This window comes from Neolamprologus brichardi, chromosome 20, assembly GCF_056152115.1.
Source record: "Neolamprologus brichardi isolate AB-2024 chromosome 20, ASM5615211v1, whole genome shotgun sequence".
NCBI lineage: Eukaryota > Metazoa > Chordata > Actinopteri > Cichliformes > Cichlidae > Neolamprologus > Neolamprologus brichardi.
In genome coordinates, this window is record NC_142123.1 from 19310175 (window position 1) to 19454353 (window position 144179).

At 41.9% G+C, this 144179-nt stretch overlaps 2 protein-coding genes and 1 pseudogene across 3 annotated transcripts; 2 read left to right on the top strand and 1 right to left on the bottom strand.

Annotated features, from left to right (window-relative positions):
• Positions 1-3903: 3903 nt before the first annotated feature.
• On the top strand, positions 3904-76231 carry plch2a (phospholipase C, eta 2a). The gene is given in 26 exon segments (XM_035913630.2): positions 3904-4291; positions 13788-13934; positions 19425-19668; positions 19885-20014; positions 25352-25522; positions 27520-27613; positions 43804-44007; positions 45339-45459; positions 50267-50438; positions 52407-52514; positions 57077-57232; positions 58565-58663; positions 59133-59233; positions 60973-61061; positions 62030-62212; positions 62408-62515; positions 62985-63109; positions 64249-64333; positions 66053-66199; positions 66504-66583; positions 68279-69501; positions 73507-73657; positions 74892-75483; positions 75486-75853; positions 75855-76015; positions 76048-76231. Coding segments are annotated over 26 exon segments (5436 nt in total). The 5' UTR covers positions 3904-4098.
• A 2799-nt stretch (positions 76232-79030) lies between these two features.
• Positions 79031-104253, top strand: si:ch211-251b21.1 (glutamate receptor U1). Of its 2 annotated transcripts, none has more exons than XM_006804263.3 (10): positions 79031-79183; positions 79345-79417; positions 81409-81440; positions 89917-90096; positions 90686-90909; positions 98393-98490; positions 99528-99745; positions 99851-100070; positions 103485-103735; positions 103811-104253. In XM_006804263.3, the coding sequence occupies exons 2-10, from the start codon at positions 79354-79356 to the stop codon at positions 103907-103909; spliced, it is 1386 nt and encodes a 461-aa protein (XP_006804326.2). In that variant the 5' UTR covers positions 79031-79183; positions 79345-79353; the 3' UTR covers positions 103910-104253. The 2 variants fall into 2 exon arrangements, with proteins under 2 accessions (XP_006804326.2, XP_006804325.2); XM_006804262.3 differs by having other exon boundaries at positions 79033-79171.
• On the bottom strand, positions 84433-86999 carry LOC148096968 (uncharacterized; annotated as a pseudogene).
• Positions 104254-144179: the final 39926 nt, after the last annotated feature.

Sequence of the window (144179 nt, forward strand, 5' to 3'; positions counted from 1 at the left end):
ATGTGATGTGACAATAAAAGTGATTTGATTTGATTTGAATGTGTTTCAGTAGTGTGTGTGTGAGCGTTTCAGTAGTTTGTGAGAGCGTTTCAGTAGTGTGTGTGAGAGCGTTTCAGTAATGTGTGTTGAAACCTTTTCAGTAATGTGTGTGAGAGCATTTCAGTAGTGTGTGTGAGAGCGTTCCAGTAGTGTGTGTGAGAGCGTTTCAGTAATGTGTGTGAAAGCGTTTCAGTAGTGTCTGTGACAGCGTTTCAGTAGTGTGTGTGAGAGTGTTTCACGTTTAAAATCACTGTCCAACTTAAAACCAAGGTCGGTAACAACAGGTTTAAAATAGACTTCCAAATCTACAAAGGAGAACTCAGAGGGACCACTGGGTCCAAACACCAACACTTCTGTTTTCTTTTCATTAAAATGTAAAATGTTTAGAGCCAACCAAGCTTTAATGTCATGTAGACATATCAAGAGAGGGTTTATGGAGATTTCAGCCTTCTGCTTTATCGGCAAAAAAAATTGGCAGTCATTGGCATAACAATGAAAAGAGATCCCATGTCTTCTAAGGATGGAACCCAGAGGCAATAAATACAGTAAAAACAGAAGTGGCCCTAAAACTGAGCCCTGTGGGACGCGGCATGACAGAGAAAGAGAAGATGATTCGGAACCGAGAAGGCTCACAGAGACAGTTCTCTTGGCCAAATAAGATCTAAACCAATTAAGTGCACTGCCACCAATACCCACAGGATCATTTAATCGAGAAATTAGAATATTGTGGTCTACTGTGTCAAAGGCAGCAGCTAGGTCAAGTTGGACCAGAACAACATGGTTACCAGAATCACATGCCAGAAGGATGTCATTAAAAACCCTTAATAATCCTGATTCTGTGCTATAAAGGGTTTTAAAATCTGATTGAAAAACCTCAAGGATGCCATTATCATCTAGAAAATCTTTCAGTTGACTAAAAACAATTTTCTCTAAAACCTTGGAAAGTAAAGGCAGCTTATAATTGGCTAAAACTGTGTGATCAAGGCCAGGTTTCTTAAGCAATGGCTGCACTACTGCATGTTTGAAATTTGCAGGAACCACAACAGAAGACAGACTGCTGTTAATAATGTCAAGGACATACTGTCCTATACTAGGAAAAATTTCTTTAAAGAATTCTGGAGGGAAAGGATCCTGAGGGGAACCTGCGGGCCTTATTCGGCGAACCACATCCTCTAAAGTGGAGAGTGTCACAAAATCAAACTGAGTAAAAACAGCAGTGCAAGGGACAGAGACAGAGGGGTCAGTCAGGAGCTGACACCTGGAGTTAATCCTTTTACCACCTCCATTCTGCTCAATGATATTCCCTCTTAACAGCACCAGTGCTCTCATTAAACCAAGGCTCGGGTTTAGCCTTGGGCTGCCTGGTTTTTAAAGGAGCTACAGAGACCATGATTGTTTGACAGCAAGTATAAAACCAGGAATTAGGCTCTTCTGTGTCAGAGGAGACCAAGTCAGAAGAGCCACCGAGCTGATTAAAAGCAACAGAAAATTGTGCGGCAGTAGAGGGGTTAATAACCCGACAGCGCCGAGCTGAAATGCCAGGTTTAACTACAGTATGTTTAAAACCAACGTTGAATAACACAGGCATATAATCTGAAAGTGCACAGTCATAAATCTCCAGGTTAGTGACAGGCAGACCATATGACAGGACAACCCATATGGTAAAGATATATATAAATCTTATAAAGTTTGTATCTGTCTTGCGTGAAACTTGTATGAAAAGCATACAAGAGTGAAAACAGATATAAGAGCCCTTGAAAAATTATATAAATGAAACTTGTATGTTTTGGATACTTACTAAAACAATATATGAAAGTGGCCACTTTCATGAGTAAATCATATAAGGCTTATATGATTCACTATATGAAGTAAGCCAAATCTTATGCAAGTCTTTTATAAGTTTTTCTATTTTTTTGCCCGTGCTCATGTATTGTGTGTGAGAGCGTTTCAGTAATAATGTCCCTTACGGTACCTCATAGACAGGCACCAGGCAAATGGTGGACACCAGAGGTGAGGGGAGCCATTAGAGCAGGGCGATATGACTAAAAGTATTTATCACGATATACATTTGAAAATTTGCGATAACGATATAACTGATGATATAATTGACACTAGACAAAATACTTTACAACTCCACAATTTTATTAGCGCAAACAAAAAAACATCAATGTATTTTCACTTAAACAAGCAGCTGTATTTTATGTGCATTAAAGTTAGATAAAAATTTAACAGTGCAAATGCAAATTCCTTGCTGACAGTTTAACCAAAAGGCATTTCCAGTGGAAATTGGCTGATATAGCCTCAGCATAACCATGTATAATATCCACAAAACTTAAAAAGAGGTTATACACACACAATACGGTAATATTATGTTGAAGCACAGTACGTATCACTCTGCGAGGCTCCTGCCTACGGTAGTCGTAATGCTCCAACAATCCATCAAGCGGTGTGGGATCGTAGCTTAGCAAAGTCATACTAAAACATTTGACAGATTTTCGAGCGCGATTCACCACGTTTCGAGGTCAGAAAAATCAAAGGATTGATTTTAAGTGTGCCGTATTTTCCAAAAAACATGGTAATAATGACGGCCTGCTAGCATGCTCTACCAAAAATAGTGCTTTGTTGTGTATCTGACGGACGAAAGCTAAACCAGTTCCACACCACTGAAGTTGCAGCATTTTTTACAAGCCAATTCTGGTTCATCCGTTTCATTCAACGATCCACTTTCGCCCTTCACATTCTCCGTTGCCGCCATGCTTTTTCCGCCATGTGCGTATGAAAACAAAGGCACTGCAGATGCGCGTTTTACCCATATTCTATTGCGATATTTCATTTTGTTATTGCTGTCCAACATTATACCGGTATTACCGTGAACGGTATGATATGGTCCAGCCCTAGGAGCCATCAAGCTGAAGAAGGTTTCCTCCAAGGTTTGGTTATCCTATGGATGGGCACCAGCAGGCCAAGCAACAAGTACATGAAACAGCAGCTGATGCAAAATCTTGGATGGGATTTTTTTCAGTTTTTCTGTCCCATAGTACAGGTTTAGTGCTGCTGGAGGTTTTTAGCACCACAGTCAGTGAACTCCACACCTAGTGAACAGGCTCACACACAGCAAACATATTTCTGTGAGGTGATAGTATTTAAATGACAAACTACTGATTTTCCACTCCCCCACTCTGCCCACAGGGAGCTTTCCCACTGCTTGTCATCAATCATCAGACTCAGAGGGCAACTAATGTGTCCACTGCAATAGACAAGAGTCTGCACCCTCTCAGAGTCTCTAAAATTAGATTCTAGCACGATTAAACAACACAGTCGAAGGAGACGTTTCACCTGGTAAAATTAGTCACCTGGGTTTTGTCCTACTTTTCTCTGGACTACCTATAAAACATCAACATTACATCTACTTGATTTATTTTTTAAGGTCTAATACCAGCAAAAAGTGGTGTTTTTAAAGAGAAACACTAAAACTAAACTGAATGCTGGAAATGTACTTTTCACTATTCATCAGAGACTTTCTGCATCTGACATATTAGAAAATATATCCACAACTCAGAATTCCAAAGAGGAAGACCATCCTTTACACTAATAATTCCATTAAAGTGATGTCAGTGTGTCAAGGTATGATATATGAAATCAAACATCCCTTTAGTAAAATGAAAGGATTAGACTAATAAACGTTTGTAAAACTGGGACAGGAGTGTGTATTTTGTATTTTTTTTTTTATAGGAAATACTCTAAACACATGCTTTAACATTTAATATTCACATTGTACACAAATGTTGTGTTATAGAGTTTATATTTCCGATATTCTAAAGTGTGCCTCAATGGGACATGCGCATACACGTGCAGGACCCGGCTGCAAAATGACATCCGGCATAATGTTGTCCTGCGATTTGACCATCTGTGGATATGAATACGACAAATTATTAAGCCGCTTTCGTCGCATCTTCTTTCTGTTTTTAAGGCTTTCATAATATTTAAGTGAAAAGGACCGGCAAGCCCGGAAGTGGACGGTCTCTTTTTAGTCTTATTTAATAATATCCAAAAGCTGTTATGCCACAAATTGCGTCTTTCCACCATTCGGCATGTCTTTGGTATCTCACGGATGAGTTCCCTAAGTTTCATGTTTATGCCACTCGGGCCAACGTGCGCAAACGAGTATATTATAAACCCAATTTACTGTCTAAAAACAGTGTTTCAAAATGTCTGCCTGGCAGAATCGTCAAGGCCAAACGCCGAGGTCATGGTGAGTGATCGACCGTTATTTGTACTCCAGTTTTCTTAATCTGCTCAGACTACATACCACACTCCATCACTAATTATGTAAATTTTTATGTCTGGTGTTATTAGTAAATTACTCACTTGGCAGGATTGTATTATATGTTAATAATAATAAGACATCATTGCAGGTTTTGAGTTCTTGGGTAACATTTTGCCATGTAGTAGTAATAATAATATTAATATCTGTCTGGAATGAAGTTAACGGTTTTCCAAGAAGGGTTGGTTGTAGAAGCTCCGCCTGTATTTGTTCATTAGGTCAGCTAACTAGGTCAGCGATCAGGCTAGGCTGTTGCCAAAGAGTGTTTTCTAACTTCAAGTCGACCCAGAGTTTTCCAATCTGGCTTTGAACTTGTTCACTTGAAAGAGGCGATGTTGAAAACATCAGACCAATTTCAAACATGGACAAATATACTGGCATATTGGAAAGATGGGACAAGATTAAACCCCCAGTACAGACTAAAAGCAGCTTTTTCCAGCAGCTTTTCTTTATCGTGTAGAAAAACTGAGACATGTATTGAGCTGAAGATATCGCTCGGATTAAATATGCAGTTTACATATTTACACTTACATGGGAATTTTCCTGGTCCATATGTAGGACACCATGTAAAATGAGTTTGACTTTGACCTTTGATCTGTTGTAGTAGTTTCTTGTACTCAAATGGCTTCCAGCAAGTCTCAATCTACTAGAGGACATGAGATGAGATGGGATGAGAATAAGAGATTTGCATGGTTGATGTGCAGCTGACAAATTTGAAGCAATGACATGTTGACAAATCTTAGATGTTTCCTGCACCTTGGTAAAACTATGCTGCAAAAAATTTAGAGTTCTGAAGGCAAAACGGGGGTCCAACCTGGTACCAAGTTGTACCTAATAAAGTGGCTGGTCAGTGCATATCTTGTGTCATAATGACGAGGCTTGTTATCAACGTGGTCTCAGTGCAGAGAGATATTGAGCTAAGACTGTGCAAACAGTGACAATCCCATGTCTCAACAGTCTGAGACCAAACAGTGGGGTTTATCAGAGATGGAGTGGCCACCTGTTTGTTTAGCTAAATAGAACATAGGATTTCATGCTGGAAATTTTCAATTCAATTCAACTCAATTTTATTTACACAGCACCAAATCACAACAACAGTTGCCTCAAGGCGCTTTATATTGTAAGGTGGACCCTACAATAATACATACAGAGAAAACCCAACAATCATATGACCCCCTATGAGCAAGCACTTTGGCGACAGTGGGAAGGAAAAACTCCCTTTTAACAGAAAGAAACCTCCGGCAGAATCAGGCTCAGGGAGGGGCGGGGCCATCTGCTGCGACTGGTTGGGGTGAGAGAAGGATGGCAGGACAAAGACATGCTGTGCAAATCAAAGAGGGCTTGGTTGATTTGAATGGATCAATATGTTTATTTAGATGTCACTTATCCAATCTAACAAACAATGTCGAGTCGACTGTCCACTAAGTGGTAGGCCATGCAGATGCTAGGGTGTGTAGTGAGCAGAGGTTGCCATGCTCTCTTTCTCTGTCTTTAGATTTGTATTTCTTGGATTGACTTTTTGAAAAACATCTTTATATTCAGTTCATGTCACAGAGTAAGTTTTTCCTTCCAGGCGGGATGAAGTTGGCTCATGTCTTGGTCAAACTGCAGTCTCATTTCACAGACATGATCCAGTTTCTGGAGAGCAGAAAATCCGCTGTTTGTGCTGTGGATGTGTACTGGAGGCTCTTACTGTGGACGTTTCAGTTATCTCAGCTCATTCTGCCTTTAAATTCCTAAAATACACAAACACATTTGTACAGTCATTTCGCATGTAAATCAACTGGGTCCAGTTCTCTGGAATGGTGTATGGGACCACGTAGGGCTGGGCGATATGGCCTAAAATTCATATCGCGATATAATTTGAAGCATGTGCGGTAACAATATATATCACAATATATTCTTTTCTTCTGTATAATGTATTTTCCACACTATAAGGCACACTTAAAATCCTTTAATTTTCTCAAAAATCAAGAGTTTGCCTTATGTATGAATTCTGGTTGTGCTTACTGACCTCTAACCGATTTTGGCGTGCAGAAATCTGTTAAAAAATGTTTTAGTACAACTTTGGTAAGCCGCACTGCTCGATGGATTGTCAGAGCATTACGGCTGCCGTAGTGAGGAGCTTCACGGAGTAATCTGGGTCCAAAACTGCGACTGACTCAGGTCCCAAAGTCAAACGAACATTAAGAGTTAAAAACGGTCTAAATTATTTCATCTTTAATTAAATCATCAGCGTTGCTGCTTTACCAGGTGTAACAATTACGTTTAACATCCAGGCATCCATGAAAACAGAATTTATTAAATTTAACGCAGTTAGAAGTTAACAGGAAGTTAGCTCGCTAGTTTCCACCTAAACATGACATACCATGTTCTGACTGAGAGATTTTTGAAACTAATTAAAACATACAGCTCTGCTACCACTTGCAACATAAATGAAGGCAGAAAACTAAACAGCAGTGGCGTTTGCAGGGTTACTGAAGTTGGACTACCTGGTATATAATGTTGTGCTACGTGATTGCTAGCGACACAGCTATGTTAGCATAACATTAGCACAGTGAAGCTGGAGGATGAATGACAACTTTTTTTCCACTCGATAAAAGTTAACGTGAGGGATTCTGGTGGTCAGGGACAAATGCAATCGCATAGCAGGATGCTATACACGGGCCAAACTCCAGTCAGGAGAACAACTGAGATCATTCATCCACAATACGAGGTTAGTTATTAATATACTGCAACAACATGGGAACAGAGCAGCTGCAGAGAATTCAACATTAATGAATCAATGTTACGGAAGTGGAGGAAGCGCAGTTTTTGGCTTTCCCCATATTTCAACAGTGCTTCATCTCTTTGCTATGAGTGTCGCTTGCCATAATTTGCAGATGATAATGGTTTTAACCGCTGCGATGCTTTTGACCAAAACAGGCGCAGCTTGATTACATCATCAACATGCGCTATCGCGATAGAGCAATATAGTCAAAATCTCTATCGTTGGCCAAATTTATATCGTTTCTATCGTATATCGTTTATATCGCCCACCCCTAGGACCATGTGATATCTGCATGGTATCTGATACCTGGTGCCTTTTAGAGAGCAGAGCTGTTATGGCATCACCATGTGTAGCATTTCCTGTGCTTGTGGGCATCCTTATTTTTTCATGTGGTGTAAGGCGTGTGCTGCCACCATCACCTCCATAAGAGTTGCAGCCGTGGTACATGTGCTGCCTACATTACCTGTGGTACCAGAAAAAGAGGAAAAGTCAAACTGCATCATACGTTTAGTTTTTATGCAATCTGAACATAGAAATAAAAATTCCAAATATTATCAATGTAATCTTGGTTGTAGTTTCATATGGTTTTGTCATTTTTCTACATTAAGCTGTTCTGTCTTCAGTATCTGGTATCTGTTTGTCAAGCTCAGGGATTTCAATCCAAGCCTCTGACATTATTTTGACTCAGTATGCTCACACTGCTGCATCACACAGTCAAGAGCCTGGAATTTGACCTGTTTTATGATGAATTTATTAATCTGGTGCAAGATAATGGTAAACTCCTCATATGTACCGATATCTGAGCCCCAGTAAGACCGCAGCTAGGTGCTTTGATTTAGCTGGGACTATGCGATATCTGCAGATGGGTGGGGGTACCTGACACCTCTCTTTCAGAGGAAATGTCCGTTGACACGACTCATATTAAACAGACTTTTTAATTGGTTTTGGAACTTTTTATTATGACCTCGTCAAGGCTCGCTGACTTTTCTCACTCTCTTCCTGTTGGTCTTTGCATTTCAGTTCACACATTTAGCAAATCTCCTGGACTGGGATTACAGCTTGCTAGGGATTTAGGATTTCTGCCTGCCCAACACATGTTGCACAGTTACCTTTGTGAGTTGTGCTTTCATGTCTGTTCTGCTGTCCATTGCTGCATTCTCTCTGTCTTTCATGAGAAGCCAGCCATTTTGGCTGAGTGTATCCTGGGGACTAAGGAAACAACGACACGGCACCAAAGCTGCATCTTTTTGCTCTGAAATGGAACAATATTGAGATGGTTTTGAGATGAGCAGGTTTGCTGATGCAATAACATTTGAAGATTATTGATAAACTGTTTGAAGTGTTCAGAGAGTGATTTTTTTTAGGTGTGCTTTTTTCTTTGCATCTGTTTATAATAGATAATAATTCATAATAATCCTTTTGTTTTTGTGGTTAGTGGAGTTGGATGGTTTACCCGTAAAGAACGTTCACTTTAAAGAAGTTGTGACTTCTTTTTTTTTTGGAAACTTAATTTACCCAAAGATTATCCACATTGATTCAGATTAACTGTCTGTGGGAAGATTCCTGCAACTTCGAGGCAGCATCAAAACCAATCTCTGTTATAAGTGAGCAAATCCGAGATGAACAGCGTCTTCAGCGTCAGCCCGCTGTCTTCAGCCCTCGTGTGTACCACCGCTGCTGCAGCGACTGGGGACAAGCCTGGACTTTTGGCTAAAGGGGCTTTTATCACAGCAGAAGACAAAAACAAAGACGTTGTTCCCAATAAGAGCCAGCAGCACGTCTTTCTGACACATGTGGTGGAGGAATTCTTCTGGATAGGCAGCAGCATTGTGGCCTTTTCCAAGTGGAGACTGGGCTACATGGGTAAGCTTAATCACATGCATGTTGCACAGAGGTAGTGTTTCCACAGCTGAGTGTCCTTCATATTCTCATAACCAGTGACCAGTAATGTGCTGTTTATTAACTGCTATAAAATGCATCTTAAACTTTGTACCAACAGGAAGTTTAAACTGTAGTGTGGAAATAACCCAAACTCTAACAACAGATGATGCTGCAGCAACATTCTTTATAAGAAAACTGGTTCCCAATATTTAACATGTAGGTGCTGTTCAAACGAGATCCCTTTGCTAATTATAGGTTTACTGTGGTGTCTGACACAGTGACTTTGTCAGTCTTCATTATGTCTGTTGCCTCAGTTGGCCCATCTACAGATGGTTCGCTCTGGGCTTAACCCAGTGACCTGACTGAGCCAAGTCCATCTCCTCGGCCCACATTGTGACTGTTGCAGCAGGTCAGTGGCCACATTCAGGTCATCCTGCCACGTCACTGAGATCCAGGCCTTAACTTTACTTCCATTGCCACCTGTTGTCTGGTTACTGATTTAACGTATTTAACAAAGCTGCTAAACTAATGTCTGTTCAGTTCAGTTTTATTTAAATAGCAGCAAACTGCAACAACAGTAGCCTCAAGCTGCTTTAAATTATAAGATAAAGACAAAACCCCCAACAAGCATATGACCCCCTATGAGCAACCACTTGGTGACAATTGGAAGGAAAAACTCCCTTTTAACAGGAAGAAACCTCCGGCAGAACCAGGCTCAGGGAGGGGCGGGGCCATCTGCTGCGACTGGTTGGGGATGAGGCAAGGATGGCAGGACGGCAAACACGCTGTGGAAGAGAGACAGAGATTAACAGCACCTCCATGGCTGTTGTGTAGTTTTACTGATGCACATATTGGAATGCCACCCGAGTTTCTTCTGTATCCCACCGTTCAGGCTGCAGGACAGCAGGGACAAGTGGGTCCCCTCTCCAGATTAAGTCCATGTTGGTCAAACTCCCAACTGGACAGCCATTTATTTTTGCTTCTCATAAGCTAAAATTTAATTAAAGTAAAATGCCTGTAAAAAGATGCAGTTTTTAACAATTGTATGTTTAATTAACAATATATGTGAACATTACATAAAGATAAAAACTTAATAAAGATAATAAAATTAAACCAAAAATAATGGCTGATCTACATGATCTCACTGGGTGTCACCATAACGTAAAACACTATAAAATGTGGACCAAGGAAGGAAGGAAAAAAAGCTGCTCTGTTTGCTTTTTCTATTTATTCTTCATAATGGTAACATTTGTGCATTTAAAGTGTTAATAATCTTCAGCTGAGATTGCTGTTGTGTTTTTTTTAAAGGTAATCAGGTAAAATGATTATTGTGCCGCATCTCAGTGATGCTCTTTTTCTTTTCACCATTATAGCTGTATAAAGAAAAGTTCTCTTCTTAGGACTTCTGTAGTGTCATTAATCATACATTCAGAGTCTGAGCCTGTTTTTTTATTTTTATTTTTTTAATCCATTTGAAAATCCAGCACTTTAGGTGTGAGGTTGTAACCATGGCAACAAGCCCAGACACCCAGTGGTGTCGACTGTACAGCTTTTCTGTGTGACTCATGCTCTAGTTTTGTGTCTAAAAGCTGTTGTTCATGTTTAGGATGCGATTGTCGTGGTTCTAAGCAGGATCAGGCAGCTCTGTAAACATGTCGTTACTGTTAGAGCAATTACATGTTGTTCCTGTGAACACGCATCCGTCTCAGCTTTGTCAAAGCCGATGGTCTAAATCTTTTTTGGGTTCATTTTTGTTTCCTCTTGATTTGTCCCAGTTAGATTTATGCAGTCCTTTTAATATCACCATGTAAAGCTTAATGCTCACACTGTGGTTGAGGGCAGATCAGTAACACCACCTGGTTGGAGTGAGAAAACAACAGAGCGGAGCATAAAGGGCATTTTTAATAATGATGGTGTTTTTGATCAGCTGATAATGGGATTGATAACGTGCCAGGATCAGTGGCAAGATCATTTTCTCAAATTCTAATGGACCATTGTCCATCTGCATACGGAATGATAGACAAGTGGGGTTGAGTTTATCAACTGCACGAAGAAAACCTCGATTTCTACTGGTGTGAAAGCACTGAATCACTGAGCTCTTTGTGGTATTTTGAGTTTTAATGTATAAAAACAACTAACAAGAACAGCTGTGTACCTTCATGTAGGCACAGTTTTCCTGTCATCTGATCTGTGGACTTACTGGAGCTTAGACTCCAATTGTGAACAGTTCAAACTAAACCAACAGACTGATGCTGTGTTGATTACAGCAGCTTGTGTTACCCGGGCTCAGTCAGCCTCCCACAGGCTGTGTTACCAACAGACAGATGTATTCCTTCATCTCTGTCCTGTGAGGTCTCTGTTATTATTTTCTTACATGATTTGAGGATTTATTGGTGTCATGCTACATTTGTACATTATTTAAATGCATGATTCAAACTGGTTGATTCATGATTTTACTAGCAGGCTGCAGCCACGGGCTACAGTGTTGAAAAGTAACATTTAATTTGGAAACCTGTAACTTTCCAAGCTATGCTACTTGTCTGTGAGCACTCTTTAGCTAACTACACCAGGAAGAAATTTCAAATACTAAACTTCCCAAGGGATTTTCCAAACTTGGCCAGCTACAGGATGTCAGCAAACATATTGTTCTTTTAGCTGACCTGGAGGGGAGGGTGAGCAGAGCATGCTTTCCTTTGCTGCGCCCTCATATGTGATTTAATTGTGTTTAAGCCAACCATAAAGCTGAGTGTGTTCCATCTTGAAATGGGTCTCTTTGAAAACAGTTTGATTAGATGTGTTGAAATGAAACATGCTCACAACATGCTTCACCTTATGGACATCCTGACAGTTTCCCTCTAAAATCAGTGAAGAGCTGACTGTAGAACTCTCGATGTATGCAGCGATGACTGCTAGAGTGGATTTATTTCAGACTTGACAAAGGGTTGAAGATGAGGCTTTCGATGGGTTTCAAGGCATCATTTTCAGCAGTGTGACAGTCTGCCGTGAGAGTCTGGATGCTGTGACAACAGATCATTTCATGGATAACTGCCCTCTGTTTGGCTAGAAGAGTGAAGATCCCCAGCTCTGTTACAGCTACTAGGCACTAGTAGCCTTTAGTCACTTATACCCAATTTATGCTTGGTTGATGCAGCCCACAACTGCTGTGATTGGCAGGTTCAGCACCTGGATTTTATATTTTTCTACCAGCTGCCATTGCATATGAAACTTTGTGACACGGCCACACGACAATTAACATGTAATGCATGTTATGTCCTAGGCTCTCCAAAGGTTCTCTACAGAAGTCTAAGATGGGCATTATAAGAATGGACTAAAAGATGACCTACCTTATATGATTTTATCCTGCTGTGATGCCTCAAGCTCATGAAAGCACAGTGCACACATTCAGGCCAACTCAGAGCCATAAAACATATGTTTAAAATTTCAACAACATGCAAAATGTGTATGCTTTCTTTGAGTAGTTAACGTTGTCCTGAAATACTATGTGCACATGATTTGATTTGCTGTAACATTTCTTTAATTCATGCATTCATGCCAAATCTGTGACATCTGCTCAATATGTTGCAATATGTCATAGGGGGAAAGAAAAAACACATCACATTTTATCAGCTGCAGCATACCAGCCGGCTTACACACAGCACACATAGCACACAACTGTGCTAGTGTTACTGTAAGTACTACTGTAAGGGTTTTATGTAGCTCTGCCATGTGGAGTACAGTAAAAATCTCACAGCTTGATTATGTTACGGGAGCAATTTGCTAGCTTGATATGGCTCGAGTCAGGTGTTTTGTTTTTGTTTTTTTCGTTTTTTTGAACAATTGAAAATATTTTACACTTGACACTTAGACTTATTGACAACACAGAGCATTAGAATGGCTTGACTGTTACTGTAAAACAGACATTCAAAATTTGTATCTAAATTGTAACAAAAATCTTTCATCAGAAAAACAGAAATCAATGCTGTTTCCTGGTGTATGGTGTGACAAATGTGTGAGTGGTGCAGCTCAATAGGCATGCTGTGATGAAGCATTGGTCTGTGGACATTGTTGTGGCTTCACTATTGATTCTTCAAAAAAATAAAACTTGTGTTTGCTTAAAGCCAAGAGGCCGCTCACTTCTTCTCTGCCACACAGTATTATCCAGTGCATTAGTTTCCATGATCACAGTGGGTCGTCTGTATGACCACAGCTCCGTTTCTGCTGTACAAACACCATCTGCATATTTTTGGTGAGAATTTATAGCACGAACACTTTTAAGGACAGATTCCCACTTTTTTAATAAAAACAGTTTGCCTGCCTCACATTACCTTCAATGCAGCATTACTAATGCAACAAGCATGTTAGGTGTCCTAACATGGTGTGGATGTGTGAATGCGGATGTGGCCTAGTTTCCTGCATGCTGCTGTGAAAACAGTGGATGCTACAGAAAAATGAAACTGATGTGGTCAGGCGGGGTGTAACCACAGCACAGGGACATGTGGTTCCCACACCATCTAGTGTGGCTCTACTGTGATTACCACACCATTCACTTGCTTTGGAGGAAACAATTGCTTTGCTTTACAATTCTGATGGATTTTGATGAACGACACATATATTCATGTGCACATACATACTTCTTGAATGAAAACATGCAGTGTATGTACATTTCTGTTTCATGCTTTCCTGTGAATTTCAGTGCACATTCCAGCAGTTTCCCTTCTGACAATATTCCGTGTTTTCGTCTGTCTGTTTTGTTTTGTGTTTTCTTGCCTGCAGTGGAGAAATGCATGAGCTCCATGCAGATGGGGACCCAGATGTTGAAGCTCCGCGGCAGCTCCAAGGGACTCGTGCGGTTCTTCTATTTGGACGAACACAAGTCCTGCATCCGCTGGAGGCCGTCACGCAAGAATGAAAAGGCCAAGAGTGAGTGTTGTCTTCTTAAAGGCACAGTAAGAAAGCTGTGTGTCGCTACTGTGGGACTTCAAATATACACTGATCAAGCGTAACATTATGATCACTGACAGGTAAGGTGAATAACACTGATCATCTTTTCATCACGGCACCAGCAAGAAACTGAATAAATTATCAAAGTTCATGTTAGAAGCAGGAAAAATGGGGAGGCATAAGGATTTGGATGAGTTTGGCACAAGCTAAATAGTGATGGCTAGATGACAGGGTGTGAACATCTCTGAAACTGCAGCTGTTGTGGGGTATTCACATTCTGCCATTGTCAGTATCAAAAAGGGTCCAATAGAGCAACCATAGTTGACAGAGTCATGGGTGGCCAAGGCTCACTGCTGGTTCTGATAGAAAGCTGTCAGAATACACAGTCCATCGTGGTTTGCACATGGGGTTGCATAGCTGCAGACAGGAAACGCCTGCAATTGGCATGTGATTATTAGGACTTCACTTAACCTCATGTGTGTATTACCTGGGAACACATGGGACCAGGAAGTATTACAGTAAAGAGGGCGTACATCGGGATGCTTTGGGCAATGTTCTGCTGGGGAACCTTGGGTTGTGCCGTCCACGTTCTCAGAATGGTTTGAGGAGAACAACAAGAAGTTCAAGGTGCTGACTTGGCCTTCAAATCAAATTCCATCATCTCAGTCCAGCTGAGCATCTGTAGGATGTCCTGAACAATCTGTGGAGGCCCCACAAAGGTGTGTTTGAGCACACCTTTAGGGGTGTAGTGACAGCAAACTATGGACCAACATAATATTGGCAGGTGGCCTTAACGTTGTGCCTGAAGCTACTGGAACCATATTTTTAGTGAGAGGTGAGGCTTTATTTAAATTTCAGAGCTATTTCTACATGTTGTCCTTGCAAAGATATCTCAGCTCGATCGTCCTGAGTGTGAGCTACATCTTCAGTGAAGGATACAACATAAGGCCGGGCAATACGGACAAAGAATTATATTCTGAAAGATCATATATTTATAGTCTGAGTGGCAGTGTACAGTCTTTTATACAACACCAGCACTTTGACCAAATGTAACTTTAAGCAAATATGTTAAAAGAATATATGAGAAGATTTATTCCTGCATGTCATTCTGAAAGCTGAACACAGACCGGCCTAGTAGTAGCAACAATAGTGTTAGCACAATAGACACAAACTAAGTTGAAAGAAGAAATAAGAACTGATTTCAGGTGGATAACAAAAGAGACCTAAAGATAAGCAGATCAATGTAACTGGAGGAGGCCCAAATTAGCAGCAATACCAGAGTTTATAGAAAATACAGAAAAGTGGATATCAACAGCACAATCCATGAATATTAAGTATAAAAAAGTGAATAAGATTCATAATATTATTTCTTAGCTAAGTCTGAAGTAAACAAGGAGGAAGATATTACATGCTAAACAGCTGAAAGCTAAAACAGAGTAGCTGGTCATTGCAGAATCCAGTGCAAGGATAAAGCGTTTGAAGAGTATAAAGCATTCAAATGGCCTCAGATTGAGTCAGCAGCTTGTAAAGCATTGACTACTTAAGCTCGAGAAGTGCACAGTCCCCTCAGTAAAGCTTCTATATAAGTTACATGAAAAGTGGAGAATGACAGCCTTTGAGACTGAAGACTAAGGAGGAGGATGGGCAAGCTTTGCAAAGCTGGTCGAACAGCATAATGGATCGGCCCATTAAAAAAGCTTTGGCTGTTAATAAGAAGCCAGTTATGGACTATTGTTCCATATGTTTCTTTTAATTTTTGGCACAATAGTATTATCATGTGCTTCTGAGACCTTTTGGTAATTGTTTTGCTTCCTCCATGACCAGTTGGGGTCAGAAAGGTACGAGTCACAATAGTAATATATGAGGTTACTTTTATACATGCTCAGCGTCTCAGATCTGCTTCAGTTTAATTGCTCAGCTAGAAACAGCAGATCATCTCCAAAGATCTTTGACAGATTCATGGTTAAGTGCACATTGTTCCCCTGTTTACCTTTCACTGTTTCAGGCTTTAAAGGTCTTATAGGTTTAACTCTTGCTCCAATAAATTTCCCCAACGGCCTGAAACACTTCCAATCCAAAAGAAAACAACAACAACAAAAAAGATTTTAGTGTTTTAGAAAGGAATCAAAGGGGATTTTCAGCAGTAGCTCTCAGTAGAAATGAGGTCTCATAGCAGCTTAGGGACTCGGTTCCCTGTTGCTCTGCCTGCTCCATCCCTGGATTTAATGAGCTTCTTAAGTCAACTTAATTATTCATCAGCTTTAATCTGCCCGCAGAGTGTCCTACACACAAAATAACACACATGCTCCCTTGAAAGTTAAAAACAATTAGAGCTTTATTTATTTATTTATTTATTTATTAGTTGTTTTGGGGAGGGGGTTGTGGTGGTGGGAGAACATCCTTTCAAAAAAAAAAACAATACAAAAAAAACCGTTTTCAAATTGAATAATGCAGTTTTTCATTGATTCAGCTCAGGTGCAGAGCTCTGCTCTGTGCAGGGCTTGCAAAATCGCTAGCCCGACGTCCCGGGGCTAGCGATTTCTCCAGTCGGGCTACCAAAATCTAACTCAGCCCTGCCTGTCGGGCTATCGTAGGAAGGAAAATATATGTCTATGCTTTTGCATTCTTTCGCCAATGTAGCTGAGTAATTATGTCATTGGCATCGATGAGCCACTGTCAATATGTGACATATTGAAATCGCGTTTGAATTTGCGCTTGTGTTTTGCTTTCACTTTAATTTCGCGATCGCGCGAAAGGTGTGTAGAGAGCAGCAGCACTGATTGGTGCGTGACGATTAATTGCGCACCAATTCCTCTGACTTCGTTTTATCACTCATTAGCTTACTATTCAAACGCGACAAGTGAAATCTCTCGCAGCAAGCTTAAACATGTGAGAGGTTGAGTGCGCAAAGAATCGCTGACCGTTATGTAAGTACGTGTGTAAAAGCAGAAGGATTTATGCTGGTATTTTAGTTCTGCTCAGCCAAATAAGACAGGTCAGGGTGAAGAAGGGGCAGCCAAAGAAAAGCTTACCACAAAACGGAAAAGTTATGACAAATCAGACTATGAGGCAAAAAGAAAGCGCAGCTTTTTTGGTTTCATGGACAAAATAATTTCTGTGGCTGGAATATGACAAGCTAAATAACATGATGTTCTGCCAGGTGTGTTGTGAGTTTCATTTGATTTCTGAGTCGACAAGCGCCTTTGTTACTGGGACCAGTAATTTTAAGAAAGACCCCATCAGAACCCATGAGAAATGCAAGAAATGCATTATTGCCCAGTCTGCAGTATCTTTCCCAGAACAAACAGCAATTGCAAAAAACATACTAAAAATAAACCAAGCACAACAAGAACTCATGAAAAAGCTGTTTAGAACAGCGTGCTATATTGCAAAGAGTGAACTACCACTGGCAAAATTTAGCAGTCTTTGCAAACTTCAAAAAGCAAATAGCCTAGATCTTGGTTCCACTTACTTCTTACCAGTGACTTCAGTGGAAATTTCAGATTCAGGATCTGACACAGACTGATTCATGTTCTACACAGTTCTTACAAGTTCATAGAAATTTCTGTTCAATTTGAACCAAGTATTTGAGTTGATGATTGTAATTTTTATACAGTTGTTGTGATTTTTATTTTAACAATTTTTTTTTTGATGAATTTTTGTTTCCATTACAATATTATACTTTAATGTATAATATTGTAATGGAAACAAAACATAAAAATATTGTTTTCTTTTTTATTCGGGCTACTTAAATTTATTTTGGGCTACCAAAAACTGAAGAATGCCTGCCCGAAGGGCTACCAGAGATTTTGAAATTTTGCGAGCCTTGCTGTGGTCTACAGCAGTGACCGGCCCACAGACACACCCACTGGTTCAGTGTCACATGCTGAAGCCAATCAGCAGACTGTTAGGCTAACAGGAGTAGCAGTAACATGTAAAGTACCACTAACTTTAAGCATCTTCTGTAACTGATTATGGGGATGTGTCATGCTGTATTCATTTTTACTGACAAATCAGTCGATTACATGGTGTCAGCGTGTCTTTAGCCCAAACATGGCTCAAAGGAAGAGCCACCTGTCAGCCTCTGATGACCAGAGCTACAAGAGGTCAGGCCTCCACCAAAGCACAATACTGTTTAAAATATGCCAGGAAGCTGTTCCTGCTGAAAGTAAAAACACCAGACTAACAACACTAGTGGCATAAACAATTACAAGTGCAGCCACTCAACACTCAGCTGAGGATTGCTGCACTCCATATTACAGGAAGTGCAAATGCTTCATAGAAGTTACTGATGTGGCTGCATGACAGAAGAGATGGGTTGAAGTAAGTGGTAAAAAAAGCCCCACCCCACGTAGAAAAGAGTTTTATTTATATGACGATACTGTGCAGGCTCCTAACAACGTACGAGGTTAACTTACTGTTATTTATAAACTAAACATTTAAGCACTCGTGTTGTACTTCACATTTCCAGGGTAAACACTACTAAGGCTACATTTCTGCTTACATTTCCTATACTTACTTTATACTGTGTCACTAAAGTTGCACAATAGTGGACAAAGAAGATGTCATTAGCCCCAATGGATGTTCCCAGCAAAGACGTTTCTCTTGCAAAAAGTGAACAAGCCACACAAATTCAGTGTCTGAGTGGCAAAAACATGGGAATATGCTTACAATTAAGTTAGCAGTTAACCTCAGAACAAACCAGAATTAAGAAAACAAAGAAATGCAGCAGACAAAATTACAGGAGAAGAGAAAATAAGTGGTTCCTTCCATCAGGAAACTGAAGTCATGTGATGCTCTGATGCTCCTATTTCTGCATCAGAGCATCTACTACAGATTGTTGTTGTTTTACAAAGCAGCAGTGTGACGACCTGAGGACAGAGATTCTGTCTGTGATGTGGTCAGAACTAAGCACCATTTGTTTAACATTTGAATGTTATCAGTAATTAAGGGCCTGTTCTATCAGAGAGCACAGGCACTTAACTGAACTTTATTTGTTTCGGAGTTTAAACCAATCCTGAGCTGTTAAAATGCTGAACTGTAGGTGAAATACAGCCAGCTGTACAAGCGTATAAATGGGAAAGTTGTGACCTGTCCTCCTCCAAGGACCGGACAACTGACTGATTCCAGACGTTCTCCTAATGCTCAACACTCTGGACACAGTTTACGCTTGTGCATAATTTATAAAATTATAGCAATAAGAAGAACTTGAATTTATTATAGTAACTCCCCCTGTGAGGTATGCAAAGAACACTAACAACCAGATGGCAGCATACACAACCCAGCAAGAGCAAGGCTCAAAATAAAGTTAGAAAAACGATACACAAGAACAAATGACTCAACAGCTGGAGTACATCAAATTATTATTATTATGAATATTATTATTATACCTCATGGTCGGTTTACTCCCATACTGTGTTAAAGTTACCTTCTACCGCTAACTCACCGACTTGTTGTGTCCCCCAACAGTTTCCATCGACTCCATCCGGGAGGTGTGTGAGGGTAAGCAGTCTGAGATCTTCCAGCGCTATGCAGAGGGCAGCTTTGACCCAAACTGTTGCTTCAGCCTCTACTATGGAGAACACATGGAGTCCCTGGACCTGGTGTCCACGACTGGTGAGGAGGCACGCACTTGGATCACAGGCCTCAAGTACCTGGTGGCTGGGATCAGTGATGAGGACAGCCTTGCTAAGAGGCAGCGCACCCGTGACCAATATCCTTTTCATTGTACTGTTTACTTTCAGCCTCTTCACCTGTATCGTGTAACTGCATATGTTACATACTGTAGAATTTCAAAACATAAATAGAGGGCAATTTAAAGCATTGACAGGCTGAACTGAGCCATTGCACTGACGTTACACTGCTCTGGTTATAAACGATAAATGTGCTGAACTGTTGTGGTTACTTTCCTTAACCAGAGTGTCACCACATGGCTAAAGCAGACCTTCACAGAGGCTGATAAGAATGGTGATGGCAGCTTAAGCATCAGCGAAGTTCTCCAGCTCCTGCACAAACTCAATGTCAACCTGCCCCGACAGAAGGTCAAACAGATGTTCAAGGTACAGAGCAAATTAACCTGAGTGACCTCCAGACTCAGGAGGACCGTACAGGACACAAAAGCATGGGTGGGCACATGGTTTAGTGAGGTGTTTAAAGACCAATAGCACTTTGATTTATTGTAGCACTGTGAATGGAAAACGTGTCTTCTGTCAGCAGCTGCTGAAATCAATCTTTCTCACAGTCAGAGCTACAGTCATCATGTGCTAACCCTGTGGCTGGGCCTCACCTCAATCAGTCACTGAAGTGGACTCATGGAAAGAAATCTTTACACAAATCATTACGCAAAATTGCAAAAACAATTTTAAAAATTTGTACAGCCAAACAATAAATTCTGATTGTGTACGTACGGTTTATTAAGTTCAGCTCATAAATCTGATCATTTTACCTTCTGAAAACCGTACAAATGTGTAAAACTACACGCAGGATCTCTCTCGGTCACTTACAAAACCTTAAATATGTGTGGACGAATCGCCTGATACGCACAGTGTCCACCATCTGTTTTGAGACAAATTTAATGCTGCCATCTTCTCACAGATCCACAAATGTAAGATGCATTCAATTTCCAGTGTAAAACTGGGACATCTGAGCTTCCACTGCATCTTAGTTTGTGGTTCTACATCTTGGTTTACGCCTATGGATCATATATAACTCTTTTGAGGCACTTCTCCAAATCTCTTTGTGCTGCTGGTTCCTGTTGGAGCATTTTAATGCAAGTAACTGACAAATAATATGGCTTCCTATGTGGCCCAAGATATCTGTGCTCCATTACTGCTGAGTATTTAGTAATAATGAGTAGGTATGTATGGCAGGGAGTGACATCATATTGACATCTATGGGCACTAATTCCGGAAACTATGACTGTTATAAACCATCTGATACTGCAATGTGAGCTTTCTTTGCATTTGCACAGTCATTAGACAGGTAGTGTTTTTTGAGTTGTAATCAACCAATAGGATTGCATGGTCAAAAATGTTGTTAACACTGCTAAGAAAGTTTGGAAACTCTGCATTTCATTGTTTTAAATGGTCACCTGTTTACAATTACCCTGAACTTATCAAGCCCAGCACTGGTGTAGTGGAGCTACTTCAACCTTGGATGGCACATTTCCACCAGATCTGTCCTGTGAGTGACGGTCTGTAAAACCCATCTGAGCTTTGGCCTGTGTTTTGTCACAATTTAAAATATAGAGACTTATAGTTCTGTCTGTGGGGAAAATTCAAGTAAAAAATTCTAAATGGACTGTTTATTCCCCCCCCTATGCTGTCTGGGATTCACAAGTTTAATGCATCGGGGAACAACCTGCATACAGTGGGGCAAAAAAGTATTTAGTCAGCCACCGATTGTGCAAGTTCCCCCACTTAAAATGATGACAGAGGTCAGTAATTTGCACCAGAGGTACACTTCAACTGTGAGAGACAGAATGTGAAAAAAAAATCCATGAATTCACATGGAAGGATTTGTAAAGAATTTATTCGTAAATCAGGGTGGAAAATAAGTATTTGGTCACCTCAAACAAGGAAAATCCCTGGCTCTCACAGACCTGTAACGTCTTCTGTAAGAAGCTTTTCTGTCCCCCACTCGTTACCTGTATGAATGGCACCTGTTTGACCTCATCATCTGTATAAAAGACACCTGTCCACAGCCTCAACCAGTCAGACTCCAAACTCCGCCATGGCCAAGACCAATGAGCTTTCGAAGGACAGCAGGAAAAGAATTGTAGACCTGCACCAGACTGGGAAGAGTGAATCTACAATAGGCAAGCAGCTTGGTGTGAAAAAATCAACTGTGGGAGCAATCATCAGAAAATGGAAGACATACAAGACCACTGATAATCTCCCTCGATCTGGGGCTCCACGCAAGATCTCATCCCGTGGGGTCAAAATGATCATGAGAACGGTGAGCAAAGAACCACATGGGGGGACCTGGTGAATGACCTGCAGAGAGCTGGGACCAAAGTAACAAAGGTCACCATCAGTAACACACTACAACGGCAGGGAATCAAATCCCGCAGTGCCAGACGTGTTCCGCTGCTGAAGCCAGTGCATGTCCAGGCCCGTCTGAAGTTTGCCAGAGAGCACATGGATGATACAGCAGAGGATTGGGAGAATGTCATGTGGTCAGATGAAACCAAAGTAGAACTTTTTGGTATAAACTCAACTCGTCGTGTTTGGAGGAAGAAGAATACTGAGTTGCATCCCAAGAACACCATACCTACTGTGAAGCATGGGGGTGGAAACATCATGCTATGGGGCTGTTTTTCTGCCAAGGGGACAGGACGACTGATCCGTGTTAAGGACAGAATGAATGGGGCCAAGTATCGTGAGATTTTGAGCCAAAACCTCCTTCCATCAGTGAGAACTTTGAAGATGAAACGAGGCTGGGTCTTCCAACATGACAATGATCCAAAACACACCGCCCGGGCAACAAAGGAGTGGCTCCGTAAGAAGCATTTGAAAGTCCTGGAGTGGCCTAGCCAGTCTCCAGACCCCAACCCCATAGAAAATCTGTGGCGGGAGTTGAAAGTCCGTGTTGCTCGGCGACAGCCCCAAAACATCACTGCTCTTGAGAAGATCTGCATGGAGGAATGGGCCAAAATACCAGCTACTGTGTGTGCAAACCTGGTAAAGACCTATAGTAAACGTTTGACCTCTGTTATTGCCAACAAAGGTTATGTTACAAAGTATTGAGTTGTATTTTTGTTATTGACCAAATACTTATTTTCCACCCTGATTTACGAATAAATTCTTTACAAATCCTACCATGTGAATTCATGGATTTTTTTTTCACATTCTGTCTCTCACAGTTGAAGTGTACCTCTGGTGCAAATTACTGACCTCTGTCATCATTTTAAGTGGGGGAACTTGCACAATCGGTAGCTGACTAAATACTTTTTTGCCCCACTGTATATTTGGATATTTGGCATGCAGACTGGAGAGGCCAGGGGTCGAACTAACAGCTTGAAATTGCTAACACGCACCACCATCATCTTCTGCTGCACTCTTGCCCGCTTTCGCGTCTTCTGATGCAAAAATATTCCACCTGTATCCATATCCAACCTCGATCTCCCTGCACTGGCCAGCTTTATAAGATTAGGTAAATTATTCAATGCATTGGATATGAGGCTGAGAGCCAGGGGGCAGATTATGCTTTTAAATTAAAATGTCCACATTTGATATTATTTGGTACAAATTAATTCCCATGTATAAAGTGAACGGTTGTAGTATTCCTTTAAAGAAAACTCACTCCAGAGGCTGTTGGTTAATTTACTTACAGCAATGCAACAGCATCTACAAGTAGATGTGATCCATGACTTACTAAGCTTGCTAGTGCAAAAGCTAATACAGCTTGTAAAATGTGTAAAATACGATCCACTGTCAATCCAGGTCAAGAAAGGTGTTACTAGGTTACATGAGACAGCAGTATGTGAGTGAGCAGGGAACAGACTGTAACTAATATAGATGTTGGCTAAAGGATTAGTGTGCTGAAGGTTGATTTGGCCCTTTTAGCTGGATTCCTGTCACTAAGTCAAGCGATCTATTGACAGTCAGCCATATGGTGCTGCTGGGACACAGATGGCCTCTGGCGTATTGCAGGTGTGTTCTGACACTGATGAGGATTTGTGTGTTAATGATCTCTAAACTCATTCTTTGGTTTAATCTACTTACAATGAAGATAAATAATAGTGTCCTTACCTCTTTCTCAGTGTGTAGCGATACTACATATGATCACATTCCACACGTTACTGAATATACTTTACCACACTAAGAATGAACAGTAAAAGGCACACAGAGAGAACAGATAAAGCAGTGCAGTCATGTAAATGAGGGTAGACCAGTCCACCACAGACTTCATCATCAAATCTAACCATAAATAACTAAACATTTTCATGGATGTATTAGTAGTATTGTATCAGACAACATTACTTTTCTCTATTTGGGAAACTAGCAAGTGAATTTTCAGTAAAATTTGTTAGAGGGAAAAAGTTGCAGTGAACCACTGTGGAACAGGGCAGGTGGGTGTGCATCCATTTAACTTTTTCCATACGAACACCATGGGTCAAGGTATTTGCTGATACGAGTACCACTACATGCCCGGGTTACAAATGAATAAGCTCTTGTCCTTAAAGACAGCGTTTATTTACCCAGTGGGGCAATTTTTCACTACTTTTGATTTTACCTTTAAAAACTATTTAGCTTGCCTTATTTGATATCATTCTTTTCACCACATCCTCACATGTCTAAATTTATAGTTACATATACATACTGTAGAGAACTGATCTAAACCACATAAAAAACAAAAAATCTGAGTAGGAAATGGTTAGATTTTCTTTTTACTGTAAAAACCACAAATATGTTTATTGAATCATCTTTATAACTTGAAATGCAACTGTAATTTGTAAATTAAAAAACTGCTGCATAAAGTAAGCCAATACCTCAAGTCTTTTTTTCTTTTTTTTTTTTTTGGACAACCATTTAAAAATATTCCTACCGCTAAAATTACAGAACAATTGAGATGCGACACAATTTATTTGTGCCACTCCAAAAATAGTTTCTGTGGTAATAGTTACCACAAGACAGAGGAACACATCACAGGGCTGAAACCTGCTGGCCTCACATCTCAAAACTCGCTATTGATATCATTCGCTATCTCACTTGCTCTCTCTCTCTCACCATTGTCACTCCTAAAACGTTCTTCTCTTCAAGCATTTGGCTTGGTCTGCTGATCTGCTGCGTCCAAAGTCCCACTAGGTAACCAAGCCGAGTAGGACTCCTCCTTCAGTTTGATGGCTCCCTTCTCCCTTCACCTTTTTGGGCTCCTTGTAGCAGCCTCAACAATAGAGGTGCAGAACGTGGTCCGTTTGGGCTTAATGTCCCCAGCCATTTCAGAATGCTGTTGATGTTTTGCTGGAGGTGGGAGTTGAAGATCTCACGGACCTGATAAGACAATACCAGCACATCCTCTGTGCTGGTAATAAATGCATGAACTAGTTTTTCAGAAATCAGCTCTCAAATCAGCTGTGTTGGCTCAAGGACACACCTAAAACCTGCAGGACACTGGTCCTCAAGGCCTGGAGTTGCCCACCCCTGCCATAGAAGCATGTGTATAAGTCTCTAATGTTGTGAGCCCAGTGTGCATGAAGCTGCTCTGCAGACAAAAGACAAAATCAGCTGTAAATATCACAATAATCAATTCTGATCTTTTATTATTATCTAGTAGGCAAACAAGGAAACCCTGTAGTCCTGCTTGAAGCACTATAAAGAGTATTAGGTATTGCAGTATTACAGTATTAAGACTGTTTTCTAACACTGGAAATTTGTCTCGTACCTGATGCGTAGGAGGCAGACACAGATGACACCCAGGGAACTCTGGGCTTTGAGGAGTTTTGTTCCTTCTACAAGATGATGTCAACCCGCAGGGATCTGTACCTCCTCATGCTCAGCTACAGCAACCACAAGGACCATCTCAACACTGATGACCTGGCCCGCTTCCTGGAGACTGAGCAAAAGGTACAAACTGGTTCTAATGGGACTCAAAGTTACTTTGCTTATTGAAGCGGCTATTTTTTAAATTTGTTTTGTTTTGTTTTTGTTTTAAATTATTTCTCGTGGTGTTCTTTACTGTGAAAACCCACAATGCGACTCATCTGCAGACTTAGAAAATAGAGTTGCACCAGTCAGTTTACTGCTGATCAGAGCCAAACTAAGATGTTGCTGATTGTGCTTTAAATCCCATATCCTGCACTATAGCAGGTGGGCACATCTCTGTGAGTCTAGCTACAAATTATCACCTCAAACTTCTACACACAATACACATTAATGACAAAGTGAGAAAAGTTTGCTTGAAATTATTGAAGATGTATTAAAATAAAAAGCAACAGTAAAGTGTGTACATAAGTATTCACAGCCTTTGCCATAACAGTCAAGACTGAGCTTAGGTTCATCCTGTTTCCACTGATCATCAGTCGGATGTTTCTAGAACGTGATTGGAGTCCAGCTGTAGTAAATTAAGTTGATCGAACACGATTTGGAAAAGGCCCACACCTCAAACCTGATGGAGCTGTTTTTCTTAGCTTTGACATTATGGGTTGTTGTGCATAGAATTTCCCTTGATGCAGACTCCAAACGTAAAGGTCCCGGCCAGATGGTGGAGTCGAATTCAAGACCTCCTTGCTGTGAGGCAACATTGCTTACCACTGTTCCACCATGTACAGCAGGGGTCTTGTACTCCAGTCCTCGAGAGCTGCTGTCCTGAAACTTTTCCATGTGTCCCTGTTGCAACACACCTACAATTAGTATGTCATTAGCAAGACTCTAGAACTTGACTGCATGCTGAGGAGGCAATTCAGCCATTTGATTCATGTTACAGCAGCTCATGAGTGAATGAATGTTAGGGGTTGCCACCTCAGCATGCAGTCAAGTTCTATAGTTCAAGTTCTATACCAGCGGTCCCCAACCTTTTTTGTGCCACGGACCGGTTTATGCCCGACAATATTTTCATGGACCGGCCTTTAAGGTATCGCGGATAAATACAACAAAATAAAACTAGTACCGGTACCAAAAAAAAGAAAATTTATTCATAATACATGTGAAAAGACCAAGGAAAACCGAGTAAACGATAAAAACGATAACAAAATAATGCTGAAAACCGATAAAAATCCTGAAAACTATGCATTTCACACCTGAGCCTCAACTCTCGCGGCCCGGTACCAAACGACTCACGGACCGGTACCGGTCCGAGGCCCGGGGGTTGGGGACCGCTGTTCTATACTCTTGCTAATGAGCTACTAATTGTATTCAGGTGTGCGCAACAGGGACACATGGAAAGGTTTCAGGACAGCGGCCCTCGAGGACTGGAGTTTGAGACCCCTGATCTATCAACATGGAGTCAGTTATCTTTCAGTGAAGCTGCCTGATAGTCTGAGAGAGTTCTTTTTTATTTTTTTATTTTATTACACATCAACTTGAGCCAGCTGTGACGTGATTTGGGGCTATATAGATAACATTTGATTGGAGTGGAATGAATTGAAATGAAAGTAAGTGCATTCTGCATTTGTTCCAACTCTTTTTCTGTTGACATTTTTATATGAAATGACACAAAAAGCTGAACACAGCAATACCACAGCTAGTGTTTCTGACCTGTGATTACAGGACAACATACAGAGGAAAACAGAATTATTAGTCCCCCTATGAAAATATATACACACAAAAATGCTTGATGTCCTGTTTAATGCAAGACTTTTTTTTTTTTTTTTACTTGTTGTTGTTTCCAATTTCCAATTTTTCAGTTCAACTTTGTCTTATTTTTGGACTTTTGTTTAAAGACACCTTTAACACGCTAACAGTGTCAAGACATTGTAAAAATGTCAGGTCGAAATCTGATTGACCAATGAGGACAGCTGCCAAACAGCTGATTCCTGAAGCCAAGATGAAAATAAAAACGTGCAGCCAGATCACCAATTGGATCAAAGAGGTATTTGTGACATGAATTTTTTTACATTTTATAGATGGCCAAGGTGAGTAAAGACCACTGCCTGGACATCATCAGCAAATTTGAGCCGTGCTCTGAGAACCAAAAGCAAGACGTTTTGGGAATTGATGGTAAGTTCCTCTTAAATTTTGAATACTCTTAGTTTTCTTCTAGTAAATGGCTTCCCTGTTGCATTATACTGCTTTTTGAAGTGCAGTCTTATAGTGAAGAATCAGGTTGTGGTTGATGTGTTAAAGACTTTTATCTTCAGATTCTAGCAGCTTCTTTTCATTCAGTGCTTACATCGTTTCTGGTTTTAGGCAGTGATGGGAATAATGGCGTTACAAGTAACGGCATTACTTTTTTCAGTAACGAGTAATCTAACTAATTACTATTTCTATCATTACAACGCCTGTTACGTCCCCACGAAGGGGTCTAGGGGTGTGAGTGTGGGGACCAGTAACAAATGGGTCCAGAAATAGAATGAAAAGGAAAACAGACAGAGGTGTTCTATAATAATATAGTTTTATTACAAACAATATGGCTTTATTACAAATAATCTTAACTTAAGAGCCGGCAACGCCGTTTTACCAATAATGCCAAAGAAACAAAGGAAACACTCGCAGCAACAAAAGAAAAAAACTACCAAACAAATAAGGGAGGCACTTCCCACACTTCTTCCTTAACTCCTCACCAAGGGGAGACACTTCCGGGGCCCACAAGCCCGTCTACTCACTACTTGCAAGGAGGCTGTCTGTCCAAAACCTAGCGGTAAAACGTGTAGAGCCACAGAGGGAAAAAACCACCTCACTCACAGTTCATCCCCAGCTTATATAGCCTCAGAGGCAGTGATGGGAATAACGCCGCTACTTGTAACGCCGTTACTTTTTTCAGTAACGAGTAATCTAACTAATTACTATTTCTATCGTTACAATGCCGTTACCGTTACTAACAAGAAAATGCGGTGCTGTCGCATTACTATTTTTTTAACAAGCAGACGTCGAAGCTGTCTTCAGCTTACCGCATCTTATATCAGTTGCACGGAAGTAGCTGTCTATGTAAGTAATCTGGGCACTACAGCTCTAAGTAGCTGCGTGCGCTCCCGCGGACACCCTATAGTCCTGCATTCAATATTTCAACGAAGGTCACTCATATAGTGCAGCGAGCACTGTCAGGGTAATAAATGTAACGAATCGCTGTGAGGAGTTAGTTTCTAGACGTTTGTTGACATCCCGCGTTTAGCTGCTGCTTCTTCTTCTGCAGCTAATTTAAAGGCGCTTTACCGCCACCTGCTGGGCTGGAGTGTGGACCATGACGGTTTTAAGGCCTGGATATTTTCTTAAGAAAATCCCCGTGACATTTAAAAATCTGAACATCATTGTCTCACCCATACTCTTTTGTAAAATCTCTTCAAACTGAACACTGCTTCTCTAAAACCTTTGTTGTTTGCAAAACTTGTGCATAAGATTTTAAAATTGACAATTTATATTTGCATTTAAAGTTATGAAATATGATTCATTAAACATGTTTGTGGTTGTTACAGTAAAAAATATAACTTTTTACTCTGATTTTATGTTTTATAATAATAATAATGGATTGAATTTATATAGGGCTTTTCGGGACCCCTCAAAGGGACCCCTTTCAATTGTGTTAATACAGTATGTCAAAATGAAAACATAACTGTAAATTCAGACACATGAGGTTGTGCTGAAAAGAATGATACCAAACAAGCCAAAATAAATAGTTTTTGAGGTGAAATGTAGAGGGAAAATCAAAAGTAGTTAAAAATGGCCAATTATACCCTGGACCCCAGAGGGTTAAACATTTTTTTTAAAAGTAACACAATAGTTACTTTTCAAGTAATTAATTACTTTTAGAATCTTGTAACTCAGTTACTAACTCAGTTACTTTTTTGAAGAAGTAACTAGTAACTATAATTACTTTTTCAAAGTAACTTGCCCAACACTGCTCAGAGGTGATTGCTGACTGGGCCCTGGTGGCAAACGAGGCTAATCAAAAACAGTTGTGTCCTGAGGAGAGAGAAGAGTGAGAGAGACAGAGGGGGTAGGAGTGGCAAGAGAGGAGGAGGTGGAGAGAGCGGGCAAACACCCCACCCACACACTCCCAAAGCCTCACAGGATGTAACATTCCCATCCCATTTGACAACCGCCCACATTGCTGTTCCTCGGAAAGGGTACCCAGATCATCATCGCCCTTGACTTCTACACTTACCAGGGAAGCAGGGGCTGAACCAGGGACAGCCATCCCAGCGGTGTCTGCCTGTTCTGTCATGGTAAATGGGCTGTATTTGTATAGCGCTTTACTTGTCCTTAAGGACCCCAAAGCGCTTTACACATCCAGTCATCCACCCATTCACACACACATTCACACACTGGTGATGGCAAGTTACGTTGTAGCCACAGCCACCCTGGGGCGCACTGACAGAGGCGAGGCTGCCGGACACTGGCGCCACCGGGCCCTCTGACCACCACCAGTAGGCAACGGGTGAAGTGTCTTGCCCAAGAACACAACGAACCGGCAACCTTCCGATTACAAGACAAACTGCCAACTCTTGAGCCACGATCGCCCAACAAGACCTGATTCCCTGCCCGCGTCTTTGGTAAGGGGCCAACACAGTCTACCAGGACATGCTCAAATGGTTCACCGACAGCAGGGATAAGACGTTGAGGGGCGGGGGGCACCACCTGGTTCGGTTTACCCACAAGCTGGCAAATGTGACAGGTGTTACAAAACTGCACTACATCTGCTTTCATTGCCGGCCAAAAGAAATGCTGCAGTATACGGTCATACGTTTTGGTGACACCCAAATGACCTGACCATTGATGATCATGTGCTAACTGTGCCGCAGACTTGTCGGAACCACTATCTGCCGCACTGTACTCCAGTCTTTCCAGGCCTTGGGGTCCATTTGCGCATCAATAAACCTTCCCAAATGAAAAATGTCTGCTTCTTGCTCCCCTCACCACCATCATCCTGAGCTGCACTTGACTAATGAAGGGTACTCTTTCTGAGCCTCCACAAGTGCTTCCCAAGTGAGCAGAAAAGGAGCTTCAGACTCAGGAGCTGGCTCAACTACACTTTGAGCCGACTCTAAGGCTCCATTATCTCCTTCATCAGTACAGGGCATCACATCCTTCTCTAGAATAGAGCCAATCACTGATCCTGACAAATCAACCCCCCCCCCCCCCACCTTGTTGCTGGGCACGAGAACAAGTAAGAACGTTCACAGGGAGCACATCTGGGTGCTGCTGGCTCAGGGCATCTAAAACAGGCTCTACAACAGGATTGTTGGTCACCTAAGGGGCAATGTTCCCTCTAAGCTGCGCACGTGCGCAATTGCGCACTGCTGGCACGGTCTCCGCGCACAAAAAATCTGCGTTGCGCAGAAAAAAAAAACTAACCTAAATTGAAATTAAAGTAAATACGTTAACAATTCTGTTTTGCAGTGTTAGTCAGTAAGTGACTGGCTGCTCCCCTATGGGATTAGAACGATGCCAATTTATCCCATAGTCCAGCCAATCACGCGATTCACATTCGTATATACGCAGCTAATGAACGTCGTTGACAGGCTATGACAGCGTCCTTATGTGCCGACACCGGTGTTTTAGCTGGCGAAGCGGCGTGGCTGATGTGGAGTGAAGCCACGTTAATGACAACGTGTACAACCATTGGAGATGTGAGCAGGACAGACCGAACAGTTGACGGAAAAAGTGTGGACTTTATACCAGTTTTTAAATTGTGTTGATAGGCCACTTAAAACCAGAGTTATGATAAAAATATATACAATGTTTGGTTTTCTTCGGTAAAACCAGTGTTTTATAAGGAAAACGCTGGAAAGCACTCTCCGCCTGTGAGCAAAAACAAACCCAAAAAAACCCCCCACCCTTTCCAATTGGTCGAAAAATGTACCATGTCGACCAATCAAAAAAATGACATGGCAACATGGCATTTAGTTGTTTAGGGAGGAAGGAAGTTTTAGGAGTGACGGCGGTGTTTTGAGATGTGAGAGATTTGCGACGTTTAGCGCAAATCTTGTGTAGTTAGTGTGTAATGTAGTCAATAGTTTTGTTGAGTGTGTCAGAACAATGAGGCGACTGCTGAATGTTACAGGTGTTACAGCAGTGATACATCTCCTGTTGTCAGGCCCGCAGGTATCAGGCTGTTGTTCTCCTTCATCTCATAGTGGACAGAAATTATTTTTTGGAGTGGCGCAAATAATTTGTGTGGCATCAAATGTGATGCAGAACAGCTGATTGTTCTGTAAATAGTTTGAAATGTTTATTTTTTTTAAAAACCCGCCTTGGCTGCATTTTTAGGTAAACAGCTGCAAAAAACTTTGTTTGCATGACCAATGTTGGGCAATTAATTATATAGTTACTTCTTCAAAAAAGTAACTATAATTAATTGCCCAACACTGGTCATTATATACTGTATTTTGCAGAAAGAGAGTTACAGGAGTCTCTCCCAGACCGCAGACTCATACTCATAATACAAGTCAGAGCTTTAAAAAAAAAAGAAAAGAAAGATTGGAGATTCAAAATTGGAGTTCAAGTTATTTTTACTTCCAATAGTGTTGACATACTACACAGGTCATGAACAAGATTTTTTCAAATTTTCATTGTTAGTGGGCTAAAGCAGTTAATTAAAAGTAGTCTAACATAAATGTAAATGCTGTAACTTATTATTATTTTAATAAACCATGTAACTGGGATGGATTTGATGCTGGCGTGACCACAGTGCACACGTCTGCTGTTGCTCACAGTGGTCCAAGTGTCCGCTCAGGGAGTTTGTGCGTTCGCTCAGACACATGAAAAATTAGAGGGAACATTGCTCAGGGGTAGGATAAACTTTCCCACCCGCTATGTCATTTACCATTATAAAATCCACCCCATTAATTGGAAAACAAGGCTGCACAGCCACTGAAAAAAACCCGCCAGCTCACTCTGTACCCAAATACAATGAAGGGGAGCAGGCACAAAATTCATCCCAACACCTCTTACGATGATGCTAGCATCACAGTCAGACTTCTCATCAAATTCAAGCACACTAGCTTGTTTGAGGGACTGTGAGCCACCAGTATCACGCAGAATGGGCACTTTACGCTCGTCCCCGGGCTTACCAGACAGCGAAACTGTCCCCTTAAAAATGAAAGGCTTAAAACATTTATCTGGGGTCTCCGGGGAGGTGGGCCTACTGACAGGAGGCATGGTTTTAATCAGCCCCACCCCTTTTGGTTTACGTGAAGTTGAGACTGATTGTTTCCGTTTATAAGCTTCACAATCTGCGATCAAGTGGCCAGACTTAAAACAGAAAAAACACTTTCGGTCTGCCTTGGGACGAGACACAAGTACCTCACTCTTTGGGTACTGCACAGCTGGCACCTCGCTAGCCTTCACTGGGGCATCGCGTCGGTCATACCTACTGACACTGGTTTTATGGACAAGCACGAACTCATCAGCCAGCGTTGCAGCCTGCTGTGGCGAGGAAACCTTATGTTCATTAATATATACTGCAATGCGCTCAGCAATGCAGTTCTTAAATTCCTCTATGATTAGGAATTAGTTCACGGATCGAAGCCAGGTCAGTAGCTTTGCAGGCCACACACCACCGATCGAAAAGGACACTTCCAAAATCCAGATAGGACTGACCCTGTCCCCTTTTCAATCCCCAGAAACGCTGCTTGTAAGCTTCTGGGACCAGCTCATAAGCCAGCAGGATAGCCCTTTTCAGCTTGTCAAAGTCCAGGCTGTCCTCAGCTGACAACGAGGAACAAACTTCATGAGCTTTACCTGCCAGCTTACATTGTAGCAAAATAGCCCACGAATCCCTTGGCCAGTGCAAGGCTGTGGCTATTCGCTCAAATGACTCGAAGTAACTGTCAACCTAAGTGTCGCAGAACACCGGAACCAGACGACATCAAACAGTGCGTCTGCCTGCCGAATGGAGGCAGTCGCAGGAAGGGAAGCCTGCTGGAGTACCAAATGTCGCAACTTGACAGTTGTCTCTGCCTCCACCTTTTTCAATTCAACCTCCCTGGCTCTGGCAAGCCCTGCCTCTAAACGCTTAAGCTCCAACTCCTTCTTCAGCTGGACATCCCTCTCACGATCCTCCCTTTCCAACTGGACAGAGAACAAATCCCCACCCAGGATTAGCTACACACTCCCCTATGCTAACTGGAGAGAGATACAATACAACTAATCAAACGACTGGCAAACAACACGCCAAAACTTATTAAACGTACTAATCGCTGTACCTTCCATTCATATTCTGGACGAGCCCCCACATTGTTACGTCCCCATGAAGACGTTTAGCCGTTACCATTACTAACAAGAAAATGCGGTGCGGTCGCGTTACTATTTTTCAACAAACAGACGGTTGAAGCTGTGTTTAGTTTACCGCACCTTATATCAGTTGCACGGAAGTAGCTGTAAGTAATCTGGGCGCTATAGCTTTAAGCAGCTGCGCGCGCTCCCGCGGACAGCTATCACTTTCTGAGCAGAGTGAAACTGACCCCCCACCCACTTGAAACGTAAAGGCAAATAGGGGGAGCGGTTAGTGCTACGTTTGTGCAGATTTGTGCAGGTAAAATTAGCATTTCTGCTGCTATGGTTTTTCAGATATTAAACTTTATTTTATTCTGTATACCATGTACGAAAGTGCCTTATTTACAGAGTTCAGCAAAGAAACAACAAAAAAGAAAGAACATAATATTAAACTATGCTAGTTCATCAATAATGCTGCACATGGCAGCATTATTGTCGGCCCCCAGACTGCTCCAAAGCAGACCAAAATGGTCTACTTTTTTAGTGCTACGTTTGTGCAGATTTGTGCAGGTAAAATTATTGTTTGTGCTGCCACGGTTTCTGAGATATTAAAAGTTATATTTTTGGCTGATGACGTCACCATCCCCCCAGACTCTTCCAAATCGGACCAAAATGGTCTCCTTTTGTAGTGCTACGTTTGTGCAGATTTGTGCAAGTAAAATTAGCGTTTGTGCTGCTACGGTTTCTGAGATGTGCTGTTATGGTATTAATGCTGAAAAAAAAAATTTCAAATGACTTTTTGCTTTGTATTTTTCATTTGTTCAATAAATTTCTGTTAAAATAAACTTTTCTTAACCCTTAGACGCACACGTGGGGTCAAAAATGACCCCATGGGTTGTTTTTCTTCAAAATCTTTAAAATGCAAAGTTGTAATATATTCATATTCCAGGTATTCCTCATAAAATATGTTTGTAACATGAGGCCATTTGCATTTTTATTTATTTTTTCATTAATTTATAAAAAATGCAGTTTTTGTATCACTACCCCACTCTTCCACAAGTGGAGTCAAAAATGACCCCAAGCAGTTCCTATGGAATCTTCTATGGAACTTTCATTCTTAGCAACTCGGACTGACCCACTTACACTTCTGATGGATCAGGAATTAATTTTTACACAGTAACATACATGATTTATATTCAGGGCTGCACATAAGTGGTCCGCAGGTGCACATTCGCTGTCAAAATAAAAGTATTCCTGGAAATTCAGAGAATACGTGCCTCTTTTGCGGTCGAGGAACACCGAATTAATTGCTTACGGAGCTTGCTTCTTCGACATCTTTAAGAGTTCTGAACAAATGTCTGTCCTCCTCCAGAACATCTAATGTACACAAATGAGCGTCCCAACTTCTTATCTGGTACGCGTCTTTTATTTTGACAGCAAATGTGCACCTGCGGACCATTTATGTGCAGCCCTGTTTATAGTTTCCTGTGCATTTCAAACATCGTACTTTGTGATGTTTTTTTTTAATATTTAAAGTAACATGGCTGCTATGAGGCCAGCTAGGATCCCTGTGGCCCTACAAAGGATCCAGGACGGATGGGATGAAGAGCCCATCGGAGGCACTGACTCAGAATCTGACATCTCAGATATAGAGGACCCAGACTATTGTCCCCCCCCACTGAACAAGGCCAGTCAGATACAGAGGAGTCCTCTGAAGACGAAATAAATATTTAGTCTAACAGAATGAGCCCCTCTTACTGCTCTAGCCACAATATTCTGAATTCGTCGGCCAGGGCTTGCACCTGGGTTTAGTACTGTCTCCCCAATAGATGTATGGAAGATGTTCATGTCTGATAATATAATAGAAGAGGTGCTGACATGCACAAACATGGAGGCACGAAGAGTAGCCACAGACAGGGGAAAAGAGTGGAAAAATGTAATCAAACAAAAGCTCCTGGCCTTCATTTGATTGACCATTCTTGCAGGAAGTGAGAAGAACTGGGATGTACCAGTCGGTGTGCTTTTTGGGAGTCCTCTGCATAACCCATTGTACAAGGCCACTATGTCAATTCAAAGATTTAAAGATATTCGCCGTTTCTTGCACTTTGATGACAAGAGGACCAGAGCCTATGGACTGAAAACAAACCACATGGCAGCTTTCCTCTATGGGGCCCGTTCCTGGTCAACTGCAGGCAGAAATTCATCCCCAGTGATTGTGTTACAGTGGATGAACAACTTGTGCCTTTCAGAGGGAAGACCCAGCTTCTGCATTATAGGCCGAGCAAGCATACAAAAGTGATACAACTGATACAAAAACTGCAATTTCTTAAAATTAATGAAAAAAATAAATAAAAATTAAAAGGGCCTCATGTCACAATCATGTTTTATGAGGAATACCTCAAATATGAAAATATTACAACTCTTCGTTTTAAAGATTTTGAAGAATAACAACTGAGTTTATAGCAAAATGCATTGTTTCTATTTGGGGTCATTTTTGACCCCACTCGTGGAAGAGTGTAGGTACTGGTAGGTTGTGCATCCAAGGGTTAATGTATTTAATCAGCTAAATTTGTAGAGTGTAGTTTTTGTTTGTTTTTTTTACTTCAATTTCTTTACTTCAATTATTTTTCATTCCTAAAACTATGATGCAAATGCTTGAGGATTTATTGTTTTTAGAGTGGATTAAAAAAACCCTATTGAAAACTACATTTTACACTCCCATGAACACTTTTCGAAAAACAAACAAGCTAGCAGTCTTTTGCATCAAATACACATTTTTTGGCAGAAAAAAGTATTATTTGGCATGACTATTTCTGAAGGATTCTGACAACAGCGTGTTAAATCTGATTTCTGAACAAGGTAAGCTTACATTTAAAGGTTTTAGTTACTGAGTTAATACATGATATGGCTGGATCAAAGTGATTTTTTTCAATGTTAAACATTTTCAAAAATACAGCAATTACAAATTTGCAAATCCAAGAAAACTTTTTATGTTTTTATGAAAATTATGTTTCTAAAACACTTTAAAAACATCCGGTACACTGGACCTAAGTGCTGTACAGTACATGTTAATGGGTTAAACACTCAGACTCAAGTCAATAAAACTCACAAATTAAATAGCTCCATCTTAAAAACAAGAATTCAACAAAATATGAAAGTGTAGATTGGTGGAGAACTTGGGGTAGGGGTTTCTCCTGGCTTAATATATAGGTCAGAAGTCATCTTTTGCTCCGTCCTAAACATAGTGTGTGTGTTTTTTTTTTTATTTAGATGGTTCGAAAGCCATCTGTAGACAAGGTTTCCATTTTTCCAATTCTTTGCAATTCAAAAGAGGCCATAGTCCAAAATGGCAAAATAGCCATTCCAGCTGCCCCAGTCTGGAAAGAGCTGAGTCAGCAGCTAGAAAACAAGATGTCAGCAAAGGCCCTGTACACTTTTGTGAAGCTAAATAGACACAACATCTGGTCAGCTTTGGAAATCACTGATCAGGAAAGTAATCTGGAAAGTAATAGTGAAGGAGAGTTAGATTCACGTAGCATTTCTCCTGGACAAGAAAACTGTCAAGCTTTTGAACTTGGAAGTACCTTTTAAGGACTGGGTTAAATTTATTCCTGAAAAGGTTAAATACAATGACAAGTTTTCTCCTTCTCAAAAAAAAGAATACACAATTTTAAAGCCTGGCACTTGGACTCACATCATCAATGACCTTGTATGGAAGAAAATCTAAAATACATGTACACTTGTGTTCCGAAGAGCAAAGGTCCATCCAACTGTCACCAATAATTATCTGAACATTAGAGGCGACTGTAAGGAGTGTCATGGCCAGTTAGAAATGTCATGTGACAGTAATAGTAATAGTCCAGTGGTTTCATGAGAAATACAGATCTCTCCCTGCACACTGGCCACTCCAAGCGGTTCATGTCTGGAAACCTGCGTGAACAGATTGCTAAAGAGCTGTGTGAGGGCAGAATGGAACCAGCTGTATGGAGGTCAGCAAAGGCAGCAGATTTGATGGATGTTGGAGATCCTGAGCCAAGCCACCTTCTAAATTTGGCCACTCTGCAAAAAGCCAAACAAGAGAGAAAAGACTTGGAATTAGGAGATAAGGACCCCATTGCATCTCTGCAATTATTAAAATATAGTGTTCCTCACAGTGGTAGCATCCGAGATATTGGACTGGACAGGTTTTTCTGTAACTACTAGAGTCAAAACTCAGATTCATGTGTACAAGACATTGTCAAAAAAATCTCCCCCAACTATGTGTTTTGATGCAACCGGTTTAGTTGTGAAAAAACTGCTGAGACCAAATGGGAAATCTGGCCTTATCTTCCTTTATCAAGGTATCCTGACAGAAAACAATTTCCCCGGTATCCCAGTGGTGCAAATGCTATCAGAGAAACATGATGTTAATGCCATCGCAAACTGGTTGACAGAATGGATTCATGCAGGTGTACCTGTACCAAAGGAAGCTGTGAGTGACTTTTCTCTGGCAATTCTGGTAGCTCTGGTCAAGGTTTTCACTCCTCATCCTGATCTGAAGTCCTACCTTAATGAATGCTTTCATGTCCTTCTTGGAACCCAGTCTGCCAAACTCCTCCCTTGTTTTATCAGGGTTGATGTTGCGCGCTGCATCAAGATGATATGCCAGTGGGACTACCTGAAGAAGAAAACACATCATGTTAAAGATTTCTTTGTCAGGTCATTAGCAAAACTTCTTCAGTCACAATGTTTGGACCATGCAAAACAGCTCCGTGCTATCACTGTTGTGGCCCTCAGTGAGGCAGAAGTTGATGACAGTTCTGGAGCCCCTCTTCCTTCAGAAAGGTGCAAGAAATACCTGAAAGCCCAAATTGCTCAAGACTCCATCATCATTCCAGATGAACAGACAGAGGAAAGTGGGAGAGTGGATTCAGTGGATGAGATCCAGACTGACCTATGACAATGGGTAACAGAAATATGTGAGGAGAGCAGGTCACTTGCTGCAGCAAACGGGGATAGAGATAATATTCACTTTCTCCCTGAGATTATTCCTCATATAATAAGACTGGCAAGTTACTTGCCACTCTGGACAGGAATAATGGTCCCTCTCTTCCAAAGCACCAGCATCACAGCAAGGTGAGCCACTGTTGAAGCTGAGTTCAAAAACATCAAACACGGCCTTTTCAGACATGAAAACTTGCCTGTTCGAGTTGATCGCTTTATTGCTTGTCATCTTTCCTTCATCGAGGGAAATATGCGGATTTGTTCTGCAAAAGAAAAGACCAAAGATGAGGCAACAGTGGGATCACTGGAAGTCACAGATGCCAATTCTGGATCCATAACAACTCACAGTGAGAAGACAAAATAAAAATGGATGCTCACCTGTTTGTGGGATCTGATGCTGCCACAAACATTCCTCCAGCTGATGAAGATGCAGCTGAGAACTGGAGGGGCCTAGCTGTTCCACCCAAAAAAACCCTCTCTCCGTGTACCGAATGGCTCCATGCAGATGAATCTTTTCGGGCCAAAAGAGTGAAGGTGGGATTATTAAAAAATGGAAACCTTCATCAAGCCTATTAAATAGGCTGATGAAGGTTTCCATTTTTTAATAATTTTAATAATTTTTAATAACATTTTTAATAATAGGCCCTATTAGATTAGAGGAATCAACAATCTCTGTGCTCAATACCTGTGCATTTGATGCATTTTTTCAGTGCTTATGTTGTGCCTTCTGTGACAGCTCCACATTTCAAAATGCTGTTCTGAAAGACAGTGAAAACCCAGTCTTGCAGCTGGTGAAAGCCATTGCCACAGATGGTGTGACCCATCAAACATACAGGAGGAGGGCAGAGCTGCTTAGTGCAGTGTTCGAAGCTGACCAGTTGAGGTCTGGTGCGATCCAAATTGATGCTCAGTGCAATATCTCTGCTGTAATTGCTAAGACAATGAGGAATATATTAAGTGTTTATTTTACAAAACGCTGCTCTTCACAGTAGCAGTGCTGTGCTTCAGCAAAGGAATGACAAGGGAAGTGCCATTTGTTTCTCCTGCCATCTCTGTCCTCAAAGAGTCTGCTATGGTTCATCTTGGCACTGCTGTGGAAGCAGGACTTGGCCTACCTGAGTCTACCTGCCTCAGGCCACTCTCCAATCCATCTCTGTGTCCATCAGAATTCAAAACAGAAGACAGCACCACAGGAAATGAGCTCTGTGCAGGGACAGTTACTCACAGTTATTATACTGTTATACACAGTATAATGAGTGTTGCCATTTTTCTGTTTTATTTGGTTCATTACAGTTGCATGTGTTCAATATGGCTAGTGTGTGTTATCAGTAAGTTCAGTTTTGCATATAAAGTTAAAGTTCAAAAGTAAAAATCTTTTAACGCTCTTTTCTTTGTCAGTCTGATGTATATTTGCTTTTACACACCCATTCACCTTCACCTGTAGCCTCTTGAAAGTAACCGTTCGATTTTTCTGTCAATAATTTTTCTGTATTTGTTTTGTGTTTACCTCATGGCTTAGGTCAGGGGTCAGCATCCTTTTCAGTTCAAAGGGCCCCTTTTTTCCCTGCTGCTACAAAACATGTCTAGAGCCTAAAAAAAAGAAAGAGCTTATAAATATCTAGAAAATGAGTTGTTGTATCGTGAAAGCTAGGGCTGTGCGATATGACCAAAATCTCATATCCCGATATAAGAATTCTATCGTTCCGATAACGATATAAATCACAAAAATGTAACATTTTTGTAAATTCTGTGAATCTCGGGCAGCTCGACTTGCGTGAAGTGTTTCCAGCTGCGCGTCATGTAGCTGGAGTCAAGTGTTTTAACCGATGCATGAAGCTATACATTTTTAGACATAAGTTGTAACGCCGTTTTCTTTGTGAGTATTTATTACACGGCGTGCTGCGGGGAAAAGCCTGTTCTAATGTTTGAGTCTAAGGTTTATTTTTTAGCACCTGGCAGCTCTTTTTTACTTCTCATCTGTAAATAATCTGCTCTTTCATGTGATTCAGTTTATTTTGAAAAGTCTCAACAGGATCTTGAGCTTTATTGTGAAAGGTTTATGTGGAACATAAACAAGCGGACACGCGATGGTTTTACCGTCGTTGTTGCTAGCCACAACGCATAAAAACAGGCGCTTGTCCGTCCGTAGTGTGGTTATATAAAATATAAGAGAAAGAGAGAACTTTAAGAAATTAGTATAGCCACTATAGTGACCATCAAAACAATGAAAAAATATTGCCGTAAAGAGTTTATTTTGCGACACCATGAAACAAACGATAGTGTAAAATGAAACGATAGACGTTTTTATATTGTCATCCGATATATATGGTTATATCGAACAGCCCTAGTGAAAGCTATGGAAATGTAAATGAAAATGTTTATCTTTAGATTTCAGAAGAAAATGAGGCATCTAACCTTTACAACCTGAAATTTACAGGAAATAGTTTTGAAGCTAAGAAACTTTAAATCACTTTTAAAAGCCATGTACATTCTGTGAATAGTCAATGCAGATATTTCATAAAAAACTAACTGCTAACAGAACCCTTTCTTGTTGTCTTTATAATAAAACATAACTTACTTGGTCTTAGTGGAGGGGCCAGAAAGCCACATGTGGCTTTAGAGCCGCAGGTTGAAGATCCCTGGCCTAGGTGCTGTGGAATATTCAATTTTCTACATGTAGATGGCAACCTATGAAACCAAACACTTTATTTTTTCTGAGACAGCTACAATAATAATAATGAACATATATAATTCAAAATAGAATCATAGAGACAAACTGGGTATGTGAAAAAATAATAATTTATGTATACATGAATTACTTCACATGTAACTCACAGTTTTCCACAGAAAAAAATAAAAACTTTAGCCTACCTTGTGTACGTGTCTGCACTGGTACCAAAAGAAATATCAACCTTTCCACTGACTAAATTGGTTTACTATAAAAAATAATAATAAAACTTAATATGCAGCAAGCCTAAAAAAAAGTGGACAGTCTTCTATAAAAGTGCATAACTCCACAGCTGGTGAAACTCACTGCCACAGACACTGGTGTTAAACAGCGTAGGCTGTAAGAATTAAAATCGTTATATCTCAGAAACCGTAGCAGCACAAACACTAATTTTACCTGCACAAATCTACACAAACGTAGCACTAACCGCTCCGCCTATTTGCCTTTACGTTTCAAGTGGGTGGGGGGTCAGCTCTGCTCACTTTCTGCCCTGCCTAAGGGGGCAAAACAATCACATGAGTGCTGCTGTTTGACTGAGGAACAATAAAGTAGTCATGGTAAGCCAATCACATGACCACTTCAAGATGACACTTCATGATAAACAATATATACGCTGTGTTTTTTCCTGAATAGTTTCGTCACGTTTACCGTCTAAGGACAGTGCTAGCAAGCACTCTCTGCTTATGACCAAAAAATAAAAAAAATAAACAGAAACAGGCCATTGGTGTTGGTGTAAAAATGCACCATGTCGACCAATCAAAAATGATATGGTAACATGACATTTGGTTTTTTAGGAAGAGGGGGAAGTTTAGGAGTGACCGCGAGAGAGGGAGAGAGAGAGAAATGTGAGAGATTTGTGACGTTTAGTGTGTTTGGAGTGTGTAGTTAATGTGTTGTCTTGTGTAGTTAGTGTGTAGTGTCGTGGATAGTTTTGTGTTGTGTGTCAGAACAATGCGGTGACTGCTGAATGAAAACAGGATGAGTGATACACCTGATGCTGTCAGACCTGCAGGTATCAGGCTGTGATGTTCTCCTTTATAGTGGACAGAAATATTTGGAGTGGCACAAATAATTTGTGTGGCATCTTATTGAATGCAGAACAGCTGATTGTTATGTAAATAGTTTGAAATGGTTATTTAAAAAAATCAAGGTAAAAGGTAAATGGCTGCAAATAACTTTGTTGTTTGCAAAACTTGTACATAGGATTTTAAAATTGACAATTTATATTTACATTTAAAGTTATGAAATATGATTCATTAAACATGTTTGTGGTTGTTACAGTAAAAAGTATAACTTTTTCTACTCTGATTTTATGTTTTTTGTCTGGTTTTAGATCAATTGTGTTAATACAGTATGTCAAAATGAAAACATAACTGCAAATTCAGACACGTGAGGTTGTGCTGAAAAGAATGTTACCAAACAAGGCAAAGTAAATAGTTTTTAAGGTGAAATGTGGAAACATCAAAAGTAGTTAAAAATGGCCAATTAAACTAAAGTAACACAATAGTTACTTTTCAAGTAATTAATTACTTTTAGAATATTGTAACTCAGTTACTAACTCAGTTACATTTTTGAAGAAGCAACTAGTAACTATAATTAATTACTTTTTTAATGTAACTTGCCCAACACTGGTTTTAGGAAATGCTTCTGAAATTTGATTTTGGGCAAAATGACCAATCATGTGTCAGCTAAAAGTCTACATCAGCAAAAGACCAGCTGATCTCCAAGAAGCATAAAGTTAAAGATGAAACACTAAGAAGCAGCAAGCAAGGGCGAACAAAAGAAGTGATTTTTTGCAATAGAAATATTTAGTTTAAAACTTTAGTGTAAAACCATATTTTTTATCATCATAGCAATATGAAGGAAATGCCCCAATGTTTTGCTAATATCATGTAAAACTACAAGCAGTATAATCCAGCTATTTCAGCATCTTTTGTCTAATACTGAAAAGTATTTTTGTTCTCTTAATGTTGTGATTTTTTTCATTTTTGTTCTCATTTTCTTTTAAATAAAGGAACGAAAGTTTTATAATATTTATCTGTATTATATGTCTTGATAAAATATTGCATTCACTAATTTCTATATTTTATGTTTTAATTAAGCATTGTGAATGACATATAGAATCTGAGTCTTTAAAGTTAACATATTTCCATGTTTCCAAACTCAGAGCTATACCTGTGCAGAACATACTACTACATTAAAGTACTAAGATTTAACAATTTCCAATATAGTTGAACCTACACTTCAGACTAGACCTGAGACCAAATGATTGGATAAATGATTAGACGAACCCTGTAGGAAAATTCTTTGTCCAACTTCGTTCCAGGTTTTACAAATTATATGCGCAGCCCAGCAGGGGACATCTTCAACCCAGATCACTACAGCGTGAACCAGGACATGACCCAGCCCCTGTGCAACTACTTCATCGCCTCATCACACAACACTTACCTGATGGGTGATCAGTTAATGTCACAGTCCAGGGTGGATATGTATGCCTGGGTGCTGCAGTCTGGCTGTCGCTGTGTGGAAGGTTAGCATGGACTCATACATACACTCACAGTACACAGGTACAACTTAAATAGTGTCATACTCTTAAAGGCAGGCAGTTGTCCCAATTTTTGGATTGCCTTGTTTGTTTAATTCAACAGTTTACAGAATCTTACTCAGACAACACTGTAACACCAATTAATGTAATAAGCTGTGTTCTTAATTTAGCCTGAGTATTGCACTGTCTTGACCTTTAGGGCTGGGGCATTGTGTTGACACACCCCTCAAAGCTCCAGAGGAGCAAACTACCAAAACTAATGCTTTTATTGGAGTGGTTACTGTTAGATTTATATTGTTTATTGTCATTTATGCTTAGAAATATTTAACCATATGTGCTTAGAGGTGTATAATTGATTGTGTAGTGATAGGATGTGTGATCTTTGGAAGTCTGCATAGGCTTGGTGTGCATTCCAGAGTGTTCTGGCATTCACACTCACATTCTGGGAGCATGGAAGAGGGCATACCTTCTCTTATTGTTTTATGGTAGAATAAACGTGTCTATATCTGTTTTAGGCTAAGTGCCTTTTGTTTAGATGAACTGTTGGACTTCCAAACCAGCAGGGTTAGGGAAGTTGTTTATGGGGTCACACTCCCCCCCCCCCCCCCCCACCCCCACCCCCACACACACACACACACACACACACACACACACACGCACACACACACGCGCACACACACACACACACACACACACACACTTACACAATGCACAGGCAAGGTACTCTTTGTGTGTATGTATACGTCGTATGTTAATGCACCTATGCATATTCATGTAACCTCAATAAAAGAGCAGTGTTACGGGGGAGCAGATGAGAGCAACTGGGGTCAAGCGAAGGAACGGCGCTTGTCCGGTTCTCTCCCATGCACGAGAAACAAAGAACTTTGCCTACTCGTGTCTTGCTTTGCTGTGTAATGAAATTGTCCTTAACGTTCCAGCGAATAGGTTTATGCTACAAACCTATCAGTTACACTTGCTGTGTATTACGTGTCAGAGACTTTAGGTTTTTGTAGTATTTTTTTTTTTTAGTTAGTCATTAGTCATCTGGATCAGCTCTGTTAATAAAAGGTTACTGATACAGTCTTCTTAGTTATATAACGTTATATTAGTGTGTAGTGTAAACTCACAATCAGGGTGCTGTGTGTGAACTTGCCTGCAGGCTTCACTTATCTTAGTTTTGTCATATAAACGAATAAATGGTAATTAGGGGACACGTTGTCCTTATCTTGTCTTTTAAACTCTATCCCATCATTGTCTTGCTTTTGTAAGTTTTGCACATTTCAGTGACAGCTTTGTCTCTTCTTTGCTGTCCACAGTTGATTGTTGGGACGGTCAGGACGGCGAGCCCATTGTCCATCATGGCTACACCCTAACTTCCAAGATCCTCTTCAGAGATGTCATTGAGACAATCAACAAGTACACCTTTGTCAAGAATGAGTATGTTTGCTCTCATTCATGCTTCCATAGTTATCTTTTTTAACTGACTTGCACTGACGACCGGGTTGTGCCAGTGAAAAAATTGCCAAATCTTCTCTGCTAATGCCAAACACCTTCTGCTGCTATTGACTCTTGTTTTGAGAGTCTGGTACCTCAGGTTCTGATTATCTGGAGACTGTTTGGTACCTTATTAGCAGCACCTGTTAGCATGGAACCTGCTAAAGCAGTCAGATGGTACATATCATGTTCAATTGATCTGGCTAGGGCCTGTGCTATACAGCAACTTCAAACTGGTGTTCTGCAAAAGCAACTTGCAACATGATGTGGAGCGACCCTTATTACCATCTCCACATTGAAGGCCAAGTTCCATACAATGAGGGATTTCAAAGACAGACCATGAAGTTGGCGTCGCAAGAGGACGACAGCACAAAAAGAGAGTTTCCTCATCTTATCAGTACTCAGGCTCTCTACCCTGACAATCTGGAACAGACTGCACAAAGCCTTTTCAGTCCGATAGAGAGGCTTGCCATGACTGCCCTTCTCCATCGGGGCCTGATTGCACTGGTGCTGGCAATGTGTACATTTTAACCTGGAGATGTGGAGGAACCTTATGCTCAGCAATGAGTCCAGATTCTGGCTATGGCAGTTGGACTGTAGAGTTAAGAAGAAGTGCTATGCTGATTGCTGCTCTGATAGTGTAACAGCTTTTGCAACATAAAAACAAAGCCACACCTCTTGGCATGTAACACCCCCACCCATTAAGAACCAAACTTGGGGTTTGGTGACATATCTATATAGCACCGGAGAGTGTGCTACAAAGTTTTCCGAACCTTTTTTGTGACGGATGTCGAGAACATAGTTCTGAATAATCAGTGACCAACGCATAGGGCGCTGGTTGTGATTATACATCCTAGAGAAGAAAACCAAAGGGTGGTGATCTGTGAACTCTGACTTGACTCTATATAAACTTAAAAATGTTGCAACGCCCACAACAAAGCAAGTGTCTCCTTTTCAATGGTAGAATACCTGAGCTGATGTTTATCAAACTTGCGAGAGAAGTAACTCGCAGGATGGTCAGTGCCCTGGAAATCCTCCTGGAGAAGCACTTCTCCTGCCCCAACTGCGCTGGCATCTATTTCCAGTTTGAATGGTAAAGAGAAGTTAGGAGCAGACAACACAGGAGTGCAACAAAGTAGGCCTTTAAGGCTTTCAAAAGCTTGTTGGAAACCCTCAGACCAAACAAAAGGCTCTGAGGGACTGATTAAGTCAGTGAGACGGACAACAACAGAGGAAAGATTTTTACAAAATCGCGGGTAATATCCTGTTATCCCAAGGAAACGGCGCAGTTCCCTCCTGGTGGTTGGTTGGGGGAACTCCTTAATTGCAGAGACTTTGGCATCTGCAGGGCATACTTTTTGTAGACCAACCTGCTGGCCAAGGTAGAGGACACTGCCTCTAGCCAAGTTGCACTTGGCAAGGTTCAAAGCGAGGGATGCATTTTCTAGGCTAGTGAAGACTTCTTTCAACGTAGCCGTGGGGGTTGCCCAGTCACTACTATACACAACTATATCATCTAAGTATGCTCTACAATTGGGGATGTTTCCCAAAACTTTGTTGACCAGTCTCTGAAAGGTTGCAGGAGCATTACAAAAGGCATAACTGTGTACTGCAGGAAGTGGTCAGGAGTTACAAAAGCTGAAATGTCTGATGCTTCCCGTGTAAAAGGCACTTGCCAATACCCTTTTAACATGTCAAGTTTAGCGATGTATTTTGCAGGCCCAATTTCATCAATGCAGTCATCAATAAGAGGTAAGGGATGTGCATCTGGCACAGTGACAGAGTTTACCTTTTGAAAGTCGGTGCAGAATCTTGGAGTTCCATCTGACTTTGTGTCTAAGAGACATGGTGAACTCCAAGAGCTGGAGCTTGGCACTGCAAATCCATTCTGAAGAATATACTCAACTTCCTGTTTTATGATTTTCCTCTTTGCTGGGCTAACCCAATAAGTGCGCTGTTTGATTGGTGTAGGTTTAGTCAGCAACACATGTTTTATAACAGTGGTTTGAGATGGGACGTCATTGAACAGAGATGGGAATCCCAACATGAGTGTTATGATATCATTGCTCTGTTCATCAGGAAGGTGGGACAGGTATTGTGGTAGTGTTGACAATATCAGGGAATTGCCTAGTCGAACACTTTGAGGCTCAGCACCCCGTAACACCAACCCTTCTTCATCTTGAGTAACGTCCACCTTGGAAACAGAAGCCATTGGGGATGTAGCCACTTGTTCTTGGGCCACCTTTTAGTGAAGGTTCACAAGAGCTGTACAGCTTCATCATGTTGACGTGACACATTCTAGTAGGACGTCTAGGTTTGGGGTCTGAATAATGTAGTTGGTCTTGCTGAGTTTTTTCTCTACAACATAAGGACCAGACAATTTAACAGAAAGAGCTGAGCCAGGATAAGTCAGGAGAAGGAGCACTTTGTCACCTGGCTGGAATAAACGGTCGACTGCCCTCTGCTCAAAGTGTCTCTTCATCTTTGCTTGTGAAGCAGCTAGTGCGTTCCTTGTTAGGTTAAAGAGGGCTTATTCCCTGTCATTTAGTGTTCTGACATACTCCAGAAGGCTCTTGGTGTTGTCAAACGGATTAGCCAGCCCCCATTTAAAAACCTTTAAAGGACCCCTCATCTCACGCCCAAACCCCAGTTCACCAGGACTAAACCCCAAAGATTCTTGGGTCGTTCCACAGCATGCAAATAACACCAGGGGAACACTTTCATCTCAGTCCCATTGAGAACTGTAACAGTGTTTTCGCAACATGGACTTCAAAACTGTGGTTTGCCTGCACCAGTGTGTGAATGTGAGAGTGAATGAATAGTGGAATTGTAAAACGCTTTGGGTGCCTAGAAAAGCGCTATATAAATGCAATCCATTATTATTATCATTATTCAAAGTCTGATGAAACCTCTCTGGTGCCCCCTGACTCTCTGGATGGTAAGGACTAGAGGTTATGTGTTCGATGCCTAATGTTTCAAGGGCTTGGTCGAATACTCTTGTTGGTGCCTTGGTCTGTTTGCACAACCTTTGGCAGACCAAATGTTGAAAAGAATCTCACCAGAGGTTTGGCAACAATCTGAGCTGTAATCCTCTGTAGTGGGATTGCCTCAGAAACCTAGTTGAAACACACATAACCGTCAACAGAAACTAGTTTCCAGTTTTAGATTTAGGTAAAGGCCCCACACATTCAACAATCACTTTTTGAAATGGCTCCTCTACTACTGGGATAGGACAAAGGGGAGCTGGAGGAATTATTTCATTTGGCTTGCCAGTTATTTGGCATACATGGCAGTATTGAACAACATCCGATTTCAGTCCTGGCAAGAAGAAATGTTTCAAATGGAGATATGAAGATGAGACTCTGCAAACAGTGGCCCATATTTTGACAGTCCGGGACCAAATGTTACTCTCCAAGATGACAATGTTCGGCTCCGCAGAGCGGGGTTTATTAGACACTACCTTCAGAGTTTGGAAGTGGAGAGGATGGAATGGCCTGCCTCCAGTTCTGCTAATACCTAACAGAACCATACTGGCCAACTCACAACAAATGCTGGTTGAATAAAGTGATGCCATCCCATGGCAGTGGGTGACCCAGCTGGTGACCAGTATGAGGAGAAAATGCCAGGCTCTTATGGTTGTCTATGGTTCTTCCACATGCTACCAATATGTCTTGTTTCTTCAGACTTCAGTCATCCAATCCAGGAAACGACACCAAACAAGTCAATAGCAGAAGAAGCTGTCTGGCACTGATGGAGAAGATTTGGCAAGTTTTTCATGGGCGCAACCCACATACTCAACTTTGCTGCTCAACTCACCCACTAAATCCACTTTCCTTACAAATGTAGCACCAATGAAGGGGAAATAAACAGGCTTTCCAGTGGTGTAAGGTTTATTGCCAACAAGAACTGTTATAACTAAGAAACACAAATTGTGAAATCAAGAAACAATGTGAAATCACATTGTTGTCCAGAATGTTTTTTGCTTTACTCTCAGTGTTGAACTATAATGTATTAGACTTCCAGTTTATCTCGCATCAATTAGCATACAGACTTCTGCTGTTAAAATTGATGAATAATTTGTTGTACATTTTTGTGGTGTGATTACTGTTCATCACTGTAGTAGTACCAGTTGTTGCTTATGTTGAAGAAATTCTTCTCTGGGCCTGTATCCTCCCATAAAGAACGTTATGGTCCATGTATAAAAATGTTCTTTGTTCCTCCACCAGGTCCAGAGTGGCTTTCTGCTGCAGTGTGACCGTAATGATCTCCTCTGTCATAAACTCTGTGGCTTTTTAATACCATCACCTTACTGCGCTTTCAAGCCCATACTGAGAGATGCTCTTGTAGCGTTACCCTGGAAACCTGCCAGCTAGTTTGCCAACTAGTATCCTGCTTACAAAATATTGCAAGGACTAATAATTTAAACTAAGTAGTGTTAAAATGGGGTTGGTATTAGTCCACCAGCTGTAATCCAAAATTAAACCTCAGTTACACAACAAATACTCCAAACCGGATACAGAGAGTAGTGTAAACAAAAACAAACAGGCATCGTCAAACGGTGAACAACACTGTTACACAGCCATGTATGTGCCAATGCTTTGCCATTACTGTAATTTACAGTATTCTTCCACCTGTACTGACGGTAAAATCAAGAAAACTCAAAGTGTGAAAAGTGTGAAATAATTAAGCTGTGCTGTAAACAACCAGCTGACATAGCCCTCTTTCTCCAACCTGTGGGATTGTCTGCTAGCTACCCAGTGATCCTGTCTATAGAGAACCACTGCAGTGTTCCCCAGCAAAAGAAGATGGCTCAGTACCTGATTGAGATCCTGGGGGACAAGCTGGATGTCTCCAACATCAAAGCTGATGAATCTGGGCAGCTGCCATCCCCAGAAGCACTCAGGGGCAAGATCCTTGTGAAGGTAAAATTCCAATATGGATGTTTGAAAGTGACAGATTTTCTTTGGTGTGAGGAAGCAGTCCTCCGGCAATTATCTCATCTTACTGCTTTTATTATCCAGAGTCTGAAACTCACAGAGTAACTTCAAAGGTATATGATATAATGGGGTGATCAAAGTAGTGAGACAGAAGCAGAGAGTGACATATGAAGCCAATAGAAAAAAAAAAAATCACTTTGGACTATTTGTGTGTGTGTTTGTGTGATAACACTAGATGGTAGCTGGATTATTATCTGGGTGTTTGTGTTATTGTACAAAAATATCTTAAGTGCAGACTCTGCAGATAACTGGTTGCAGGTGCACTTCTGGGTCATGAGCTACATTCAGATCTCTGAAAGCTCTGAGGGATGAAATGTTGATAGAGATGTGTTTCCCTCATTTATTATCAGATTAAATGTAATTTATGACAGCTGAGATGGACTGCGGCGCCCTTACAACCCTTAATAGAGTAGATACGCAGAAACTGCAGTAGCCTTCAGAGCCAGTTTTTTCTCCAGCAGTGGAGTCTTGTGTGATGCATACAAGCCATACTTATTGTTTTCTTTGAGATAAATGTACCTGCTGATTCCAGGTCTTTCTGTAGCTGTCCACAAGTGCTCCTCTGATTATTCACTCCTCTGTCTGAATCTTGCAGTGGGCATGTGGTCGTGGCGGGTTTATGGTGAAATTATGTTTTTTCCTCTTCTTCTGGATTATTGCCCCAACAGTTTTCACTGGAACAGTTTAGAAATTATTATCAGTATGTTTTGCAACAATAAGGTTGTAAAGATCTTGAGAGAGCTCACTGGTTTTACCCATCATGAGATGTTTCTTGTTAGACACCTGGTTAATGAGCCCCTTTAGAAATCGTTTAATACTTATTTCTTATGTACAACAAAACAGTATATATACTGCATGCTTTGATCTGGAGCATGTATCAGAGGGAGCAGCAGGAACAGGTTGTGACCAGGGTGTGATGGTCTGCAGATGGTCTGTTCGTTTCCCGACTCTTGATTTGTACTGAATCAATTTGGCAGCAGTGATTTTTTTTTTCTGCTGTCCTCACTGTCCTCTATAGTCTGTCCTTGTCCTGTTTGGCGGCTGATCCAAACCATACAGTGATGGATGAGCAAAGAACTGACTGTGTTATTGCAGAGCAGAAATGTTTCAACAGCTTCTAAGACTAGTTTTTCTTCCTGAGCTGGCAGAGGAAGTGGATGCTCTGCCAGGCCTTTTCTGATGATTGTGTCACTATTGGGGGACCACTTCAGATCCTGGGAGACCGTGGATCCCAGAAACCTGGAGGTTTCCATAGCACACACTGTGCTGCTGTGCATGGGGAGGGGTTCCTCCTGAAGGCCACGGTCATTCCTACAGTTCTGAGCGTATTCACCTCGAGGTTACTCTGACTGCACCACAGAGCCACACTCACTGCCGTCCTAGAAGAGTCTAAGCGCTGTCATGTGATCTGCAAACTGTACTGTGTACAGGGAGAAGAGCAGACGAGAGAGGACACACCCCTGGGGGGATTGGTAAACCTGCAGTGAAATCCACTGAGGTCGTCAGCCAGTTGATGGTTTCCACACTGTGGTGGGATGGTCATGTCCCGGAGAGCGCTCTACACTGACGCAGCTGAAAACCTATTTTTCTGCTTTTCAGACAAAAACCAAATTTTGGGGCAGTCCTTTTCAGAACACGTAGTCCACCTGTCTGAAGTTATTTAGGTTAATTAATTAATTAACTAGGTTAATTTAATGTTACTTTAACTTACTTTGAATTAGACACATTTTAGCCACAATATCCAATTAACCTCCAACCCAGTGCTCTACATTAAAACCACCATCGATGTGTATACTACATTGACGTGCACATTGTGATCATACTATATGGTGAATATCTCTTCTGTGTTAGAATATAAGAATCTCGTGTGATTTATTTTGTCCACTCTGACAGGGAAAGAAACTTCCTCCCAACATAGACGAGAATGCAGAGGAGGGAGATGTGTCTGACGAGGACAGTGCTGATGAAATGGAGGATGACTGTAAGCTGATCAATGGGGATGTATGTACCTATCTGGTATCTATTTGTTCAGTCTAGCAAAACAATTTGCGTCCTTTTGTCCAGCTGATGAAATGTGAGGTATGCTTGTATTTCTTGTTGCTAATGCTTCATGTCCCTCTCCCATTTTGCACTGGTTCCTTAATGATATCCAGATTCTGATCTGACTATATGTATAATTCATATTATTATACAGAGTCTTACTCCCACATCTGAAATGTGTTACATCACTAACATGAATTATGTAATGTTATGTATCGCTGCATCTTTGCTCCTTGTTTGAAATATGGGTTTCTGCATGATGGTTTTTTTTCCCCCCATCTGCTCTGACCTGGTTATCGTTATCCAAGTATTCTTACAAATGACATAATGCCTGTCAACCTCAATAAGCACTCATAATATAATCCTGTCGTTACCTCCTAAGACCTGAACTCTTTCATGGCATGCATTTTTAATTTATCTTTGATATTTGAGCTGATTGGGACCTGATGAATGGAAAAACAAAGAATTACCAGATTTTTTTATTTTTTTACCTGATTTGTGTTTCTAACAAAAATGAGAGCCACATATGAGGATATTCGTTTAAAATTTCGATGGAACAGTAGCAGTATAATGTCCTCGAAAGTGGATATCAGGCCCTTGTAGAGCAAAATTTAGTATTTTGGTCTAAATAACCCAAAATGTGATGTCCACCTATGTGGACACCAGGTCCTAGGAGGTTAAAGACAGCCCATATGGAAAAGAAAGAGTAAAAACTTATATGATATACTCATGAAAGTGGCCACTTTCTCATTACTTTCATATATTGTTTTAGTAAGTATCCAAAACATACAGGTTTTATTATATAATTTTTCAAGGGATTTTAAATGTGTTTTCACTCTTGTGTGCTTTTCATACAAGTTTCACACAAGACAGATACAAACTTTATAAGATTTATATATATCTTTTCCATATGGGAGTATATAAGAATGACATGGTACACCACATCTGGAATGGGTTATATCACTGACACAGTTGGGCTCTGTGTTATGTAACATGATGAAACCTGACCTTTGGACGGCCTCTGGAGGAATGCTGCTGTGCTCTCTCTGGTTAGACTGATGGAGCTGTTGGACTGCAACTTAATTCTCACTTGGTTCTAGTAAAACTGTAGATTCAAACCTTGAGTGAAGATTTTAAAGAATAGCCATTACTTGATGTTTAGTAGCTGCTCTAGGTGGAGCTGAAATTTGTTTGTAGTTAGGAAGTTAAGGTAGTTCTTTGATAATTCTGCTCTCAGCATGTCTGATCTGGAGAGTTTGGCAAATAATTTTAGTAATAGGTTTAAAATGTTTTAATTATATTTTATGTCTTAACAATTTCATTCTTAATTAATATGTTGTTTTATAATATAAATATAAAATGTATGCCCCTTTTATTTTTATTTTATGTTTTATTCATTTAGGTACAATATGCAAATGTTTAAGGTTAATGGAAATCTTCACAGACCAGTGTTTTAGTTTACAAGGAACTAGAAAGAAGACAATATTTGTGGGTTATTCCTTTAAAAATAATCAAGCGAGTCCCTTTGAACTTTGAAATTTCTGCATTTTAACCCTTTAAAACCAGTCAGAACGGGCGCGCTCCGTTTTGCGTAACTATTTTTAAATCCCGGTAGCACCGCAACCACGTGAGCTAGCGCAATAATTTTTTTTGCATATGAAACCGGAGGAGTTGTACTTACATCTTATGCCATCAGCTTGTCCTAGGTCACAGTTTCCTTCCACATACAGCTTTGCAAAAACTGCATAAAAAGCACTTACAGCAACAAAAACATAATATTCCAGAAACATGCTTTGCCGATCCGATCAGCTGTTCATAACACTTCCTACGTCCATCAGCGCGAACTATCGCATGTCTGCCATGACCTGCCCGAAACCGGAAGTGGCGTCATTTTTGCAAATTTGCACTATAATATTTATTTTCGTTTTTCCTGCAGTGTCTAGAAATTGGTGTATTTCAAAAATAAAACTATGAAGACACTCAAAATAAATTTCCTGTGGTGAGAAACTATTTTGTGCAACTTTTTTGTATTTACAGTTTTGAGGGATAAGCCTCTTAAATTTTTCTAACTAGAAATATATGTTAAAAACAAAAACGATTTTCAATTTTTTTGTAGTTTATTGTACTTTTTTGCAATTTATGTAATTACTATGCACTTGATGCATGCATATTATTAAAATTTAGGCTGTAATGGTTGTATTGATGTATAGCAACTTGAAATGCTCCCAAAAATGGCACTACAGCATGTAAAAATATAATATAAGCTCTGGCGGACTTGGTTCTATGGCAGGTCTTAAAGGGTTAACTTCCCTTAATTTTCCAACACTTTTGTTCCAAAGTTCTAAATGTTCTAAATTCCAAAGTATATAATTCAGTGCTCAAAAAAGAAAGGAACAGTTTAATCAGAAAAGGACATCAGGTCCAATAAACTCTGTTAAATATCCCAATTCTTTGATCTTTGGGCTGAAGGAAAAATAACACTCTGTGTTTAATGCTCAATCAACAATCTCTTTATTCCATACAATTCTCATTATTCCATACAACACTTTGAGCATAAATGTCCAGACGGGAGATGTGGACAGGAGGGTGTCCGCCAGATCTCGAAGCCCCCCTCCAAAGTCATAAAACCTAAACATCCACATTCTTTCTCTCTCAGCGAGCCAAAGTTATGGCTTTTGCTTCCTGTACAGTATGTTTTGTTCTTTCTAATCAGACAAATAAGGCCATGATTCTCTGAAAACAATATTTCTTATAAATCAGCAGTATAATGCATCATAAAACAGTATAATGATTTCACAATCTTTAATCCAAGGCATAATGTGGCCTATAGCCATATAATGATTCAACAATTCTTTGATTAGAAGTATAAGGTGGCATAAGATAGTATAATAATCTCACAACTCCTAGGATGTTGATTTAATCAGTTAAGTAGCAACCTGGGTTGTTAACAAGTTTCAGCATGTGCTGATGGAATTAACAGCAGGTTAGTTTCATTAGAGGAGCAACAATGAGACCACCCTCTAAACAGGAATGGATGCACAGGTGGAGGCCACTCACATTGATTCTCTTCGTCTGTTCTGAACGTTTTTCACTACCTTTGCATTTGGCTAGGGTCAGTATCAATACTGGTAACATGAGGCAGTACCTGGACCGTACAGAGGTAGCATAGGTAGTCCGACTCCTCCAAGATAGAACTTCAGCATGTGACATTCCCAGAAGTTTTCCTTTATCTGCCAGCACAGTCTCAAGACCATGGAGGAGATTCCAGGAGACGGGCAGCTACTCGAGGCAGCTGGACAGGGTCCTTAACCCTCAGCAGGAACAGAATCTGCTCCTTTATGCAAGGAGTCACAGGATGAGCACTGCAAGAGCTACAAACTGACTCCAGCAGGCTGCTGGTGGGAATGTCTCTGACAACCCACCGTCCTCTAGTGCGCCCTGTGCTTACTGCTCGGCACTGTGGAAAATGATTGGCATTGTCTCGTGGTGGCAGGTCCTGTGCTTTGTACAGAGGAAAGCAGGTTCACCCTGAGCACATGTGACAGATATGAAAGGGTCTGGAGAGGCTGTGGAGAACATTATGCTGCCTGTGACATCATTCAGCATGATCAGTTTGATAGTGGGTCAGTGGTGGTCTGGGGAGGCATATCCAATGGAAGGGCCCACAGACCTGTATGGGCAACGACACCCTGCTTGTCACTAAGATGAAATCCTGGGACCTGTTAGACCCTACACTGGTGCAGTGGGCCCGGGTGCATGAACATCCTCGTGTGTTGAGAGTATGCAGACAGTTCCTGGTGGACGAAGGAATTGAATGGGCGTTTAACAGCCAGCATGTTCGGCTGACCTAAATTCAGTAGAACACCAGAACTGTTTTCAAAGTGAGCAGTGTTAATGATACTGATGTGTTACTGTGTTATCAATATTACTGATATAGGGGTGGCTGTAGCTCAGGAGGTAGAGCAGGTCACCTACTGATCGGAAGGTTGGAGGTTCGATCCCAGGCTCCTCCAGTCTGCATGCCAAGTATCCTTGGGCAAGATACTAACCCCAAGTTGCTCTCCGATGCGTCCATCGGAGTATGAATGTGTGTGAATGTAGTTAGAAAAAGCACTAAGTATAGATAAAGTGCTTGTGAGAATGGGTGTGACTGGGTGAATGTGGCATGTTGTATAGAGCGCTTTGAGTACTCCGGGAGAGTAGAAAAGCGCTATATAAGAATCAGTCCATTTACCATTTACCATGATACCATGATGCTTAAAGGTTGTGACAGGGAAGAAAATGATACATAAAAACAAGAGTGTAAACAGCAACAAAAAGAGTGACCTTAAAAATGTCATCCCAGACCTGTGTACTTTGAGGTCCTCTGGGAAAGTGTCACAAAATAAATTAATGTCCACATTACATATCCTGTAATTCATTACAGATGATATAAATCTATCTCAATAAGACAGTTTTAGAGTTGCTTACTTTTTCACCTGTTGTGTCACAGCTGAAATGATTCTGTTTAACTCCTCCTCCAGATGTCAGCTGACAGAAAGCAAGTAGAGAACATGGCCAAGAAGAAGCTTGACAACTTGATGAAGGAATCCAAGATTCGAGACAGAGAGGATCCGGACAGCTTTACCATCACAGCCCTCCCTCCTGCTGGGAAGACCATGGATAAAACTGGCAGTAAGGTAAACACAGAGAGCAAATATTTTGTCTCAGTATCCATTTCAACCACCCACAGAGGGCGCCATAGGGGTCGGGTGAAGTTTGTGCTTGGTGGCGGCCAAAGGCAGAGGCCCCGGCAGTCTGATTACTAGCTTCCAAGTCTAGCGACTGGGACATGGAACGTCACCTCTCTGGTGGGGAAAGAGACTGAGCCTGAACCGAGCTGTGTGTGAGGTTGAGATGTAACGCCTAGATATTGGCTTGGGTTCTGGAACCAGCATTGTGGAGAGGGGCTGGACTCTGTCCCAGTCTGGGTTTCCCCTTGATGAGAGGCAGCGACTGGGGTGGGATACCAAGATTGGAGTTTTTGCCAGTGTCCAATAAGGTTTGCTCGCTGCGCTTTTGGGTCAGGGAACGGAAGGGTGACTGGCCCCTCCCTTAGAGGGAGGGTGAGGAGGTATGCTGTCCGGGAGGGGCTCAGACTAGAGCCGCTCCACAACGAAAGGAGCCAGTTGAGGTGGTTTGGGCATCTGACAAGGATGCGTGCTGGCCACCATCCCACCAGGAGAAGCGCCAAATTACAACAGGAGTCACCTCAAGACTCTTTATACTGTAAGGTAAACCCCTTACAATAATACAGAGAAAACACCAACGATCATGTGACTCATATGCACTAAAAACAAGTTATTTGGTGCATATGGGACAATAATCTGTGTATGAATTGCACTCAAATTCTAAAAATCTATTGAATTTATGGGCCCACAGACCAGTGAGTACAACGAAAAAGTGGATACACCAAACAACTAATAATTTCACTGTGTCTCATGTTTTCTGCTGATCTGGAAGTCCAAATGAGACGAGTAGGAAGAGGAAAGAGTACAATGTTGAACCATGGAACACCTTCCAATAGGGTTGAAACTTTGTGGGAAACCAATTCCGAGGCAAGAGAACAATAATTTCATGTTTGTTAAAATAAGAAGGCTAAATCAAAATTATCTCCAAGTATAAAGTCATGATTGACATTAAGTTCGATTACACATAGCTTTTTTTTTCTGGGTTTCTTGTCGTTTGCGTGTGAGGTTGGGCACCACTGGGGGAGAAATCAGTGCTCTCTGACTTCACTGGCATAAATGTAATAATTCATGTTTTCTTCCTTTAGAATCTTTGAGATGCATCTAAACCATCACTTCATATCTATCGTGAGCCACAGTTTTGATGGATTTTTTTCATCTCTTTAAAGTTGAGATTGTGTTCCACCTTTAAGTATTTGCCTTCCAGTATGAGGTGGAAATGTAGCTAGTGATACCTTTATTTTCTTTATTTCTTTAAAACATACATTACTCCTCTCTTGTCAGGGTAAACGTAAGGATGTGATGGACACAGCAGATGAGGCTTTTCCAAGCAGCAACAAGCGCTCAGGCCGCTCCTTCATAGAGAGTTTCTCTAAACGCAAGGTAAACTCTCCTGTTGTCTCATTCAGTTTTCTGCTTCTGTGAGGATGACAAACACTGACACTGTAGAACTGACCTGTTGACACAGAGTTTGCATTATTAGGAGTTATTGCTTATTAGTGAAATGATTGGTTCAGGTGAATACAGCATATCTAAGCATATTTAAATATATGCACACTAATTCAGAGAGTTGCTTTTTGTTAGTTAAAGTAGGATTCAATCAGTTAATTAATGTCATCTTTATGTATTTGATATTGACTAGACTGGCACTCTTACAAAAGATGGTTAACCTGCATTAATTTATTTGCATCCTTTGTTGTGATGACTAAAAGACTTCTTTAAAATTACGTTTATGTCTGTTATTATACATTTAATCCAAAGCATCCATGATGGTTTAAAATGTCATCTTCTCGTCTTTTCAAAATGAAAGAAAAACTTTGAACAGTCTCGTGTGCTTCCACACTCCTCACAGAAAAAGGCATCCAAGCTGAAGAAGGTCTCAAGCTTTGAAGACACAGACACAGACCAAGAAAGCACAAGTAGTGCTTCACGTGCCCCGCTGCATCACAACAAGTATGACACACCAATGCACCAGTGTTTCATTCAGACACACAGTCTCCATGCAGAAAGGTTAACAAAGACGTGCTGTCAGTAAAAAGTTCAGACTGAACTTTTGAGTCTGTTATATATTCAGATCATATTTATTTTGTAACTGTGGGTATTGTAGAAAAATCTGATTATCAGACAAATCTGAAACTTACCAAATGTGGCAGCTTTCAAAGGGTCTGAACATTTTCAGAATGCTTCACTGTGCTGATCACATACAGGCATACCCACTGCAACACAGCAGTGCCGCCAGTCTCTAGTCTCATCAGGTTATTTTGACGAGACTAGAGACTGGCTAAATCACCGGAAATAGCTCTTTTTTTTGTAGTAACCAAGCTAATAATGATTATGAAAACCAAAATGGGTTTATAGCTCTTCCTCACAGTCTTTGAACATACTTTTGAATATCAGTCTGGGCAGTTTGTGTTCTTATTGTTTTCATTTGGATGGTGGTCTGTAAAGTACAACTTACATAGGCTAGTGTCAAATCACAACAGTTCATTGTCCTTAATATTGTAATGTAAAAACCCTACAACAATACAGACAAAATGGAAAAACCCAACAATCATATTACCCTGCCCTAACTATATGCTTTAGCAAAAAGGAAAGTTTTAAGCCTAATCTTAAAAGTAGAGATAGTGTCTGTCTCCCGAATCCAAACTGGAAGCTGGTTCCACAGAAGAGGGGCCTGAAAACTGAAGGCTCTCCCTCCCATTCTACTTTTAAATACTCTAGGAACAACAAGTAGGCCTGCAGTGTGAGAGTGAAGTGCTCTAATAGGGTGATATGGTACTACAAGGTCATTAAGATAAGATGGGGCCTGATTATTTAAGACCTTGTATGTGAGGAGCAGGATTTTGAATTCTGGATTTAACAGGAAGCCAATGAAGGGAAGCCAAAACAGGAGAAATCTGCTCTCTCTTTCTAGTCCCTGTCAGTACTCTTGCTGCAGCATTTTGGATTAACTGAAGGCTTTTCAGGGAGTTTTTAGGACTTCCTGATAATAATGGATTACAGTAGTCCAGCCTGGAAGTAATAAATGCATGAACTAGTTTTTCAGCGTCACTCTGAGACAGGATATTTCTAACTTTAGAGATGTTGCACAAATGGAAGAACGCAGTCTTACATATTTGTTTAATATGTGCATTGAAGGACATATCCTGGTCAAAAATGACTCCACATTTGCTGTTTTACACCTAACTGATCATTGTAAATAACTAATACAGCTGGGTCAAGTCATGGCTTTTTAAGTAACATCTTAATTACTACCAGCTTGAAGGCCTGTAGTATGCAACCGATTAATAGAGATAGGCTGATCATATGGTAGGAAATAAATGCATCTAAACAGACCGTCAGCAAGAACAGTCATTAATTACACACAGGGATAGTGGTCCAAAAAATAAATGAATGAAACTACAGGAACACACTTTAGGTTTGAACCCTGTTCAGCTCTATCCTATGATGAAACATTTCTATCCTGATGGGAGGGGTCAGGGTGACAGTGCATCGCCTAGAGGACCTGAGCGCCCACTAAAAGGTTTCAGCTCAAATGAACACCTGTGTTTCGCTGACACGTTCACCAACACTTGAGCCAGCCACATCCCCTGAGACTTGGAGACTCAAAACCAACTCTGTGTGATGTTTTTTTCCTTGTTTTGCCAGCTGTTTCCACACGTGTCACCTTTTGTCTTTTGTCTATTCTACAGAAAGAAGAAAACCATGAAGCTGTCCAGAGCTCTGTCAGATCTAGTCAAATACACGCGGTCTGTGGGTCTCTATGACATCGAAGCACAAGGTTAGCAAATGTATTTTCACTGCACAAAGCTTAGTTTATGGTGACAGTGCCCTATAAGTAGGGATGGGGAATTGATCATTATCAGCTATCGATTTGATTATTTATCAGTTCTCTTATCGATTCTTGTTGGCTCTGCTTTGAGAGTCAACCAATGCTGAGCAGCATGTCAAAGGGATTACATTTGTATAAATTCATTGCTTGCTGGGAGGTCAAATATCTGTGCATGTTGGAGGTAGTTCCACTCTTTGTTGTTGGTCCTTACTCAAAAAAGTAATATATTACACAGAACACCTTTCTTAAAAGTAATGCAGCATGTTACTTAATTGCTCCGAGAGAAAAGTAACTTATTACACTACTCTATACATTACTTTCCTGTGAAACTCTTCATTACTGTTTAACAGTATAAAGCTATACGCTACAGTCCCACACACTGACACAAATCTCTATCCTAATGCTATTTTGTTGATAGCATGATGCAGAAATGAAAACTAGGGCAAAGTGATTCTACAGTAGAAACATGAACAGGTAGAAACTGAGGCTGCAGCCTGACTGCTCATCACTGCTGGGTTTACCTGTTGAAGTTGAGGGTCCGGCTGCTGGGCTGTGATCGGCAGCTTTAACATCACTCTTGGTTCTTGGCTAGCTTAGCCAAAGTTATATTAGCAGCATAATGCAGTTTCTTCTGTGTACTCGCATCCTTTGCGCAGTAAAAATAAAATAAATGTCCGTATCCACTCGGTGCACCATGTTGTGATTTTCCTCTTCCTGCACATGAACTGAAGTGCAAGTGGAACTGAGATCAAAAGGCAAGCAGTCTAACAATTCCAAGGAACTGAACCATTGGTTCTCTACAAAAACCAGTTCTCAGTTTCCCATCCCTAACTATAAGTGTAATGTACCTACTACTGCATTTTCTTAACTTGGAAAGTTTATGAGCCTCAGGAAGAAAACTGTGCTATCCTTGGCAGCTAACTGTGGCTGGCAGGTATCATCTCTGAGTGAGACTAAAGCCCACCAGGTGATGCAGCAAAAAGCATCATCCTTCATTCAGTTCAACCAGCGGCAGCTGTCCCGCATCTATCCTTCCTCCTACCGTGTGGACTCCTCCAACTTCAACCCTCAGCCCTTCTGGAATGCTGGGTGCCAGCTTGGTATGAATGTTGAAACTATATTCAGCATGGCCAAACATTTAGTGTAATAGCAGATTATGAGGGATGCTTTTAGTTTGTCATGACTAAACTAATGTAGGTGGTGCTCATGCCAATTGGTTTTCCCTCAGTGGTTGTTACCTAGCATATTAAAGGTTTCCAATCTATGAACAATGAAGTGAAATGCTTTGATTTCAGTTGCACTCAACTACCAGTCTGAAGGCCGGGTCCTCCAACTCAACAGAGCCAAATTCTATAGCAATGGCAACTGTGGCTACATCCTCAAACCGGCCTTCATGAGCGAAGGTATTTCACTAGTTTGTCATTTTTCAGTGTGTTATCAGTTTCATTGCCTTTCATTAGTTTTGATGCTTATGTTTGGTTAATGTGAGAGTGGAGGAAGATGGAGAAAGAGATATCATCCATAACTGTACAGGACATGTAGCAAGAAGAAGAATTAAAGAGGCTGTGCATCTTTCCATGTTCGTTTGTTTGTTTTTAACTGAGCAGGTCCCTAACTGCTTCTAATTTTTCAGTATTTAGTATTTAGTTTATTTAATGCTCTCCCTCTCCTCTACTGTTCTTTAGTTCACTTGAGTTTTCCAGTGTTTTGTGTAGAGAACCAGGGAGGCTCAGACTGGATGTGTGTGTCCTGCTTTTCATAATATCACAAAATAAAGTTTAAAAAATTCATAGTTGAAATGGTTTACATTTGTCATTTTATTACAATAAGTGAAGAACCACAAGTAGCGTGTAATCATTTTACCCACTGCAGGTGCCTTTAACCCCAACGTGGAAGACCCCATTCCTGGTCAGATGAAGAAACAGCTGGTGTTAAAGGTCATTAGTGGACAACAGCTGCCCAAACCCAAAGACTCAATGCTGGGAGACCGAGGAGAGGTAGGACCACAGACTAGATTTATAGGATTGAGCTTCCACGTTGAACTGAATGAATATGGGATAAATCTGTAATCATCCTTACAAGCAGCACCTCCTCAAAATGTCTTTTTGCAGAGAAGGCTCCTTACTTTTAGTCTGAATGATTTATGGGCAGGCCGTAAGCTTTTTGCTGTTCTATGGGTATTTGTAGGGCTGGGTATCACCACTGATTTCTACAACTGATTCAGATTCACAAGGTTTTGATTCAATTTATAATCCTGATCATTTATCTTTTATATGTACTTCTAAATTAATGTTACGTCCCTCTGCAGCCCCTAATCTCTTCAGTGGGTTGAGCTGTTGCTAATTGACCACACCTGACCAGGTGTGGACAAAAGGATACCTGAGGCAGGCTTTCAGGAAGCCTCACTAGCCGTGCTTTGGTGGTACCAGCCATGTTAGCCAACCTGCTATGCATTTTAGGATTAAAACCTCTTCTCACCTACAATCTGGTGTTCGTCTCCTTATTTATGTTGCGACTTTTGAGACGGGTCGTAACAATTAAAAATGTTCAATTTTAAATTATTTGATTGTTTTTTCTGCAATTACAAACTCAGTGTAAACTATCGATGTATAAAAACAAAGCTGACACTGTGAGACTTCATCAGAGGTGTGAGGATCACAGCAGATGCCTTTGTGTCAAAGTAACTGTGGATAAAAACAGAAAAAACATGAAGGAGATTTCCCTGGCCTGACTGGCCTGAAAACTGAAGAAAACCATGAATCAGCATCTGAACATTACCTGATGCTGCTGAAGTGAAGCAGAGCAAAGTTAGAGAGGTTTGATTACAGACACAGCTGAGCAATCATTTGTAAAAGTTTAAGTTTCTTAGGTATTGAACAGCAGAAATGAGATTTCATGGTCCCAACTTTGTGGTAGCAGTTTGGGGATGGCTCCTTCCTGTTCCAACATGACTGCACAAAGATATGGATGAGAGAGTTTGGGGTCGAAGAACTTCGTGGACCTGCACAGTCCTGACCTCAACCTGATAAAAAACTTTTAATTAAAGCAGAGACTGCAAGTTAGCCCTGACCTCTGACTGCTGAAAGAATGGTCAAAATTGTAGATGTCTTCAAGCTGTGCAATGTCTTTCTGACAGATCATTGATCCCTTCGTGGAAGTGGAGATCATTGGCCTCCCAGTGGATTGCTGCAAGGAACAGACCAGAGTGGTGGATGATAATGGTGGGTCTCCATTTAGTCATGAAATGTCAATTGTATTTAAAGGGTGCATTTCAATTTCTCAAACTCAATGTGCTTGACACACAGAAGAAAACGACATAAAAACCGATGTAGGTTTACAATGAAAACAGATAAAATAAACTTTACAAAGAGATAAAATACATATAAATATATACAGCTAGAACGATGCCGTCCATTGATTTCTGAAGTCTTGACTTCAGCACTTCTGCCAAGGGGCGGATCTGACTGAGAGATGGACTGCATGCTTATTAGCTGATGACTGATGATTGACAAGTCGTTAGCCAATGAGTGTGTGGTTTCATACTACAGGTAATCATCCATCTTAAACATGGTATGACCAAGAAAAAAACAGTCTTTTCTTATTTAGTATGAGTCAGAACGAGTGGCTCGGCCTATAAACTCAGCCAAGAAGAAGTGTTTAAAGAGGTTAAGTCGTGACTGGAAGCCTTTGCAACCACAGCTGTTTCCATCTGTTGGATTTTAGATAAAAACAAGTTTCCACATGACATCCCAACATGAAGCTGTTTATGGACTCCAACTGTTTTTACCTTTTAAACTCTGCAGAATTTTTGCTTCCTGAGCCTTTGATGCCATAAATGCAGTACATAGTTAAGTATTTGGTTTAAATCTGATAAAGGTCAGACCTGTGTCCCAGCATTGCTAAACAGAAATGTTAACATTTGGGGCCCAGCTCTTTAACAGTTACCTGTGATGTCTCCGTAGTGTTTTAAACATGGGATTGAATTCATTTTGAAAGAGTGACCTTAGCCTCAGTATTGAAAGGCTTTATGTGCTTTGAAAGACATCACCGTGTGTGTAAAGGTAACTGCAGTTCAGACATATTAAACTGAATGAACTCATTCATACAGCAGTTTGAAAATACAATATCACCACCTAAAATAATTACAGGAACACGTTCAGAAAGCTGAATGGGGATCTCATTAGACAGTTAATGGTGCTCAAGATTGCTTTTGTGATGCACACAGGCAAAAATTATATATATAAAAAACAGAGGAGGAGGAGCTTTGCTATCAGTGATGTAGTTTCTTGCTAATAGATGCTGTTTTTTTTGTTTGTTCTTTTTGAACAGCTAACTAGTTTTTGCTGACCTCTAGTGGTGTGCAAAGCCATGTCAGGGTGAACTTGTAGGAGGAAGGAGGTAGGTCAGGAAATTTAACTAAACATGTCAGCTGAAAGCACCGTGCAAATGAAGCTTACTGCAAGTTCAACCTTGCAATTCCTGTGAAGCAGACGCTTCTAGGAGGTTCTAAAAGTAGTCAAGAGTTTTCTGTGGACACTCGCAGTCACGTCAATGTCCAGGTGTTTGCATTAAGACATCTGTGGTTTGTTGTTGTGCTTTGTACATATATAATATAATAGGGTGAATCTGTGTGTATAGTTTGACAGGTTTCTGATATATACTTGAGGAGCCCAGCAAGACGAGACATGCACAGGCAGCACCAAAAACTCTCTCTCTCAAACACACCCTGAATAATTGATGAGTGCAAAGATAATTTGCTGCCCTGTCTCTATTACTCTTTTATATGCCCGTTTGCCAAAATGCTGCCCTCTTATCTGCCTTACTCTTATTGTGCTATCTATCATATTATTTCTCCTATCTGCTCTTCCTTTGCACTCACCTCCCACACATATCTCCCCTATCCCATCCCTTCTGCATCCCTATTTGGGATGGTTCTGTAGGTTTCAACCCGATGTGGGAGGAGACTCTGGTGTTCATGGTTCACATGCCCGAGCTGGCCCTGGTTCGTTTCCTTGTGTGGGATCATGACCCAATTGGCCAGGACTTCATTGGCCAGCGTACCATTGCCTTTAACAGCATGATGCCAGGTAAGACATGGTGCTGCTTTTGGATGGCACTAACACTCGTTCAAGGTTTTCTGCTGTGTTTTAGTGATTATATACTTAAACAAGGAACTCGAACCGGAAACTCACTATACAAACTCACTATACATCTACTATATATAACTAATTTGGTGCTCTTGATTCCGAGTCTCTGCTAACATCATGTCAATTGATAGTTTTGCTGCTGGTTGAGCTGGTATTTATTGGGTATTTGGCTACAGCCATTCCTTTGTGGCTGTTATATTTGAGTCCCTGATAAGGCAGCTGTCTCTGACATTTTTGTATGCAGGCTATCGCCATGTGTACTTGGAAGGAATGGAGGAAGCTTCCATCTTTGTTCATGTAGCTGTGAATGACGTCACTGGTAAGGTGGGTATTACTGCAGAAACCAGCTTAAAGTTTTGCTCACCTTTGCTCTCAAACAGAAATGTTCATGAAAGCATTGTGCACTGACAGCATTTACAGATGTTCTTGTAATGAATATACAATAAACTTTACCTTAGGTTATTTCACCAAAAACCAAATTATAATACCAAAATCTGTGTTTTGGTACTACTACTACTACTACTATTATTATTATTATTATTATTATTATTATTATTATTATTATTATTATTATTATTATTATTATTATTATTATTATTATTATTATTGTTATTATTAATAATAATAATAATAATAATAATAATAATAATAATAATAATAACTTTAATTGTCATTAAACTGTTCTTCTACAAAAACTTCTTTTCATTTTCTTTTTGAAATATTCTTTGAAAATACAAAAAACCTAGAAACAAAACAAAACTTGTCAGTACTTATGATTAGGAGACTTTCTAATAGCAGAATATCCACAATCTTAGCCACTTGTCCTTGCCTCCTTTTGTTTATTGCTTTGTGGTTATTTCAGCAAAAACTGAACTATGAACTATGTAACCTAGACCATATTCAGACATGTAAAATATACACATTATTATTGTTATTATTATTATTGTTATGCTTTTAAACTTCAGTTCAGTGTAAATTTCAGTTTTCTGTTCATAAGAATATACTGACTGCACCTGTTTTTGCAGATCACACTAGCTTCAGTGTTATTCCTTCTTCAGCCCATATTTTTGATGCCCTCAGCTATCAGTAGCTATTTAGTAAATGACCACTTTGTTGTCCACATTGTCCTTGTTTTGAAGTTGCCTTTCTTGGAGTTGCTGTGTGACTCCTGTTTGAATGTCCCCTAGCCCCAGCCTACCTATTTTTTCTCCTTTTATCATTCATAGAAGCGGACAATGTTTAGGAGTCCTGAAGCTGCCCCTCAAAACTTGGGTGTAGTAAGATCCAGTCAGAATCTTGCATGAGCCACATACCCTGCATCATTCTCCTCAGTGCACACCCCCTCAAATTGTTCAACTGTCCATTAAATTAAAGTACTGAAAATTGTAAGGTGGCAGAATGGGATTGTTCTGGTCCCACTTTTTTCCCCAGCCTCTGCAGTTTTTGGTTTGCCATCTTGATGGAAGTTAATTTTAGTTAGTTTAGTCAATTAAGACCCCGAAACACTGAGTTTCACAATCATCACGGCCACAGTGTCCTTCTTTTGTTCCAGTCATTGTAACCTTTGACCTTCTGTTTTAGTGAAAACATCCATGCAGTGTTGAGAAGGTTTTTGTTCAACTTTGCCAGTTACCTTCAAGCATGTATACATGTAACTGATATTTTTCTACAGGATCTTCAGCTGGTTGCTTAAAATGTCTAACACTTTGAATCCAAGTGGATTTCAAAGCTAGTCAGCATGGTTGCAGCTGGATGATCATGTCAGTGTGATCTATGAGAGATCAGTCACACATGTGCGTTTCTGTAGGAAATGCGGATTTAATTTACTTTCCTCATTTTAAGCATGCTCATTATACTAATCCTATGTATGCACTACTGCAGTAAATTCATTGGGTGCAATGAATTGCACCCAATGAATTTGGGTGCAATGAATTTAGTTTAATATGGCCGATTTTTTCAATATCTTCAACTTATTTGGGAATTGTGTTTGGCAATGATGTCCTGTTGTGTTTTTGTCAGGCAAGAGCAGCCAGCGGCATAAAAGGGTTGTTTCACAGAAACCCAAAGCAGGCTTCCCTGGACAGTCACACTGCTGTACAGCACAGCCGTAAGAACCCGTTTGGGGCCCACCTCCTGCGCCGCACGGCCAGTGCACCTACCAAAGGTCAACCCAAAATCAAGAAAGGTTTACCAGACATTGCAATTGACACCAAAGACTACAGCTCAGAGGGAGCTAGTGAGGAACGAGAGTCCGGGGAGGGAGAAAAGGCCTCTGCTGCTACCTCTCAGCACCACAATGGGGATTCACTGGCACCCCAACAAACCAAGGGACCGTGGAACCATTCCGACACAAATTTTCATCCCGAGGAAGGTAAAGGTAAGCGCTCATTCTACACTCAGCGACGACCAACGAGTGAACCTCTCAAGCGCGCCATTCGGCTCCGCATTCATGATCCGCTGGACATGAAGCCAAATGTGTTTGCACGTTTCGCTGTTAGCAGCTCGGGCAGTGTGGGGATGACCTCCAACTGCATCACATGTGTGACTGGCTCAAGGGGGAGCCCAGAGGCTGAAAGAGAGGGTCAGGTTGAGCAAAAGTCCAAGATGACAGATGGGGAGAGACCAAAGAAAAGTAACCACTCTTCCTCATCAAAGAGACAAGTCCAGTCAGAACCTGATGCCATGCCCCGGTCCCTAGGTGCCCAGCCCAACGTACAGCAGGTTTCTCCCACACCCAAGACTTGCATGGAGGCCCAATTTCAGTACTCGCCCGTGCCATTCCCCAGATCTAAGTTCAGACAAACACTTGGTGCCCAGTATATCCACAATCGACCTGGTACGTCACAGAGGTACACCCGTTCCTGCAGCTTTCCCCGCAGACGATCCTCCAATGCTGTTACACCAGCACCAAGCCTCGCACCAGACTGCAGGAGCACTCACTGTTGGCAGCAGGCGACACCACCCAACTATGGTGCTGTTTATGGCTCTTTACTCACTAAACTGACATACAGTGACATGAATTCAGGTCTCTTGCTCAGTGATAGTAGTAGCTGCCAGAGCTTTGGCAGTATGAGCAGTTTGGAGTCTCTTCCTACGCTGCCCCCTTGTTCTATTCTCGACACCCGGAAGAGGGCTGTGGGTACCCTTCAAAGAGAGATGAATGCCCTGTTTGCTCAGAAAATGGAAGAGTTGCGCCATAAGTCTCCAATGTTCTTTGCCGGTAAGATGTATCTGAGGCAGATGTAGAACTCACCAGGTAGATGCTGTGCTGTAGCAGTATTAGTAGCACGTGCTGTCAGCTTTCGCTTTTGCCGTAAGTTAGATCTGTGTTGTGCAACATGCCTCTGATAAAATGAAGTCAAATCCAACCCCGTCAATGGTTTCTTAGAGTTCATCTTTCAGTTTTGTAGCTTTCATCAAAGCCTCATGATTGAAATTGTTTCAAATTTGCTTATGTCGTTAAAATCCTCTTACTTTACCCACATGCTTGACAGATGAGAAAAATGGTAAGTTTTTGTCTAGAAACAATAGCAATCATTCAATTTGAACAAAGTACAAAAAACTCAAACTAGACTCTTTTAATTTGTCAAGCAGCTGCTTGTCATAAACTGTTTTTAGAGAATAATTCAGGGATATTAAAGCATTTAGTTCAGTTCAAAACATTTCTAAAGATATGGCAAAATGTGGTAATAGATCTATTAACTACATAAAATTGCTCTGTAGGATGCTTTGGTTAATGTTCGAAAGGTTAGCTTTAGCAAAGTCTTCATAAAAGTTTAAAAAGATCACTTTTCATGATTTTCGGCCTTTAATTTTCACAAAAATTGACAGTGCTCCTTATAATCCGGTGCACCTTATGTATGAATTCTGGTTGTGCTTACTGACCTAGAACCGATTTTATGCGCTACACGGCGCTCAAAACTCTGTCAAAAATATTTTAGTACGACTTTGGTAAGCTACGAAGCCGCACCGCTTAACCCTCTGGTTACGTTCATCCCACCCCTTACTTTAGTGTTCCAGGTCAAAATCGACCGGTCAGTTTTAACAGCTCTTGAGTTAACATAAGAAACATTTTTCACCACCAAATTCTGTTCAGTGGGTGGGTCAATGGGTCGTTCAGTGGTCATTCAGTGGGACATTCAGTGGGTTGTTCAGTAGGTTGTAAAAGTGGGTCTTTCATTTTGTTATTCAGTGGCCCATTCAGGGGGTCAGAGGCCAAGGGGGGGGGGGGATTCCCTTTCATTTTCTATGGTGGCCACTTTTGACCGGGAACACCACACCATGTAACAAAGTTGATTAAAATATGGTGCTCATCACTTTTATATGTTCAAGTGCATAGTGTTGAGGATGTCATAAGGCCTCGAGGCAATTGGATGTAAAACACAATATTTATGAATATTTTAATTTGTAAATTGGTCAGATTTGACCCAAATACGACAGGAAGGTTAATGGATTGTCGGAGCATTGTCGGCTATCATAGTCAGGAGCCTCGCGGAGTAATCTGGGTCCTAAACTCCGTTAGCCTCAGGTCCCAAAGTCAATCACTGATAGTTAAAAACTGTCTAAATTCTTTCATCTTTAAAAAAATGATCAGCGTTGCTGCTTAACCAGGTGTAACAATTAAGTTTAACATCCAGGCATCCATGAAAACAGAATTTATTACATTTATGAAATTTAACAGAGTTAGAAGTTAGCAGGAAGTTAGCTCGCTAGCCTCCACCTAAACATGATATAGCATGTTCTGACTGAGAGTTTTCTGAAACAAATTAAAACGTACAGCTCTGCTATCACTTCCAACATAAATGAAGACAGAAAACTAAACAGCAGTGACGTTTCTAGAGTTACTGAAGTTGGGCTAGGTGGTATATAATGATGTGTTACGTGATCGCTAGCGACACAGCTATGTTAGCATAACATAAACACGGTGAAGCTGGAGGATGAACGCTAACTTTTTTCCACTCGATAAAAGTTAACGTGAGGGTTCCCGATGGTTAGGGACAAATGCAATCGCATGGCAGGATTCTGTAAACGGACCAAACTTCAGTCAGGAGAACAACTGAGATAATCCATCCACAATATGAGGTTAGTCATTAATATACTGCAACAACATGGGAATAGAGCAGCTGCGAGAGATGATACGGAAGTGGAGGAAGCAAGAAGAATGAGATGAGTAAAGTTTTACTTAACTGACTGTTTTGTTTCATTTAATGCACTTTATAATCCGGTGCATGTTATGGTCTGAGAAATATGGTTTGTGTGGATGCGAAAGAAATTATTTTTTGATCGGGCAAGGATTGCCCACATTCATCTTAGAAAATGTTGTTCAAGGACATCTGGTGCTTCAGAGATGTGATCTTCTATTTAAAATATAGAAATACAAAGAATTTGCCACCGAAACAACTATCCATGGAATTTTTCATGGGTATTTGTTTCGGATACTGGATTTTGCATTGAATCTTATAAAACCCTTTACTTTACTTCACCATTGCATTTAATAGCAATCAACGTATATTCAGCTTGAGTCCTGAAACCGAGAATATTTTAGGTACTTAATTGACAACCGCTGAGTCCTGTGAGTCACGAGGTACTGGTGTCTGAGTTATGTCCACACAATCCCCCTTTGAGCCACACATTACATTTTTCAGAGGAGTTGACTTCCTTATAAACACCAGCTGTTCTACCTAAACTGACTCCCCTTGAGCCCTTTGCAGTTCATCATGTGATTGCCATTGCTGTTTGATGAACCTTATGGGGGAAGCAAGTTTGTGTAGGGAGCTGAATTACAGGTTTTCTGGCCTGATTACAAGCTGACATCTGTTAAGTCATATGATGCTGGCAGATTAATCTTTTCTAGCAGCGTTATCTACTATCTTTCTTTTCAGTCTAACATGGAGAGAGATTTGTTCTGATATGGAGAACAGTTTTTGTGAGGATGTTTTTTCTTCTGCCCAAAAAGCTGTTTCCTTGTTTACAGTCTCTCTCTTCTCAGTTTGTCTAAATTACCCTTTTCCCTCTGTGTCCCTTTTTGCATGCTCTCTTTCCATCCTAGTGCAGAATTGAGAGGATGACCAAAGTCAGGTAAACTTTGTTAAAGGCATGCAGCCTCTTAAATTCATCCATCACCAACTTTTCTCTTTCTCACCATAGTTGTTTGTTCTCATCCTGTTCTCAAAAATACTGTACATCACCAATGCACCAATTCAGCTTCATCTGTGTTTAGGGGTTTAAATAGAGACTTGGTGTGGACAAGTGGAAAAGACAATTCATTAAATTAATGTCACTGGACCTGCATGATGTAGTACAAAAAAAACTTAAAAAATTAAAAATTTAAGTTGGTTTGTAATTATCATTAAAAAAAAGTGGCTAAAATATTTGAAAGTCCTTATATATTTCCTGGAGCTTTTAAGGTTATAGTGAAGTTGATAAGCATTAACATCAAGCTATGGGAAAGTGTTATTGAAGCTAGGTTAAGAGGAGAGGTGATCATCATATCTCTCCTATGGATCACGGTGAACTTGGTTGTAAGACCTAGATACCAATGGTGGTCTGGGATTGGAATATTTAATGCAATAGAGTCACTGCAGTGGGGCGTGATTTGAGCAGAGGGTCCATGAGCACCCCAGGACGTAGGAATAAAGAGAGACGACCACCCAAGAGCCAAGCGCTCTTTTTCAGGTGTGCTACAGTAAGTCTAACACTCACAGTTTTCAGCTGAAATACACCACATGGTGATCAGCCCTTTTTCCTGCTGCGACAAAAGTACCCCCAGCCCTGCGTGCAAAGCATCAGTCCTCAGAATAAACGGGAGGGAAGAAGTTAGGTCCGGAGCAGGGTTTCACACGAAACACCACCTGGTATTGCTGCATCCACAGGACCAAATCGGGGGCAACTTTTTGGGTGAGGTCTGTTAAGGGACTGGTCTGCTCCCCAAAGTTCGGGACGAACCAGCCAGCCCCAAAACTGCCTCACCTCCGTTTTGGTTTTGTTACAGACAGGATGCAATGACTGCTGGCCTCACCATCTGAGGGCGCACCTGTCTGCCTCTCAGGTGGTAACCCTCATCTTGTACCTCCATTTTCAGGTTGGTCATGAACCCCGAACCAGTTTCAGAATGAGAAACTCACCCTTTCTTAATTAGGTCCAACACTCCCCCTGGCTCCCTGCCAAGTAGTTTAAAGGAATAACATCTTGTGGAGTCCTGGGATGATAGATGCTTGTCTGAATAGACTTAATGCCCAATAATTCAGCGCACCAGTGTTTGCCGCACTGGCCAGTCAGTCTCCGGACACCTACATGATGATGCACTGCCTCCTACTGTCGGTGTATCGAATCCAGTTCTACCACCACCTGAACCAATGTGTGCACCAGCTGCACGGGCTGTCGGTCCAACATCTTCATGTAGGGGAAAGTTGGGTGCCAATCTAGCAAATTGCTGCTACAGGAGCTCCCAACACATGCACCATCACACACTGTGTCTTTGTTCAGTGCTTTCTCTTTTATTTTCACACAATTTATTTTGTACTGATGTTTGCTTTACATCACTGCCCGCCAGCTGTGGTCACTCTCCTCTTCTGCCAGTTCCATTTCTTCTACTGCATAGCAGTCCCACACATCGGTCCCTACTATTGTATAAATATGAGAGACATGGTTTGGCAACTACTGACAGAAGCGTCTCCCAGCCCTTCCCTGGCAATGCCCCTGAACCCACCTCACTGCCCCTCCCCTGCAGTTAAGCCATAGACCAATCCTGCCACCACAGCAGTAGCACTAACAACAAGACAGGAGGCAGAGCTAGAGGAAGCAAAATGATCAGGAATAAGAATGAGTACATCAAAGGGATAGCTTAGGTTGACCAAGTTGGAGAGGACAGGTTGAGATGGTTTGGACATGTGCAGCAGAAGGATAGCAGATACTTTGGCCAAATTATGTTGTATATCAGGCTGCCAGGGGGGAGGAAAAGAAGAAGACCTCAGACAGGGTTCATGGGTGTAGTGGCAGATGTCATGCAGAGAGTTTGTTTGACAGAAGATGATGCTAGTGACATAATGAGATGGAGCCACTGTGGTGAACCGTAAAGGGAGCAGGCAAAAGAACAGTGCAAAAATTCAGGTCTTACACTGGGACACCATTATTCTTGCTAGTGTTAGCTAATACTGAGATTGTAACTTTAGCTTTCTGTCATTTTACTGGCAACATTGAGAATAAGCCATTGTGCCACACAGCTAAGATACAACTGCCTGGTTATTGTTGTTTGACAACTTTAGTGCTTTTAAAATAATTTCTGAGCAGAAATGAGTAGCATGCCAGATTATTTCATCAGCTTCATGGTACTGACTTATGTATGATTTCAAAAGCATTTATTTTAGCCAATATTAAATTATGCAATATACAAATCATTAGCATGTCAATATTCAAGCTGATACCAAATACATCAGATCAAAAGATCTCTAGTTTTCAAATTGATTAGGTTTTATCGCCACTAGGTCAGTTTTGTGATCAAGCTTATAGAGTTCCTTCTTTTTTTTGACAGATTGTTCTACAGTACACAGACCAGAGGCCCCTCTTCCATTTCTTGCACTAAACCCCAGAAGACACCGAGAGCATCCGTTCTGTTCATCCTGCCTCCACTCAGGAAGAGTATTCACATCACTCCTCATTTACATCAGTACATTCAACAGAGCACACTATTCCTTCAAATGGGATGGTACACAGTCCTATTGTGGTGAATGGAGATGCTATGAAACCTTCTACAGTTTCCAAAACCACATCCCTCTTCCTGGCAAACCCTGTTGAGAAAATGTTACTATCAGGATACAGTAAAGACCCCAAAACCAACAAAAACACTTATTTTTACATGGAGCACAAATCAAACCAAACCAGGACACTACAGCAGAAACGAAAAGTGATTCAAGAGTTAAAGTCTGATGACCAAGCAGAGCTACCTCCTCATGCAACCGTGTCGGCTAGAACTCCTGCAGTCCCTCCAGCTCAGATTAGGAGAGCTTCTTTTAGCCAAGTGCCATCTCACATTCCAATAAGAAGAACAAAAAGTGAGGGCCATGCTCGAGGAGATGTAACCTCAGCTAGGTTGGCTCAGTCAGCAGTACCAGAGATCTGTGCAGATGCTACCGTGAATGATTGTTTTTGGAGGAAACTGGTGGCAGGCAAGCACCACGGCAGCATATCATCCTCCTCTAGTATCTGTTCAAGTGACACTGCCATTGAAATCTCTCTAACCTGGCCAGAAAGAGCCTCAACAGTCTATCTACAGCCAGCAATACCTGTGACGCTTCCTGGGCCAGCTGCTGTCACCCAGCATTTGTCTGCGACGATGCAAGAGCAAGTCAAACCTCAATCTTTAGCAAAATGAGTGCCCCAGAGATCAGCTTAATCTCTGTCTTCTGCAGAACCACTGGTAGAGTGAGCCAGCAGAGTGACTTTGATAGTAAGTACCACAGCATCATCTGCAATTTCACTGTTAGGCAAACCAAAGACCAATTCCCAAATGGCAGCCCACAGAACTCAGCCAGTCACTTTACAGAACAGTTATGGAAGCTGACTGATGTGGAGCCCCTGAGTGCTCGAAATTTCGCTTCACGGGTCTAAAGAATTCCCAGAAGAGCAAGGTGATAAGACCCTGGTTCGAGGGACTGCCTCCAGGAGCCAAAGCAGAGTGTGGTACATTACAAACCGGGCCAGGGAGGCCCAGGAAAGACTGAAGCTTCAAAGTGTTCCAGTACAGAGGTGCAACGAGGTGCAAGCTTTAGGCTTACTATTGGCACTGGTAGTAGCCCCATTGAGGAGCTTGGGATCCCCGAAGGTGCTTGTTCCATGTCCCAGAGTCCTTGCAGATGCCTAGACCTGCTGAGTCAGCACATGCCTCCCCTATACAATCCCAAACCTCCACCAACCCTGAAAACATTACAGTTTCTTTTTTGCTCAATCTCTAAGAACTGGCTGACTTTAAACTGATTGTAAGAGAGAAAGCCTGAAACTAGTATGGAATAAATTTGCTCCAGCAGAAAACTTTTTATTTTATTTATATTATTAATATTTTCTTTCTTGTAGAAAAAGCTGCAAATCTTGCAAAATATTGGTCTAAAGAAAGGTGTTTTACCACTTATTAGTAATCCATGAACAATCTGTTTGACATTTAAATGTTGTACATTTTGAACCAATGATGTACATTTTTTTGTGCAATCAGGAAACGTCTTGAAAATGTTCAACAAATACTGAAATCTGTTTGCACAAAATGTTAGATATTTTCCAGAATGTGTTTAGTGACAAATACCAGGAATTTTTTTTTGATGTTGGTTTCGTTGGCTATCATTTGCTCTCATGTTCAAGGGTTTTATTCGTTGTTGGGTTTTTTTGTTTTTTTTACAAATACAGTAGCAATAGATCTACCTGGAGGTGAGGGGTTTTTCAAAGACGTGTTGTTTTTATTTACTTGAACTGGAATAATTTTCTTTGGCTGTGGTAAAAGTTAGATACTATATGCATTTTTATAAGACCGTTAATCCAGTAGCAATATTTTTTAAATTGATGGCATGGTATCATTGTGGAAGATGTGTAGTTTAATGCTAAAAGCCAAGGTTCATCTCATGTTTTTGCTGAAGAAAGGAACGATTCTTAAAGTTCTTCATTTCTCTTTGTGTAGTAGTTACAGTGTAATTTGACCAGGTTTTGCTAACATTCTCATCTGTGGCATGCCGCAGCATTTAGATGCTGTGTTTTGAAGCAGTGCTGTACTACTCTGTACCAAGTTTTAGCCCTTTTATGCTGACTGCATGTCTTTTATGTACTGTAACCTTTATCCAAATCTTGTGCTTTTTTTTGCAAATATATTTTATATGAAAATTAATATTCTAAACACTGTTTTTATCGTCCAATGATGGTCAAAATGGCATCATGTTTGAAACCCTCTGTTTCCAGTAGTTTGTGATACTAAAATAAGATGAAAATTATGCATTTCAAAGCACGTTTATTCATCAGCATCCTGTATTGTTTGTTTGGTTTAGACAATGTGAATTAATGATCTGAATAAATCTTAAGTTAATAATACTGAACATTTCACAGCTCATTTATTTAATTTGTACTTAATCTTGTCTGCAGCCGTCTTAGTTTTTTGACAAAGTCATTAGCTGGGTTAATTCAGCCTTGCACAAGGTGACATGTAAAAGCCCTTGGCCTTGGTTTTGGCAGTGTGCTGGCTTCTCTAATTATGGACTCTGCTTGGGTCTGTGTTTACCAGCCATCACCCCTTTCAACCTTTGGAGGGGAAAAAAAGAACTAGACCCCCTGCAGGAAGACAAAATGTTCCTTGAAGCTTCACAAGAGAGACAAACATATTAAGAGATCAGATATTAAAAAGAGACAATACTGTGCTTTTGGACTGGTTTTGGAATCGAGTTGTTGTTTAACTCGGGTTATTTTACTTGTAGCTAAAATATACATTTGCACACAATCATAAAGTTTCTGTTTGAAACACTTCCTAAATTTGGATTTGTGCCTGTTGCCTTGAGACTAGCATTTTCACACTCAAACAACTTTTTTCGTCACAAGTTGCTAGCCAGTGAGTTAGGAAAAGTTTGTGCTTTCTGTAGTAAGGTTAAGACCCTACAAAACACCGACTCTGCTTACCATTTTTAAAGATTAGAAACAAATGCTGGTCTTTGTTTTGCCCCCAACTCCCATGTCAGGATGCCAAAAATGGTATTATAATACTTTAAGTTCGAGAGCCGAGTTAGTGTACTTGGATCTCAAAGTGTTAGGGTTTGACTCTCCAGAGCTGAGAATCCATGCATTGTTTTCATGGTTTCTCAGGACACTGGCATGTCAGTCAAAGGTTTGTCCATTGTCAGGACTGTGATTTCCAAAGCTGACAGCCACCTCTGGCGAGCTGTCAGACACTGCTAGGCCTCTTTCTCAGCTCTGTAAGACTTTGTGTAGCTCGACATGCTCATTTTAGCGCTGCAGACTCTGCTCCAGCCAGCACACAAATACAAAAGACAGCTTCATTAGGATTCCAAAAGATCTACTGAGTCCCTCTTAAAGCTGTATTTATCTCGACAATTTGGCAAGTTTTGGCCTCTCAACTGAAACCTCCAGGCCCTGTCTAGCACTTAAGGCCTGAGAGAATGGTTTTTGTCTCACAGAATGAATGAAGTTTTTCCTTTCAAGATGAAATCACTGCCTGTTTTGTACAAATAAATCAGTTTGGTTTGCAGCTTATACGTAGACATTTTTGAGACAAAGAAACGTGGTAGGGAGTGGGTGTTTGGATAGTTTTAACAAACTGCTGAAGATTAATAAAACATTTGTCCTAGCAAATTAAACAAAGGACATAGCTTCACAGTCACCTCTGTTGCTGTTTTGCAGGAGAGATTGAATTCATGATGATGAATCCCTCATGGTTGGTCAGGAGTGAGAGAAAATGTGCTCCAAAACAAAATCCCCCTTCCTCTGAGCCACTGGGACATTCCAGTCCATCCATATGTGAAGCTTACTGCACCATCACACTGTTAAGCTCCCAAACCCTTGACCCATACTCCCCCTCCTTTGTTTTTAAAGATCCTGTTCTGTAACCGTGCAAAAACTCATGGTAACTGTTTAAAAGTCTGAAAATCTAAGACATAAAGTGATTCTGCCTCAGAAAAACACACCCAGCTCGAGGAAATTGGATACCTCTCAAGACTTTGTAGTTTTTTTGGCCCAGCAGTTGTGGGTTTATCTCCCTGTGAGCCCTTATCTCCTCCCTCTCTGTTTCCCATATAAACCCTCCACTACTTTCAGCCGCACTAAGTCTTTTCAGTGGCCTGCTCATAAGACATTTTTAATTTCTTACCCATTTTCTTGGACTCCCCCCGTGTCTACAATTTTTTTCTGCATACTGTGCCTGACAGAGCAGAGGTAAGGAAAGAGGTAAGTTTTTTTTCTTCATGTGCCAAGTAAAAACAACTGCAAAAGAACATGTTTTAAAGTGTTGTGTCTGCAGATAATTTCAATGTTAAATCAAGGACATCGCTCGTCATAAACATGATCATGTTTTCACAGAAATTTAAAGTAGTCTGTGTCATTTACAGCACGGAAACATGAAAGTCTGCATGGCTTTATTCGTTTGTGTCGCAGTCCTGACTGCATGGTTCTTCACTGCAGGTAAGAATAATGCTACATCTGAGAGATGTGCAATCAAGGAAATTGCCATTAGTTCATGAGTTGCATTAGATTTCTAAGCAGGTTTTTAATAATGTTCCCTATGATCATGAAACCATGATCTCTTCCTCACTCTTACAAAGAAGTTTTGTTACCTGAACCAAACCAAACAAAGTGTCAAAAATAAAGCAAAGTCTGAAAATGACAGGTTAACGTGGGACACAAACCCAGGTCTCTTAAAGATCTAGGTCTAGTAACTGACTAATGTGATCTTTTACAAACCCTTGTTTGATGTGTAGGGATGTTTTCTGATGAGGCAAAATGTTCTAAGTAAGAACAAACAACACTTCAGCTATCAGGGAATTATACATGGGCACTTGTTATTGCTCAATCTCTGCTCTCCTCTTACTCAAGTTGTGTTTGCTAATCTTACAAAGTTATTTTCATGTGCATGGGGTTTTTTCAAGTGCTTGACCACATTCTTGTCAGATTTGTACATTTTTCTTCCCAGCTTTGTAAAAAGTAGCTGGTACACAAGATGAGGTCTGTTACTTACAGATATTTCCCTTAGAGTCGCGTGCAAAGAAGTTTCTTCCAGAGCTAATAATCAGTGTCAGTACATTATCTTTGTTGTGCCAGGCTTGAAATAAGGGTGAGGTAGTGATGGGCTGATTAAGCGGCATGAGTTTGTGTCTTAGGTCTCCAATTGTTTTTCATTAGTTTAATGTACCTGGAGGCAACCATATAAATAAAACTGAATTGAATAAAAGTTTTAAATCCATCCAACTGTCCCTTAATTATTGCAGCCCCACCCCACAAATGAATACTGGGAATAAACACTTACAATTTAAAAAAAAAACATAAAAAAAAAATCAAGATCTGGGCCAACTTTTGATACTTTGTTAACCATGATGTTCCCCATCATCCATTTCTCCATTAGGTTTTATTTTAAACAAGCATTGAAAACACCTCCACGCCTTCAACAAAAACATTATCTGATGGGACTCTTAGCATTTTACTCTGACTAGCATTAAATTACAACTTTAATGTATGCTATAACTAAAATTCTGTGGCAAGATTTAGACTGCTGGAGGCCTATCAAACGTCACACAGGGGTCCAGTCCACACTGACAGACTCCTATTTCTCACCAGTGGAGGGGCTACTGCCCTACTGTGCTCCAGAAAGCACTGTGATGAATCAATTAACTGTGTGAGAGGAGGACTCAGCAGGCAGGCAGTGAAGTGACAAGCATCTCCGCAGATTGTAGGTCCTGCCATCATCACTAGAGGAGACTGGCATCGTGTCATCAGCTTTATATTACCCAACCAGAGCTGCTTTTGTTGTGGTACGCAATTATGAAAAACTTGCACCCCTAGCACCTCTGCATGCCCCACATCCCCGACCCCTACCCTCCCATCATTTTCTCTTCTCTGACAGACCTTGGCAGGGCATGTTAAGTCCTGGCATGCCACTGCTCACAGTTAGAGCAAGAAGAAAACAACTGTGAGTGTCATGAGTAATGATGGGATTGGCTGGGGGTTTTATCCCCTGATTACATGGTGAAAAAGAGTTGGTCAGTGGTGGTGGGAGGGGATGGTTAGATTAGAACAGGAAAACACATCCTTTAAGACCTCACTTTGATCCCCTCAAATGAGCCTTGTCCCCCCCACCTATTGTATCTCGCAACCTCCCCTCACCATGGAGCCAATTTCTCAGCTCTTCTAAAAAACAACCGAAAACAAGACTGTCATTGTCCTTCACTGGCGGTTTGGCTGATTTATTTGCTGTGGTTCAGAGAAAAAACACATGAAGGGGACTCAGCAGAACAATATGCTTCATTAGGCTTTTTGAAGCCATACTTTCCATAAGCCTGTAGACTTGAAACCGAACCACTAATCAGACTGAATCCTATTATTTTGATCTGATGCTTAATTACTTTTTTCCCAAAAGTTCAATGCTGTTTTTCTTTTTCTTTTTTCTTTTTCTGTTCTAGATGCCAAGGAGTTATTCATCACAACCATAAAGGTATTCTTTCTTTGTCTCTTGTTCCTGGCTAGAATGCCAAAGTCCAGCTGTGGTACAAAGTCAAGTCAACAATATAAGAATTTATGCCTCTTATATACAACTTCATTGTATGTTCAGAATAGCTCTTAAATCGTGTAATACATTATTTTGGAAGACTGGGAGTTGATCTTACCCTTGTTGAACTTGAACAAACAAGCTAATTATCAATAGTTGCACAGTGTCTCTTTAATAGTTTAAAACCTTGTGTTCTGATTTCAAAAACAGACATAAACACTTGTCCTTTATATCGGCAAAGTTGAGTTTTCTGTCCTAGTCGCCATAATTCTTACTGACCCACTTTACACTTCACTGTCAAGTATAAAATAAACCAAATAAACACAGTCCATATGCCATCTTCACAATTTTCATATCGAAGGAAGCTTTAAAGTCTATCTTTATATTTTCAAAGTTAGCTTATATATATATATATATATATATATATATATAGAAGGTAAGTGTGCTCCCTTACCTTCTCAAGGTAAGCTAGGTTTGCCTTCTTGTGTGAGCTTTTCAAGTGCACATTAAGGTTTGTGGGATTTTTTTCCCTTTAGAAATGTCCCTCATAATTTGTCTGTTTCCACTACAAGACGCTTGCTTTATCCAAAACACAGTCATATTCAAAGTAATCCCAAATTGGACTCTGGCGCTTTCTTCCGACTTTTCCTGACATGATTCTGCGCGTGGATGGAGCAGCAACACAGACGACTCGACTAACGTACTTGCCACCTGCTGGCATAATGAGACACAGCAAGAAAAAAATCTGGAAACTAAACTTCATTTTCATCCTTGATATATATGACACGCACGCATCAATGAAAACTAAACACATTTTTGCTATAAATTCAGTTAATTTTAGTTAGTTTTGTGAACACTCATTCCAGTTTTAGTTAGTTTTCCTTTTTTTGTTTTTATTTTTATTTCCGTTAACGAAAATATTTTTTCACTTCTAGTTTTCGTTATTTTGTTAGTTTTCGTTAATGATAATAACCTTGCCTGGGACTGCGCTTTTCTGGACAAACATCTTGGATGTTGTTTCTGGGATGTTCTTTAGCCAGGGCTGGACTGGTAATCTGGCATACCAGGCATTTACCCAATGGGCTGATGCACTTTCGGGCCGATGGCCGTGCACCAGTGCTGCATGCACTGACATAAGCCTATTCATTAATTTTCACCACTGATACTGTATTGCCCAATCCAATCTCTCTACACAACCAGGCGCTCCACTTGCCTTTGCTGTACGTCACACAACATGTAGAACAGAGTTAAGTGAGAAAGAAGTGGAGAAAAGCTGTGGAGCTGCTAAGACAGATGAAAATAAACTAAAAATAAATGCAGCAAAATGTGTCAAATTAACCGACATATTAGCTGTTGGGGCTGCTGCTGCACCATCAGCAGTACTGCCAACAACAACTTTTACAAGCTCTCACAGCCACAGGAGGCTGCTGTTAATAGCACCAACAAGAAGTGCAGGAAGAGGGACAACGGTCCCAACAAGAGAGTGATATAATAGATGGAGGATATAATTCCCCGCTCGCCCCTGCCGTCTATCCTTCAAGCTCGGGTCCTCTACCAGAGGCCTGGGAGCTTGGGGGTCCTGCGCAATATCTTAGCCATTCCTAGCACTGTGCTCTTCTGGACAGAGTTCAAGTTCAAATTTATTTATATAGCACTTTTAAAACAACAGGTGTTGACCAAAGTACTGTACAATAAAATGTACAAGGCAATAAACATAAAAAAAACAGAATAGTGTTTTAGAAGAGAATGAAATCATAAAAAAGAGAATAAAATCATAAAAAATAGAATAAAATCATAAAAAAGAATAATAGTAACAAACTCATGATGAATCAAAAGCCAGAGAATAAAAATGGGTCTTTAGATGACTTTTAAAAGTATCCAGTGTTGGGGAGGGTCTGATATGCAAAAGCAATATATTCCAAGGTTTGGGGGCAGTCACAGCAAATGCCCGGTTTCCTCTGTGTTTTAATCTGGGCCTAGGGAGAACCAAAAGCATTTGGTCTGCAGACCTCAAGGATCTTGGGGGAGAATACCAGGTTAGGAGATCAGCAAGATTTGTAGGGGCTAGTCCATGCAAGTGTTAAGATCTTAAAGTCAATTGGAAAGCTGACTAGCAGCCAGTGTAATGATGCAAGCATAGGATATGTATGATCTCGCTTGCGTGTGCCAGTTAGAAACCGTGCTGCAGCATTTTGAACTAGCTGCAGTTGGCCAATTGATGAAGAGGTGACGCCAGAGTAGAGACTATTACAGAAGTCGAGGCGAGATGAGATGTAGGCATGGATCGCTTTCTCAAAATCTCTGAAACTGAGAAAGGGCTTAACTTTTGTAATTAGGCGAAGATGAAAGAAACTGGTTTTGACTACATTATTTATTTGCCAAGTGCTGCCAAAAATCACTCCTAAATTTCTTGCAAAAGGATATAATTTTCTAAGGGGCCATGGTCATAATGGTCAGAAGGACCAAAGACAATGACCTCAGTTTTCTGTTCATTTAGATTTAGAAAATTTAGAGCCATCCATGCCTTGACATCTTCTAGACCACAGGTGTTGAACTCCAGGCCTCAAGGGCCGGTGTCCTGCAGGTTTTAGATGTGTCCTTGATCCAACACAGCTGATTTAAATCGCTAAATTACCTCCTCAACATGTTTTGAAGTTCTCCTGAGGCCTGGTAATGAACTAATCATTTGATTTCATAACAGTGAAACAAAATTCCATATTTTTAAAAAATAGATCCCAACGGGAGCATATAAATTGAAAAAAGGCCTGGACCAAGGATACAGCCCTGGGGGACCCCGCAAAAAAGGGTCGTCTTTGGAGACAATGTGTCTCTGAATCTAACAGAGAAAATACGATTAGATAAGTAGGATTTAAACCATTCCAAAGCAAGCCCTTTAATTCCGGCACATTGTTCCAGTCAAGAGATAAGATCTACTGTGTCAAAACGGTGGTGGTTCACCAATGTCGTGTTGGTCTAAAAAGGTCTGGAGCTGCGGAAGGACAATTTTCTCCAGAACTTTTGACAAAAAGGACAATTTAGAGATTGGGCGGTAATTTGATAGAACTGTTAAGTCCAGATTCTGCTTTTTAAGGATGGGTTCCATCACAGCATGTTTAAAATCAGAGGGAACAGACCCAGACTGAAGACTGCAATTGACAATAGAAAGCAGACATGTACCAACAGTGTCAAAAACATCTTTCAGTAACCTAGGTGGAATGATATCCAGGGTACATTTTGAAGGTCTCAAATTTCTGACTACTTCATTAAGTAATGAAAGGGATACTGGCTCGAAGTGATCAAAAACAGCCAAGGTTGGAGTATAAACACCTGGGTCAGAAACGGAAAAGAATAATGTGGGATCTAATATCTACAATTTTATTAATGAATAATTTCATTAGATTCTCACTTGTTATGTTCACTGCTATATGAGGATCAGCAGTGGGAGGATTAAGAACTGAATTTATAATACCAAATAAAATCCGAGGTTTATGACAGTTGTTGGACACGATCTTGGAAAAGTATTTTGTTTTAGCTGCTCTTACAGCTTTCTGGTAACTTGACAGGGATTCTCTAAGTGCCTCAAACGACACTTGGAGACGGTCCTTTTTCCACTTTCTTTCCACTTTTCTACATGCCCGTCTGCGTTCCCTGGTGTCATTATTTAACCATGGCTGGGTTTTAGGTTTTCGATACCTAGTGGTACAAGTGCCAATGGAATCCAGTATTTCCAGACAAGCTGAGTTGAACAGGGAAAGCAGACTATCAGTGGTCGAATGAGTGGTACTGTTAGTAGGTAATGCCTGATTACCTGGTAATGCCAGAGATCTCAGATGTTGTTCCTGAGATCTGTTGAAGCCACTCGCCTAGCTTGGGAGTCATTGCACCTAGCACCTAGCACTGTTACCTTCACCCTTCACATCTTCTCCAACTCTTCTCTGAACCCTTGGTACTTCTCCAGTTTCTCATGTTCCTTCTTCCTGATGTCATTGGGAACCGCTACATCTATCACTACAGCTGTCTTCTTCTGTTTGTCTACCTTCTGTTTGTGTTTGTCTACCACAAACAGGCCATACTCGGCACAGATGTTTCTGTATCCTATACCTACCTGCTAGCACCTTGCACCCTGTTGTTATGTGCTGGATTGTCTCGGGGGCATTTTTACATAGCCTGCACCTGGAGTCTTGCCTAGTGTGATAGACCCCAACCTCTATGGATCTTGTGCTCGAAGCTTGTTCCTGTGCTGCCATGAATAGTGCCTCTGTGCTGTCTTTCAGTCCAGCTTCGTCCAGCCACTGGATGGTAGGATTTCTGGATGTCAGCCACCTCCACTATCTGCCGGTGGTACATACCGTGCAGGGGCCTGTCCTTCCACCATGGTTCCTCCTCTTCCTCCTCTATCTTGGGTTTCTGCTGTCTGAGGTATTCACTGAGCATGTGGTCGCATCCAGATGTATTCATGGATGTTCATTGTCTCATCCTGGACTGTGGTGCTGACACTCACCAGCCCCCGGCATCCTTCATTCCGCTTGACGTACAGCCTCAGGGTGCTGGATTTGGGGTGAAACTCTCCATGCATGGTCAGGAGCTTCCTGGACTTAATGTCAGTGGCTTCTATCTCCTCCTTTGGCCAGGTTATTATCCCAGCAGGGTACCTGATCATGGGCAAGGTGTAGGTGTTGATAGCCTGGATTTTGTTCTTACTGTTCAGCAGGCTCCTCTTGACTTGCCCAACCTCTTCATGGTTCCCATTTGCCTGTGTGATCCCCAGGTACTTGTAGCTGTCTTCTATGTCTACAATGTTACCTTTTGGTAGTTCGATCCCCTCAGTTCTGACTACCTTCCCTCTCTTTGATATCATCCAACTACATTTCTCCAGTCTAAACGGCATTCCGATGTCATTGATGTATATCCTGGTAACATGGATCAATGTTTTGTTCTGTCTTGGCATACAGCGGGATGTCATCCATGTACAGGAGGTGGCTGACAATTGCTTCGTTCCATAGTCAGTATCCGTAGCCAGTCTTGTGAATGATCTGACTGAGGGAGTTTAGGCCTACGCAGAACAGCAGTGGGGACAGGGCATCTCCTTGGTAGATGCTATGGTCTTGAAGTTGGCCTCTAGAGTGGTTCGCCATATCCATATTTAGTTCCTGATAAAGGCTCTTAGGGTCCTGCTGATCTTGTCTGGGCATTCCACGATCCAGGTGTGGGGCATCAAGTCATAGGCCTTCTTGTAATCAATCCAGGCAGAGACCAGGTTGGTCAGTCTGGTCTTGCAGTCTCGGCTGACTGCTCGGTCTACCAGTAGCTGGTCTTTTGCTCCTCTGGTATTCTTGCCAATTCCTTTCTGTGCCCCGCTCATGTATTGACCCATGTGCCTGTGTTCATCTTAGCCGCCAGATGCCTGACGGGAGCTTCCAGCAGGTTATTGGCCAGTAGTTGGATGGGACTGGTCCCTTCTGGGGGTCCTTGGGGATCAGAACTTTCCGGCTTTGTGTTAGCCATTCTGGTTGTCTCTCATCGACTAGCAGCTGGTTCATTTGTGCTCCCAGACGCTTGGATGGTTGTATGGAGAACAGCTGCTTTATTCTCCTGCCTTCAATCTCCCTGGTGTACCACTTCAAGCGGCTGGCCAAAGCTCTGAGTCATTGCTTGTCAGTTTCCAAAGCCTCAGGTATGGACAGCTTTCTGTACTTCTTAGGCACCTTCTTCATTGCACCTTTCTGCTGGTCTGATAGTTGGCTAACCTCCCTCCATGCTACCTTGATCTTAGCCTCTAGTCTCCTTCTCCATGGAGGGTAATCAGAACTTGTGGCTGTTCCACTTGTAGCCAAGCATCTCACTGATCACTGCTGCCAAAGTGTAGATCAGCTGGTTAGTCTCGGTAATGGCGGTGTTAGGTATGGTATGTAGTGCTGCATTCACATCATCCAGTAGATCTTCTGAGAGTACTTCACGTAGTCTTGGTAACCGGCTATGGAGGTTCCAGGTTTCAAGCTTCGCCATGATCCTATCTTTCAGGTCAGTTTCTCTTGCACTCAATGATCCTTCTTCCATCGCACTTGGGGCTTCGTATATATATGTAATAGGGTCTGAGTGTGTGCTTGTGTAGACACTAAAGCTGGTGTGCCAAAATGTCATACCAGGAGGTTCTTTAAATACAAGGGGGAGAAAGTTTATCAGAAACCCAAGGCACAGAGACTAAACAGGTCTAATCAGAAGAAGGAAGAGGAATAAAACAAACGACATTCTAAAAACTTATGCAATAAAATGTTCTTATTACACTAAATTCTAAAGCAAACACTCAATAAAATTGTCTTAAAAAAATCTCCAAGAAGAATGTTCCTTATAGCTAAGAGGGAAACAATTCCTCTTCTGGTGCTGAAACTGCACCAGCCTAGTCCCAGGGAACAAGGAATCTCTTCTCGTTACTCTGTCTCTTCATCGAGCTCGTCGCACCACAACCCAGTTTTGGCACACAACAGCACACAACTGAGTCCCTGGCTTGCTGCTACCATGGTTTTCCTCGTGGCACCTCCCTGAAGTGTCATCCGTGAAGCTGGCCTGGCTAATCTCCATGGCGACCCTCCCCCCCAACAGGGTTGCACCTGACGAACAACAGTGGAAACAGTACTCACAAATGCCGACTCGGTTCACCTGTGGCCTGCTGTTGATCATACCCATTGTTCCCCACTGGTTGCCCTTTCTGTCGCTGCAAATGGAATTTTTGGACATCCTGATAATAATGAATTACAGTAGTCCAGCCTAGAAGTAATAAATGCATGAACTATTTTTTCAGCGTCACTCTGAGACAGGATATTGCTAATTTTAGAGATATTGCACAAATGGAAAAAAGCAGTCCTACATATTTGTTTATTATGTACATTGAAGGAATCTGAAAATATATGCTATACCTTCTGATGATACTGCCTAAGGGAAGCAGGTATAATGTAATCAGATTTGGTTCTACCACACAACCCTGTGGAACTCCATAATTACCCTTAGTGTGTGAAGAGGTCATTCAAACCATACCTACAGCATGCTCTAATGACCACTGGTAGTCATACAGCCTTGGATAAAGTAGAATTGGTACAGGGATGGGACATCTGCCTGCACAGAGCTCTGTTGACAGGAAGCAGTTTACAAAGTATGTCGCACAACCAGTCTTCGGACCCCTCTTGTTTATGCTGTTGTTGGTCCATCAGCCTGCCATGAGAAAAAAGGAGCAAATGTATCACCTACAAATAGCTCAAAAGATAACAAGTATTAAAAACAATGAACAGTGTCCACAACAGCCACTGTCTATACTTTTTTTTTTGTTTTTGTTTTTTTCACAGTTCACCCATTCCTGGTAATCTCTAGTAATCGCTGTATCTCCCGTCCATATTCTGGCCCACTTGTCAGCCAGTCAACATTCAGGAGTCAATCAAAGTTAGAATAAGGAAGGGTGGGTTATGTGAAAACCCCTCTCCCCTCTCTGTATAACTGAAATTGTATATGCAAACCAACACATTTGAGGGACTGTAAAACCAGTTTAAGTGAAACACAAAATCCAAGGCATAACACTATTAGGTGTGAAGTCTCACGGACCAGATTATATTTACTGTTGTTTATTCAAATCTGGTGCTCAACAACTGACTCCTGTGTTTCATAATATTTTTAATAACGATTTAGAGGCACAGGATGTATCTATTGTTTGGATGGATGCTTTTTTAGTTCTCGTTCATAAATCTAGTTATTTAAAAACTTTAAATGCTCAAAGACCGGTAGGCCTCACGTCAATTGTGATAAAATACTTAAAGTCAAAGAAAAGGTTAAGGGTGAAGTTAAGGGAAACTGAGGATGTGCTTGACTCCACACAGTTCATGAAGGAGTGGAACATGTCAGATTGACCTTCTTGAACCTGACTGTTCAAAACTCAGAGTAAAAAGTTCCTCAAGTATTTCGGTGCAAAAAGTGAGACTGCCTTACACATAGCACTGTTAGGGATCTTTTGTTGCACTGACCTGCCCACCAGGAATATGCAGAAACCCGTTAGCAGGAAAGCAATGATAATGCCAATCCACATGTCAGTGGAGAAGGGCGCCAGCAGGCTGAACGTGCTGTCTTCAGAGTCTGTTGCTTTGCGCACAATGAAGCTGAGGCCAGTTTGAATGAAGGGGGTGGTCATGTCCACAAACCTCTCATTGACTGCAGTGGCAGTCAGCGGGGCCACAGCCAGGTCAGCCTCCTGAAGCAAGGTATAGCAACACATATGAAAAACCAGGGACACAATCAATGAAAAAAAGAAAAGAAAAGTTAAAACTCTGTACAATGTGAGTACAGATAGAAAGGAGTAACAATTGCACAAGTTGTAAGAGCAGGTTGATTTCCTTTAAGTTTAAAGTATGAATGATCCTCTTGCTGCCTTGTGTTTTGTCAGGATGAACCATATGTCATGAGCAAGGGCTCTGAGCTAGAAGGCTACTGCATTGATCTGATCTCAGAGCTCTCCAAGAAGCTAGGCTTCAAGTACAACTTGCATCTGGTCAAAGACAACCGCTATGGCGCCATGGACTCCAGCGGCAACTGGAATGGCATGATTGGTGAAGTCATCAGAGGGGTGAGTCATAGAGTTATAGAGCACTGAAACAACTCTACTTCAGTGTGTTACAGTATGTGAACACTGTAGTATGTGTCTTCAGTGTAATGTGTTTTGTTGCTCTTGTTAATTTAATACCCCCCTGTTCAACCTCAGACCTTGCTTTGATTTTTTGATGAATGTACACTTTAAATTTAATGCCACCAATGTCTGAGCCCACCTAATATTATGCATTATAGATTATCAGAGCCACAATGTTCTTTGCAATTTTACATTAATTACATTAATTGGCAAGATTACTCTTAAATAGTCAAATTAATTTAATTTATACAGTGCCAAATCATAACAACTGTTGCCTCAAAGCACTTTACATTGTAAGGTAAGAACGCTCTTACCCTATCTGTGTAGCAGTGAGCATAGGATTCTATATATATTTCAACATTTGTTATGATGTTTTGTGCTACTTACAAACAAATGCTGACCATAAATTATTTAACATTGTTACTCCTTTCTATCTGTACTCACATTGTACAGAGTTTTAACTTTTCTTTTCTTTTCTTCATTGATTGTGTCCCTGGTTTTTCATATGTGTTGCTATACCTTGCTTCAGGAGGCTGACCTGGCTGTGGCCCCGCTGACTGCCACTGCAGTCAGAGAGAGGTTTGTGGACATGACCACCCCCTTCATTCAAACTGGCCTCAGCTTCATTGTGCGCAAAGCAACAGACTCTGAAGAAAGCACGTTCAGCCTGCTGGCGCCCTTCTCCACTGACATGTGGATTGGCATTATCATTGCTTTCCTGCTAACGGGTTTCTGCATATTCCTGGTGGGCAGGTCAGTGCAACAAAACATCACTAAAACACTATATATATATATATATATATATATATATATATATATATATGTGTGTGTGTGTGTGTGTGTGTGTGTGTGTGTGTGTGTGTGCAACACAGGCACATGGGTCAATACATGAGCGGGGCACAGAAAGGTATGGGCAAGAATACCAGAGGCGCAAAACACCAGCTACTGGTAGACCGAGCAGTCAGGCGAGACTGCAAGACCAGACTGACCAACCTGTGCACTGCCTGGATTGATTACAAGAAGGCCTATGACTCAATCCCCCACACCTGGATCCTGGAATGCCTAGAATTGTACAAGATCAATGGGACCCTAAGAGCCTTCATCAGGAACTCAATAGGGATGTGGCAGACAACACTAGAGGCCAACTCCAAGCCCATAGCACAAGTCACCATCAAGTGTGGGATCTACCAAGGATATGCCCTGTCCCCACTGCTGTTCTGCATAGGCCTTAACCCCCTCAGTGCGATCATTGACAAGACTGGCTACGGATACCGATTACGGAACAGAGCAGTTGTCAGCCACCTCCTGTACATGGATGACATCAAGCTGTATGCCAAGAGTGAACGAGACATCGATTCACTGATCCACACCACCAGGACATACAGCAATGACATCAGAATGCCGTTCGGACTGGAGAAGTGTAGTCGGAGGTTAACAAAGAGAGGGAAGGTAGTCAGAACTGGGGGGATCGAACTACCATAAGGAAACATTGCAGACATAGAGGACAGTTACAAGTACCTGGGGATCCCGCAGGCAAATGGGAACCACTGAAGAGGCCGCTAGGAAAGCTGCAACCAACAAGTATCTGCAGAGGGTCAGGCAAATCCTGAGGAGTCAGCTGAACGGTAAGAACAAGATCCGGCAACACCTACGCCCCACCCGTGATCAGGTACCCTGCTGGGGTAATAAGTTGGCCAAAGGAGGAGATAGAAGCCACTGACATAAAGACAAGAAAACTCCTTACCATGCATGGAGGGTTTCACCCCAAGTCCAGCATCCTGAGGCTGTACGCTAAGTGGAAGGAAGGAGGCTGGGGACTGGTGAGTGTCAGCACCACAGTCCAGGATGAGACAACAAACATCCACAAGTACATCAGTAAGATGGCCCCAACTGACAGCGTGCTGAGTGAATATCTCAGGCAGCAGAAACCCAAGAAAGAGGAGAAAGGCGAGGAACCATCATGGAAGGACAGGCCCCTGCACGGTATGTACCACCGGCAGATAGCGGGGGTGGCTGATATCCAGAAATCCTACCAGTGGCTGGACAAAGCTGGACTGAAAGACAGCACGGAAGCACTAATCATGGCAGCACAGGAACAAACACTGAGCACAAGATCTATAGAGGCTGTGGTCTATCACACCAGGCAAGACCCCAGGTGCAGGCTATGTAAAGATGCCCCAGAGACAATCCAGCACATAACAGCAGGGTGCAAGATGCTAGCAGGCAAGGCATACATGGAACACCATAACCAAGTGGCCGGCATAGTGTACAGGAACATCTGTGCCGAGTATAACCTGGAAGTCCCGATGTCAAAATGGGAGATGCCCCCAAGGGTGATGGAGAATGATCGAGCTAAGATCCTGTGGGACTTCCAGATACAGACGGACAAAATGGTGGTGGCTAACTAACCGGACATAGTGGTGGTAGACAAACAGAAGAAGACGGTCGTAGTGATCGATGTAGCGGTTCCGAATGACAGCAACATCAGGAAGAAGGAACACGAGAAGCTCGAGAAATACCAAGGGCTCAGAGAAGAACTCGAGAAGATGTGGAGGGTGAAGGTGACGGTGGTCCCAGTGGTAATCGGAGCACTAGGTGCAGTGACTCCCAAGCTAGGCAAGTGGCTCCAGCAGATCCCGGGAACAACATCGGAGATCTCTGTCCAGAAGAGCGCAGTCCTAGGAACAGCTAAGATACTGCGCAGGACCCTCAAGCTCCCAGGCCTCTGGTAGAGGACCCGAGCTTGAAGGATTAAACACCCGCAGGGGCGAGCGGGGAATTTATATATATAGTCAAGTCAAGTCAAGTCAAGTTTATTTATAAAGCACATTTAAAAACAACCAAGGCTGACCAAAGTGCTGTACAATATAATACAAATATAAAATACAATAAAACACAAGTACATAAAACACCTCACTGATAAAACAATAAGTTAATACAGTAAGTTAAACCTTGCTAAAAGCCAATGAGAAGAGGTGAGTTTTAAGAGCAGTTTTAAAAGTTCCTAGGCTTGTGGAGAATCTGATGTGAGGAGGTAAACTGTTCCACAGTCTGGGTGCAGCCACAGCAAAAGCCCTCTCTCCCCTAGTCTTTAATCTGTACCTGGGAACATCTAAAAGCATCAGGTCTGCTGACCTCAAAGATCTCCTGGGGCGGTAAATGCTAAGAAGCTCTGCCAGGTAAGGAGGTGCAGTACCGTTAAGAACCTTAAAAACCAGCAGTAAAATTTTAAAATCAATCCTAAAAGCAACTGGGAGCCAGTGGAGAGAGCAGAGGACCGGAGTGATGTGGTCTCTCTTTTTGGAACCGGTCAGCATGCGAGCAGCAGCGTTCTGCACCAGCTGGAGGCGATGCAGACAGGAACGATCTAAACCAGCATAAAGGGAGTTACAGTAGTCCAGCCGTGATGTAATAAAAGCATGGACCACCCTTTCTAGATCGTTCCTGCACAGGTAGGACTTGACTTTAGCTAGAATCCGTAGATGATAAAAAGATCCCTTGACTACGGAACTGATTTGTTTATCAAATTTAAAAGCACTGTCAAAAGTAACACCGAGGCTCTTAATGGAGGAAGTACATTTGGAAGTTAGGGGTCCCATAAAATCAAAGGAAAGGTTGGGGTCTTTAGGAAGCCCAAACACAATGACTGCAGTTTTACTTTCATTTAGATGTAGGAAGTTAAGAGCCATCCAAGTCTTAATGTCAGACAGACAGGAGAATAACGGCTGCAGAGAGTCCTTACAGTCTAACCTCAGAGGGAGGTAGATCTGAATGTCATCAGCAAAGGTGTGGAAGGACACATTATGTTTGCGCAGCACATCGCCCAAAGGGAGCAAATACAGAGTAAACAGCTGGGGGCCTAGAATGGACCCCTGAGGTACACCACAAGTTAAAGGAGCTCTGGGAGATGACAGTTCACCGAGGTGGACAGAAAAACTCCTGTTATCCAGGTAGGACTGGAAAAACTTTAAGACAGTACCTTTCAAACCGACACAGTGTTCTAGGCGGGATAACAGTATGTTGTGATCAACAGTGTCGAAGGCTGCTGTCAGGTCTAAGGTTACTAGGACAGCAGCACAACCAGAGTCTACAGTTAAAAGCAAATCATTAAAAACTCTCAGTAAGGCGGTTTCAGTGCTGTGACGAGCTCTAAAACCAGACTGAAACTTCTCATAGAGACTGTTGTTGTCTAAAAATGACTGGAGCTGCCTGAGGACAACTCGCTCCAGTACTTTGAACAGAAAGGGCAGATTGGAGATGGGCCTATAGTTAGAGAGTATAGATGGATCCAGGTTAGGCTTTTTGAGGAGAGGTTGAACAACAGCATGCTTAAAAAGTGTTGGGAAACAACCAGAGCTGAGACAGACATTGATCAGGACCAGAAGGACAGGTCTAACTGAGTCCAGGACCTGCTTCAGAAGACGAGAGGGGATAGCGTCAGTGGAACAGTTGGTAGACTTGACCTTGCAGACTGTTTCATGCAGCTGAGAAAGAGAGATTAGCTCAAACTGGTTAAAGGCAGATTGGCACGAGGGAGAAACACAGGGATTTAAAGGTGGAGGTGGAATGACAGACTGCAGGGAGGAAATCTTATTAACAAAAAAATATAAAAAGTCATTGCAGAGGGTGGCAGAAGGTGTGAGGCAAGTGGACGTATGAGGATCAACAATGGAGTTTAAAACACGAAACAGAGTCTGAGGTTTATGGACATTACTGCTGACCAGGTTAGATATGTAGGAGGACTTAGCCTCTTTAGCAGCTTTCTGATAAGTTAAAAGAGAGTCTCTCAGGATATTGAAGGAGATTTGCAGCTTGTCCTTTTTCCACTTTCTCTCAGCACACCTGCAGGAGCACCTGAGAGCACGAACAGAGTCTGTAATCCAGGGTTCAGTGTGAGCTTTGGGACGGAGTGATTTTAGGGGAGCGATGGAGTCCAGAATAGAAGTGCATGTTGAGTTAAAAAGAGCAGTTAAATCTTCTGCACACAGGGAGTCAATCCAGTCCACTGTGGAGAGCTCAGAGTTGTTGAAAGCAGCAGAGAACTGGGATGGTACATGGGTATTGATGATCCGGTGGCGGCGTGAAGGAGCTTTAACTGCAGCAACAGAACATTGTGCAGTAGCAGAAAACAGAAAACATAAAAAAAAAAAAAAACCACCCAGCACGCCCCTGCGGGCGGTTTATCCTTCAAGCTCGGGTCCTCTACCAGAGGCCTGGGAGCTTGAGGGTCCTGCGCAGTATCTTAGCTGTTCCCAGGACTGCGCTCTTCTGGACAGAGATCTCCGATGTTATTCCCGGGATCTGCTGGAGCCACTCGCCTAGCTTGGGAGTCACCGCACCTAGTGCTCCGATTACCACGGGGACCACCGATACCTTCACCCTCCACATCCTCTCGAGCTCTTCTCTGAGCCCTTGGTATTTCTCCAGCTTCTCGTGTTCCTTCTTCCTGATATTGCTGTCATTCGGAACCGCTACATCGATCACTACGGCCGTCTTCTTCTGTTTGTCTACTACCACTATGTCCGGTTGGTTAGCCACCACCATTTTGTCCGTCTGTATCTGGAAGTCCCACAGGATCTTAGCTCGGTCATTCTCCACCACCCTTGGGGGCATTTCCCATTTTGACCTCGGGACTTCCAGGTTATACTCGGCACAGATGTTCCTGTACACTATGCCGGCCACTTGGTTATGGCGTTCCATGTATGCCTTGCCTGCTAGCATCTTGCACCCTGCTGTTATGTGCTGGATTGTCTCTGGGGCATCTTTACACAGCCTGCACCTGGGGTCTTGCCTGGTGTGATAGACCCCAGCCTCTATGGATCTTGTACTCAGAGCTTGTTCTTGTGCTGCCATGATTAGTGCCTCTGTGCTATCTTTCAGTCCAGCTTTGTCCAGCCACTGGTAGGATTTCTGGATATCAGCCACCTCCTCTATCTGCCGGTGGTACATACCGTGCAGGGGCCTGTCCTTCCATGATGGTTCCTCGTCTCCCTCCTCTTTCTTGGGTTTCTGCTGCCTGAGGTATTCACTGAGCACGCTGTCAGTCGGGGCCATCTTCGAGATGTATTCTTGGATGTTCGTTGTCTCATCCTGGACTGTGGTGCTGACACTCACCAGTCCCCGACCCCCTTCCTTCCGCTTAGCGTACAGCCTCAGGGTGCTGGACTTGGGGTGAAACCCTCCATGCATGGTAAGGAGCTTGTCTTTATGTCAGTGGCTTCTATCTCCTCCTTTGGCCAGCCTATTACCCCAGCAGGGTACCTGATCACGGGCAGGGCGTACGTGTTGATGGCCCGGATCTTGTTCTTACCGTTCAACTGACTCCTCAGGACTTGCCTGACCCTCTGCAGGTACTTGGTGGTTGCAGCTTTCCTAGCGGCCTCTTCATGGTTCCCATTTGTCTGCGGGATCCCCAGGTACTTGTAACTGTCCTCTATGTCTGCAATGTTGCCTTCTGGTAGTTCAATCCCCTCAGTTCTGACTACCTTCCCTCTCTTTGTTACCATCCGACTACACTTCTCCAGCCCGAACGACATTCCAATGTCATTGCTGTATAGCCTGGTGGTGTGGATCAGTGAATCAATGTCTCGTTCACTCTTGGCATACAGCTTGATGTCATCCATGTACAGGAGGTGGCTGACAACTGCTCCGTTCCGTAGTCGGTATCCGTAGCCAGTCTTGTTAATGATCTCACTGAGGGGGTTCAGGCCTATGCAGAACAGCAGTGGGGACAGAGCATCTCCCTGGTAGATCCCGCACTTGATGGTGACTTGTGCAATGGGCTTGGAGTTGGCCTCTAGTGTTGTACGCCACATCCCCATTGAGTTCCTGATGAAGGCTCTTAGGGTCCCATTGATCTTGTACAATTCTAGGCATTCCAGTATCCAGCTGTGGGGCATTGAGTCATAGGCCTTCTTGTAATCAATCCAGGCCGTGCACAAGTTGGTTAGTCTGGTCTTGCAGTCTCGGCTGACTGTTCTGTCTACCAGTAGCTGGTGTTTTGCGCCTCTGGTATTCTTGCCAATTCCTTTCTGTGTCCCGCTCATGTATTGACCCATGTGCCTGTTCATCTTAGCCGATATGATGCCTGACAGGAGCTTCCATGTAGTACTGAGGCAGGTTATTGGTCGGTAGTTGGAGGGGATTGGTCCCTTCTTAGGGTCCTTGGGGATCAGGACCGTCCGACCTTCGGTTAGCCATTCCGGGTGTCCCTCGTTAACTAGCAGCTGGTTCATTTGGGCTGCCAGACGCTCGTGGAGTGCAGTCAGCTTCTTCAGCCAGTAGGCGTGAACCATGTCGGGCCCTGGTGCTGTCCAACTCTTCATACTGGAGACCCTTTCTTGGATATCTGCCACTGTGATGGTTACTGGACCCTGTTCAGGGAGGTCGCTATGGTCTGCCCTCAGATCCACTAGCCACTGAGCATTGCCGTTATGGGTTGCGTCCTTCTCCCATATGCCCTTCCAGTATTGCTCCGTCTCCAGCGTGCAGAGGGACACGGTTGAATGCCTTCTCCAAGTCCACAAAACACATGTAGACTGACTGATAATTAAAGGCAACATGTATCAGCCACAACATTACCTTCCTGATAATGTGTAGGTCTTGTTCATGTTGCTCTTGGGGCATAGATACCTTCTGACTCTGCATTGGCACATTAGCTTTAGATCCTGTGGTGGGTTAAAAGGGCATCCTTTGTGGATCAGGCTTCTCTTGATACATCCCACTATGATTGCGAACCCACATTTAGAAGCTTGACAATGCCCTGGACTCTTTATCATGTTTCTTAGGCCATTCCTGGGCGGTTTTTAGTACCCCCAAGCAGAGTGCTTGGGGGTGCTGGGGAAGGCCACCGTTGTCAGGTGTTGCTGTTATCATGATGATGGTTGGTTAAGCAAAAATATGCATGGATGATTACACTTCTATAAGAGAGCTACCAACTCACAAGTACCTGTTTTACAAACTTGAATTTGACAACTATTGTCCCTATGAGGAATTGAACAAAACCAAAAATATCCTAAGTTACCAGTAAAACAAACTGTAAAATATGTAAAAAAAATAATGTGATCTACATAAATACCAGCAGAACATCCTAGCAGAACATTGCAATGTTGCATTGTAACAGGATCATCCATGTTATTTTGTTCATCGCAATGATTTTGTTGTTGTGGTTGAATGTTGCATATACAATTGAATCTTGAATTATGTTATGAAAACTTTCATTTGTTTTATCCTGCAGGATCAGTCCCAGTGAATGGGCTGAGCCAGACACAGAAGAACACAGTTTCACTTTGCTGCACAGCTTCTGGTACATCACAGGAGCTCTCACCCTGCAAGGTATTGCAACATTCCACTAAATTAAAGCACAGAAATGCACTCTGGTGCTTGCCACTTTCTACATGCCTTAAGACAAATATGTAGTAACATGTTTTACTGTACACGGATCATTTTGTAATACCTAAAGAAAGAGATCAAATAAGGAAAATAAAAATGACAAGTTCCACATGCATAACAATTCAATGTAGTATATTGAGACTTGTATCAATGTCTGCATATAGTCAACAACTGAATGTCAAGTAAAATAAAGAAGTTACAATTCGATAGTATTATGTGTATATGTGTGATGGCTGTAGTGCAGGAGGTAGACCACATCATCAGCTAATCAGAAGGTTGGTGGTTTAATTCCTGGCTACTCCAGTCAGAATGCCAAAGTATCCTTGGGCAGGTTAGATAGAAAAATGTGCTTGTATGAATGAGTGAATGAGGCAAGTTGTTTGAAGTGCTTTGGATGCATAAGTTGAGTATAAAAGTGCTCTCTAAAAAACCTGTCAATTCACCATCTACTTGGGGGTATTTTATTAATAAGAAACTTATTAATATAAGAAACTGCACATAAAGTTTGCATTGAAAAATAAAGCTGTTTTCAAATAAACTGCTTATTAATAACGGACAGGAGTAGTTTGGATTCCCCCTTTTCTTGTTTTTCTCAAGATTATTTGACATGTAAAAACTTCACAGTAGCTTTAACACTTCTTTTCTCACTCTTCATGTTGCTCTCAGTAATGTAATGAATAGTGAAGAGTGCACATGACTAATCTGTGTATATATCTGTGTATATACACTGACTACTGTAAAGACAAAAGGAAAAAGCTGCGCTTTTTAAAATAACCCTGCTGTAAATATGAGAGAATTGTGCAGAGTGAATCAGCATAAAAATATCAGTTGAAAATATATATTTCAAGTAGCTGAACATCATGAGTAGGCTCTGTTTGAATAATTTAAATACATTATTTTCCGTTGAAACTGCAACTCTGTTTCTTGGTTGATTTGTTTGTCACCTGCTGACTGCTTGACCACTTTCTTTGTTCTCTCAGGAGCCGGTCCTCACCCCAAGGCATTGTCTGGACGTGTAGTCAGTGCCATCTGGTGGCTGTTTTCTGTACTGCTGCTTGCCTGCTACCTCTGCAACTTAAAGTCTGCGTTGAACTCCAACAGCAAACACATCTCCATTAAGAGCTTTGCAGACCTGGCTAACCAGGATGTAATCAATTACGGCACAATTGAATCTGGATCTACTATGCTCTTCTTTAAGGCATGATCAGTTACTCCTAGTTAGCATTCATAGTCATTACTGCTGCTACATAACATATGGGAAAGGTTGAATAAACATAATAAATATTTTACTTTACTTTCCTAGAATTCCAACAATCCTGTGTACCGGCGTATCTACCAGCACATGGAGCGTAAAAAAAGCTATGTGTCCAACGCGGAAGAGGGTATACGCCGCACACAGGAAGGAAACTTTGCATTTATTGGTGAAGCAGTGTCCTTGGACTTGGCAGTGGCTCGGTACTGTAAACTGACCCGTTCACCAGAGGTCATCTCTATGCGGTCCTACGTCATAGCAGCACCTCTAGGTGAGTTGCTTGGATCTGTCAGGATGCTGCTTTCTTTAATTTTTCAGTTTCTCAGTTTATTAAACCTATTTTCTTAAGTTAGTTTAACCAAAAGCATGTGAACTTCCTTTTTAAAACATTAAAACATACTTAAACCCAGATAGCAAAATTGATATGGTCCGGATCTGGCCCACACAATGTGCTTAAACATGGCCCACATACCGCAAAGAATGACGGCCCTTTGGTGGCCCAGATCTTTGGTGGCCCACACATGGGCCAGCACAAGGCCAGTTAGAGAGACACTGCTGGCCCAGAACAGTTTCAGCTCTGGCCCCAGATGTCGGCTTAATGTGTGCCTTAATCAAGCCATGTAATAACAACATGTGCCGGAACATAATAGTGCAAAACTAACATGATGAAACTCTGTTCAGACACTGAATCAACTGATTCTTATATAGCCCTTTTCTAGTCTCCTAGATTACTCAGAGTGCTCTATACAACATGCCACATTGACACACTGGCTGTATCCCAATTCAGGTTCTGCAGCCTTAAAGTACGCAGCCTTAACGGTCCACAAGGGCCGCACAAGTGTGAGGCTTGTGAAATGGGACGGTCTAGCCCCCGTCGTGCTGCCCAGGTTGCCTAGCAACTATTATACTAACAGCTTGAAACGTTTCATACAGCATCGTTTGACAGAAATGTAGGAGAAAAGTTTTTCTGTTAGTTCATTTTGTTTATGACATCACTTTGATTTGATAAGTATCTGAGGCTGAGACCACAGGACTGTAAAAACATGATTGTTGGGCTTCATTTCTGTACTGAACAGTCATTTTAAGATTAGCTAGTTTAGCTAATGTTGTTCATGAGACTAAAGTCATCTTACTTTGGTAATGTAAATATAATATGGCCAATATCAAAGTTATTATTATATTAACCATTATTAGTTATTACAGCAGCGAACTTGAACTCTGTGTCAAATACTGAGCTTCAGTAAAGATTCAAGTTGCAGTTATTTATATTTCCTATCACCTTAAATCTTCACTCAAAGACAAGCATCTTTGACAGTGTATATATAGATATATTAAATATAATAGACAAATGCTGTTATTTTATTAAGATGGCATTACTAAATTTGGCTCAATGCTTACATATATGTGGAAAAAGAAAATGTACGAGCTGTGATAACTGTGTCTGATAGAATGAAGAGTAGACTGATATATTAAATATTCCTTTATTGGGTGAGAAAATCAGACCATGTCATCGCTGCTTTAAGTCATACAGAATAGATATCAGAGCCTTAAATAGGCTGACTTCTGCTAAACGGGTCAAACTGGGCAGAAAGTATACAAACACATAACATCCTTATAGAATATGATGTAACACTATAGACCAACTTACCTCAGGATATATAAAGCATATAAACGATTATGATGCAACAAACACAGCAGTACTAATCCAAAATACTCAAAGCTTTATAGAACTGAAACAAACATTTATTTTTAGGTCCATTCTGCTGCTGATACATACTTTAGGTTTCTGGATATTAAACTTGTTTCTGCCTTTCATACTGTTTAACCTGAAGGCCCTGAGTGCTTTCTCCCACACTGAAAACACTGGAATGATAAAATTATTTGAACATTACGTAATAAGACTGATTCAGGACAGACAATTAGTTATTTCAAACTTTTCTAGCAGTCCTTCACAAACAGGAAACAGTCTGTCTATTCTCTCCATCTGTCAGCTGCTGCTGGCTCTTCCTCCTCCTCTTCCTCACACACTGCTGAGTTTGTCCTGGTGGATCATCAGGGGTGCAAAGCCTCACAGATGATGTGCAGCAGTGGGTCCCTCAGTCTGTCCTCACTCTGGACACTTGCAGTTGTCACACATGGAAATCAAATGTGTGATAAACTGCAGGATTCAAACACAAGTGTAACTTATGAATACACGTTCATACTTTTATTCCACAATCAGAGAGAAAGAAACAGAGAGAGAGTGCAGGACAGATAGACAGGTCCTGCTTGTGCCGTGATATTCAGGACTGCAAACCAAGCAAACCAAGCAGCATCACTGACTTTCATCTTGTTGTGTTTGTGGATGTATGACTGACTTCAATTATCCATAAAATCATCACATTCTCTGTAAGATTCCATAGTGCAATATTTGGCTTGGTGATATTGTATCAATACAGGGTCACCAAAAGTTCATATTTTATGAAATACATTAAAATACTCTGGAAATACTACAAACAAGAGAGTTCACATCACTACTTCCCTCCTTAGACAATCTTAGCAGAGCAGATTCACATTAAATTGACTGAACTGACAAAACATTAGACACACTTAGCGTTACAAAGCTACCTCCTAGTTCAGAGGGAGCTACTGGTTCAGTCACACAAGTAAAAATAGGACACATACCTCCTTGCATCTGTCTTATGGCAACATTTATGGCAGGTTTTATTGTCAGTGTGTATGCTCGACAGTTTCACTTTGTTTTCACTTTGAAACAAAACCCCCCAAAAACAAAGTGAGACAATTTTATCTGATTGAATAAAATCAGTATTGACAAAGAGGTGGCTGAGGTAGATCAGGTCATCTGCTAATCGGAAGGTTGGTGGTTTGATTCCTGGCTGCTCAGATCTGCAGACCAAATATCCTCGGGTAAGATCAATGTGAATGTGTGGATTCTTAGAAAGCACTTAAGCATAGAAAAAGTGCTTGTATGAGTCCATTAGCATTTACAGAGTTTAACCCTCTGGGTCATAGATATACCTTTAAAATTATTTCAGATTAAAAAACTGACTGACTTTATAGGTATTTTTTAATTTTGACATAGTGTATTACCCTAAAATCACACAAAAACAAAACAAAAAGATAGATTTCTTACTATGAAAACCACAAACATGTTTAACAAATCAGTTTTCTCTTCAGCCATTAAATGGACAGGATTTTGTAATTCATACCATAATTGCATTGTTACCTGACACAGTGCTCTGGTAACTGTTGGGACACGTTTACTTACATACATATACATCCACATGTACAATGCAGCTCGATTTAGCGCCAGTGTTTCTGCCGTGATCAGCTTTCCAGCTGCCTCCACGCTCCTCTCCCGTCCCTGGCGTCACTAAAAAAGGGAAAAAAGTTCATCCACCTGATTACCTCGAGTCCGCTGTACCACCTATCCCCTGCAGCAGAGACAAAGACTGGGCAATGGCATTTTTTAAATAACTATTTACAAAACAATCAGGTGTCACAATAAGAATCCACCCAAATTATTTATGCCACTCCAAAAAGTAGTTCCTGTCATAAACAGAAAAACTAAACTGTAAAGGTGGTGAGTTGTGCCACTGTGGAAAATGGTAAACACTTATGGTAATGGGGTGAGACATTCAGAAACCTCTTTCTTCACTCAAATCGCATGTTTATTTCCTGCTAGGATCCCCGCTGGTGAAGAATCTAACTGGTGCCATCCTTCAGCTCAGTGAGTCTGGTGAGCTAACATACCTGCGTGAGAAGTGGTGGGCCAGCAGCTGTGTTGGCACTGGTGGAGCCCACATCTCCGAGGCCCTGCAACCCTATGACTTACGGGGCCTGTTCCTCCTCCTGGGACTGGGTCTGGGCATCGGGCTCCTGCTAGCTCTGCTGGAGCTCTTATCAAGAGCCCACAACCAAGCTAAGGATGGCAAGGTAGGAAAGAATATCACAATGTAATCATGGCATGGAATGTTTTTATCCTGTAACATTTCTTCTGTTCTTTGGCAGAAATCCTGCTGCTTGGTGTTGACATCAGAGCTGAACCGGAGGTTTGGCAGTGGAGGGGAGAGCACAGAGCACGACACCTCAGACAAAAGCAAAGCCTAAAGAAGAAGCACCACGTTGTCATTTGATAAGATAGTGTTAGAGAAGTGAACAAGCTGAGAGCGTTCTGTATTTCCTTAGTAACAGTCGCATATTGTGTTGTATTTCAGTGGGTTTTATACTTTGTTGCCCAATTTGAACAACTACCAGCAGCAGCATTTTAAGCACCAAACCCACAGGTATATTTCAGACTTAATATTATAATCAGTCTGTCTTGTTAGCTGTTTAGCGTTGTTTTATTATCACATATTTACATCTCACTTCTAACACCTGAAGTTCTTCTGTCACAGTTGTAACCTGATCTTACTATTTGCTTGTATATTCCAAATAAATACTCCAATATCCTGCCTGCTCTGTTTTTGAGTGTATACAACTTTATTGTTCATTGTAGAGAGGAGTTTCATTTATTAGAGCAAACATTAACAACACCTAGGGCCTGTACTAACAACCAAGTTCAACATATCCAGGACATCCAGCCTTTCCTCATCTTCATCCAACACATGAGAGGCAAAACAGAGAGCCAGCCTGCACCTCGGTCAAAAAAAAAGGCTTGGGAACCTAGAAGGGAAACAAGTCTGAGCATTTTATTTTTTCTGTTGGCTGGCACCACAAATAAAACCCTGGGACACCATCACACCACTAGTACAAACACAAAAACATCAAGTTGCAAAAACAGAGAGAGAGGAGGAGAGAAATTCCCACAGACCCCGACACCTGACCCAGAGGCAGAAGTCACTGGCAGAGGCCTTAGAGTGCAGCAGATGACATCCAAGACGATAAGAGTTGTGAAAGTGATATTTTATTTGTCTTTCACTTTAGTTCATATAAGTGCAATGGCTCATTTGTTACTGTAGCTAACTCAAAAAGTAAAATTTTAGACTTCTTTGTAACCTTTACTGCCAGAGGATGATATGTGGTCATAGTTGCTCCAAGACTGTAAGATCAGTAACTACTAAAGTAAATTAAATAATAAAATACTAATAGATTGTAGTGTGAAATAATCGTCACCTGAAATGGTTTCCAACAGTCTTGAAGGAGTTCCCAGAGATGATGAGCACTTGTTGGTCCTTTTGCCTTCACTCTGCGCACCATCTCATCCCAAACCATCTCCACTGGGTTTACGTCAGGTGACTGTGAAGGCCAGGCCATCTGGTGCAGCACTCCATCACTCTCCTTCTTGGTCAGACAGCCCTGACACAACCTGGAGGTGTGTTTGGGGTCATTGTGCTGTTGGAAAATCAATCATGGGATGGCATGTCGCTGAAGGATGCTGCGGTAGCCATGCTGGTTCAGTGTGCCTTCAGTTTGGAATAAATCCCCAACAGTGTCACCAGCAACCCCCCCCCCCCCCCCCCCCCACACACACACACACACACACAGAAACACACACACACCATCTCCTCCGTGCTTCACAGTGGGAACCATGGATGTAGAGACCATCAGTTCACCTTTGTGGAACCAAACATCTGAGATTTGGACTCATCAGACCAAAGCACTGATTTCCACTGGTCTAATCTCCATTTCTTGTGTTTCTTGGCCCAAACAAATCTCTTCTGCTTGTTGCTTTTCCTTAGTCGTGGTTTCTTAGCAGCTATCTGACCATAAAGGCCTGATTCACACAGTCTTGTCTGAACAGCTGATGTAGAGATGTGTCTGCTACTGGAACTGTGTGGCCAAAGGTTTACATCGCTGTCAACATAGCAAAGGGTGGTAGTGTTAGAAATCTAACCCTAATGATGTTGTGAGCCCTGGTAAGGTAGTGCTTTATTGCAATGTCCTTAATCGGAGAGAGTGAAGTACCGATAATTTATGCTGTTGTCCTCACCCCTGCCTGCAGGGATTTTGAGTCAGAGGCACTGCGGGCTCCCGACCAGAATGAGAAGTGGCACGTCAGAATAAATTCTATTTCCTAACTGAATCGTGCAGCTTCTGAGAAGAGAAACTAATTCCTCAGGATCACGATGCACTACTTTGGTGAAAAAACAATGCAGCAACATTTCCCTCTCTGAGCAACACTGACTGACTGACTGAGACATTTTTTTCTCAGAAGCAGGACAGTTACTAAGTCATAGCTGACGTGCAATAAAAAGGAAAAATGTGAACATGATACTGTTCCTGAACAAAATCCTCTAAACAAAACCTCTGTTCTTCACTATTTGGTGTTTTGTTTGAAGTATTTTTTTTAAAGCCAAAACAAATAGCTTAGTGAAAGGGAGAACATTTTTTTTTAATATTTGTATTGTATTACCTAAACAGTTATTCTACCTACTGCTCTGCTTTTGTTGCTATACTTAAACAAAAAAACTAAAGTAAGATAACAAAGTATTTTCTATTTATTTAAAACTTTGCCCAAATTCTGTCCTGGCTTTTATCTAATTAATAATCCAAGGGGGAAGCTCCCCCTTTAATATATTCTAAATACACTGGATACTACCTGCTCAGTACCAATCATTAGAAAAGTCATAGTGAGCATTAAACGACTGCAGAACCTGTTAAAAGTTAAAAAAGAAAAAGAAGTAAATAATAAACTTATTAAACAAAATTAACAAAAATTTACAAAAAAAAAGATTTCTTTAAAAAACATTCTCACTTAATTAAGAAATGACTATACATTGACTTTAATGTACTTTTTTTTTTTTTTTATCTTTCTTTAAATTTTTTTTTACTGATAAAGAAGTCTGTGAACCCAAATTACACTTTAATTGAACATTTTATGATCCTGTTTGTTTACTGATGGAGCCAGAAAAGCAAAGAAAAAAGAAGTAAAATCTATCAACATCACATTAAACATAAATCTGTAAAAGAAAAGTCTGGACTGAGTTTGCCTGACTGTATACGTGTGTGAAAGACTGCTGTAGAAAAAAGTTACAAAACTAACTTTCAGCACTGAAAGTTAAGTATTAATAGTATAATTAAGTACTTTTTTGTTTTTTCAGATTTGCCAGTTATATTAAATGTGAATTATTGAATTTGCAGAAGCAGACAAAAATAAAGGTTTTGTTACTTGGACACTGACAGGTTGAAACTTCAAAATGGTAAACAGAAGGGCTGTAAACATAGGTAAAACTATTTAAATTGGTTTCCCCACACCTCACTCTTTTGTACACAACCTGATATGGGCTGATATGACCACTTGGAGGTGCTACAAGATTGTTTTTGCTGTGAAGCTCAGCAGGATTTGACTCATGCAATCCAATGCTTTTGTGAGGTGGAGTAAAGAACTGCAACTCAGTATGTAAAGACAGTATCAAAGACAGGGAATAGGATTGGATCTTTTGCTCTAGTTGATCAGATTGAATCCTTGCACGTAACATTTTTTTCCTTCTTGTTATCCTCTTGTTAGATCAGTGGTAAAACAAGTGAACAAACAAGCTCAATGAAAAGACTGCAATGGAGCGAAAATGCCAAATAGTTGTCAGGTATTGTAGACAGGTACAAATGTCTTGAGTGACCCCTATTTTGCAAGGTAAATAAACAAAAAAGTGTAATATAACTCAAAACACGTTTTATATTTCAGATTCTGCCAAATACCCCTTTCCTTTGATTCCTGCTTTGCACACTCTTGGCGTTCTCTCCATGAGCTTCATGAGGTTGTCACCTGAAATGGTTTCCAACAGTCTTGAGGGAGTTCCCAGAGATGCTGAGCACTTGTTGGTCCTTTTGCCTTCACTCTGCCCTCCATCTCATCCCAAACCATCTCCATTGAGTTTAGGTCAGGTGACTGTGGAGGCCAGGCCATCTGGTGCAGCGCTCCATCACTCTCCTTCTTGGTCAGATAGCCCTGACACAGCCTGGAGGGTTTGGGGTCATTGTGCTGTTGAAAAATAAATGATGGTCCAAATAAACACAAACCAGATGAAGAAGAATCAAGCTTTATTCCTCACATGCACAATCATACAGAGTACAACATGCAGTGAAATGTTTTGTGTCTGAGCTGCAGACAGACTGCAGATGTGGCCACACCATTCTAGGGCTTGGTTTTTAGCATGGGTGGGTCTAGCCAGGACCCTTACTGGATAGGAATCGAACTTATGATTCCCAATCCAAAGATGTGTTATTTTACCACTACATTATCCAGCTGCTTCAAAATGAGTGATCGATGGGGTGGCGTGAGCTGCAGGACACTGTGGTAGCCATGCTGGTTTAGTTTGTCTACAACTTTGAATAAATCCCTAACAGTGTCATCAGCGAAGCCCCCCCACACTATCACACCTCCTCTCCCATGCTTCACTGTGGGAACCATGCATGTTGAGACCATCAGTTCACTTTTTCTGCAACGGACAAATACACGGCAGGTGGAACCAAAGGTCTCAAATTAGGATTCTCAGATTAGATGCCCATTTTTTGTATTTCTTGGCTCAAACTAATCTATTATGTGTCTTGCTGTCACTGTACTGGGTCTGTGAGCCAGTATTTGGGTTTCAGATTCTGATTTAATATTCCATGACTACTGTTATTCCTGGTTTTGGTTATCTTTATTTCTTATGTTCTTAGTAATTAGAGTCCTTTGTTCCTTAGTGTTTATGTTAGCCTGTGTTTTGTGTCTGTTCCCATGTTTACTCTGTACTTTTCCTGTGTCCCACTTTCCACATCTAGTCACTCTTGTCTCCGTGTTCTCCCTGTCTCCCCAGTCAGTCATGTCTCTATGTCTCAGTGTCTAGTCTGTATCTTTGTGAATGTCTGTTCTACTTTGAAAGTCTTGTGTGCTATGTTAGTGTTTTCAGGTTTGCTTCCTCCCCATTTCTATGGAGGACCACAAGAGCCACGCGCATCGAAATAAAAAATTCTGTGCTTAAATAATGAATTGTAGAATAAAATGTGCATTTGTAAATTCAATTTTGAATTCCAATGTAATAAACTGATTTTTAAAATGCTTTTTAAGTCTTCATTTCAAAAAACAGTTTTGAATTGCACTTTAATAAACTGCATTTCAAAAATCTTTTTCGAATTGCACTTTAATAAACTGCATTTCAAAAATCTTTTTTGAATTGCAAGCGTTGATGTGCGCAGTGAAGGATTCCACTTCTTGTGTCTTGATTTTGACCCAGGTGTCGTCTACATATCTGTACCAGTGGCTGGGTACTCTTCCTTTGAAAGAGCCAAGAGCCTTCCTTTCCACTTCCTCCATGTAAAGGTTGGCTACAATAGGTGACACGGGGGAGCCCATGGCACATCAACGCTGTGGATAAAAACATCAAGTTCACCAGGGAAGACACAAAGGACGGCTGTTTGCCTTTCCTGGACTGCGCTGTGCACATTGAAGAGAATGGCAACCTCAACATCGAAGTTTACCGGAAGCCCACACACATGGACCAGTACCTCCTGTTTGAATCCCATCACCCTCTGGAACACAAACTTGGAGTAATTAGGACCCTACACCACCGGGCAGAACATGTTCCCTCTAAGCCTGAAGGGAAAAAGAAGGAACACACACATGTAAAGGAAGCACTCAAAACGTGCGGCTATCCTAAATGGGCATTCTTAAAGTCAGCAAAGAGGCACAGAAAAGAAGATCAGACACCAGCAAGTGAGGATAAGAAGGACAGACGCAACAACATTGTCATCCCCTATGTAGCCGGTGTATCAGAGAAACTCAGGAGGGTTTTCTCCAAGCATGACATCCCGGTGTACTTCAGACCCAGCAACACACTCAGACAAAAACTGGTTCACCCGAAAGACAAAACGCCAAAACACAGACTTAACAATGTGGTGTATGCTGTACAGTGCAGCGAGGAATGCCCAGACCTCTACATTGGAGAGACCAAACAGCCACTTCACAAGCGCATGGCACAACACAGAAGAGCCACCTCCACAGGACAAGATTCAGCTGTCCATCTGCATCTTAAGGATAAAGGACACTCTTTCGAGGATGCCAATGTTCACATTTTGGACAGAGAGGACAGATGATTTGAAAGAGGAGTGAAAGAAGCCATCTATGTCCACTGTGAACGACCATCTTTGAACAGAGGCGGTGGTTTACGACACCAACTCTCTGCCATCTATAATCCAGTTTTGAGATCCCTTCCCAGACGCCTTAACGCCCACTCACTCCCTGGGCCATCTGACCTCAGGAATTCGCATGATAAGGTGGGGCCAGGTTTCACAATGAACTCACCCGAAACTCTGGCTGATTGGGACCCACACCCAGTCCCACACCTTGGCTCAGGCGATTAGAGGATCATCAGGGGGTCCTTTTGTCCCTCTGTGGGGGGACACTCCCACCAGGTTTATATCTGGGACTCTCCACCATTTGACCTTAGAACTGAAGAAGCTTCTCGGATGAGAGGTGAAACGTCTTCAAGTAACTTAAAGAAGTCCAGACGCTTTTCTTTGCAAGCTCCTTTGACTATATGACAAATTCATCAAATCCCAGCCTCTAACACAGTGTGCTGAATCTTAGCTTTGAATGTCCAGTATTTTCTCATCAGTGCAATGTAAGCATTCACTGAACCTACAGTATCTACACCTGTGTGGTAAAGACACAGATAATGAAATTTAATTATTAATACAATATACATCATGAGAAACGAAAGCTGAAATTGATTCAGTTTAGTACTTTTCTCTGTATGCTCTGTGATTATAAAGACCTTAAATTCTGTGATATATACTGTAAATGATTTTCACAGAGGTCTTAAAGTACTTAAATCACTGCTGATAGTCTGTTTATATTTTCACGTTTTTGTGTCTGTAGGGCTGTTTGATGACGATGAGGACACACCCACATCTGTTCCATACTGCAGCCATTGATGGTGTTATGGCTCTGAGTCAGCTTTGGGCCATCAGACGCACACACTGGAAAACCAGCACCTGGACTTCATGCAGGAGAGACGGCCTCAGTGATGTAGGTTCATAAGCGAGTTCAAACATTTCTGGCCTCTTATCACTTAGATTTCTTAATCTTAAAAGTGAATGCATTTAAAGCAGGAACTGCACACCTAGCCATCAGAAGTTTGGCAGCATGAGTACTGTAAAGTTTTGTAGGGTCCTTGTTAAAAATTCCACAAGCACCACACATTTGTCATATAAAGTTCCATTTTTTACAGTACATTGTTGAAATTATAAACTATATATTCTAGTTATCAACTTGTCAGTAATTTTTGAGTAAATGGATGTCAGTGATAAATCAGTGGTGATTCACCTACAAATGTTTTTAACAAACTTTGTTTTTTGTAGAATTCATCGGCAGCTGTGGAGAGATGTATTTGAATATCTTCTGGTTCCACTTTTCCTTACTTGGAAGCTGAGCATTGCTGATTTCTGACAAGGACACACACCTCAGCGCTTATCATGGGTGTTACATCCTCTGTGCAGCAATTCCAGAGAAAACAAGAGAGCAACGACCACTCAGTAAGACCAGCCAGAAATCTGTCCCTTTCTGGCAGCTGTGGAAACTTCCAATAAGAGAGTTTGCATTCTTAGAACAATGCTGGGTCATGTGTGATGTGTCATATCAGGATATTACATTTTGACCTAATTCTGCTCAATTAAGTGTTTTAATCGTTGATCCAGTATTTCAGCTTTGTGTTGTGCTGCAAGTTTAAAACCCATTGTCCTCATGAGCACAGCATCTAACAACTCTCCTTGAAAAAGTCGATTAACTTTAACTGGACACAATGGTTTCCAGTGGGAGATACATTCATCACTCATCCATGACACTGGAGAAGTCACCTGAGTGAGTGATAAAACAATTTTCCATGGAGAATCCAGAGGGACTAAACTTTGTTGTTTCTTTGGGCTCAATTTCAGCTCTAGCAGCATCTCTCAGAAGAAAACTGTTTTCCCAATAATCAGATAAAAAGATTGTTGAACCAGGTGGTATTCTCTGGAGTTTAAGACCAAGACTGAACTCAAACAGTGAATTGACATTAGACTAGAATTCATAAGATGAAAAGAAATACTGCTGAAGCTGAATGATTCATTCATATATGATTTTTTTTCTCCAATTCACCAGGTCTGTATAGTATAGTATGACTGTGGTACATGATACAAAAGAATAAACACAGAAGAATAAAAACTTTGTGAATAGCTTTACTCTTCTTAAAAATAACTCATAAAACAAGTGAAAGTACAAATGTGTACAAGTTCCTCACTAAGATTTTAATTGTGTGTTAAAGAGAAAGAGGTTAGGAGGTAAAGTAGAGGATGCAGAGTCCATCATCACTGAGGCCGTCTCTCCTGCATGAAGTCCAGGTGCTGGTTTTCCAGTGTGTGCGTCTGATGGCCCAAAGCTGACTCAGAGCCGTAACACCATCAATGGCTGCAGTATGGAACAGATGTGGGTGTGTCCTCATCTCCCAGAGGAGTCCAAATCGTCATTAAACAGCCCTACAGCCCTACAGACACAAAAACATGTGGAAATATAAACAACCAGACTATCAGCAGTAATTTAAGTACTTTAAGACCTCTGTGAAAATCATTTACAGTATATATCACAGAATTTAAGGCCTTTATAATCACAGAGCATACAGAGAAAAGTACTAAACTTTTAAGCGCCTTGAGGCGACATTTGTTGTGATTTGGCGCTATATAAATAAAATTGAATTGAATTGAATTGAACTAAACTGAATCAATTTCAGCTTTCGTTTCTCATGATGTATATTGTATTAATAATGAAATTTCATTATCTGTGTCTTTACCACACAGGTGTAGATACTGTAGGTTTAGTGAATGCTTACATTGCACTGATGAGAAAATACTGGACATTCAAAGCTAAGATTCAGCACACTGTGTTAGAGGCTGGGATTTGATGAATTTGTCATATATACACAACCTTTGATCATCATTTCTGTCCAATTGAGAATGAATCTGTGCACTCACATATTAAATGAGCTGAAATCAGTAGTGTGATCTCCAGTCTTGATATAAGGAATGAGAGAACTGACAGCTGTTATTTTAATCAGCCTGTCTCAGTTGTTTTAACTCACAAGTATCACAAAGTAATGTGGTAACATGTGGACTGACGAGTTTACTGTCAGCATTTTAATCTCTAGTTTAAAGGCTATAGGCTGCAGCCGTTGCTCTAACACTGTATAAATGTAACAGGCCTCAGTGCTGGTTCTAATAGTCTGAGCTGCTTCCAGCTTTATTTGTGAAGAGCACAGCAGCTTACAAAACACTAGCTAGCTCGTACAGCTGCGACGTCAAACTTTCATAAACTAAGATGACCTTAAAATAACGGGGTTATGTGCGGTGATGCTAGCGTTAGCCACGTTAGCACGTTACCTTCACAGGTGGTCAGACTGCGAAAATAGGCACTCAGTCAGAGGTTGGGCTCTCCGTTTCGCTGCAGGGTCCTTACATCCCACAGTGTGGCTAATTTGAATAGCAGCAGGATTTTAAAATGAAGTTGTTAATCCAACTGCTAATCCACATGTTAATCCCTGAGCGAACAGGAAAGGGAAATGGATTTTGAAATGCAGTTTATTAAAGTGCAATTCAAAAAAGATTTTTGAAATGCAGTTTATTAAAGTGCAATTCGAAAAAGATTTTTGAAATGCAGTTTATTAAAGTGCAATTCGAAAAAGATTTTTGAAATGAAGTTTATTAAAATGCAATTCGAAAAAGATTTTTGAAATGCAGTTTATTAAAGTGCAATTCAAAAAAGATTTTTGAAATGAAGTTTATTAAAGTGCAATTCAAAAATGTTTTTTGAAATGAAGACTTAAAAAGCATTTTAAAAATCAGTTTATTAAATTGGAATTCAAAAATGAATTTACAAATGCACATTTTATTCTACAATTCAGTATTTAAGCACAGAATTTTTTATTTCGATGCGCGTGGCTCTTGTGGTCCTCCATACATTTCATTATGTTTGATTCAATTCAATTCAGTTTTATTTGTACAGCGTCAAATCACAACAACAATCGCCTCAAGGTGCTTTATATTGTAAGGTAGACCCTACAATAATACATACAGAGAAAACCCAACAATCATATGACCCCCTATGAGCAAGCACTTTGGCAACAGTGGGAAGGAAAAACTCCCCTTTAACAGGAAGAAACCTCCGGCAGAACCAGGCTCAGGGAGGGGCGGGGCCATCTGCTTTGATTGGTTGGGGTGAGAGAAGGAAGACAGGATAAAGACATGCTGTAAATAAGGGACAATAATCAATAAGTTTGGTTTATTTGATTATATGAGGGTTAACATGTTTATATTATTTCTTGTATTAATTCTCTTGGTAGACTCGTTCTACATTCCTGCCTTAGTGCTCCCCACTCCTGTGTCAAGTATCCTATAAGTTCATTCCTGCATCTGTGTCTTCTCATTTAGTTACCACTTCCTCTTTTACTTTGAGAGTTTCTGGTGCTTGGCTTTTACTTTTACTTCATTTGTTCTGTCTGCTGTCATCTGCTTCCTGTGTCATGTTCTCCCTAGCTGTCTCCACTCCCCCAATCACCCTCCTGTGTATATATAGTTGCTGTCTTCCCTTTCTTTCATAATCCGAGCATCAGTTGTGTTCCTGTTCTTGGCCCTTGGCGTGTCACTATTGCCTTGCATTGTTGAAGTTTGAGGGCTTGTGTTTACCTGTGTTTTTTTCCCAGTGTAAGTTTCTGTTCAGAATACGTTTTTCAGTTCAGTTTTGTAGGACTGTAAACCATTTGGGAGTGGCTGTAGCTCAGGTGGGAGAGCAGGTCATCTACTTGGTTCGTGATCCCCGTCTGGTCAAGAGGTTGGAGAGCGGGGTATGTCATCTATGAAATTGTGTGGACTGACAGAGGCAACACAGATTTACCAACCACAACCTCTGAAAACTGTGGAAGGAGGCAGAGGTTTTCTTTCTGGTGAGCATGGTGAAACAATCGTTCAGCCAGTCGTTCCCTGTTCTTTTTTGATGTCCATCTCAGGGCAGATATTGCCAAATTTCAGGGTTGCCCATAGGATGTGTTCTCTTGACTGCCAGGCTGCATTAGCCACATACAGCACCACACAGCTTGTTTGGTAACTCAACCACCTTTCAGCTCCTCACAAATCAGGTGCTGCATCCCAATGCTGCATATACTGCCACTTGCCTGGATGATGTCATCAAACAAAAACACCTAAGTGGGGTGTAGCAGCAGGTGCTAGAGTCTTAGAGACAGGATGGTATTGCACTACTGGATAATGTTGTACTAAATGACAGAATCACTGTGGTGTGATGTTCACATTTTATTTTCTGACCTTCATACTGTTTCACAAAACAACAAAGTAATGACTGAGAAAATAATTGTGCATTTTACCTCAGTATACCTGGTACTATAAAAATTTATCCAAATATGTATCCAAGTCTAATTACCTGTTAATGACCCAGTTCTGGTATCATACCATCTCCTGGCACTAGAGACTTATTTCGTATTATCTAGAAATACCAGTAGAAAAGATTTGTTTCGCACCTCGTTGACTTGTGTTGGCATAAGCGTGTTATCATGCACACCCTTCCATTATCAACTTCAGTAAAACTACTGAAGTCTGTATCTTTTGCTGTGTGTGTGTGTGTGTGTGTGTGTGTGTGTGTGTGTGTGTGTGTTCACATCTTTGACTTCTGCTCATGTTAAACAGGAATAGTCAAGTGTTCTGCACAAAGAAGAGAAGAAAGAGAATGAGCCAGTCAGTGAGCAAATGAAGGGAGCAAGGAAGAAAGTTTAAAGAACTAGCCTGTCAAAGTCAAACAAATTCAGAGGGATCAATGCACAGACTGTGCCTGCATATCCAAGGGAGTGCCAAACTCAAACTTCTTCAAGCTTGAAGTTCAAAGAGGTGATATGTGCATTAGAATTTCTAATTTAGATTGCATCGACAGGTCTACGGCTGACAGACCAAGTTCAGTGGAATGTTGGCCACAGTAGAGAACAAGAGAGATAGATTTATGTTCTTTTTATTTCTTCAAAAGTCTACATACTATACTGTTTTAAATGAGACCCGAATTCAAGCATACTGTAGACATATTATTTAAAAGGAGTTCATAGCTAAATATCCTCTGTTTATTCCTATTAATGAGATAAACTGACGAAATCTAATAAGGTTCAATCCCTGGCTGCTCCAGTCTGCATGCAAATCAATGTCCTTCAGCAAGAGACTAAGCCCACATTGCTCTCCAATAAATCTATTGGATAGAAAAAAAAGTACTTGTGTGAATGAGATACGTATAAAGCACTTTGACAGCTCAGGTGGAGTAGAAAAGCACTATATAAGAACATGTTGTTTCATGGCTGGGAGCACCAACAGTACAGTGGTTCTATATTGTCTCTGACTGATTCACGATCCTTCAAACTCAATCATTTGTTTACCAAATTATAAACTGTTTTTACCTAATTACAGCTGTCATATCTGATTTAATCTTTTGTAAATCTCGAAACTTTTTCATTAAAACATATCTTGCACAGTGATTCAGTTGTGATATATAATGGTAACCACAGGCATAGCAGAATTTAAATATAACTACAACATTTAGCTTGCAAGATGAGCTGCGATTCAAACTATAAAAAATAGTTTTGAAACATTGTATTTGAATTATGTCACTCTTGTGATGTAATTGTTTTCCTGTTTATGCAATGCTTACTCCCTTTTTCATTTCAGATAGATACTGACATGTCTGGAGCGCAGCTTTACTGATATCTGTACCATGAACATGAATGAATAGGAAAAATAAATGTGTGCAGTAGGGACCAAATTGATGTGACTGGGTCAGAGCATCTCCAAAACTGCAGCTCTTGTGGGGTGTTTCCGGTCTGCAGTGGTCAGTATCTTTCAAAAGTTTAACAAAGTAGGAACAATGGTGAACCAACTACGGGAAGCCAAGACTCAACATTTTACATGGGGAGGCATGCCATCCATGTGAATGTTACTTTGACACGTATCATGTACCTAAGCATTGCTGCAGACCACATACACCCTTTCTTCTAATGGCTATTGCCTTTTTCAGCAGGAATAATGTACCTTGCCACAAAGCCAAAAAGTTTCAGGAATGGTTTGAGTTGTTGACTTGGCCTCCATATTTCAATCTAATCGAGCATTTGTGGGATGTCCAATCCATGAAGGCGCCACCTTGCAACACAAAGAATTTGTTGATAACATTTTAGTGCCAGATTGAGGCGTAGATGCAGCTGCTCAGCAAAGTAAACCAATGTCACGAAGCTCTCTGTGCATTGTTCTTGAGCTAATCTGAAGGCCACATGAAGTTTGGAGGTGTGTAGTGACTGCCTCTGCAGAAAGTTGGCAATCTCTGTGTGTTATGCACCTCAGCATCCATTGAGTTAGATAACACACACTAATTAGTTAAACTGCAGGAATGTCCTAAAGCAGGGGTCCCCAATCCCAGTCCACAAGGGCCGGTGTCCCTGCAGGTTTTTGATGTGTCCTTGATCCAACACAGCTGATTTAAATGGCTAAATGACCTCCTCAACATGTCTTGAAGTTCTCCAGAGGCCTGGTAATTAACTAATCATGTGATTCAGGTGTGTTGACCCAGGGTGAGATCTAAAACCTGCAGGGACAGGGATTGGGGACCTCTGGGGACCTCTGTCTTAAAGACATAAAGACCTGGATGGCCTCTAGCTTTCTGCTCCTTAATTCAGATCAAACTGAGGTTATTGTACTCGGTGAAATTTCAGCAAATATGCCTTTTTTTTTTTTTTCCTTTTTTCTGCTCATATAGGTGGATTTGAATTTCCATTGCTTTCCTTCTGGATGTAGCTTCCAAGAATTTCCACTGTTTACTGTTATCTTTAAGAAGATTTTGATTTCAACTGTATTCCTGGGGGATTGAATTTCCAAGGGTTGCTGCTTTCCTGTTAGACTATATCTGCACAGAACAGAGATAAATGTGCCGTGGCCAAGGCATGCCCACTCCCCTCCTTTCCTCTCAAAATCAGCATTAGCATAGAGTAGGTTGATTAGATAAATCTGATTAAAGTGATTAGATGTTGTGATTATTTAATTTGTTGTTTTCATTTGTTTTGGTTTTTGAAATGATTTCAGCTGAAATTAGCAAATTCATACGTGTGTGTGTGTGTGTCACTAGTTAGGTCATCATGTTTAGGATTATTCTGTCCAAAAGGCCACATCTTTAAAACACTTTAATTGCATACACATTTTCAATTCATTTCAGTGGCACAAATGCGGCAAATGCTGAAGTAATTATTTGCAGTGTTTTATCTGATTTATTAAAAGAATGTCATGCCTGATCATTTGTCTTTGGTGCTTAACTTAAATATATCACAAGTCATAGTATGTTTTGTCTCTCCACATTCACCCCGACCCTCATACTGAATACATAAAAGTGGTGAGCATACTGCATGCCTCCACTGTACATTTAATTCAGTTAGCTGTGAGGTTCAGATGAGCACAGAGCTTTTAGCGATTACATTCAATTCAATTCAATTCAATTTTATTTATATAGCGCCAAATCACAACAAAAGTCGCCTCAAGGCGCCTCAAGACATATTATTTTCCTTTTATAAAAGTACGACCATTTAAAAAAAACAATATTTTTCTCTGTTGTGTGTTACTGGAATAACACTTTTATTTTCAAAAATAACACTAGGGATGTTTGTGGAAATTAATTTCTTAATCGGCTAAACAACAGGGGGAAAAGTAAACTAACCAACTACTTTGAAACTAAGAAACACCTAAATAATACATTACATTTGAAAACAGTTTAACAAAAAATATCCCCATTTTAAAATATCATGTGACAATCTCGTTGGCTTACAGGTGATGATGTCATAAGGACACGTTTAGAATCTTCAATCCTTTTTTGCATAGTTTTTGCATAAAGAGGATTTAGAAGCAACAATTTTTAGTCGGTTTGTTCGCAGCAGTTGTGTTCGAAGCCTTCAAACGCTCACGAGAGAAACATTCTGAAACCTTTTCAGAGTCACCGTGTACAGACGCCAACAAAGACAAAAAGATTACGCCACCTCTCCTTCCTGGTGTGGCTGGACAATTTCCCCAGATGGCATCTTATCTATTCAAGTGCATTACAGGAAAGTAGGAAGGAAAAATACCACCTACAGAACAAAATTAGACAAAGTAAAGACAAGAAACTACAGGAGAAGTGCAGACAAATGGAAGCACAAAATAAACACCTGGAAGAAAGACAACAAAGCCAGCCCGGCATTCAAGTTATTAATGAGGGCTGGGATATAATGTTTGGTCAAGCACAAGAACAGATTATGCTCCTGTTTAAAGAGAACAAGGAAAAGAGCGCTGAATTACAAGAAATGTCCAACCAGCTTCAAGAAAGGAAAGCTACTGTTGAGAAGATAGATTGCGATCTCCAATACATGGATCAAATAAATCAGGCGCTCCAAGGAAAAAAATAAAGAAAGCCTCTGAGAGGCAGGGCAAACTCGATATCATGGAGGAAAACTACAGAGCGCTGAAAGTAAAGCTTGATGAAACACTGCGCCAAAATAAAGAGTTTCTTCAAGAAAAAAAAGAACCACAAGAAAGACAGAAAGAAGAGAAACTTCTTCTCCAGAATTCCGAGAGGAAAAAACGTAAAACAGCAAGAATTTTGTAATGAAATGAAGGACAAAACAACTGAACTGGAAGGAGGGAAGGAAAAACTGGAAAAACGATGCTCAGAGATGCAGCGTAGGATCAATGGAATGGCGAGAAACAACCCAGAGCTCATTAATGGGATGTTGTTGAACTTCAACAACTTGAGGTGTGAACACACTGAAATGCATGTGCAAAAGCAACAACAAGAGAAAATGCATGAAGACCTGCAGCGTACGCTTCAAGAAATCCAGAGAAGAAAAAGCATTCCCGTTTGTTCCAGAGGTTCCGTGTCCGGTGTCCCGCCGTTCATCCCGAATGAGCTACTTGAAAAGGAACTGATCCACTTTGGAAAGTTTGCTAGCGGGTTCAGGGTTGTTTGTCTTGGCTGCAAAGACGCCAGACTGCAGCACGTTCAGTCACTAAGAAGGCAGGCCTTCATGTACCTGAACGATCCTTCACAGACACTGGAAGTGTCGTTTAAAGTAAGATATGAAAACGGCTTATATACTGTTTACGCCAGTGCAGGTAGCATGAAGTCCTTTGAGTGTGGTGATGTTGGCCATAAACGCTCATCCTGCCCTCACAAAGAGCAGGAGGTGCGCCGTGAACAAGAGGCTCATGCTACTCGGGCAAGTGAGCAGGAGTGCTGTAGTGCTCGTAGCGGTGCGGACGAGCAGCCGTCTACGAGCAGCCCTGTCATCGGCGAGCCGCAAGCTTCGCAGGGTGACAGAATGGAGGTCGCAGCCAGTGCTCCACAGGCTGCGCTAGAAGAACAGGGGATAGTACAGGGGACTAATGAGGTGGAGGATGGATGTGATGACATACAGGACAGGGAAAGTGTGGAGGAAAATCAGGACAGTGGAAAGACCAAAGTAACGGCAAGTGAGGTGGGTATTGCGAATGTAGTTTCAGGTTCTTTGAGCGCGGGAAATGAGGAAGATGACTTGTTGGAAGATGATTCCCGGTCACAATGCTCCGATATTGTTTCACAAGAAGACCATCAGCAGTCGTATTCCTTAGAAGATATAAACCACTTTTTGGATGAGACATTTGGTATGCAGTCTGTGGAAGTCACTAAGTTTTTTCCAGATGTTGATCTTTTTATAAAATCTTTTCTGAAAATAAGAATAATTGTTGGTTATGAACAATTGAGCAAACAGAAAAGATTCCGTCTTAAAAAGATCCTGACTAAGTCGAGGAGGGAAAAACAAGGAAAAGCACCTTTAAAAGCATAGTGAAATGTTTGGAGCACTAAGGGTGTCTTTCTGGAAGCGTCTCACTGTCTTTTCTCTTTTTCTCCTCCTCTTCTCTCTGTCTTATATGGCAAATTTGAGAGTGTCATGGTCCCCGCACCTCGCCAGCTGGCAGCAGTCAGGCGCTATGTTTTGTGTTGTTTATTCTCCTCTCTTGCCTCTACTCTCTTTCTCTCTCGTCCTCTCTCTTTCTCCTGCCGGGGCGGAGCTCAGTATGGGCTCCCGCCCCTGGCCCATGCACCTGGGGATGATCAGCACACCTGCCGCTGATTACGCGAATTAGAGTACTACTTAAGATGGCGAGTCTGCTCTACTCGTCGCTGGATCGTTGAGCCATCAGCGTCAGTCGCCCTGCAAACCTGAAATTTGAACTCGTGAGTACTTCTGAACCTGGAAGCTGACTGTCTCTCTATATGTGTGTAGATCTCCCCTGGACCCTGAGCAACTGTGACTGAGCGTGTGCAAGACGAGTGGTGGTGAAGAGAGGAGCTGTGGTCTGTGTACGGAAAGTCCCCACCCTGGACTCCTTCCCCTGTCACTCCTGGACCCCGAACCCCGACCCTTTTCCCGAACACCTTTGTATATATATTGCACCTGTGGAAATCACTGTAAATAAATCCACTCTTGTTTGAAAGAACTAGTGGTCTGCGCCTGAGTCCGCTTCACTAGCCATGACAGAACGATCCAGCCACAACATGGACTCAGCAGACCAGAATACCATCGGACAGGCACTGGCTGCCCAAGAAGCGGCGCTGACCCGCCACGAACAAATGTTACACCAGCTGTGAGGTGAGATCGCCGCACTAACCCAAGCTGTTTCCCGTTTGACTACACCAGGGGGCGTACAGCCGGGGAATCCCCAGCCAGCTCACCCTGCCCCGCAGGAAACACTCGCGGCGGCCACAGCAAGCCCCTCATCGGCAGCCACTCCCTCCTCTGACGGTCCTCTGCCTTCGCCTGAACCCTTTACGGGTGAGTCGGAAAAGTGCTCTGGTTTTCTGGCCCAGTGCGCATTGATTTTCCGCGAACAGCGGCGCTTCCATAACAATGACGGGGCGAAGATTGATTTCTTTGTACAGATGCTAAGGGGTCGTGCTTTGAAATGGGCCCAGGTGGTATTAAACTCCGACCCTGGGATTTCTTTTGAGGTGTTTGTGGCTAAATTTAAGACTGTGTTTAACAGAGGCTCTGGAGCCGAGGCTGCAGCGCTCCACCTCCTTAACTTCAAGCAAGGTAAGCGGAGTATGGCAGACTATTCAATCGACTTTTGGATTTTGGCAGAAGAAACCGGCTGGGGACCGGAGGCGCTCAGGAGCACACTGTTAAATAACATTCGTGAGGATCTGAAAGATGAATTGATTATGCGGGACCTTCCCACTGCTTTTGATGAACTGATGTCTTTGTGCATTAAGGTGGATGAGCGGCTACGGGCTCGTCGACAAGCACGGAACTCCAGTTCCCAGGAGGCCGCGGGGCAACGAGGGGCGGAGGCCTCAGCCGATTACCGGTCCTCCCGGACACCAGAGGGCGCCGGTGGAGAGGTACAACCCATGCAAATTGGCAGCTCCCATCTTACTGCTGCGGAACGCCAGCGGCGCATCACGGCCGGTGAGTGCCTGTATTGTGGTAACAAGGGACACATGATCGCCTCCTGCCCGTCGCGAGCAAAAGGCCGCGCCCGCCAGTGATGGTAGGAGTACTGGTGGGCGGTTTGAATCAGGATAAATCTCCTCCACGTTTAGCCCTGCCGGCTAAGCTTCTGGTCCACTTAGAGTGTCATTCTCTTTCTGTGCTCATTGATTCAGGAGCAGAACAAAATTTCATTGACTCTGAACTAGCAAAACAACTCTGTGTAACTGTGGAGTCACTGCCTCACGCCTTACGTGTCACGGCTTTGTCAGGGCAGCGCCTCCCCGACATCACGCACATCACTGAACCGCTCACCCTCACACTGTCTGGCAATCATTCGGAGGAGATTAGCTTTTTTGTTTTTCACTCCACTCAGACGCCGTTAGTTCTCGGGCATCCCTGGCTCCAGCAACACAACCCCACTATTAATTGGCGGAAAGGAGGCATCACCGGCTGGGGAGAGGAGTGTCATATGACCTGCCTTAAGGCTGCCTTACCTCCTAACACATCGGTCACCGGCCCAGAGCCACCACGGTCTTCCGACTTAGTGGATGTGCAGTCTGTTTACCACGATCTCGCTGAGGTGTTTCGGAAGGACCGAGCCCAGTCGCTGCCACCCCATCGGCCCTACGACTGCGCCATAGACCTGCTGCCGGGAGCTCCCTTACCGACCAGCCGCCTTTATAGCCTCTCACTGCCGGAACGGGAGGCTATGGAGAAATATATAACTGAATCCCTCGCTGCCGGCATCATCCGTGCCTCTTCCTCACCCGTCGCAGCGGGTTTTTTCTTTGTGGAAAAGAAGGATAACACCCTCCGACCCTGTATTGACTATCGGGGACTCAATAACATTACGGTCAGGAATAAATATCCACTGCCTCTGCTCACCTCTGCTTTCGAACTTCTCCAGGGCACCACCATATTCAGCAAGCTGGACTTAAGAAACGCTTACCATCTGGTTCGGATTCGAGACGGCGATGAATGGAAGACAGCGTTCAATACCCACCTTGGATATTTTGAGTATCTGGTCATGCCGTTCGGCCTCACTAACGCACCTGCAGTATTCCAGGCTCTGGTCAACGATGTTCTAAGGGACTTTATTAACAGATTTGTGTTTGTCTACCTAGACGACATTCTGATCTTCTCCTCTTCCCAGGCTGAACACGAGACCCAGGTCCGGCTGGTACTGCAACGCCTTCTGGAGAACCGACTGTTCGTCAAAAGCGAGAAATGTGAGTTTCATGTGCCCACTGTTGCCTTCCTAGGGTACATAATCGAGCGTGGAGATCTCCGACCAGACCCTGTGAAAGTCAAGGCTGTTGTGAACTGGCCCGAGCCAAACAACCGTCGCCAGTTGCAACGCTTTCTTGGCTTCGCTAACTTCTACAGGAGATTCATACGGGACTTCAGCAGGATTGCCTTACCATTAACCCAGTTAACCTTTCCCAAGCTTGCTTTTCAGTGGAGTGACGCCGCCCAATCAGCCTTTCAGGAGCTCAAGAAACGGTTTGCCTCAGCGCCCATCCTGGTCCAGCCTGACACCACTCTTCAGTTCGTGGTAGAGGTCGACGCATCCGACTCGGGAGTGGGGGCCGTCCTTTCCCAACAGAAGGAGGGTAAGCTGCACCCCTGTGCCTTTTTTTCCCGTCGTCTCACCCCTGCAGAACGTAACTACGATGTGGGCGACCGGGAGCTGCTGGCGATTAAGCTCGCCCTGGAAGAATGGCGGCATTGGCTGGAGGGCACCACTCAACCCTTCGTGGTCTGGACCGATCACAAAAACCTGGCCTACCTTCAAACGGCGAAACGTCTCAACGCTCGACAGGCCAGATGGGCCCTGTTTATCACCCGTTTCCACTTCTCAATCACCTACAGACCCGGTTCCCGGAACGTCAAACCAGACGCTCTCTCCCGTCAGTTCTCCGCGGCTGAAGAAAAGGCGGATCTGAAATCCATCCTGCCGGCAATCTGTACTATCGGGGCTATCACCTGGGAGATCGAGGCGGCCATCCGGGCGGCTCAGGAAGCCGAACCGGACCCGGGAGGGGGACCCACCCATAGACTCTATGTTCCGCGCTCTGTCAGATCCCAGGTCCTGCAATGGGCTCACACAGCCCGGTTCTCATGCCATCCAGGGATACATCGCACCATCAAGTTTCTCCAGCGGTACTTCTGGTGGCCCTCACTCACCCAAGATACTCGGGAATACATCACCGCTTGTACGGTCTGTGCCCGAAACAAACCATCAAACCAACCCCCGGCGGGTCAGCTCCATCCATTATCCACTCCTTCCAGGCCATGGTCTCACATAGCACTGGACTTCATCACCAGGCTACCTCCTTCAGCAGGTAACACCGTCATACTCACCATAATCGATCGTTTCTCTAAAGCGGCTCATTTCATTGCTCTGCCTAAGCTTCCCACAGCTCTAGAGACCGCACGCCTACTCGCCACGCACGTCTTCCACCTGCATGTGATCCCGGAAGACATAGTGTCCGACAGAGGGCCTCAATTCACTTCTCGGGTCTGGAAGGAGTTCTGCAACTCTCTGGGAGCAAAGGTCAGTCTATCCTCAGGCTATCACCCTCAGAGCAACGGCCAGTCCGAGCGGGCCAACCAGGAACTGGAGACCGCCCTGCGCTGCGTCGCCTCCACCAATCAAACCATCTGGAGTGAGGAGTTGCCATGGATCGAGTAGGCCCATAACAGCTTGACTGCCTCTGCCACCGGCCGGTCTCCATTCGAAGCTTCCTTGGGATATCAGCCGCCTCTTTTTCCTGCTGTGGAAGGGGAGCACTCTGTACCCTCCGTCCAGGCTCATCTGCGCAGGTGCCGACGAGTTTGGCGGGCAACTCAGGCGGCCCTACTACGCACGAAGGAGAACAACAAACGCATCGCAGACCGGCACCGGACCCCAGCACCCGAATACTCTGTCGGCCAGAAGGTATGGCTCTCTACCCGCTTTGTTTCTGTCAGGACCGAATCCAAAAAACTTACACCCAACTTCATCGGCCCTTTTGAAATCTCTGCCTTGGTCAACCCTGTCTCTGTGAAGTTAAAACTCCCTCGCAATATGAAAATCCATGATGTCTTCCATGTTTCACAAATCAAACCTGTCCGGTCCAGTCCTCTGTGCCCTCATTTCAGGCCCCCTCCTCCCGCCCGGCTTGTGGACGGGTTGCCGGCTTACTCCATCACTCGCATAATGGACTCACGGCGCCGGGGGCGTGGCTGTCAGTACCTGGTTGACTGCGAGGGCTATGGCGTGGAGGAACGCTCCTGGGTCCCGCGTGCGGCCATTCTGGACAAGCCCATGCTCCGGGAGTTCCACCGCCTGCATCCGGACAAGCCTGGTGGGTCGCCGGGAGGCTCCCGTTGAGGGGGGGATACTGTCATGGTCCCCGCACCTCGCCAGCTGGCAGCAGTCAGGCGCTATGTTTTGTGTTGTTTATTCTCCTCTCTTGCCTCTGCTCTCTTTCTCTCTCGTCCTCTCTCTTTCTCCTGCCAGGGCGGAGCTCAGTATGGGCTCCCGCCCCTGGCCCACGCACCTGGGGATGATCAGCACACCTTCCGCTGATTACGCGAATTAGAGTACTACTTAAGATGTCGAGTCTGCTCTACTCGTCGCTGGATCGTTGAGCCATCAGCGTCAGTCGCCCTGCAAACCTGAAATTTGAACTCGTGAGTACTTCTGAACCTGGAAGCTGACTGTCTCTCTATATGTGTGTAGATCTCCCCTGGACCCTGAGCAACTGTGACTGAGCGTGTGCAAGACGAGTGGTGGTGAAGAGAGGAGCTGTTGTCTGTGTACGGAAAGCCCCCACCCTGGACTCCTTCCCCTGTCACTCCTGGACCCCGAACCCCAACCCTTTTCCCGAACACCTTTGTATATATATTGCACCTGTGGGAATCACTGTAAATAAATCCACTCTTGTTTGAAAGAACTAGTGGTCTGCGCCTGAGTCCGCTTCACTAGCCGTGACAGAGAGTAGGTACACTTAACATTAATGGGGGTAGGGATAGGGAAAGGCATGGAGTCTTAGTGGAGCTTAGCAAGAACAAAAACATTGATGTGTTCTTTTTGCAGGAAACACATAGCACTATAAATAATGAGACGGAATGGGGAATGAGTTGGAGTGGGCAGGTTTTTTTTTAAGTCATGGTACTAACAGGTGTAACAATTTTATTTTCTAGGCACCTTCAACTGTCACATGTTTCTGTCTGTGAGATAGAGCAGGGAAGGGCACAGGTAGTACAATCAACCATCAACCATCAAGGGAATACCTTTTGCTTTTATGAATGTATACGCCCATAACTCAGCTGCAGGTCATGTGCGGTTATTTCGTAAAATTAATGATAAATTATCACAATTACATAGTGGTTTAATAGTAGTGGTGAGAGGGGACTGGAATTGCACAACCCACCCTTCAGTTGACAGAAATGCAGGAGAGCCTCACCCACCTTCGGGCTCACTTTTATCTACAATCATTCTTCAGAATGATCTGACTGATGTGTGGAGAAAGCTCCATCCCACAACCAGACAGTACACATATGTAAAAATTTCTGAGAGCAATGTGAAGGCAGCTAGGCTTGATAGATTATGTATCAACCAGACGTATAATAATAGACTAGTTAAAGCAGAGATTTCACCTGTTGGTTTTTCTGATCCTCATGACTGCAGATTTTTCTTTATTGATGCATTCTAACATCTGTTCGCACTGGCACTTTAACGTGCAACTGATTCATGACAAAGAGTTCTGTCGAGCTTTTTCTGACTTTTGGTGCCACTGGAAACAAAAGAAAACTGACTTTTGCAATTTGGCTCAATGGTGGGAGGTGGGAAAAATGCAGATTAAGCTTTTTTGTCAACAATACACATCACATGCAACGGCCACTGTTAAAGACTGCTTTGAGGACTTAGAACGAGAGCTCAAGATGCTAGAGGATAAGATAATAAGTGGGACAGATAATACAAATAGTACCTGGGACGATAAGGGGATGGCTTTGGGCAAGTTTCTTCACGAAAGAGCTCTTATAAGGACTCGGATTTCTACTATTAACGAAATAGATGCACCAACAAGGTTCTTTTTTAAGCTGGAGAAAAGGGTTCGAGAGTCACACCAAATGATGCACCTAAGGTTTCCAAATGGGAAGGTGACATCTGACCCAGAAGAAATGAGGAAGCTTGCCATTGACTTTTATGCCAGCCTCTTTAGTGCTGACACGTGTGACCCTGAATGTGTGACGAAGATGCTGGTGGGGCTGCCACGGCTGGATGAGGCCGAATCGGCAGTGTTGGAGTCTGCTATCTCTTTTGAGGAGATGTCTTCAGCGGTTCAACAACTCAACGGTGGTCGGTCATCAGGAGTTGATGGTCTTCCTGCAGAATTTTACCAGGAATTCTGGTCGCTGCTAGGAGAGGACATACATGAGGTTTTAACATACTGTATGGCTACTGGGATCTTGCCAACAAGTTGCAGAAGGGCAGTTTTGAAAGGGGACCTGGGCCTGCTTAAAAATTGGAGACCTGTTTCTTTGCTTTGTACGGACTACAAGATTCTTGCAAAATGTCTTTCTAACAGGTTGAAGACCTATCTCGACATGATTGTTGATGTGGATCAAGCATACTGTGTCCCTGAAAGAACTATTATGGACAACTTGTTTTTAATTCGGACATTATTGATCTGGCCAAGCTCAGGGACTTGGATGTGGGGGTTTTATCTCTGGATCAAGAAAAAGCTTTTGATAGAGTTGATCACCGCTATTTGTTTAAAACTTTAGAAGCTTTTGGGCTTGGGAACATTGTCATTTCTTGGATCAAATTGTTGTACTCAAACGCTGCTGTCATGTTAAAGGTGGGGGGTTGGTTAAGTCGGCCTGTTCCAGTTCAGAGAGGCATCAGGGAGGGGTGCCCTCTTTCTGGTATGTTGTATACGCTGGCCATTGAACCCCTTTAACACCATCTTAGACAGGGACTCTCAGGTTTTACCCTTGAAGAAGCAGGAAGCACAGTAAAATTGTCAGCTTATGCTGATGATGTTACGGTTTTTATAACCAGTCAAAGTGATATTAAAACACTTAGACAGACACTGGACTTATATGAGCGAGCATCCTCTGCAAAGGTTAACTGGTCAAAGTGTGAAGGTTTTATTTTGGGAGGGTGGGTTGATAAAGAGGAGCCGGAATACAGTGGAACAGGGATGGACTTAATTGTTTGGGAGTGTTTTTGGGAACTGATGCTTTTCAGGGGAAGAACTGGGAGGGTGTTGTTGAAAAAATTACTGCCCGGTTGTCTCGATGGACTTGGGTCCAGCCACAGTTGTCCTATAGGGGACGGACTCTGTTTGTTAACAACTTGGCCTCTTCTGTACTCTGGCACCGTGCTACTGTTGTCGAATCTCCAGCCTCTCTACTCAAGGAGATACAAAAAAGACTGGTCAATTTCTTCTGGGGAGGGTTTCACTGGACCAGGTCTGCTGTGTTGTCTCTACCGGTATCAGAGTTGGGTCAGGGTTTGATTGACCCTTGTAGTCGCATCACAGCACTCCGTCTTCAGACGGCACAGCGATATCTTTATCAAAAAGAACACCCTGGTTCAAGACTGCATCTATGCTGCTTCACGGAATAAAGGACCTTGCATATGACAAGCACCTGTTTCTTATAAACCTAACTGCCATAGACCTTTTCCAGACCTCCTGTTTTGACCAGTCTGTTTTGAATGCTTGGAAGACTGTTTTCAAAGTACAGAGCGACTGCTCTCAATTGTATGGTAATGTTGGTGAGGAGACTCTATTTTACAATCTTTTCATACCAAGTAGGATGCTCAGCACTACTAGTGTGCAGAGGTTCCTCATAAATAATAATAATAATAATGGATTGCATTTATATAGCGCTTTTCGGGGCCCTCAAAGCGCTGTACAATTCCACTATTCATTCACTCTCACATTCACACACTGGTGGAGGCAAGCTATCTGCCCTGGGGCAGACTGACAGAAGCGAGGCTGCCATATCACGCCATCGGCCCCTCTTGCCAACACCAGTAGGCGGTAGGTGAAGTGTCTTGCCCAAGGACACAACGACCGAGACTGTCCGAGCTGGGGCTCGATCCGGCAACCTTCCGGTTACAAGACGAACTGCCAACTCTTTGAGCCACGATCGCCCATGTAAATGCTGGTCTAACCAAATCTAACTGGTCTAATCTAACCAAGCTGGCGGGCTTAGGACGGCAGGGCAGTGGAAGACGGCTGCCAAGCTGGCTCAGGAGACTGGGATCTGATCTCTGTGCTTTCTGGAGAAGCTGGTGGAAGAAGCTGGTGGTCTTCCTGGAGTTGTAAGGGATGTGCTGGGGACTCGCTTGGCAGGTGATCAACCAAGTTCAGCTGACTTTCCTTCGTTGTCTGTTTGTGCCGCAGTTGGGGAGCAGGATGAGGAGGGAGGCTCTCTTCTTTCCTTTCAAACACCTGTTCTGGGTGACCTGTCAAAGATTTCAAAGAAGGCTATATATGAGGTGGCTGTAAAGGTGCTGAACAGGGTATTGTTGGCTGGTGTTCTGGAGTCGAGGTGGTCAGGTGTGTTGGCTCCGGGGTCATCTCCAAGGGGCAGCTGGAGGTCCCTGTACAAACCTCCCATAGAGAAACGCAGTACAGATCTCTATTGGAGAATAGTGCATCTGTCCGTGGCTACGAACAGTTACGTGGCACATATAGATCCAAGAACAGGGAGCCACTGTTTTTTCTGTCGGACCGAGGGAACACACAATGCAGGAACTCCAGCAACACTTAAGGGAAGATTAACAACTTTAATAACTGACCAACACATTTCGGCTTGTGGCCTTCATCAGGGTCCGAGGGAACACTACAGCAACTGTGGCTTGGCTGTCCCAGGCTAGCTGGCCTTTTTTCATTGCTGCGGCAGTGGCTTGCTGGTCTTGGGATTGTTTTAGAAGAGGGTCTCTTTATCCTGGGTCTGAGGTACTCTGCAGTACACGTAGGAAAGTTTGCTTAATTAATTTTTTAATAGGTCAGGCTACGATGAGTATATGGCTCACAAGGAGGAAGAAAAGGAAGGGGCAGGATCTGTTAATTCTGAAATTATGTTTAAAGGGCTAGTAGCTACACGTTTAAAAGTAGAGTTTGTTTATTACAAAATGGTGTCTAACAGTAAGACACCTATTTGGGGAATCAGTGGAGTTTTCTGTGAAGTAACTGAAGATAATTTTGTTTTGAATTTGTCTGTGTGTGTGTGTGTGTGTGTGTGTGTGTGTGTGTGTGTTTTTACAAAGGGCATTTCGCCTTGGTATTCACATTCTGTGTCAAGGCTGTGTGCTGGCAAGCAGGGAAAAGGACGCAAGATGCAGACTTGTGGAGGTGGAATTTAAACTCAAAGTCCACTGCTTTATTGCAGGCATAGATCAGGAAACAGAACAGAATGAGGAGGGCATGAAACTGAACTAAAAACTGAAACACACAGGCCAGAATGAGGGTACGACGCAACACGGAACAGAGAAAAAACTCAGACAATAAATACCAGAGGAAAAAAGGGGAATGAGGATCAGGTGAGGAACACAGCTGATACAATTAAAGGGAGACACAAAACTAGAAACATTGACATAAGACACAGGCTTTCAAAATAACACAGGAAATCCATAAACCAAAACTCAAAGGCACTGAACTAAATTTATATTAAACAATAGAAATAACAAATTACAAAAGCAATACACAAAACACTGGGTCACTGACCCAGGACCATGACATTCTGTCCAATATGGATATATGAAGACTATAAAGGGAAATGGAGAGCTAAACCACCTGTTGAACGTAACATGCTAACACTAGAATCAAATGGGAAAAGATTCTAACCCCCAAAGCATGAAATTACTTTTATCAACAAGCAAAATTTGCGACATTTTATATTATATAATATATTTATCACACACATTTAGACTATAGACATAAGTCAAAGCTGAGATTTCAGTATAATGACTTGAGTTTGAACTTGAACTTTTTCACATAACAGTTTTCTTGACCTCTGTTTGGGTGTCAATCAGCATTTGCAAATATACAAAGCCACTCCATTGGGTAGCATAGTGGTGGAGTGGTTAGCACTGTTACCATATAGCATGTAGCTGGTTTTAACCCCAGCTTGTGCAGCTCTATGTAGAGTTTGCATGTTCTCCCTGTGCCTTCGTTTCCTTCTAAGATGCTCTGACTTCCTAGCTCACTCATACATGTTAAGTTAGTTGGTTCTGAATTGAGCATTGATGCGAAGTAGGGTGTTTAAGTGGTCAGTAAAACTAGGAAAGTGGTCTATAAACGTGAATACATCACAGTCATGTATTCTTTTAAACTCCATTCTAAGATGTACTCCTGATGAGAATGTTCTGAAGCTGCTACTGGCCCTCTCTCCTGCTAATATACATGTCCTAGAGAGGCCCCTTGCTCTTGTCTTGCACCACCAACAGACTGACTGACAGCTATGGTTAAACAAAGAAGAGGAGGGTCTATTTGTTATCTGATACCCTTGTGAAAGGCTATGACAGTGTTAGAGGGACCCTGCTGACACTGGGGGCACCCCACAGAGCTGACCCTAAGACATTTTTGACACCCTGCCTTACTTATTGATGTGTATAGATGTGTTTGCGCGCATGATAAAAGCCTCCACTGGAGAAGCTTCTAACACTGTTAGTCTATAAATAAAAGTGGGGGCACAGAGCAAACTCAACCTTTTGTTTGTGTGTGTGTGTGTGTGTGTGTGTAGTTTTAAGTCTTTGAATTTGGCTTTATTTGTGTGTCTTGATGTGTGTGTATACTTGTATATTCAAGGAGCTCCACATTGCAATATTGATGGCCCTAAGGGAGGGATGTAAGAGGGAATAGTGACAGCAGAGTGAGGGGAAGGACCTAGAGACGGTTATTAGTGCTTTGACACGTTTGGCATCCCCTACATCCAAGAATACATATATATGTCTGGTGAATTTAATTCTGACAGGTGAGGTCTCTGGAGGACAGCAGTGCAGGGTGATAATCAGATTGAGACTAAAGTGGGGCTCCAGGATGTACACTAATATGATATCTGCTGGAAGGTTTAGGAAGGACTGATGGAGATGGAGTAGACGACGACTCCATATGATCCAATTCAACTTTTTACAGAAGTAAAGTAACTATAATAAGAACGTAAATCACAACAAAGAAGGGGACGCAGATTCTACTGTAATATCGCTGTACATAGCACTCTGATCTACTTGAGGTTCGAGCCTCTTATTCGAATGCTACCAAATACCAAAGCAAAAATGCAAAAATGCAAAAATGCAAAAAAAAAAAAATCAAACACAGGGCTGCACAATTATAGTCAACAAATCAAGTGGGTAATGTCACAGTGGCTATACCTAGTTCTTTGTTACAATACATCAGTACATTAATTTAGTGTTTACATGTTTGTGTTTACATGTTTATGTTGAACTTCCTTGGCTACATGTGCCCAGAGAAGGTCTCCAGTGGGCAGAGCTGCATCTGTAGAGACCTGACAGGAGTGTAAATTGCCAGATTGGGCTTCTGGTAGCTACAGTGTCTTTTGGTGTCTCATGTTGAAGATTGTTTTATTTTTTTTTTCTGTTTTCCTCTCGGCCACAGAAACTCATTACAGTAAACTCTCCATGCACCGTTTTAAGCTAATCTGAAGGTCTGTATTGACTGACTCTGCAGAAAATTGACGAATTGCACATCTCAGCATGTGAACAGAAGTGGGGAACATTCCACCAGTTAAATTCATGGTCATGTCACTTTGCTAATTTTTTATTAAATCTCAAACTTCTTTTTATTTGTTACAATTTTTTTCAAAGAGTTTAGTGGCTTCCAGGCAGTGATTTTCAACTTTCAGCACAATAAACTATAGCAGCCTTGATCCAACCATCTACAGTGCCCTTCAAGGAATACCTTAATGCAACTGTGGCAGAAAAGGAAAGCTGACTGAACAAACCTTTTTCATGTTTGGAAGAAGTCTATCATGTTCTTTTTCTTCATAACACAATAAGACCGTTGGTTCTCAGTGACATCTGCACAGTCTATTATAGTTCGATAACCACCCACAGCATGAATTGACATATTTTGTTAAGTAACTGCTGTGCATGCTAATAGCACTTATACTGTGTATGCTGAAGCTTGAGCATGCAGACTCCTGGACGTTTCTGAATACCCACATCTGATCTTACATGTTAATTTGCTAACCTTTGGGGCGCAAGAGCAACAAAGAAGACTTCTCTGATTGAAGTGGTTTGACCCGAACCACTGAGTTTCCAGCTTGCACTCAAGTGGTTTTAATGAGTGTTGAATTCTAGGAAAATTGATGGTTGGTACAGAGAAGGGGTTTTCAGGATGATTTTTCACCACGAGGCATGGGGGATACAGTGAATGGTGTTGATTAGATATTGAAATTTGCTGTGTATATGACAGGTGGCACATCAAAAATGATAGGAGGTAACATCTTGGAGTCCGTCCAGGACTCCTCATGTGTACACAAAGAAAGAAAAGAGGACAGCAGGTGAAAGACAAGAAAAGAAGCTCTTTCATCACAGTGAAGAGTACAACTAGAAGAAAAAAAAAAAACGTGATAACTCTGTAAACTCTGCACATGATAAGCAATGATTAGTTTACAGTTAATGACAATAAGACTAAACCAAGTTTTTGTTTGTTCTTCTTTTGTATTTTACATCCTTTTGTAGCTCCTAGCAAGTCAATCTCAACAAAACTGACTGAAAGGGCTAAAAGGCTAGATGAGAAGTGTTAATATCATGTTGCAGCCATAGACTGTATATAAAATAAGGGCACAATAACCATAAGGTCACTCACTGGTTTGTGAGCTCCACACTTGGAAGCCTCAATGTTTCACCATTGTCCCCCAAAACTGACCATATTTGGATGACAGCATATTGTAAAAAACGTATATTTCCACATGTGCTGTAAACTCACTGAGTCCTGCATTTGAGTCCGGCCTGCTGTTAGTTATGACAAGTACAAAAAGGAGACAAGTGTTGGACTTTAGCTTGTTCACCTGCACTAAATCACAACAACCTCAAGGCCCTTCTTATTATAAGGTAGAGGCTCTACAATGATATAGATCAAATGACTCCCTAGCAAGGGCCTAACACTTGATGACAGTGCTTGCGCCTGTTAAAATTCCCTTTTAACCACAAGAAACTTCTATCAGAACCAGGCAGAACAAGGTTCAGGGAGGGGGAGTCGCCTGAGGTAGACAGGGCAAAAGACACTATAGAAGAGAGCCAGCGAAACTCTGGATCAGATCTCCCAGTCCCCTGACAGAAGAACCAAGTTAGTCGGACTAAATGCCAAATACCTCAAAACAGTGGTTCCCAAACTTTTTTTGCTAGGCCCCCCTTTGTTTTATAAGAAAAATATAGACACACACACACACACACCACACCACCACGTCCCTCCATTTAGAAAGGCAGAGGCGTCATAGTGTGATTATTTTACATGTAGTTTCCTGTGTAATAATATTCAACATTGCTATCAATATATTTTTCAAAAAATGCCTCTCTGTGTAAAATGGGTTCAAAAACATAAAAAACTGTGGGATACTGTTTGTCCGTGATTTTGACAGGGGGAATAAATCGAGGCAGGATCAGCCTAATATTATTTGTATCCCACTGTAACAATACTGTATAAAGAGCAAAATGTCAGGAGTAGTTAGTCATTACAAGAAGTGTTTGTGAACTAAAAATCAAGAATATGGGATACTGTTTGTCCGTGATTTGGAGAGCCCAGTGCATGCTTCAGACGCAGGGAAAACCAATTCTGCAGGGGAGACCTACCTTGGCACTTGCGCAGGTGAAGCCAAAGGGAAGATATGCTTCACGATATTTTCTAGTCTTTGGCTTGGAAGGAAGATGGTTTGGAAACATATTTGGCCATGCTTCATCTCCTGCTTTGCGTTTGTGTGAAAGCCTCGTCAAAAACCTGTCGATTATGCTAGCAGTGTCCAAGCGTTCTTTTTTAAATTTTTTTATTTCTCTTTTCATACCCCCCCCCCCCCCCCCCCCACACACACACACACACACACACACACACACACAATGGCTCTGCACCCCGCCTAGGGGATGGGCCCCACACTTTGGGAACCTCTGCCTCAAAAGGTTGATTCTGTTCATCTGGACGTTTTCAGTGGGAGAAACATTTCATCACTTATCCAAGTGACTTCTTCAGTCTCAACAGTACATTTCCACAATGACTGAAACTTAGCAGCACTGAATGAACAATGGGATGTGAGCTCAGTTACTTGATCATTAACCCTTTAAGACGTACCATAGAACCATAGAACCATAGAAGTCCGCAAGAGCTTATATTATATTTTTATATGCTGTAGTGCCATTTTTGGGAGCATTTCAAGTTGATATACATCAATACAACCATTATAGACCAAATTTTAATAATATGTATGCATTAAGTGCATAGAAATTACATAAATTGCAAAAAAGTGCAATAATGCCTTAATAATAATACTACAAAAAAATTGAAAATTGTTTTTGTTTTTTTAACATATATTTCTAGTTAGAGAAATTTAAGAGGCTTATCCCTCAAAACTGTAAATACAAAAAAGTTGCACAAAATAGTTTCCCACCACAGAAAATTTATTTTGAGTGTCTTCATAGTTTTATTTTTGAAATACACCAATTTTTATATACTGCAGGAAAAACAAAAATAAATATTACAGTGCAAATTTGCAAATAAACAGCATATGCATCAAAATAAACTATTTCCAGCAATGGAATATGAGTCCTAAGCATCCCAGAAACGACACAGAAAGTCATAAAGTCAAAGATAACTTTTAAAAACACCAGTATAGGCTCATGAGGCCCTGATGGTAAAAAACTATATTTCCGCGAAAATGACGTCACTTCCGGTTTCGGGCAGGTAATGGCGGACATGCGAAAGTTCGTTCTGAAGTCTATTCCAATGTAGGAAGTGTTATGAACAGCTGATCGGATCGGCAAAGCCTGTTTCTGGAATATTATGTTTTTGTTGATGCAAGCGCTTTTTATGCAGTTTTTGCAAAGCTATATGTGGAAGGAAACCGTGACATAGGGCAAGCTGATGGCATAAGATGTAAGTACAACTACTCCGGTTTCATATGCAAAAAAAATTATTGCGCTAGCTTATGTGGTTGCAGTGCTACCGGGATTTAAATATTGTTACGCAAAACAGAGCGTGCCCGCTCCGACCGGTTTTAAAGGGTTAATATGCAAATTCTCATGACCATTGCCAAATAGGCCATGATCAACCATAACTCTCAACTCTTCCAGGTTCTTTGGACTGGCAAGCAGCGGATGACTTCCTCCACAGCAGATCTGCTCTTCCAGTCCACACCTCACCTACATCTTTTTTAGCAGCATTGTGGGCTAAAGCAGAGGAACCTGTACCCTCAGTTTCCTTTGCTTCTGTTGCATCCTCTGGTTTTTCTGCTCCCGCTCCTCTTGGCTTCCTCTGCACTGGTTTCTTCGGCACCTTCTGCATTCTCTGCTCCCTCATCAAGGAGGAAATGGCATCCTCATCATCAACAGGATGCCATTTCCTCCAGGATGCCTTTCCTCAACCATTGGCATCAGCTACCTTGGTCTGTCTGCTGGCACAGGGTTGACGGATTACACTGTTTTGGTGAGTGGCCCTGACTTTTCTTTTTATGCTCTTCTCTCCTCTTGTTCCAGCCTTGGTTTTGTGAGGAATTATTTTTTTGTTGTTGTTGTTATTTTATTTTAAAAAGTCGAGAATTTCAATTCTTGGATAATAAATGATTTTGTGTATTTTCTTACAGATGCTCTAGAGATCTCTCGAGTGGAAGGTCCAAATCAGATGGTAAGTTGCTTGGAGTAGCTTTTGTTTATTTTTATATAATGATATTTTGTTTAATCTTAATTGACAGGAGAGTGGGGAGAAAATCTGCAATCCAGATCAGGACGGCCAGGCATCAAATTGGTGATCAATATTCTGGGAACTGCCAAAATAGGATGTACTCTGAAAGGGACTTTTACCTTTCTGGCATTTCAAAACGCACATGGAAAAATTTGACCATCCACATCTCAATTTTTGTTCTCGCCTTTTCTCAACCTTGCATTGCTCCAGAGCAGCAGATTCAGTCACCGGGTTGCAGTTGGTCCCCACCTCTAGCACCAAATGAGAAAAGGCCACCTGCTTTGAGCTTTACTGATGTCAATCCACCTGAACCACAGAAAATAATAGTTCAGCACACAGTGCGGCCTGATGATGCAACAACGCAGTTATACACTTGCCCAAGGCCCAGGCCCTTTTCTTGGCGTTGCCCTCATTCCTTGAAGGATATCAAACAGCCAGACCTCCAGAAGTCATGTAGGTTTCTAGAAAGCCTATTATCCCCTGCTATTGACATGATAAGATACAAGTGTGTACTTTATTGCCAAGTTTGAAGTTGAAGATGGGGGATGACCTCTTTGCAAAGTATCTCAACACCATACAAAAACCAAAACCATAGCGAGGAGTCCTCAGCCTACCTACCATAACAAGATAATCAACCTCTGTGGTTGAAGAGTTCAGGTAAATGCTCTGCTCTGTGCCATAGTATTGACGAAGATAACAGTGGATGATATATATCCTTAAATTTAGTTACAGCACTTTCAGAAAGACATCTACTGTGATAAAGTCTACTCTCCACTGCTGTGTAATCAATTATTGTAAATGTAAATGTTATCAGGAAATGATCAGATAGGAGAGGGTTTTCAGGAAACACTGTTAAATGTTCAGTTTCTATGCCATATGTTAAAACAAGATTTAGAGTGTGGTTAAAGTGGTGGGTGGGTTCTTTTACATTTTGAGAGAAGCCAATTGAGTCTAATAACAGATTGAATGCTGTGTTGAGGCTGTAATTTTTAGCATCTACATGAATGTTAAACTAACCCACAATAATTATTTTATCTGAGCTGAGCACTAAATCAGATAAAAACTAAGGCCTGATTAAGGCCCAGGTAGATGATAGATAACAACAAAAAATACTGTTTTTTTTGTATTATTAGGGTAGGGGTCGGGTTTAATGGGTCTTTGGTTGATTATTATCCAGAGTGGAAGACTGCTGTCAGACCACCTCCCCAGCTTTTGCTTTAAAGATACTAACAGTTAGTTTAACTTGAGGGTTTTGATTCATTTAAACCAACATAGTTATCGTGCTGTAACAGGTTTCTGTAAGGCAGAGAAAATTAATTTGTAGATCACTTATGAACTAACAAGGATTTAGAGGAGAGAGACCTAATGTTTAATATTCCAAATGTCAAGGTTTTACTCTTGGTGCACTGTGGAGACTATTGTGGAGACTATTGTTCTTTCTTTATGAATTTAAAAAAAAATGTATTTAAATCGTTTTTTGCTGATTTTTTGTTTGGGTTTTTTTTGTTCATTTGAGAGCAGACAGTCTGTAAGGGGACGTAAGTGTTTTGGGAGATAATAGGAGGAGAGAAGCTGCTTCCGTGTGAGACTGCAACTCTCTAAATGTTAAGGGTGTCATGGAAATTTCCCAACAGCTTGATGGTAGGGCAGCAGAGCTAAATTGTGGTTAATTTTGACCATGTCCAGCCCTAAATATAGGTCTGAAAGAACACTGAACAGTGAAGCAACAAAAAAGAGGACTAGTTGCATAGCTGGTGACTGCAATATGATTGAGAAACAGAAGTAAGTGTTCTTTGAAAATATCCAACTGCATTCATGTAATGTAATGAGACTGCTAACCAAAATAAAATCTGTCTTTATTGTGCTTCAGTCATTGTTTTACCCTGACTACATTCTTGTCTTATCATCCTTTAAAAACACAGATTGAATATTTTCTCTCATATTGTCAGAGGCATTATCTCTATCTCTGTCTCCCACCCACTCTTCTCCACAGACTGTTCATATTCTTCTTCACATTTTTATCTCCCTCTCTTCCACCCATACAATCACTCAACTCCCACTATCTGAACGTACATGCTTGGTGTGTCTGCCTTCATTTAGTGGCTTTCAGGATGTCATCCAGCTTTTAAAGAAAGAGCCTTTGAAGCTTCAGAGCAGCTCTTCCCTGCCACGTTAGCATTAGCACTGGCTAAATTGGGATAGTGGTGGAGGCTGACTTCTTGCTTCTGGAGGGAGAGTGGGAGTCTGGAAGCTGATCAGACAGCCTGACACTTGGGGGCGGAGGAGATGCCACCTCCAGCTACCAGGACACTGAGTGGAGATAGTGGTGCATATGGCAGCAAGCTCTTTAGTCACAATCACAGTGACTCATTCACACGCGGCGGGTTGCAGTCGCCTTCTGTTCTTTACATTCATTTAATTTATTCTGTAGTCTTCCATTTGTTTTCTTTTTCTATGAACTATTTTAAGCCTTAATTTTTAAAATATATTTATATTTTTTTTATATACATTTCACATTCTGCATAATTTTGGGGGAAGAATTTACGCACAAAAAAAGACTAATCACAATTTTTCCCCTTTTCGTAAAACATTAAAATATCCAATGAATACAGTCAAATGCAGTTTATGTTTTATGATGTCAAATCCGTCGTCCTTTTCTCACGTCGTTTGGGCGAGGATGACGGGCGTTGCCTCTGGGGGACGCCCTTGTATTCGTTTCCATATTTTGGGTTGGTATTTCTTTCGGCGTGACCTGCCACCTGCCAGAGGATGGGGCATGCCAAAGAAGCTAGTCCAATTACTACGCCTCAGTACCCTCAACATGCTGCAGCCGCAAACTATTCAACACTCTCAAGAACCACCGCATCGACATCGATGGCAAAGGGCCTTGAAGAAGGAAAAGAGCTCTTCTACAACGGCAATCGGGCTCAGAACGGAGTGCTCATAGCGGGACAGTGTGGTTGAAGTGACCCGCGTGTCGATCGTCTTATGTCACTCAAGATTGACACTTAGTCCACCACCATCCTACGGATCGTCTCCTGCTATGCACCACAGACCAACTGCCCCGACGGTGAGAAGGAAGCATTCTGGCTCAGCCTTGACAACCACCCACAGTCAATTGGCCCCGAAGAACATCTGGCAATAGGCGGTGGCCTAAATAGACACATCAGCCAGGAGAGAGATGGATATGTGTGATTCCATGGCAGCCAAGGATTCTGGACCCGAAACGATGAAGCATGCCATGTTCTGAACTGCACAGAGGCACACGATCTCGCCGTGGCACTTTCTGAACACTTTCTTCAGAAAAAGGCCAGCGCATCTCATTATGTATTCTAGTGGTGGCAGGGACACCCAAATCGACTACTGGCTAATCCGAAGACCCCACCTGAACCTGGTCACCAACATGAAGGTCATCCCGTCAACCTCAGCCCTCATGATGGACCTACGACTAAACCTTGGCCAGCAACGACGACCACCAATCACTTCAGTAGAGAAGATTAAATGGTGGCACCTTCACAAGTGGAAAAGCCAGCTAGAGGACGCACTTGGGCACTTCGGCGTGGACCCCAATGGACCAGTAGACACCATCTGTGATAACATCGCTAGTCAGATACACGGCGCGGCAGGGAAATGCGGATGCTCCGATGGTGTCTGGACCTGACACGATGGGACCACGTCATTAACATCGACATCCGAAAGCGGCTGGGCATTGCGCCAATCATGGAGAAGATGCAAGGAGTGCGACTGCGATGATATGGGCACGTGGTCAGAAGTGACAAAAACTCAGTGTCAAGAACAGCACTGCGACTCAGCCCCCAAGGCTGGCGGCCAAGGGGCAGACCAAAAAGGCGATGGATGGACCGAATTAAAGACGACGTGACGAAGATCAGCGCCAAAATGAACGAAACCTTGATCTTGCTGAATGGAGGCGCCTCTGCAGAAAAGCGGACCCCGCAGAGCGGGATTAACGCTAGGAAGAAGAAGAAGTTTTTATTTTCTTCAATCAGTGATGAATAGTAAGATGTTTTAGCTTTACAGAGGGCTTTCTTAAAAAGCAGCAAACTATTTCACCAGGCTAAATGATGATCTTCTAAATTTGTGCCATTTCCTCTCCAGCTTACGAGTTATCTGCTTTAGGCTAAGTGTTTGAAAATTATACGAGGGAGTCAAGTACTTCTGATTTGCTCTTTTTCACCGGAGCTACAGTATCCAGAGTCGTACGGAGTGAGGAGGTAAAATTATTAACAAGATGATCGACCTCTGTTGGAGTAGCGTTCAGGTAGCTGCTCTGCTCTGTGTTGGTACAAGATGATGATGAAGATGATAGCAGTGGGTGAATTATATTCTTAGAGCAGCAGTAGTGTCACTTTTAAATACACAAGCAGTCCTCTAAATATGTGTGTATGTGTTTCTTCACTTTAACAGCTTGACCCAGTCCTGAAGGAGCGCTGCTTCATCAGGTTTAGCAGTGGGTACAAAGGGCATCATCATTAGATTAGTCTGTGATCACTCTCCCCGAATAATTATCCTGCTGTCCAGGCTCTTGCAGCATCCAGACTTAATTGATTTAATGGAGTGTGCTTTCTCTCGCTCTCTCTCCCTGTCTGTCTCACTTCTCTTTTTTCTGCTTCAAGAGTTCATTTCCTCCCATCAGAGTTTAAGATTTAATTACAGAGTCATTGAGCTTATAAAGCCCTGCTTTCCAAAACGAAAGCTTTAGACTTAGTTTTCCTTGTACTATCACAGTCACATCCACTGGGTTTTTTATTCTCGGCTGCATAAAAGTACATGTGAACTTGTCAAGGACACGTGTTACTCCTGTCCCTTGCTCTCTCGCTCTCTGTTCCCTGGGTTTTGTCAGTCTGCGTCCCTGTGTGTGTGTGTGTGTGTGTGTGTGTGTGTGTGTGTGTGTGTGTGTGTGTTCGCCGCACTTCCTGTTTTACTTTGATAGTCTCCTGTTGGTGTGCATCTTGTTCTGTTTAATTATTTGCCAGCCTTGTTTCCAAGGTGTTTCCTCTTTGCCCTGTTTCCCTTTCGTATTTAGTGTCTGCGTCTTCCTCTGTTCGGCGTCGTGTTCTCCCTCGTTCCTCACTGCATATTCTGACTGTACCCTAATTTCTAGTTTCCCCCCATAATAATAAACACGTTCGTTAAGAAACTGCATTTTGTGTTGACTTGTGTTGTCTAATATTTTAATTTGTTTGATGATGAAAATTGAAAATCGATACTCATCAGTACTCTTGCTGCAGCAAGATCAACTAAAGGCTTTTCAAGGAGTTCCAGACATGCAGAATGCATCTGTCTGCACAAGTGCACCTCCTTCTTGTCAATGAACAATGTGCAGTAATAGCATATTTTAAAAAAGTGGTTTATAAAAGCACTTGTACTGATAAAGACAGGGAATCATCAAATTTGTGGTTTAAGGACTGAATATGTGCAAGGTGAAGAAAATTATTTTAATATTTTTTTCTTACTTGTGCTATTCTTTCACTTATTTAATGATGACTTGTACATCCCCTTGACATTTCCAAGTTTTATTTGAATAAGTACACATTCAGCTAGAGTAACCTTTGGATTGGCCTGTTTGTGTGCAAGACCCTCACAAAAGCCCACAGTCTTTCAGCCTGCTGTCAGATGCGACTGTCTTTCTCATATTGATTTGGCTTTTTTAAAGACATGATTTGGACACGACCAGCAGAAACAGACGATGTGCTGTGGTATCACCATCCATGAATATCATATAGCTGTAAACTAATGTTCAGCCTTACTGCTGGTTAATGAGCCATTAAGAGACAATCAGCGCCATTTGCCCACCTCTCAGCATCAAAGGTGAATCATAAGCACACTGCTGCTAGGCAGTTTGCACTCAGTGCTATGACTAACTCAGCTTTTAATGGACATGATGTCAGTGGTTCTCTCGAAACTATACTCCACACAGACCATCAGCCGTGATTTCACCAGCTGGTGTAATTAAATGTACTGCATAAGCAAAAAACAAGCCTACACATTCTGAACAGGCACTCGATTAGCTTGATGAGATAATGAGGCCACAGTACAAATGTGGAAATCATAGAGACAGGTTTGGGCATATTCAGCCCTGCAGGGCGCATGCTTGCTAACATAGCATGTTAATTGGCTGGAGCAACAGAATACACAGAGCTAAATGCAGCCCAGGGGAATAAACTGAGACAAGCTCGGCAGAGTTGGACACATAAAAAGAGGGAGCAGTAACCTCTGTGCCAATCCCTTTATCACTAAGGACAAAATGGCTGCTAGTAGGCACTGTTTAATTTGAAAATTAATGGGCCACTACTTTTTCAACTACTTGAAACACTTTGCAGCCCCATTGTGGTTACTTGCCTTCTCTCCTAACCAGATTTTACAGTGAGACCTTTGCATACATTCCAGTAAATGCATATGTAATTGGATTAAATACTCCAGCGTCCTTGCTGCTGGTCAGACAAGAAGGTGCCCGAGGAAATCAGGTTGAACACCTCATCATATCACCATATCCCTGACATGCGAGACAAATTTGAGATTAAAATATAGATTGTAAGGTCTTTGTAAAAGTTGTGTCTAGTGAATTGTGTTTTCTTCTGACTGTGATGACTTCCTCGCTTTGTTTTAACAATATGGTTAATCAGCCTCACTGCAGCTGTGGAAATGAAAAAGCTAATAAAATAGCTTCAAACTAACTTTATCTCTAAATAAGATTGCTAACCAATGTTAGTCAGCTACTGCTGCTAATTACTTTAACATTAGCCCCTGTTTGATGTTGTGTCTAATTTGTTAATAGTGAGCTAAAGTGATTACTAAAGTATAAAACCACAACAAGGAGTAGTCAAATTTTAGTTCCACTCTTATTCCAAATATGACACTTTTCTGAATGTTGACATGAGTCAAACATGAGTCATAAAGGCTGGTATATGGGACCTCTAGAGAAAGCAAAAACAAACCAGTCAACCAACCATGTCTTCTTGCCTGCCAGTG

What these genes read in the sequence shown, in the direction of transcription:
- si:ch211-251b21.1 (XM_006804263.3), top strand. Translation starts at nt 79,354, where the DNA reads ATGAAAGTCTGCATGGCTTTATTCGTTTGTGTCGCAGTCCTGACTGCA. An exon ending in CGTCATAGCAGCACCTCTAG is followed by an intron (nt 100,071 to 103,484) that starts GTGAGTTGCTTG and finishes ATTTCCTGCTAG; the next exon opens with GATCCCCGCTGGTGAAGAAT. An exon ending in ACCAAGCTAAGGATGGCAAG is followed by an intron (nt 103,736 to 103,810) that starts GTAGGAAAGAAT and finishes GTTCTTTGGCAG; the next exon opens with AAATCCTGCTGCTTGGTGTT.